We start from the raw sequence: 140,426 nt of genomic DNA on the forward strand, positions 1-140,426 counted from the left end.
TTGGTGGCTTATGGGGTAGTGTGGTTCAAACTTCTATTTCTGTGGAGACTGAGCTCCTAGTAACCACATCCTTCTTAGGTCAGAGTTGCTGCATGTGTTCATAATTACAGTGAGGCAAGGGAGTATCAGGAGATGTCCAAGTGGATCACATAGAATCTGTAAAAAGCAGTGATACCTTCTACTGATCAGGGTCAGTTTTCCCTGGCATGATGGTGACTTCTCTTTTCATCTACTGGTCCCTTGAATAATGAATTCAAAGTGCCCTGGTGCAATCATAGCTCATAGTTCAACAGAACCTTTGTTATGACCCTTAACAGGAGTGTAATCCCTTTGGGGACCAGTACCTCCAACCCTACATATTTCAGATTTGTGGGTATTGGAAACACAAAATCCTCTAGTGGGTCACTGGTAGTAAAGGTAAGTGGAGCTATTTCTGCATCCACTCTTTGGTTAGTGGATCCATGTATTTTTCCTACCAGGTTCATAAAGGCCAGGATTTAATGTGTATAACATATCCTGGATGATAGCATCTTGCTTTTTCAGAGTTGCCACTGACTAGCATTTCACTTGAACCTTTAGAAATGTCATTCTAACTCTTTATCAGGTCAGCTTTTACTAATTGGTGTGTAACTGATGAGGTCATAGATCCACTCTTGCACTTTTTTTTTTTTTTTTTTACCATCAAACAGTTGCCCTGTTTGGATGCTACATTATGCAGGATTCTATGCCTGTGGATTGGACATTCCACAAACCCCAATACAGTTATCATGAAAATGAACTATTGGCCCCTCCAGAATGGAAGGAACCCAATGTAGTTAACTTGTCACCAAGTAGCCAACTGTCTCCTTGAGTAATAGATCCAAACTGGGGGATCAGCATTGGTCTCTATTGCTGATATGTTGGGCATTTAGGCATCACCAGCTAGACTGGCCTTAAAAACTTGGAAGTCCAAGCTTTATGGGCCCACAGCTAGCTTGTCTTCCATGGTGGCTCACTTGGTAAAGAGTCTGCCTGCAATGTGGGTGACCCAGGTTCAATACCTGGGTTGGGAAGATCCCCTGGAGAAGGAAATGGCAACCTACTTCAGGAGCTAGCTTCTATCTCTACCACTGTGGGCACACCATTTGTGTGCCTGCATTAGTTTCTTAGGGCTGTGTTACCAAGGTGATTTAAACAACAGAAATGTATGTTTAAACAATTTTTAAAATAATTTATTTATTCATTCATTTATTTTTGGCTGCACTGGGTCTTAAGCAGTTGTGGTGCACACCCTTAGTGCTCCAGGGCATGTGGAATCTTCCTGGATCAGGGATTAAATCTGTGTTCCCTGCATTGGCAGGTGGATTCTTATCCACTGTACCATCAGGTAAATCCTAAACAATAGAAATATATTGTCTCACATTCCGGAGGCTAGAAGTCTGAGATTAAGGTGTCAGTAGGCTTAGTCCTTCTAAGGGTTGTGAGGGAAAACCTGTTCCATGTTCTCTCCCCTAGCTTCTAGTGGTTTGCTGGCAATCTTTGGCATTCCTTGGTTTCTACTGCATCACCCTCATCTCTGTTTTTATCTTCACATGGCATTTCCTTGTGTGTCTCTGTCTTCATATGGCCTTCTGCTTATAAGGATACCAGTCACACTGAATTAGGGCCCATCCTACTGCAGTTATGATGTCATTTTAACTAATTACATCTGTAAGAACCCTATTTCCAGATGTCACATTGTGAGGTACTGGGGATTAGAACTTTAACGTATAAACTAGGGGGAGGAGGCAGGCGGGGAGTGCATCCTGGGAGAGACCATGGCGTCGCTCAGCTGCTGTACCGCCCTCTGCTGTGTTATCTGTTTGGAGAAGCCCAAATACCGCTGCCCTGCCTGCCGCGTGCCCCACTGCTCCTTGCCCCGCTTTTGGAAGCACAAAGAGCAGTGCAAGCGTGCAACTGGTCCTGTTGAGAAAAAAATAGGATCAGCTCTTACTGCAAAAGCCTGTGGAAAACGAAGATGATGATGACGACTCTGTGGCTGATTTTCTCAATAGTGAAGAGGAAAAGGAGAGTGTCTTTGCAGAATTTAAAGAATTTAGGGGAGTCTGCAGTGCTGAGGAGCTTAATGCTCAACCTGCACCTTAGACAGTTGATGGTTGACCTCGATCAGGTGGATCACAAGGCCAAGCTTATGCAGGCCTGCATGCAGGAACCCTTGTTTGTGGAGTTTGTGGACTGCTGCTTGAGTATCGTGGAGCCATCTCAGAACACGGATCCTTAAGGTGGATGCCTATGCTGTCTGCTCCTCCTGGGAGGCCATCATGTGTGGGCCCTGCCCAGGTCGGCGCTTCCAGGACTCAGCGGCTCACGGCAGGTGGGCCCCCCAGCCCTTCTTCAGCACTGCAGGCCGGGGCACAGGTAGGTGGAGGTACTTACGGTGGCAGACCCTGACGTTCAAATGGTTGTTTTTAAGTGTTTTATTTTTGGTACAATTAAGACACAAATATTCACTGAGTTTCCACACTCATTTGAGTAAAAACTTGGCTCAGTGTTCCTAAATAAAATTACGGTGTGGTGGTTCAAAAAAAAAAAATTGGGGGGAAGATACAATATAACCCACAATAGTGCCCATCAGACTGGTTCCAAGGTAGCCAATGATTAAGGTTGGTAATGACAATTGGATGAGTTATTCTCTCTACTTCATTGTTTAGTACCTTTTCCCTGGCAAGTGCAAAATGTGTTACAAAAATCTTCACAATTTATGCCCACTCCTGTATATCCACCCACAAGACTCTACCCTAGACCTTCTTGTCTTTGATCTTTCAGGCCTTTTTCTTCCCAGCCCCCTACCAGCGAGTCAGGCCATTGACATATGTCTAAGCATCTATATATATTTACTTCAGTCTGCTTCTCCTAACATACAAACCAAATGACCAGGGACAATGCTTGTAACTCTACCCATTAGCAAGATTTTTCCTCTTCTCTATTTTTCAAAGCCTATCAAGTGTGTGGCTATAAAGGAGCCACTATCTAATTTTGTCTTACACCCACATACAAAGCTGACTCATCCATAAACCAAACTCAGCCTTTATCCCTCCTCCTTCAGCTGGTCAGCTGTTGGTGCAGCTATGGTGGGTGACATGGGAGTCTGGATTACTTGGTCCTGCAGCTTACAAGTATCTCAATTGTGCTTGAGCTCCATCTCAGATGTACTATTTCCATCTTACAATAAATGCTATTGGGTCCATCTAAACACCAAGAGAACCCAGACCATAACGGGCAGTTCTGGGCACATGGTCACTTGGAGTCCCATGGTTAAGTGTTTGATTTCTACCAAGGTGCAGTATCACACTAGGAGTTGTTTCTTAAAACTTATGTAATCTTCTGCTACAGAGGGAATGGCTCTGCTCAAGTCCCAGGGACTGCACTTTGATTTTTCCATTGAGGCTTACAATAAGTTCTGTCTTAATTCAGTTTGGGCTGTTATAATGGAATACCATAGACTGAGTGGTTTAAACAGCAGAAATTTGTTTTTTTGACAGTTTTGGAGGCTGGAAGTCTCAGATCATCGTGCCAGCATGTTCAGGGTCTGATGTGATCCTTCTTCCTGATTTGGAGACAGTTACCTTCTCATTCTCACTCTGTCCTCATGGGGGGTGGGGGCGGCCAGGGAGAATGCTATCTGGTGTCTCTTCTTCACCATCACGTTGGGAGTTAGGGCTTCAACATATGAATGGGGATGGGGACAAATTGAGTCCATAACATTCCACCCTGGCCCCCTAAAATTCATGTCATTCTTGCATGCAAAACACATTCACTCCATCCCAACAGCTCCCGAAGTCTTAACTCATTCTAGCATCAACTGAAAAGCCTCCTCTAAATATTATCTAGACCAGATATAGTGAGTCTCAAGGTATGATTGATCCTGCAGCAAAATTCCTCTCCAGCTGTGAATCCGTAAAATCAGACAAGTTATGTGTTTCCAAAATACAATGTGGGGGAAGGGGGCAGACATATAGGATAGCCATTCCCATTCTAAAAGAAAGAAACAGGAAAGAAGGAAGGAGTGATGGGTCGTAAGAAAGTTCAGAATTTAGTGAGAAAAATTCCATTAGACCTTAAGGTTTGAGAGTAATTCTCTGGCTCAGTGCTCTGCTGTCCAGGTCCTATGGGGTGGGAGCATCACTCCCAAGGCTTTGCTGTCTTGTCCCACTCCCAAGGATTCAGGCAGAAGCCACCTGCCTGTCAAAACTGAGGCAGTTGCCCTGATGACCATCTATTATTCTGTCCTGTCCAATTCAATAAATCCAACAGCCGTCCTTTATTTTTTCCCATCTCTGTCCTCTTCAGTTCAAATTGGCAGTGTTTCTGGTCATGTAATCCCATATACTCCTTTTCAAGCAATAATCTAGTAACACTGTTGGTTTTTTCATTCAAACACATTTTCTCATTTTTTGCAATATGGGTAGGCTGAGAGTCTTCTAAGTCATCAAGTTCTAGTTTCCCTTTGCTTAACAATTCTTTCTTTAATTCACCTCTCTCCTTTCATGTTTTACTCTAAGTAATAAAGTGAGACCAAGCCCTTCCTTCAGTACTTGGCTTAGAAATCTCCTTAGCTGAATATTCAATTTTATCACTCAAATTCTACCTTCCACAAAACACTAGGACACAATTCAGCCAAGTTCTTTACCATTTTATAACAGAAATCACCTTTCCTTCAGGTTCCAGTAACATGTTCCTCATTTCCATCTGAGATCTCACTAGATTTTCCCTTAATGTCCATATTTCTAGCATGTAACTTAAAATTATTCCAGCCTTTACCCCTTATCCAGTTCCAAAGCTGTTTCTTCATTTTAGTTACTTGTTACAGCTGTACTCCACTGCTCATATCTGTATTAGGATCCTCCAGAGAAACAGAACAGGAGTTAGATATTTATTTATTATAAGAAACTGGCTCATGTGATTACAGACGCTGAGAAGTCCCAAGACCTGCAGTCAGCAAGCTGATGACCTAGGAGAGCCAACGGTCACGTCCAGTTTGAGTTCAAAGGCTTGAGAACCAGAACACCTGTGGTATAAGTTCCAGTCTGAAAGTTGGCAAGCTCAGGATCCAAGAAGAGACAAGGTTTCTGTCCAAGTCTGAAGGCTAGAAAAGACCAGTGTCCTAGCTATACAGTCGGGCAGTTGTAATTCCCTTTTACTCAGTTTTTTTGGGTTCTATTCAGGTCTTAAATTGATAGGATGTGGCCCACCCACATTAGACAGGGCAATCTGCTTTACTCATTCTATCAATCCTATGTTAATCTCATCCAGAAACAAACCCCCACTCCACCTCAGACACACCCAGATGTTTGACCAAATTATTTGGGTACTCCATGGCCCAGTCGAGTTGACACAAAGTTAACCATCACAAGCTCCAAACTGCATCTTTTCCCACTCTTGACCCCTCTAATACAAGAGTCTACTGGAATATACAGCCAAAGTGACAGAGATGCTTGTATAGGAGACTGGACCATCTGAAGAGCCCTTCTGTTCTGTGTCTCAAAGCTGGAAATCTTGTTACCTAGTATATAAGCTGGGGAAGTATTCCCAGATATGATATATACTGCCCCAGAAGATGAAGAGAGATACCAAGCCCTGTGCATTCTTTGCGGTAGGGGATGCAAGATGCAACAAATTGTTTTTTATGTGGAAGGATGGACCCTTAAAAACTTCACTGAAGTGACAAATCCTTGAATCTTTGCATCATTTTTCTACTCTCTGGAGCATGGGGCTTACCAATGCCTCCAGCATACTAGCCACCTCTTGCTTGTACTTGTCTGCCCAGCATAATATCATCTATGTTATGGGTCAATGTAATATTCTATGAATTGTGCATGTGGTCCAGGTGTCTTTTGACTATATTATGACACAGGACAGAGTTAACTTACCCTTGAGGCAAAACTATACATAAGTATTACTATTTATCCCACATGCATGTGAACCTTTTCTGATGATGATTAGAATGGAAAATAATTCATTCAACAAATCACTGGCCATACACCATATCTTGATGCCTTATTAATCTGCTCTAGCAATAATATTATGCCCAGCACAGCAGGTGTGATTAGAGCTGTTACTTGCTAAAGCTTGCAATAGTCTGCAGTCATTCTCCAGGATCCATCCAGTTAGTTTCTGCAGGGGCCAGACTGGCTAATTAAATGGAGACATGACAGGGACTGGGTTTCCCAGGTGGTGCTAGTGGTAAAGAATCTGCCTGCCCATGCAGGAGACACAAGAGATGTGGGTTTGACCCCTGGGTCAGGAAGATCCCCTGGAGGAGGAAATGATAACCCACTCCAGTATTCTTGGAGAATTCCATGGACAGAGGAGCCTGGCAGACTACGGTCCATGGGTTCATGAAAAAGTTGGACACGACTTAGAGACTAAACAACAACAGCAACAAATTACAAGGTTGGCGCCAAAGTAATTGTGGTTTTGCACTGCTGAAATCTGCCATTTGATATTGGAATATATTCTTAAATGTGGTTACGTTATTCATCATTTTAATGCACATTTCTTGCTCTATGTTTTTTGCTAATGAATTATTACTTGCTATGTATCTTATTTATATTTTAAACTATAGAAATGTTAGACAAAAAAAAAAGCAAACTCAAGTGATTGTCTTATTCAAGTTCAAAATGGGTCATAAAGCAGCACAGACAACTTGCAAGGTCGACAACACATTTCTCCCAGGAACTGCTAATATACAGTGCAGTGGTGGTTCAAGAAGTTTTGCAAAGGAGACAGGAGCCTTGAATATGAGGAGTGTGGTGGCCTGCCATCGAAAGTTGACAACAACCAACTGAATCATCAAAGCTGATCCTCTTACAACTACAAGGGAAGTTGCCCAAGAACTCAACACTGACCATTCTATGGTCATTCAGCATTTGGAGCAAATCGGAAAAGTAAAAAAGTTCAATAAGTGGGTGCTTTATGAGCTGATCGCAAATCAAAAAGAAACGTCATTTTGAAGTGTCATCTTCTCTTATTCTGTGCAACAACAATGAATCATTTCTCAATCAGATTGTGACATGCAATGAAAAGTGGATTTTATATGACAACTGGTGATGATCAACTTAGTGGTTGGACCAAGAAGAAGCTCCAAAGCACTTTCCAAAGCCAAACTTGTACCAAAACAGGGTCATGGTCACTGTTTGATGGTCTGCTGCTGGTCTGATCCACTACAGCTTTCTGAATTCCAGCGAAACCAGTATACCTGGGAAGCATGCTCAGCCAATTGACGAGATGCACTGAAAGCTGCAATGTTTGCAGCCAGCATTGGTCAACAGAAAGGGTCCAATTCTTCTCCATAACAATGCCCAACTGCACATCGCATAACCAATGCTTCAAAAGTTGCATGAATCGGGCTACAAGGTTTTGCCTCACCCACCATGTTCACCTGACCTCTTGCCAACCGACTACCACTTCTTCAAGCATCCTGACAACTTTTTGCAGGGAAAATGCTCCCACAAGCAGCAGGATGCAGAAAATGCTTTCCAAGAGTTTGCCTAATCCTGAAGCACAGACTTTTACATGACAGGGATAAATAAACTTATTTCTTGTTGGCAAAAATGTGTTGACTGTAATGGTTCCTATTTTAATTAATAAAGATGTTTGAGCCCAGTTACAAAGATTTAAGATTCAGGGTCCAAAACTGTAATTGCTTTGGCACCTAACTGTCAAATAGATCAATTCCAATTACACACACAGGAACTGGAGAAATGATCACTGAATGGGCCCACAGACACCACAGACCCACTGTTACCGACTTTAGCAAGGACCCCATTTACTACAAGGCCCTCATAAGCTTCCAGTCCAACAGGGGGCCATGACAATGCTTGGGTCTCAGGGTACTGATAGCCGTTTTTTGAGTCAATTTTCTGGTTATCCCTCTTCCATATTGTGTACAGTCACTACAGAAAATGGCCACAAGTCTCTTTGGGGAAGGACTGGAGAATTATTACATGTATAACTTGCTGAAGTACTGCAGGATCTGCCATCTCTTAAAGTCAATGGATTTCAGATCTGAATAGTGGCCCAAATCCAGACATTGAACAAGGGATAATGACTTTTGGGCTAGGGTTGGGGGTGAGGGGGACCATCTTCAGTCTCCTGTTTTTCCATCTTGGCCTATTTTTGGTTGTAGATGTTAACTTTACCTCTAGAGATGCTAGGCTCTATATCCATTTCCATATTCCCTGTGGGTCAAGGCCCTTGGCTGCCAATTTTGTCAGATGTTGCTAATCTTCTTAATATTTTGGCCTCCTGGTGACTAAGTGCCACCATCTGGCCTGTATTACTTGGGAGAAGGGGGATATCATTCCCATAGTTAGTAATCAATCCCAGCTCTGTTCCAACTCCAGACTGTTCCTATGTCAGCCCAGCCTGCAGAGAACATCTTGGTGATGCTCTTGCCCCTCACCAGAAGATTTCTGACGGCCTCAGTGAATGGTGTGTTTCCTGGGCCATCCTGCGGAACATAATCCTCTGATGGGTCCTCTGGCCTCACACCTATTCCCGCATGCCCACTTCCTTATCTTTTTATTCATTCTTCTACCACATGCCAGGGCAACTGAAACATTTCTACTTCACTCAGCATTGGCCATCACTTTCTCTAGGTTCCTAAAAGCCCCCCTGCAGTTTGTTTCATCCCCAAGGGTTTTTGCTACGGCGTTAAATCCTGTGCCTCCAGAAAGTGCTCCTAATTCAATGAATTCCTGATTATACAGTCTTATAGTCCAGCCCCTTTGATCAAGCAACCTCAAAATTCAACTGAAGGATACTCTCTTGGCTTCTGTCTGTATATGCTAGCTAATTCTTACAGCTCTTTGTATATAATCTCTTTCCTTCTGTATCAGGCCAAGTATGTTCTCAGCTGGGTTTCACTAGGATTTAACTCTAGGTACTGCCCTGGCAGCCAGTAGGGGAGGTAGGGACAACTTCTATGTTGCCTTGTGAGGCAGTGGCTCTGCAGTGTCTTTCAGCATGAAGGGAGTAATAAGAAGAGGTAAACCACCTCTGCAAATTTGAGAGTTCATGCAGGGCTTGCAGAACTAACATCCTTACAGATGTCCATTCAGATGCACTATCTCTTGTTTCAGGTTTTCTCAACCAGGGCCCTGACACGTTGCCTCTCTGATGTCCTGAGTCAGTGGCTTAACTGTCAGCTCTTCCACTACAGAAGATAAAAGCCTCTTTTGAAAGCTGCTAAAGAGGCCCTCTGTCTCTCATACTTAACTATTAACCAGGGGAGAACCCTTGCTTTCTCCTTATTCCTTTCCAGAGTGTCACTACAACCTGGCAGTAACCAGTAAACTCCACTGCCCTTACAGGCATGTTTCTCCCCCAACCCCCATGTATTTCACATGCCTGAAATTGTACCTGCAAGGACTTCTCCTCCAATGGGATGATTTCCCAGGTTGTTCTTAGTCGCTCAGTTGTGTCCAGCTCTTTGCGACCCTGTGGACTGTAGCTCACCAAGCTCCTCTGTCCGTGGGGACTCTCCAGACAAGAATACTGGAGTGGGTTGCCATGTCCTCCTTCAGGAGATCTTCCCAACCCAGGGATCGAATCCTGGTCTCCCACATTGCAGGCGGATTCTTTACCATCTGAGCTACCAGGGAAGCCAGGTTACTAATGATTAAACCCTTAGCAACTAGATCACCAACTGTGTTAGTAACTACCCATGCCCCTACACTACTCAGGAAAGCATCATTTCTGTTTACAAGGCAGGAAGTGTGCCAGTCACATTTTCTCGACTTTCTATGTTTTGTTGGACCTCTCCTGGTACCACCTGTGCTAGTTTGGGCCCTCTGAGAGACAGTTACCAAAGTGTGATTTGACAGGTACATTAGCTAGGGCTGGGTGGCTTAAACAATAGAAATTTATTTCTCATTCTTCTGGAGGCTAGAGGTCCAAGATCAAGATGTCAACAGGTTTGGTTTCTTTTGGGGCCTCCATCGTTGGCTTGCAGATGGCCACTTTTGCAGCATGGCCGTTCCTCTGTACACATACCCCTAGTGTCTCCTTATGTGCCCAAATTTCCTCTGCTTTTAAGCAATCGGCCAAACTGGGTTAGAGTTCACCTTAACAGGTTCATTTTAACTTGTGTCTTTCAAAGACTCATCTCCAAATACAGTCACATTCTGAGGTACTGTGGGTTTAGGGCTTCAACATATGGATCCTTCAACATATGGATTTTGGGGCTATCACAATTCAACCCATAACAACATGCAAGCTATTTATTAGGGGAGCTATCTGTCAAAGATAAAAGGGAAAGGAGAAGGGAAGGTGGGAGAGTCTGCAAACTGTGACTATGAAGTCACATACCTGACATCTACGCAGAGAAAAAAGAAAGGATTGAGTAGGCAGGTCTCAGACTGCAGCACAAATTGAAGAAACTCTAAGTTAGGCTGATGGGTCCTCCAGTCAAAACTGCCCATCAGAGGAGTCCCAAACGTTACAGCAATGAAGCACATTGGCAGCCATGTGCAGTCATTTATAAGTTAGACAACTACAGGCACATAAAGAATTCCGTTTCGGGACCAGTTCTTACTGGTTTCTTTGCGTAGTGTTTCCAGTCCACTCTGGCTATTCTGTCACACTTTATTTTGCTCCAGGACCCACGTGCCTAGCTCTCCAAGATGTTTATACATCTTTCTTTTTTTTTTGAGTCCAGCTCATTCTCTCATGTTTACTTCATTCCTTTCCTTTCTGTCTTCTACGGCTTCTTTATTATTTTTTTTCAGAGGGATATCCAGTTCAACTTTTAATGAAACATTTATTGAATGGGATTGATTATGGGCAATAAACTACAGTAGGTGCTGGATTCTTATGCCCTAATGGTCCACTTTCTTGGGAGAAAACAAGATTTCCCTTCTTATCCACAATCACAGTTACCCACAGCTTCCTTTCACTTATGGTATATAAGGCACAAGCACATTTACTCTGAGAATTCCACATTCAAATAATTTTTTGAGACATTCACCATAATATCTGATATTAATAAGGGCTGCAGAGCACCCTGCATTCCTGGGTGTTCCGGAAATATTATGCTTGAAGTGAGCTTCCCCGGTGGCTCATCGGTAAAGAACCTGCCTGCAACGCAGTTCAATCCCTGGGTCTGGAAGATCCCCTGGAGAAGGAAATGGCAACCCATTGCAGTATTCTTGCCTGGGAAATCCCATGGACAGAGGAGCTTAGTGGGGTGTAGTAGTAGTCCATGGCGCCACAAAGAGTCGGACAGGACGTAGTGACTGAAAAACAACCTATTTAGGTACACAGGTAATATTTATGTAAGTATGTATAAATAGTTACTATATATTAATTTCAAAAGAACTTCACAAGAGAAAGCATAAGGAACTTAACTAACATTTTGTAATAGAAATGCCATATCAAGCTGACCAGAAACCTGAAGGATACCATTCTTTCTCAGAAATCTAAAATGTGCCTGAGGATTGCTCTTGAAATTTCTCCTGTTTTATCAGTGTCAAACTTCTGATTGGCGAGGGGCCACAAAACAAAATTCCAGTTGAACTCATGAGGGAAGGACATAAAGGATAGGGAAAACAGATATCAATACTCAGAAAGCTTGTTTCTACATTTCCCTTACCACTGAATTGCCTTGGTCATTTACAAACCTAATCTGAGGCCAAGTTAGGAACTTGAGAGAAACAGGCCTGGAGAGGTTGGGGCCTTGACCAGTGGTATATTATTAACCAGAAATGGAACTCTGGCATTTCTGTTTCAGTCATACACCACCCACTAAATGACTTCCAAACTGGCTATCTTTCTTGAACATATAATTCATTTACAGTCTTTCTGTGAAGCTGTGAGTATGCTCTCCTACCCTTAGGGAAGGGAAGTTAGAAAAACAAAAAAGACACTGCTGCCAGTTAATTCATGGATAATAGAAAAAGCAGTGAACAATTTGAATCCCAGATCCAGAGCTCTGGGTCACTAGGTCGAAAGCCTGTAGTACTAGTGGCTGGGGGGTAAGAATGGAAGTCCCCTACACATGAATGAGTTCCAAGAGCGTGTTAGTAAGTCCAACAAAGTTAGCCTAAGCACCCAACTAACACAATAGACTATATAGTACTGTACTGTAATAGGTTTATAATACTTTTCACACTAATATATAAGAAACAAACACACAAAAATAAAACACTTTAAATCTTATGGTACAGTACCTTGAAAAGTACAGTAGTACCAGCTACATCACCACTGCTTTAACTCGCTTCAGGTTATCTTGGGCTTGAAATAAAGATACTATATTATTGTACTCTATATAGTAAAAAAATAAAAAAAGCAAAACCACTTGTAAAGGACGCACACACGTGCCAATGTACGCCAGACATGTGAACTAACTTAGGTAACTGGACATGCGAAGGCACTTCCCACCTTTGAAAGTGTGCAACTTTCAATTTAGAAATTTCCTATGTAGGGGACTTACTGTAAAATTACCTTGGCCATGGGGAAACTTCAAGACTTTCCTACCAACTAAAACTCACCAACTTTTCTCAGCAAACGAGCCACGGGAGGGGTGGGCTAAAGTGAATGGACTCGCTCACAGCACCGGTTCAGACGCATCCCATTATTTCCCAAGTTCAGTCCTGGAGGCAGTCACAGCACCTGGAGGAAGTGTGCGTCGAAGCCGGAAGAGCGGGGAATACAGCTAACAGCCGGGCGGGTGGGAGGCGAGGAGGGCCTGGGACAAACGCTCTCTGATAGGGACCCATTAAACCAGGGTTCAGACAGTCTGGCTCGCCATAAAATTCCCCAGTAGACAATCTTGGCACGGGTTCACAACAACTCTTAAAAAGTAAACTCTCACCACACGCCTTCAGCTGCGAGCGCCCCTAGCAACCACTGGTGACTTAAAACGGAAGAACGACCTTTGTCCCGCCCTCCCTGGGCCTCCGGGTTAGCTCGTTGGTCCAATCACCTCGGCGGGAACTCCGACCAACCAATAAGAGACAGGGACGGGAGGGCGGGCTGAAGAGGTGGCGAGCGCACGCGCAGCTGGGAGAGTGGTCCTGGCAGTGTGGCGGTGTGGGTGAGTTGGTTGCAGGTGGACTCGTGTTGGCTCTAAGAAGCCCGGAGTAGCCACTGCCGCTTTCTCCTGCCCTTACCATGTTTCTCACCCGGTCTGAGTACGACAGGTCTGTATGGCTGGGGGGAATGGGGTAGGGTAACGGGTGGGCGGTCTCGGGGCCCGGTCTGGGCCTGGGTTCTGCCGTGTCATCCGGGCAGCCCCACGAACCCGAATTCTGGCCCAGCCGGGGGTCTCCTCCCTTTCCCAGGTGTCCGCTGTGTTCCCCAGGCTAGATTTGCGCCCATCGGCCTCAGTTGTCCTACCGCTGAGTCACTGCTGGGTCCCAAGTCGATGCGGAAGCGTGAAGCTCCGCTTTGTGCTTTGGCAAAGAAGGCTGATGGGGCCCGGAACTCTGACCTTTAACCCGGGGAAGGCCGAGAGTCACCCTCTCTCCCCTTCTTTTTGTGCTGAGTATGACTGCCTTTTAAAAGTAAACGCGCTACCTGGAAGAAAAAGCAATTAGGGATCACTTAATGGGTTAGATGGTTTCAGCTCCCTTTTCTTTCTAGTAGGACAGCCTCGTTTTCCGTTTCTTAGTTGTGGGAATAAAGCTGCTATTCCTTTGATTGAGATGTAGTAGGGCGTCCTGGAATGTCTAGTTTCTGCAGAGGAGCGAAGGAAGACTCAGCTTTGCCAAGATACAGTGTCTGGAGTCTGATTTTGTGGGAACTGGAATTTAGAGTGATTCTCAAAGAGTTTTGTCATCATGCTGATTCAAACAGCCTTTTTGACTTTTAAAAAGTTTAAGGGAAGTTGCTTTAAGTGTGTCGAAAACCAAACCTTTTTTTTGAAATCAAAGCTGTGAGATTGTTCTATTTAAAAGAAAAAACCTTTCAGAGCTTGGGAATGTTAATATTAAGTTGTATCTACTTATGCTGTAGACATTTTTACTTTCAGTTTCTGTTTTGATCAGTTACGACTCACATAGCTGTTAAGTTGCTTAAAAATTTTGAGGCCAGGAAAGGCAAATGTTTTCTCTTTACTAGGTGGCTTTGAGAAGCTGCATTTCTTCTCAAGTATATGTTGAACTGTGTTGAAAGTTTTATCACTTAGAACTGCTACTTCTAAAAATACTTTACTGACTCAGAAGATGTATTTGAGGCTTTAAAACTGACTTTTTCCTACCGTCCTATAAAATGACTTTGTTGGTCGGTATTTATTTTCTAGAACATTGAAGAGAATTGTCTTTGTGTGATAAAATTTTGAGTAAGGGTATGTGTATGAGTAAGAGTAAGTGTATGATGAAAATTGTCCTCATCAGAAAACCTTTGTTAAGGTTTTTGTGATCATTTACTTAACATCTTTATTAACTGCTTTATGCTACTCATTTTTGTATCTTCCTGCGTGCGTGCTGAGTCGCTTCACTCGTGTCTGACTCTTTGCGACCACATGGACTGTAGCCCACCAAGCTCTTCTGTCCATGGGATTCTCCAGGCAAGAATACTGGAGTGGGTTGCCATTTCCTCCATTGTATCTTCGTAAGAATGCCTAAAATATAGTCAGCTTAGTTCATATATTTAAATGCTTGCTGTGTACAAGGCACTCTTATAGTTGCTGATCATACAGCCATGAACAAAAATCGTGATCCTTGTTCTCTCGTACGGGAGACTGTCCTTTAAAAACTACTTAACAGGAGAATTCTCTGGTGGTCCAGTGGTTAGAATTCTGGGCTTTCACTGCTGAGGGTGCAGGTTGGATCCCTGGTTGGGGAACAGATCCTGGAAGCTATGAGGTATGGCCAAAAAAAAAAAAAAACACCACTATTTACAAAAGTAACTACAGTATAAGTCAGAAATGTGTTCATGTCATTAGAGAAGCTGAAATCAACACTATGGGAGTTTTAATGACAGAGGTTGCATTTGATATTATAAGGGGATTATGGAAAACTTTAGAAGGAGTTGATATTTAAACTGAGTTTAGGAGTAAGAATTTAATAAACATGCACAGTAAGAGTCAATAGTTTTGAGGGAGAGAATATAAGATGGACAGAGGAGGGGCCATGGGAAAGCACAGTTCATGTTTGGGAAAATTCTAGGCTTCTGGCACATATGATATACATATGGGAATAGGGGGAGTTCAGAGAAAAACACTGGTGCTGGGTATTGGGTGGTTTTTAATTTGAAGCTGAAGGGTTTGGGTCTTATTTTGTACCATTAATTATCATTTTAAGTTACATAGTCATAATTGTATTTTATAGCAATTAATTGACTGGATTAGAGGAAAGAGTCAATACCAGTTAGACGGCTGTCATAGTTAGGTGAAAGGTAATGAGGGCATTGAGAATGGAAGGGAGAGTTGAGTTACTGTGGGGGAGGAAATGATTTAAATTGATATGACTTGGCATATGGTTAATATGGGAAAGGGCTTCCCAGTGGCTCAGTGGTAAAGAATCTGCCAGGCCATGCAGGAGCTGGAGGTTCATCCCTTGGTCGGGAAGATCCCCTGGAGGAGGAAATGGCAACCCACTCCAGTATTCTTGCCTGGAGAATCCCACAGACAGAGAGGAGCCTGTTGGACTACAGTCCATGGGGTCGCAGAGTCCAACACGATGGAAGAGACTGAGCACTCATGCACTAATATGGGAAAAGGGAAGGATTGAGTCAGATCATTCAGAACTTTCTAGCCTGGGAAACTGGGAGATGGGAGGTGTCTTAAAGTAGAAAATGAAGTAGGAACGGCAGCAGGTGGAGCTGATTTCGAAAGGATGACTGGATTTAAGATATATCAATATGATTGGAAAGTGTTAAGTGTTTGGTATTAATGGGATATCCATGTGGAAACTCAGAAGTCATTCAGATTAACGAGGAAAGAGGTCAAACTGGCAATAGAGATTTGGAAGTAGTTAGTGCTTAGCATAAGAGTCAGACACGACTGAGCGACTTCACTTTCACTTTCCACTTTTATGCATTGGAGAAGGAAATGGCAGCCCACTCCAGTGTTCTTGGCTGGAGAATCCCAGGGACGGGAGAGCCTGGTGGGCTGCCATCTGTGGGGTCACACAGAGTCGGACACGACTGAAGCGACTCAGCAGCAGCAGCAGTGCTTAGCGTAGATGAAATAATCCAGGGAAAGTTTGAAAAGAGGGCCAAGAGCAGAGCCCATTTTAGAGAAGATATGGGAATACTTCACCAGGATGAAGTTCCTGAATTAGAGCGAAAATACTGTATTCACATTCACAGAGTAATTTGGTGACTCAGACGGTAAAGCGTCTGCTGCCTATGTTGTGGGAGATCTGGATTTGATCTCTGGGTTAGGAAGATCCTCTGGAGAAGGAAATGGCAACACACTCCAGTATTCTTGCCTGGAAAATCCCATGGACTGAGGAGCTGGTAGGCTACAGTCAATGGGGTCGCAAGGAGTCGGCCATAACTGAGCTACTAAACTTTCACTTTCACAATCTGTGCCATTCAGTACCAATTGTATTGTGACAGAAGCAGGATAGATGTTTTTTTTTTTTTTTCATTTGAGAGAAGAAAAGTTAGTAGGTGACACAACTAGAATTTAATCCCAGATCTTCTGCCCTGACTGCCCTCTCAGTGATTTTTAAAAAACTGTTCTTTAGAGTCATAAATTTCCTTTTAAATCACCTTAGGGAAAAAAAAAAAAAAATCACCTTAGGGAAAGCACCTCTGGGGAAAATGAGAGGCTGGAATGGTGAGATTCTCCTTTGAGTCCTGATAGAAGCTTCGTCTCAGTAGTCAGATTGCCTGAATTCTCATTCCAGCTCTGCTTCTTATATGCTGAGTGACTTTGGGCAAATTACTCAACCTCTTTGTATCTCAATTTCCTCTTCTCTAAAATAGTATCTGCTTTAGTTACTTCATGGGATTGTTTGAAGATTAAGTGTGTTGTCATTTCTAGGATTATAACAGTGCTAGGCATATGGTAGACATGCAGTAAACATCAACCTTTATTATCTGTTTTATGTTTGGGAGTTACACACACACATATTTCTTTGGGGGGAAAAAGTTTTTGACAAAACAAATTTGAAAACACTGCTCTTTATCATGATAGTTATATGTTATAAACTCCAGATTCCATAAACCAAGGAACACAACTATTTGCTTTTATTTGTTCAGATATTCTTAGTCCATCACGTGTTGAAAGCTTGTATAGCTAAGACTATGCTGCCTCTTTTCCAAAGGAATTTCTAACAGACTGGAGCAAGGAAAGGTTGGGAATTGTTTAAGGGAGAAGAGCATTCTGGCATATAATTAGTATAAGATATTGAGTAAATTAATCAGGTTAGGTTTTAGGAACCACACAGATCTGTCTGTTGTTCTGATAACAATACTGATTCATAGGAATAAACAGAGAAATGTCCCTGTGGCTGATTTCTACTAAAAAGAAATGTCAAATTCACATAATGGAAAGAGGATAAGAATAAATGCACATTTTCTTGAGAATTGCCTGATAGTTTGGGGGCATGACTCTACCAAAGGGATTCCAAATTAATTCAGGCTTGAGGCAGAAAGTCACCTATTCTCATTTGATCAGTTTGAAGATACTCGGGGAGTGGGACAGAAGGGTTCTGTATATAGGTTACATTCTCTTGAAAAACTGTTAATACCAAAAAAATAGAAGATTGTTGTGGTTAAAAGAGAATAACAACAATATGCACATCTGAGCTAGATGTCAGGGAAGTTGAATTTAATGTCTCTACGGTTTGTTTTTTTTTTTTTTCTTTTCTCTGAAAATTTTAATACCTTCTTGTTTTTTTTCTTAACTATAGAGGCGTGAATACTTTTTCTCCTGAAGGAAGATTATTTCAAGTCGAATATGCCATTGAAGCTATCAAGGTATAGTATCAAGTAGTATCAAGTGGGATAGTTTTTGAAATTTCATGTTTAATGCTTTGCTGGCAGAGCATTTGGAGTAAATGTATTTAAATAATTTCTTTAGAAAATGTTCTTTATCTCCCTTTAATCAATCACAGTTAACCATAAAAGTATTTTAATTGAAGTATAGTTGATTTAGTGTTGGGCACAATTAACCATTTTTATAACAGATTCAGTCCCAACTATTTGAAAGCTTTTTAAACAAATAACTGCTTCACAGTTATGTAAGTACTTTTTCTTAGTGGGGTTGGAAGGACATGTTTGTGTTTGTAATGTTCTTAACTATAAAGAGAGGGGTATAGAATTCCCAAGTTAGCACCTGCGAGATATTTTGCCTTCTTGAACAAATTATTTAACTGATCACCTGTATTCTTGTTGGTAAATTTTTCAATTTGTACTAGATGTTTTTGGGATTGAATAAGAGATGTGTTCTGTAATCTAACAACAAAATTGAATAGTTCAAACCAGTTTTCAAAAAATTAGTTAGAAAGTAAACTATATACTGAGATTTAGTTGTGTGGGAACCTCTCTTTGTTGGATTGTGGATAGTCTAAATTCTGATTTAAATCTAAATTAGGTCTAGGAGAATGAGGTCCAGGCGTCAGTATTTTAAGGACTCCCTCGGTGATTCTAGTGTCTAGCAAGTATTGAGAATTACTGATCTAGTCCAGCTCTTCACTGTTTCAATCACCTCTACATCCCCCAAACAGGTTCTGTTTATATAGTTCTAGTGACAGAATATTTTCTCACTAGATAGCTCATTCTGTTTGAAAATAGGTCATAATGGTTTAGAAATTTATCCTGTATTGAATCAAGAGTCTACCTTCATGAAATTTTCTTCAGTTGGCCCTAGTTTTACCCTTGAACCATACAGGATGTTTAAACCTTTTCCGTAAGACAATTCCTCCCATATTTGAAGAGAACTGTTGTGTTTGCCTCTAAATAACCTCTTCTAAAAAGTGTATTTTGGGGAAAATGATTGTATGACAGTCTGGAAAAGGGCAAAGCAGATTCTTAGTTGAAGATGTAGAAGTAAAGGTGGAAGCATTGTAATAGATAGTGGGCAGAAAATGATGGACCAGCTACCTGAACTGTTTCTCTGTTTCCTCACAATATTGTTTTCCTGAGAGTTAATAATTCTTTTTAAAAAATTTGCCTGATTTAGTATGTAAATATCAATAATTCATCCCCAAGGTCTCCAAGTTATGTATCCTCTCAAAACACCCAGGCACATTAAGTATCCTGTTAAAGATTCTTAAAGAAATCTTTGAGCCTCTTACCTGCTGCCACCTGGACTGATTCTCTGGGCCTGTTGCATAGCTGTACATTTAGGATCTTCTGTTGTCATCTTCCTTTAACTCCCTCTTGTATTATCATTTTATCCTTAAAATGATATGACATAAATCAGGTTGCTTCTGGACTTTCTTTACTTAGCTTAGGATTTGGATTTCTCATGTCTGCTTTATTAAAGAATTAAGAATACTTTAATTCTTCAAGGATTAAAAAAATTTTTTTTCTTTAGGTTTTTTTCCCCTTGAACTAGCTAGATTCTTTAGATACATTTTTTTGAACTGCAGATCTTGAATTAGTGGGCATTGGGTCAATTTAGCAGGTAGTAGGAGCATCTCTCTTTTTAAGTGAAATGGAGCAGTGGATTTCAGGATGCCTTGCCCATAGTGTTGGTGATTTCTTTTCTTTTTCTCATGGAACTTTGTTTCTATTATATTTATTTCTTTGTATCTATTTGTACATTTTGGTCGTGATGTAGAATATATTTCTTAATGTAGATTTGGATCAGAATATTTGAAAACTCCTGCTGTAGAGAAAACTTCCTCTTCTCATATCATGCCTGAAGGGTATTTTTGGCTACTCACTTCTGAGAGCAGTGTAGGGGAAGAAGGCTGGGATTTGTAACATTAAGCTTGTCAGTTTTTACTTAACCCCCTTGTTCTGACAATAGTACTCCTAGCTTTGAACGTGCCTGGTGTCCTCCAATGTAGACATCCTCATTTTATGCTTTCCAGAGTCATCTGCAAGAGTGGGAGTGGGGGGCATACTCTAGCTTTACAGCATGGAGTAAGGGATCTGGAAATCTGTTTCTTAAGCACACACTGAACTAATCTTGTCATTTTTAGCTGTTGCACTTCTATTCCCAGAGGTCCTTGTTGCCATCATTCCCTTTTTGAGCACCAGTAGTGGGGTGGTCCTGTGATATAAATCAGGTTGCGTCTGTGCTTTCTTTACTTAGCTGAGGATTTGGGTTTCTTGTGTCTGCTAAATAAAGTATCACTTCCCCACCTTCTTTCTTCAAAGTTTTGTTGTTTCTGTGGCTGTGCCTTTCTCTTTGTCCTAGTATATTTATCCTACCCATGCTTAAGCCCTTTAATCTCCTATCCTCAGGCTTGGGGAAGGAGTCGAGCTAATGCACATATTCAGTCTGCACCTTTACTCAGAAGTAAGAGCATTCATTTTTTACATAAAATTCTTTGACAGTTCATTTCCTGCAGCTATGCATGTACTGTGGATTAAGAAAATATACAATGAAAAGCAGGTATATACATTTAGTAACACTTCTAAATAATGTCATGGCAGCCCACTCCAGTCTTCTTGCCTGGACAGCCCCACGGAGCCTGGCATGCTACCATCCATGGGGTCGCAAAAAGTTGGACACGACTTAGTGACTCAACAACAACAAAAATAAGGTCATAACTTTGTACATTTGAAAAATAATACAGAGCTATGATCATTCAGTCTGCATATGTGTTGAAAGCACGTTATGCACAATGATTCAAGAAATTCACTCAAATACTTTGCGGTAACAGACTCCAGGAATCTGACGCTCACACTGACAGTCATTGCTTTGTAGAACTAAGTGAAAAAAATGATTACTTAGAGGAGCGAGCACATATAGTCCTGGGAGACTTTATGAATGATGGGGTGGGACTTGGATTGGAAAAGGAAAGAGAGTATTCCAGGGATGACGGCATGGCAGAGGTGCAGATGCAGGGGATGACGTGGCATGAGAAAATGGATTTGGCTGCAACTGGGGAATCTGGTTGGAGGATAATGCATAATAAAGTTGGAAGAGAAAAGTATGATTAGGTTTTGAGAACTCTGGAAGCTTGCTTGGATTTTATGCTGTAGGCAGTATAGGGAGACATTGGTTCTTCACAGAAGAAGTATAATGAAAATAGCATATTACTGTGTCAGGCTATCCATGAACAATGCATTGGGAGAGAGATTAAAGATGGGGAGACTAAGTAGGCGGCTGTTGAAGTCATCTTGGCACATAAAACAGCTAACATCTGTTGCTCGTTTATTATGTGCAAGTTGCCATTTTAAGTGTTTTATGTATTAGTGTGTTTACCCTTCTAGATGTATAGATATTATTATTATCCCCATTTTGCAGATGTGAGATGAAGGGTGGGTGACTAGGATAGTGTGCAGCTGGAGGGATGAAATCAAGCTATATTGTAGACTGTTAGTGACCTTGAGAGAGATTTTTATGTTGTTGGTGTGTTTCTTTTTCTTTCTTTCCTTTTTTTTAAAAATTTTTTTAAGCTAAGTACTTTTCTGGAGGTCACATAGATTTGAGGGATATCACATTTGGGGATAATTCAAGGTAGCAGAGGTAAAAAGATACCAAGTCCAAAAGAAACATTACAGTTGTATTATTTCTCATCCACTGTGTTTAGGACTTTAGAACCTGCCCCTCTCCAAAAAATTGGCACTAGAGTTGATTGTTTTCCAGACATTTTGAAGACCTTATTGAACTTCCCCTTTACAAGCACAGAATTCTGTAAATCAGTGGTCTTGCCACTGATGGGAACAGTACATTATTTATTAGGGGACTGCTGTTCTCTCTGTGTACTAGAGATGACTGATTGAAGCTTCTATCCTGTGAAGATACACAGAGAGATTTCTGGTGAGTAGGTGAGACTATTCTTTGACTTCTCTGTGATAACCATAACCTGTTTTTCTTTAGCTTGGTTCCACAGCCATCGGGATCCAGACATCAGAGGGTGTATGCCTAGCTGTGGAGAAGAGAATAACCTCTCCACTCATGGAGCCCAGCAGCATTGAGAAAATTGTAGAGATTGATGCTCACATAGGTAAGAAGTAGGGGAAGACTGTTCTGTAGGATCTTGCTGAGTTCATCAGTCTTCTTTGATTTTCCAAGGGAGGTTCATTAGGTGAACATCTTATTCCCTTGTTAGCTGTTGCTTTCCAGGCCATTGTGCATAGTATCGGTAGTAGGAAGCAGTTGTAGGCTTCATCTACTCCCAGAAGTTCCTTTCTCCCTCAAATTTAGACTTGGCACTTGTGATGGTTATTGAAATATGTAAAAGTTGAATCATAGGCCAGCTCCCTATGATGACTGGATCTTCATGGATGTATAACAACGGGAGACCACCTGGAGCAGAATTATAGTGTAGGAAGCTTGGGGTGTCCACTGAGAAAAGAGAAATTCTTAAAGATCTTCAGAGTGACAGAGATGCAGAGAGTATAAAGATAATAGACTTTAAAAAAAAAAAAAAGATAATAGACTTTGACCCAGATCACTACTCTTCCTCTGTTTTCAGATTTATCATTTTATTCTATCTCCCCCTGCCTTCCCTTCCTCCCCTTTTGGGTCTCTGATAAATTCCCCTCCTGTAGCTTCTGGCATCATTGTAACATAAGGAGTAGTTCTACTTATTTATAGCATGGTATTTTAGTTGACTGCCCACATTTTCTTAACCTATCTAGTCATCTAATTAATGAAACATTGATAAAATAATTAATTGCTTGAAGACATCAGAACCAAATGCCATGGTGATGAAGGAAGCTTGACACTATCTCTTTCATAGATACAGAAACTGAGATTTAGTCTTTAAGGATTAGAATATTGTGTCCATCTCAAGCCATCTCATCTACTTTTTGGAGGTAGGTCAGGGTCACTTCATTCAACAAACTGACAATCTACTATGTGCCAGACTTTCTGCTAAACACCTGGGACACAGAAAAGAGAGAGACATAGACATAGTCCTTTGTGTTCTAGGAGCATGCAGTTTAATCACAGAGATAAACATGTAAATAAGTCAATGCAATTAAATGATGTAGATATTAAGAAAGACTATGGCATATGCTCAATAGAAGTATGATTAGGGAAATACTTAGTTTTGCCTGGGGCCTGTGGTAGTGAGGCTTTTAGAACATAATTCCATAAAGGTGACGCTTGAGCCGAGCTGAATCCTAAAGGATAAGGAGGTATTTACCAAGCGAGTAAGTGTCTGGGTGTAGCAGGGGAGAGCTTTGTGATCAGAGGGTATAGAAAAGAGCAAACCTGTGATGGTGTAAAATATAAAATACCCTGGCACCGGCAATTTGGGATGACTGGGAGGTGTAACATGGTAAGAAATGAGTCTGGGATCAAAGAGTGAAAGTCCTTTTTACCATACAAAAGAGTTTAAACTTGATCCTTTTGCATTGACATCAAAGATTGTATGCATTGAGGTGATATGATGAGATTAGAATTTTAGAAAAACCATTCTGACAGTAGTGTTGAAGGTAGAGTGAACAGGACTGAAACTGAAGGCAGGGAGACCCGGTCAGAAAAATTTTTAACAGTCTAAATAAAGAGATGAGGAGGGCTTTAGCCAAGGAAGTGGCCAGACATTGGTGAGGTAAGGGTTAATACCAGACAGGCTAATCAGATAGTGATCGATAGAATTTGGGATTTTTGATTGGTTATGAGTGCCAGGGAAGAAGATGAAGTCAAGAAGGGAAATGAGTTGAATCTGTGGTCTCTCCATGCAGATATATTAAGGGAGTCATTTGGCTTTATAGGTCTGAACTGTGGGAGTGAGACTTAGGCTGGAAATTTGGATTTGAGTCATGACATGTTAAGTAATAGCCATAATCTCGACTTCCTGGGCCATCTCTACTATAACTAGTTGATGTTTGGCCAGGAAGTGAGAAGATTTTTTATTTTACTTTAGGGTGTTCCACTGTAGCTCATAGTGAGATAGTTATTTTTAAATTTTTTTTCCTTATTTTTCCTATTGGAGTGTTAGTGCTTGCATGGGCTAAAAAGAGTGATAAAGGAATGTTTGAGTATGTAAATATGAAAATTCATGTTTGATTAGCTGTCCTCGGTCTCCTTTCTTAAGAGCTGGACTTCTGTGTCACTGTGGATGGTTTTTGTTAGTGATATAATTATACTTGTGTTCAGTGCAGATACTTCCTCATTTAATTTTGTGGGTATAGTGCTATGGGATTGCTGGTTGGCTGCCGTGGTTTCACTCCAAACAAAATTTCAGTATTTCCTGAGTGGAAGAAAAAGTTCTACAAGGATTCGGCTTACTGGGTCACTGTTGCTTTTACATTGCAGGTTGTGCCATGAGTGGGCTAATTGCTGATGCTAAGACTTTAATTGATAAAGCCAGAGTGGAGACACAGGTAAAATCAGCATCACCTCTCCTTTTTACCATGATGCTTCGGTTCCTTGTTTAGTGGTGATACATTGCCTGGGCTATACTGCAGCTATCTGTGTTAATACCTGATGTAGCTCTTGGGAGTGATTTTGAGCAGAACCCCTGGTTGTAACTTTCTGAGGCCTGGAGTCCAGCCATCCAACCATTACGGCTCTAAGGAAGCCCTGGTAAATAGCGCTGACAGTCTCTTGCTTTTTCTTGATTTGCCTTATGTAAAGTAGGCATTGCACTGCATTCTGTTCCCTAATTGACTTTCTGTGGGAGCACCATAGCAGGAGGGAGAGGTAGCTAAAGGAGTTTTGCCCCACCTGCCCTTTGCTGCTAGGCTTGCAAATGACAGCTCTCCTGTGGTGAGTAATGATATGTACCAGGTGATAAATGCTGCTTAGGAATACTGATTTTTTGTTTTTTTAACTGAGCTCTTGCTGCCTGCAGAGTAGATGGTCAGAAAAAAAGATACCTGATTGGTAAAAATTCTTTGTGCTTATTTGCAAGTTTGCTGTCAGTACTTACGTAAGAATAAGTCATTCAGTTTAAACTCCAGCAGAATAATAAAATAGAATCTTTGAGGGAAAGTGGCACTCAGCTATTAACTTTCACTTTATGAAGAGACTAAATTTGGTTCCTTGAGGGGTTAGCTCTTTTTCAGGGGAGCGATCCTCTAGCCATCATTGCCCAGAGTCCTTTTGGTATAACTTTATTTCCAGAGCTATTCCTCCTCTTCTCATGCAGTCTCAAACATTTGAGTTTAGTGTTAAGGAGAACACACCCGAGCTTGAGCCTTCAGTTTTCAACCACATTTCAAAGGGATGTGTGTAGTGAGGTGGTGGGCTACTTTTAATGCCCTTCTTGTTAAAAGGTAGACCATGCATTGCTCTTCTTCTAGAACCATTGGTTCACCTACAATGAGACCATGACTGTGGAGAGTGTGACTCAGGCTGTGTCGAATCTGGCGCTCCAGTTTGGAGAAGAAGACGCAGACCCAGGTGCCATGGTGAGTGTGGCGACTGTGCCAAGCTGTCTTGCTGTGCTGTGGGACTTAGGATGTCTGTCCTCAGAGCATGTCTTTCCCTGGTCTCCTTGCCCTCTTATTTCACTTTAATATCTTCTGATTTGTGGTTCTAGTCCCGTCCCTTTGGAGTAGCGCTGTTATTTGGAGGAGTTGATGAAAAAGGACCCCAACTGTAAGTACCGTTTTATCATTTTTCTCCTGATTCCTTTTCGGGAGACTTTTTTATCATTTTGGATGGGATTGGTTGTTTATCAATTGAAAAAGATTATTATAGAGTTGTAAAAACGAAGGGCTTCTAATTCTATAAAGTTGAGTGATTCTGGGCTGCTTACACAAAGACAAATTTGGGGGTTTTATGAAGAGCACCCCTATTGGAACCAGTGCTACTTCTGGAAAGAAAGGAGAAGTAGCTTTGTTACTATAGTCAAAATATGTTTTAGAGCCTTGCTTTGGAATATTGATTTGATCCTTATCCTCAAATGGTATTTGGATAGGCATACATAAGTGTCATATTTATATATACTGTATGTATAAAGTATATTTATATGTACTTCTCTAAATCCCAGAGGAAATTATTTGTTTTCTTAAACACTTTTTAAAAGATCTGATTTCTCCAGCCATGGAACATCTTTTGGATGTATGCCTTGGTATTTCCTGGCTGCAGGGCCAAGCATTTGTATTTTTTTAGAGAGACATTTGTAATGGACAATATCACCATTCTTAAGCATTTTAATCCTCTTCTTTTTGATGGTTTTGCAGGTTTCACATGGACCCATCTGGAACCTTTGTACAGTGTGATGCTCGAGCAATTGGCTCCGCTTCAGAGGGTGCCCAGAGCTCCTTGCAAGAAGTTTACCACAAGGTAATTAAGCATTCTCATGCCTTTATTATTATTTTTAAAATCAGGGTAGAATTTCATACAATAAAATGTACAGACCTAAGAGTTCAGTTCTATGAATTTTGATGATTGTATGTACCCTGGTAATCACCACTTAAAATACAGAACACTTCCATCATCCCATCCCAAAACGCTTGCCTCCTCTCCAGTCAGTCTCTCCCTCCCTTTCAGCCACATTTGCCATTGTAGGTTAGTTTTGTCTGGCCTTTTTATAAATACAGCCATACAGTTTGTGTTTTTGTGTCTGCGTTTTGTTCAACATACTGTTTTTGAGAGATGTTCATGTTCTTGAACATTTCAGTAGTTTCTTTTTATTGATGAGTGATACACCATGGTATAGATATGCCACAGTTTGCTTATCCTTTATCTTCACAGCTTCACTTAGCGTTTTGTATTGACTAGTCTGGCTCTTCAAGCAAGTGGGCTTTTTACCTTTGTGGGATGGGAAGATTTGGTTTTAGGTGACTCATTGTAGTGGCTGAAGACTGCCATATTGTCATTCAGGTGGTTCATACAGGGATGTCTGCTTATAGCAATCCTTCATTGTATTGCTTTTACATGTGCAGGAAATTAAGTATAAAATGGGGTAAGAAAAGAGCAGATTTTCTAAACCATTAGCTTACCTTCTAGATCATTTGGGAATTATTCATAGGATATCATCAGTATTTTCTTGTTTTTAAATTAAAAGACAAGGACTGGAGAAGTTTAACTCTTTCTCCTTCAAAGATCACTTACTGTATTAAAGTTGGGGACTTTGTTCTGGTTCAAAATAAGGCTTTTTTTTTCCCCTCTGAATAACTGTACTCTACTTATACACCACTTACTTGAATTCTACAGATAATGCACTGTACTTACTAAGATGTTTGATTTATTAATATTTGCTGAATCATTTTTTCAGAAAGGTGGAGGTTACAAGGGGGATCTGTGTAGGAAAGAAGAGTTATGTACAATTAATGGCTACTCTTTTTACCCTGTTTGTTTCAAGTCCATGACACTGAAAGAAGCCATCAAATCTTCACTCATAATCCTCAAACAAGTAATGGAGGAGAAGCTGAATGCAACTAACATAGAGGTACTTTTCTGTTTTATTGATTTTTATTCAGATACCATAGCTCTCATTGCTAAAGATTAAATAGATCAAAACAGTCACATTTTTATATGCTCAGTTCTTAAGAAATTATTGGTTTCCTTTGAGTAAGCAATTCTAGTAAAGTAGTAATGGCAGAAGCCAAAGTTTGCTGAGTTAAAGAAGAAAGGGGAGTGATGGAGAGGACAGAACAAGAATATGCTGCCTTCTCAAGAAGAAATTAATGTCAGCAGCAGCGGGCAGTATTCAAGAAAAAGATTTTTGTCTTTTTAAGGATACAGAAAGACTAGAAAATACTTTTATAGTCTGAAAAGAAGCAAGAGAATAGAAAAAAATGTTAAAAGAATTTAAAGCAGAAGTTAGTGATGGAAAATTTCTCGAGAGAGAAGACGTGGTACAAATGAAGGAGTTCATTTTAGAAAGTAGAATTGATTCAGCATTATATAGAATACCCATTATGTGCCAGGTACTGTGTATCAGTAGATGCCAGGGATACAGACACAGAAAGTCCAGTTCCAATTTAAGTGTTAATAGTATACTGTGTGGTATAGAGGACATACAGATAGTTACAGCTTGGGTTGATACTTCTGTAATAGCAATAAGAATGGATTGACACAGGAACATACAACTTACACTGGGACATTAGGAAAGATTACTGAAAGAAGTGATGTTTGGAAAACGGAGAAGAGAATGGTATTCTGGAAAAGCAAATAGCACATGTAAAACATCAAAGGGAACCTTGAGGATTTTGTCTTACTGTTGGAATGTGAGATGTATGTAAGATGGGGAGATGATAAGAGACAACGCGGGAGAGACGTGGACTAGATTAGGAATGCCCTAATTTAGCATCCTAAGAGTAAACAGGAAGAAAGGAAGTAATGATAAGATAAGGTAAGTTTGGAAATGAATTGGGAGAGAGGGATTATATTTCCCTGGTGATTGTTAGATCACCTTCTGAGGGTGGGTGAATGCAACAGTGAAATTAAGAAGAATGGGAAATAATTGGAAAAGTGTCTTCAATACGGAAGAGAGAAGACAGGGAGGAGTAAAAGGATTGCTGAATCACATTAAAATACTAGCTAAGGCTGGAATCACAGATTGTCGTAAAAAGTCAGGATAGTGGTTACCCTTGGAGGCATGGTGTGTGCGTATGTTTTAATTCAGAAAAACTTTTAAAGGCCAACTGAGGCTGGAATCACAAATCAGAAATTAAACTAGTCAGCACTTAACCAGGATTCTTTTCAGCTGTACTCTTCATGGACTGAGAAGATTTATATTTGAATTAAACCTCTGAAGGATTGACCGCTTATGGGCAGAAGAATGGAGAGTATTGTTATCAGTCTGTCACCAGTAGAACCAGGTTCTGCAGGCGCAGGGAAAGGGGCAAAATTGGATTCCAGGACAAGGGGCTGGCCTAAAGGTGGGACGATCTGAGAAGAGCTGGGGTGTGGGGGTTGGGGGGTATTTGGCTTGCTTGGATTCTTTACCACTGAGCCACCTGGGAAGCCCCTTATTTTCTCTAGAGAAATGTCTGTTCAAGTCCTTTGCCCATTTTTAATGTGGGTTATTTGGTTTTTTATTGTTGAGTTATAGGCTCAGTGGGATATTCTTGATTTTGAAATGCATAATGCAGTTAATAATAATTTATAAAAGTTCCTCCCGCTTAAATTTGGATTGACATCCCCTTGAAAACTTTATCTTGGTTATTCCTTTGTCTTTCTCTTCTCATCACCAGTTTTCAACCAAACCTATTAGAACAGGTATTTGTCCTCAGTTTCTCAAGTATGTTTATACCTTGTTGTTCAGTCATTAAGCCACATCTGACTCTTTGTGGACTACAGCACGCCAGGCTTCCCTGTCCATCACTATATCCAGAGTTTGCTCAAACTCGTGTTCCTTGAGACGGTGATGCTATCCAACCATTTCATCCTCTGTTACCTGCTTCTCCTCCTGCCCTCAATCTTTCCCAGCATCGGGGTCTTTTCCAATCAATCTTTCTTTAGGGAAAAAAAAAATTAAACTCACCTTTGTCAGCCTCTCTACCTAGTATCCTTTTTGAAGGATCAACTTTGTTGAGGTATAATGTACATGCTGTAATGGGGACCTATTTTAAGTTTACAGTTCAGTGAATCTTGACAAATGAATTACCCTTGTGTCTACCACCACAATCAAGATACAGAACATTTCTGTCATCCCCCAAAGTTCCTTTATGCCCCTTTTTAGTTACTGATCTGCTTTTTGTCACTATAGGTTTGTTGTGCATCTTCTAGAATTTCTTATAAGTGGATTACAGTGTGTATTCTTTTTGTGTCTCACTGCTTTCACTTAGCTTCATAATTTTGAGGTTCAAGAGCCTGTTACATTTTACTGCTATTAATCATCTTTTTTAACCTTTAATTGCTAGATGATGATTCTGTATTCATTGTCCTCACTGCCTCACCTCTCATATATTCCTCAATCACTGCCATTGGTTTCTGTTATTTTTGAGACTGTCCCTTGCTAACATACTCCTCTTTATCAGATTTCATGGTCATTTTTAAGACTTACTATATGACTTTCTCTGAAGCAGACACCTCAAATTTTTGACACTTCTAAAACTTGTTTTTCCTGAAAACCATTTCCTCTTCTCATATTTCTAATCCTGGTTGATGACACCTCTAGTGTACCTGTCATTCACAGCAGAAACCTTGAAGACACTGACCTCCCTTTGTCTTCACTGATTTGTGCCTTTGCCTCCTTAAATAACTCTCATATCAGTGCCTTTTCATCCCTCCTCCCAGGGCCTTCTCTTGTTCAGTCTCTCATTTGTCTGCTGCCTTGTATATTCTCAGAGATTTCCTAACCAGTCTTCCTGCCTGTAGCCTTGCCCTCCTCGTTTCCATTTCCCCTGCTACTTCATTGTGCTACTGAAGTGGATTTTCTGAATTGCGTAGCTAATCTCGATTGTTCTCCACTTTTAAAAAGTGTTTTCTAGGGGGCTTCCCAGGTGGCTTAGTGGTAAAGAATCCATCTGCCAATGTGGAAGATGCAGAAGACACTGGTTCGATCCCTCAGTTGGGAAGATACCCTGGAGGAGGAAATGGCAACTCAATCCAGTATTCTTGCCTGAAAAATCTCATGGAGAGGAGCCTGAGGGTTACAGTCCATAGGGTCAGAGACGACTTAGGCATGACTGAGCGCAGCACACACGTATGGGCAGCCAGCTGCTAAAAAAATCTTTTGTGACTCTTATTGTCTGCAAGATAAATTCCAAACTTCTTTTCCTGTCACAATAATTCACTACCTCTCAAGGCATATGTTTAACCTGTTAGGTTAATTTTACCTGAAATTATCATTACATGCAATTAAAAATTGCTAATTTTACATGCAGGAGATGCAAGAGACACAGGTTCGATCCCTGGGTCAGGAAGATCCCCTGGAGAAGGGAATGGCAACCCACTCCAGTATGCTTGCCTGGAAATTTCCATGGATAGAGGAGCCTGGCAGGCTGCAGTCCATGGGGTCACAAAGAATCGGACGTAACTGAGCATACGTCGGAAGGTTAAATAGCAAGTGTGCTGGAACCAGGGCTTCCTGGGTGGCTTGGTGGTAAAGAATCTGCATGCCAGTGCAGGAGATGCAGTTCAATCCCTGGGTCAGGAAGATCCTCTGGAGGAGGAAATGGATACCCACTCCATTATTCTTGCTGGGATCATCCCATGGACAGATGAGCCTGGCAGGCTACAGCCCATGGGATTGCAAAGAGTCAGACATGACTGAGCACGCATGCACAAGCAAAGGAAAAAAAAAAACAGTTTTACATGCAATTATCTTTAAATCCTCAAAGTAGCCCTATGGGTTAGGTGTTCCTATTTCCATTTTACAGAGGAGGAAACTGAGTCTTTGAGAAGGTAGGACCTTGCCCAGAGTAATAGCATTGGTAAATGGTGGGGTCAGGGTTTGAAACCAGGCCTTATTTGGGGATGTGTACTTTTAACCACTTGAATACAGTGTCTCTGTGAGCTCTCACTCCTAGTACCTCTCCATTTTGTCTCATCTTATATGCAACCTCTGCTCTAGCCTTTCAGAATTGCTTTGTTTTGCAAATACATCATCTTGTTTCATGCTTTTATGTATTTGCATATTCAGCCTGCCCTCTGCTACTTAAGATTGCTGTCCCTGAATCCTTCCTGGACTCTCTAGATTGCTCCTTTGTCCCTTTCTCTGTGTGCCAGGTTCTGTTACAACCCTTATCTGACATTAAAAGCATTTGGCCTCTATAACCCTTAGTGACAGACTTTATCTTTGGATCTCTAGTGCCTTGTACAACCATAACTTCTACACAGGTGCTTAGCAGTTAATTATTGATCACATCACTAAAAGAAAATAACTCTTTTACCTGCCTCACAGAGGTTTTTTGAAAGTGAGACGAATAGAAAAGTAGCTTTCATATTCATTATGTAAATAAATGTATCATTATGTAAATGCAAGGGTTTATTTTTACTCATCTAGTGATGAGTACCTTCCTGAAGGCAGTATTTGGTTTAAGTCCTATTAATATTGATTTGCAGCCTGGTTTTACAGGACTATTCTAATTCAGGATTACCCAGTTTCTGGTTTTTAGCCCCTGTAATGGTTTAGGAGGACTAGCTTGTGAGCCATAGGTGACTTGAAAAAAAAATCTCTAGCCCCTCACTGTTCCTCTGGTTTACTGACTTTGTATCTCTCTGTCCTCATGTCCTTAAGGGAAGTGTTTATATATTTTAATTTCCTTGAAATAGAACTTATGGTCTATATGGACATCAGTAAATTATTTGACATATATTTTACAAATGTGTTTGGGACTCTACTGACATTTCAGGTACTTGGATAGATCTTTTAGGAGAATCTAGTGGAGACTGCAGGGTTTTTTTAGTCTGTCCCTAGGCTAGATCTTCAGGTGTTTTGAGATGTGCAGCCGTAGTCTTTTTCTAAATTTTACCTGTAGTTGAGGCAGAGTTCCATGTTCATATCATGGAACTGGATGGGCTGATTTTGGCAGTTTTCAAATTATACTAAATACCAGTAGTGAATATTACTCAAAAAATGCCCTACTATGTTTAATTTTAAAGTTAAAAAATAAAATATAAGGAAATGACATCTCAAACAAACACAAAAGCTGAAGGCAAAAATGAAGTTGTCCCTGTCCCTCAGTATTGCCCTGGAACATGGGACTGTGTTGTCAGTAGAGATGATGGGAAACCTGGGGATTTGGTTAAATTTGAAACTAACCATCTTCTGCCTCTGGTCTTATATTGCTTAAATATGTTGTAACCTGGACTGCTGGATTTTACAAATACCTTGAGTCACAGCTGATTTCCTATTGTCAGTGTTAATGGGATCTTTTCATGGCCAGTCCTTTTAAAACACAAAACAAACCTTTTTCTTACTAAGTTAGCATATAGACAATTTTACAGAAAATAGCACCCAACAATAATAGTTAAATTAAGAGGTGCTTATTATAATGTTTTAAGCACTGGTCTAAGCATTTTACATGGATTGACACATAGACACAACTTGGCAACTGAACAACAGCAGTAACTGTGTGAGTTAGGTGCTATTCTTATTAATATCTCCATTATACCGATATAAATTGAGGTACAGGGTGTCCAAATATCCCAGGGTCACACACAAGCTTAATTTGCAAGTGTGTGAATATGCTTGTCTATTTCAGAATCTAACCTGTCTAAAGAAATCTTCAACAGAAAAACCTTCTGACTCCAATTTACTGCTGCTTTTGTGATCCTTGTTGAAGTAATCTCAAGAAGTGACAATGACGCCAGGCATTTGGTTAACTATTATGTGGTTGGTTAACCTCAAAATAGAAAATTTGGTCAATAAGAGTTTTTATTTTGGAGTCAGAGAGCTATTTTAGGGACCTGCTGCTGGAAAGGCTATCCCTGGGACAGCAGATCCCTTAGTTCCTAATGAACAGCTGCATCACCAACAACTCCTGACCATGCGAGGACTAAAGCAAGGTAATCGAGCCCAGTTTATTAACCCTTCTCTGTTTTCTTTCTAGCTAGCCACAGTGCAGCCTGGCCAGAATTTCCACATGTTCACAAAGGAAGAACTTGAAGAGGTTATCAAGGACATTTAAGGACATGTGATCCGTAGAATTTCTTGGGGACAATTTCAGTTCTTCTAGTTGCCCTTAACTTTTATTTCCATCTCCAGTGTATGTGCATTTTTTTATGATGTCTGTACATAAAGGCAGTTCTGAAATAAAGAAAAATTTAAAATATTTGTTAATAGACTATTCTCTTCGAATGCAGTCTTGTGTATAAAATGTTTATATTAGAGGCAAAAAGGATAGTGGTATTAACAGCCATATCCTATCAGAGTATTTTTAAATTGTTTTACTGGCTCTCTACAACAGAATCAACTTATTATCAATTCCTTGGTGTTGACAGATGAACTTCCAACTGGTCCAACTCCTTCTCATGTGTAATAGATACTAATACCACTGTGAACCCCTTTCAGTTCTGTAGTTTTTCTTGAGTAAATGGGTATTTTTGCTGCTTTCCTTATATGAAGAAGTTGCTACTAACTGACTATCAAAAAGAACATGTTTTGAGGTCCTCCCCAAAACACTGATGGCTTGGAATAAGCCAGCTACAATGTTGTACTACTTCTTGTGCCTTAATAGATAATTCGGAATGAGATTTTTTTTAATGAAGTCAATCACTATAAAAGAAATGAATTCACGATCTTGGTCTTGCTGGCAATCAAAAATGGATTAAATTCAGAAGTAGTTTACATTAGACTTTGAAATATACTATGAATTTCCCCCATTAGAGCTGCCATTATATGACTGGTTGAGATTTAAAGAATCAATCTATTGGAGCCTAAAAAATGGCCGTGTGAAGTAGGTATCTTATAACATCATACTTAACAGATGAAGAATCTAAGGATGTGTGACCATAGGCCCAAAAAATTAAGCTACTGGGACTTGAACACAGATTTTTCTGGTTTTAAATCATCAGCTCTTAATTTTTAAAGTGTCAGGTATGAGAAGCCAAGATACCTGGAAACCTCAATGAGATTTGAGAATATATTATCCACAACATGACTAATCCATATGTGAATAATGCATAATTGATTGTGTATTATTTTCATTAATATTTCTAGGAAATTTTACTCTATTGACTTAAAATTCTGATTATTTGAATAGGCTGAATTCATATTAAATTCATACCTTTTTCCAGCAAAAAACATGTCCTTATATACATTTGGAAACTGCAGTGATGGGAAAAAAGCTTTGTTTGAGACATACACAGGTAAAGAAAAGAGGGAACTAGAGGTATATTGTCACCAGTGTTCTGGAAACAGTTCTAGTGATATATTAAATATAGCGTAATCATGAGATTAGTTTCTCTCACATTCACTTCTTAAATCCTAATAAGAAATGCCATTGAAAAATCATCTCAACTAATATTTGTTCAGATTTAGCAAATTTGAGTACTAAAAATATAGTAAGGTATTAGGTAATGGAGATAGAGCTGTGGTGTAGGTATGGTCTGTGTTCCCATGAAACTTCTAGTAGGGAGAACTAAACAATAAATACCTGTTTTAACTCAGTGTAGATTAATGCAGCAATGGACTAAACATGCTTTAGGGAGAGGTGAAGTTGTGTCTTGGAATCATGTATATTATTATGTAGGGAAGAAAAAAATACTAAGGAATAAAGTTGCTCTCAGTTTCAGCTTGCACTGTACAGGTGAAACAAAATTCATTTCCTCTGTAATTCCAATTACAGAATTACTGAAAGAGATTGACTGTAGTTTTCTGCAGACTTTTAAAATTTCCTTTAAGGTTTTTCGTGTCTGTTTAAATAAGAGACATAATCTTATTAACAAAAACAATGATTGTGTGATGTGTACCTGCTTTCAATTCATCTTTCTGCTATAGGATTTATCTTGGAGAATAGTATGGTTTTAGTAATAGGATAAATTTACATATTTTAGTCTTGCAAGTAAGGTAAGATCTTAGGTGTGGTATTTCACAAAGGAGATCTGACAGTGCAACTTTTATATTTAGTGCCTGTGTCATTAGACAAAAGTGAAATACTGAAATAATTCATTCACTCAAACACTGAGTGCCATATGCCAGGTACCATGTCCCCAGCAGCTAGTACAGTTTGAAGAAGGCAACATATTCTGTAAGCATATAATGAAAACTAAAAGCAATATATTAAGTAACTGCAACAATGAGTTAAATAGTGGGGTATTTAGTAATTTCTCCAGGAGATGGCACTGTTGAGTTGGCTTTTTTCTTTTCAGACAGTAAGACAATAGACCATTCATGTATTGGCCCAAACAAAGAAATATTCCTGTATAGCCTGTCTTCTCTCTCCAGCTAATCACATGCTACTGGAACTGACTGTCTTGTGATCTACTCCCCACTTGGCATAGATTAAAAAATAATCTGTATTTTAAAAATCTGACACATTGTAGTTAATTAATGGAAAAGAACAAATTGTTCACCAGTTTTCATGGAGCTTTATCTTGTCAGTTCAGTAGCTGATAACTTGGAAGACTATTCCAGTGATTTTACCTTTCAAAATTATGTTTTCACTTGTCACACCTTGTTGTTCTGGCAAAATGTAAATTTGTAAACATTAAACATTAAAACAGTAAATTTTTGTTTGCAAATTAATGTGACTAGAGGATTTTAATGTAACACTTGGGTTGGCGGCACTGAACCATTCATTTTGCTCTACAATAAATATATTATCATTTGGGTTTACCTGCAGTAAGTGTTAAAAGTAATTTTTAGTGACTTTATTTGGGTGTAATATTTTGTATATTTTGTGTCTATTTGTTCCCTATTTTACAGAACAACTTCTGGCATTCTGAAGGGATGAAGTCAGTAAGGAGAAAATCCAGAACTGGTTTTACCTGCACTGCATGTTCCAGAATAAAGTTATGTGTGCAGTTTCTGCGATAAAGGCAACAGTTTAGGGATTTTGTTTTATTTATTGGAGGCAGGATGCTAAATTAGGGGATATCATATAGAAAATCAAACTTGTGCCTTGCACTCACTGCAGGGTTAAAGTACTTTGATAAAGATAAATGTGCATTTACGCAATAATGTCTAAAGTAGGCACTGGGCAATTATATTGCACCCTTTTACCTGCATTGCACCCTTTTACCTGCCCCTAACGTCCAAGCTACTTTCTAACCCCAGGAAAACCAATAAGTAATTCCTGTTTTGGCCTAACTCCCTGCCTGAAAGAAAGGTGAGTGAGAAGAGATTTCACCAGGCTTGCGTGAGTCACGGTGTCCTGATGTCTATGTGCCTCACAAGATTCAGCCCACACAGTTCGCATTCACTTCTGTCAGCAAGGCGGCTGCTGCAGTAGACAATGGGCGCTCCAAAGTGCGGGGGTTAAAAACCAGAAGCACCGGTTCATGAAGGAGCCCCGTTTTCCAGATGAGCGAGCTCAGGGATTCCCTGGGAAAATTTTCCAGGCGCTGCCGCAACCCAAAGGAATTTTAGGGGTGTCTCTGGGGGAGAAGAGGGGACCAACCCAGCCCAACTTGAGGGTGCCAGAGAGTACTGGGGGGCGTCACGGAGCGGGGGGGGGGGGGATTCTTGCGAAGGAAGGAAGCGCCTCTTAACTCTGGAAGCCCGGCCTTGGAGACGCGGGGAGAGCGGGGGATGACCTCAACCGTCTCTGCCACGTTCCAGCCAATCAGTCCCGCATCTTGGCATCCGAATCCAGGACCCCCGAAGCCGGAGGCGACGCGAGCCAATGAGCAGTGGGCTGGGGAAGAAGGACAAGCGGCCAGCCTATGGGGGCGGAGAGGCCCGGCTCCGCGTATCCAAGGAGCGCCGGGCTCGGGCTCGGGGGTGTGGCGCGGCGCCGGCGGGGGTGGGCGGGAGCGCCCGGCTGCAGGTGTCCGCGGCGTAGGCATTCGGCGGCGATGGAGCGGCCCGGGGGAGCTGCGGACAGCCTCTGGCGCTGGCCCCACGGCCTCGGCCTTCTCCTCTTCCTCCTCCAGCTGCTGCCGCCGGCGAGCCTCGGCCAGGACCGGCTGGACGCGCCGCCGCCGCCCGCTGCGCCGCTGTCGAGCTGGTCCGGCCCCGTCGGGGTGAGCTGGGGGCTGCGCGCGGCCGCGCCCGGGGGCCCGGCTCCCCGCGGCGGCCGTTGGCGCCGCAGCGCGCCCGGCGAGGACGAAGACTGCGGCGGGGTCCAGGACTTCGTGAGCAGGCTGGCTAACAACACACACCAGGTGAGCGGGCGCCAGGTCCGGCCACCTCCCTGACTGCGAGATACCGGCCCTCGTTCCCCCGGAGGCCGGCCCGCCAGGCCCGCGCAACCGGCTCCTCTTTCTCTGTCCGCGCGCCTCGCGTCCCCGAGGAAGCGACCCCCGGCCGCGCGGCGCCCGCGCTCACCGGGCCGCGGCCCCGAAACTGCGGCGGCAGGAGGGCCGAGTCGGGCCGGGGGAGCGACCCTCGGTTGTCGCGGCCCAGGCGGCTGTGTTTCGTCACAGGGGAGGCCGGCTTAGACTTTCACAGCATTCTTTTTTTTTTTTTAAGTTGTCAAAATCTGTCGAGCGTTGTTGTTTTCTGTCTGTATGAATAATTAGGATCGAGTAACGCTGTCCCCCACCAGGAAGCTGCAGGAGTTAACTACCTCTTAAATGGTTGGAGAAGTTGGGGCTGCGCAGAAGCAAAGGTGTGTCTTCGTGGGGTCAGAACTTTCAGGGTCGGTCGCGGGTGTTCAGCAGTACCAAAGCAGTAATTAGGTTTCTGTGTGTATTTTAATAGCTAAAGGAACAAGGTTGTCTGTGGGATTACAGTATGTGATCTGTCTTACGCCTTCAATTTGGTCTTCTGTCTTGGTGTTGAACTCTAACCAGGATGTCTCCATACTGTTACAACAATGGTTTTCGACGGTGAAGAAACACTGCAGAGATTCTCCTTTGAGCCAGGTCTTAGACGAAAACTTTAGAAATTGTGACAGTTCTGTCTCTAGGGACAAGCAGCTCAACCTTTGCACACTGCTGGATTGACAGTAGTCAGTGTCCTGGCTACTTGCTCTAGTGCAACCTGGGCATCTTCCTCGTATTTTGTCTAGAATTAACGATTTATTTGTTGCATAATGTCTTTTCAGTTCAGTGCATTTTCTCTGTTATATCTCTTCCTCTTTCAGAGAGAGTTGCCGTGGGGAGACAGAAGTGAGTGGCTGACTGCACTTGTCTTTGTAGAACCACATTCTGGATCAGCCCAACTTCAGTCTCCCCTTGATCTTTCTTCCTCTGCCTGGACTAGTTATCTGTGCAGAATTCTTTGTTCTGGGGACCCAGGACAATTTCAGCCAAAGCACAAGCAGTCAGGGAAAACTGTTGCTAAATGCAGTCTTTGGACTGTCTTTTCACAGCAACAGCTGTGAAAAGGTGGCCAAGCTAATGCTGACCTGTGGGACACGTTGGGTGCACATAGGGCAGAATGAGTACTGGGAAGTCTTCCTGTTTGACAAGGAAAAGAAGAATGTTGTAGACTTCCATCTCACAGTGGGGAGTGGAGAAAGGCTTTACAACACCAATGCCTAATTTATAACGGGACCACTTCCTTCCTTGAGCCAGCCAGACACAACATTCTTATTCCAGACACAGCATTCTTACTCCATATTTGGATTCTTCTCTTGCTGATTGACCTACCTTTAGGACCTGCTGCTGCTCCTGGATTTATTCCTTTAGTCAGAGTCTTCCCTGGTTGGTTTGAATTGATATGTCATTTGTAATATATTGATTTCTAAAGCAAGAGGTTGAAAAAAAAAAAAAACTGGCTCAGGAGGTGCTTAGGCCAGATCTACTCAAGAGCAGATCTGAAATCTCATTTCTTTGAAGTCTCTCTCTATATATATATATTTTATTCCCCCTTTCATTTTATTTAGTTACTCTTTCCAGTGATTTTTTTTTAAAACTTGCTTTTTAAGTCTTCTTTCAGTGACCTTCTTTAAGAGAACTATTTTTGTGTTTCTTAATCGTCTACAGTTTCTTCAGAATCCCATCTTTTTTATGGCATGTATTTAAGTGGAGCCACTGTTAATAATAATCACCTTAGAAATAGTTGAATAAAGCAGTTCTTAGTGGTGCACCCACCTTAACCAAGAATTGTTATGTAGTGGTCTCTTCTGCTTTGCAATTCTATATTTTTAGAAGTCATAATGAATCATCCTGAACTCTGTTGAAGAGATCTAGTGTTGTGAGAGCCTTTATAGACAGTGTGAAATAAATGTATCAGCATGACTGAACAACTTTCTAACTTTCTATTAGAAATATTGTATACTTTGTACAACTGAGAAAGTGCCATTTAGAGTAATTTTTTGTAAGATAACAGGGTTCAGTTCCTAAGAAGAATCAAAAGTTCCTGGTTCTCTTCTTACTTGTTATAGGGATAACCTGCTGTTCATGTCAAGCCTCCTTCATGTAATCAGTGTAGGTGAATGTCTTCCACTGTCCAAGATGTGTTAGATATTGGAGGTGCCAAGATACAAAGAAGAGATAATTCAAACTGGAGAACGAAAAGCCTCAAAGTTTTTAGCATCCCTCCTAGACCTGTTCCTGTGGCCTATTTAGCTTTGTGAGACTATGCTGGGGTTTAATCTTTAGAAAGCAAAGTAGAACTAAAGCATGAGAGTGCTTTTATATTCTTCAAGTTTTAGGAGACCTTGTGCTGTAATGACCTATATAGACTTGGTCTCTTCAGTCATGAAATCCAGCAACTAAGTGTGTGTGTGTGTGTATTTATAAATGCTTTTCTTCTTAGACTCAATAAATAACCTTCCTTTTGCCTTTAACCCCAAACTCTTTTCATGACACACTTTTAACTGATTCTTTCCTTTAAATGCTTAGAGTGTTCATGACGTTTATAACCTTTGTGCAAGAGAGAAGTTGAGCAACCCTAGAAGATTTTATTAATGTTGGTTGCTAAGTTGGATTGCTTCAAAACATTCCTTCTATAAGCACCCCTTTGAGGTTAGGCCTGAAACTCTGTCTTAAAGAAACAGATGAAATGCCTTGGCCAGAGTTATGGCGGTGGCTGACATAATTTCCTTACTTCTCATTCCTGAGTTCAGACCATTTGACAATTTCCTTAAAACTTTTCACACTTAGGATTAATAAAGCCAGGAACTGTGGTTCATTCTCTGTCCTTCTGTTCCTGTCATTAACTGTTTCTTTACGTGTAACTTCACAACTTCTACCCCAACATCAAAGCGTCTGTTTTCTTAAATAAAACAGGCCCTGTAGTGAGGCCCTGTTGTATGGCGTGTCAGTTCTGAGAAGAATGCGTGTGTTTGTTTGCTGGTGCTGGCAGGACTGAGTCCAGGCTGACAGGACTGAATGTGCCTGTTGGAGGCTTTACGGAGCGGCTGCGCTTAGCCTGTTGCGGATCTTTGTCACACCCGGAAATCTGAAGGTCAGTGCCTTTAACTGCCCTGAAACTTTCTAACTGCCTCTTTTATTGCAGTACCCAGCCTCTCTTTATACTACCTTCCCCAGCACTCCCACCCTCACCCTCTAGTTAATCTTCTCTTGAGCCCTGTTTCATCCATTCGTTTTGAGGTCAAGGAATAGGAATTCTCTAGGCTCTCCTTCCTGGTCCTAATTGAGCAGAACGAGCAAAATCCTGTTGAGGATTCTGCACCCATACAGTATATCCATCAGACCTGTATCCCCTAGGACCTGTTAAAATGACTTCTATGTTGGGGATTTCAGTTAGCAGTGTCAGCCAAGTTGATGAAGTATACTTATCTGGGGAAGGGTTAGTTATCATCTGAGGTTTGTTTAAGCTGAGGGTAGAGAGCTAGCCACATAGAATAAATGGCTCAAAGGGGATACAGGGTAACAATTAGGTAAGTTCTCTGCTGACTCAAGTATTTGACTCTGTGCATAGTGATTTTTAATTAGAAAATTAAAAACACTGGTCAGTTTCTACTGGCAATTTTCTTTTTGTAATGGTGATAATAATAGGCTCCTCATCCTGCTGTTTTGATCTGATATTTTGTGTTAGGTTCACAGAAGCAGTTAACAGCCTCTTCTGCACTCTCCTGATTTCAAATCAACTCTTGCCACTAAACGTTGGGTTCTCAGGGAGTGACTACAGAGACCATGCCCCACAACTTTGTCCTAGTTGGCCTGTTACTCTCTCGTGATCCTCAAAGAAAGGGCAGTGCTTAATGCTGAGTTGTAGTGGTCAGATCAGGAGAATCACATTTCCTCTTCCTCCTCCCTTCCTACTCCTCAAAGTTCTCTCTTCTTAGAAAGTGGACTGTGCCTAGAGACGGGAGAAACGAAGTGCAGATGTTTTATACAATTAGAAGCTAAGTTAGACCAGAAGTTAAGGTAGACCAGATATCAAATTTGACATATAACTAAAAATACAGCCTTTTTAGCGAAAGGCTGTGTGTCAGTGGCTCCAAAAATATTATGAAACAGATACTGCATTTGTAAATTTCTTAAAAAAAAATTTTTTTTTTAATTATCTTTTTCTAACCAGTGTTTCAGTTGTATCTTATACTCCTTTTTAAACACTTAGTGGAAAACGTGTTTTACCTGCTGTCTTTGTGGCCTCACTGATCTGTATGTAGGTGGTTCTGAGGAGTAATGGGGCTTGAGGAACAAATTGGTCATTTCAGTCTGTTCTAGGCAGGTGTTTTGTGGTTGTTTTTTTTCCTTCTGACACTGTAGTGGTGACTCCAGTCAAGGTTGGGTTAATAGTATGTGGCTTTGAGCTAGCTGGGTTGGATGAATCTTCATGATAGACTCTTCATATATGTAGAGGCTGTTAGGTGAATGCTGGACATATGGGGGTGTTTTGGTTGGTTTTTTTTTTTAAGATTGGAGCTATTTTTCCTTCTCTGTTCTCAACCCCAGTCTCAGGAAACCATAGCAAAGACAGAATCTTCCATTCAGAGCCCGTGGTGTTTTGCTGAGAAAGTTTTCTATGAATGTAATTTATTTTCTGTTTTGCATTTCAATATCTGGCCCTCAGCTTCTCATCTACAACATGAGAATTTTGGACTAGATTGAAAATGTCTAATAAATTCTGTGATTCATATAGAAGAAGAGGAGGCCAGAGGTTGTGATCACAAATGTTTATTGGTTGATTCCAAGTTTAGAAGCAAATTGTGGCTGTTCTGCTTCCCAGTTGAACTTGAACATGGCCTGGATTTCACATCTGGGGTAATTTGTTACCACCTCCAGAGCTTGCTTCAGTGAAATAAGAGTGTTCTTAAAGATAATGGTCGTGTTTTTGTCCATATATTTATGAGAAATTCAACTCTTATTTGGGCAAAAATACTTTATTGTTCTTTGTTGATTGGAAAAAATCTAATGCTAATCAAAACTACTAGCTTGGATAGTCCAAAAGCAAACCAAATAGATAGCTAACAATAAATTTGTTTTCCTTTTCCTTCCCTACAGTACTCTGCCAAAAATGAGGCTTTTTTTTTTTTTCTTTTTGTAGTGGTTGCTTGTGTGTTTGAAAATAGATGGTCAGCCTTCCATAAATATACTCGGCCCTGTGCTAGTTAGAAACTTAACGTGTGATTACTTGGCTTGATTTAGATTTAGATTTCTTCTTCGTTAGAAGAAAATGTATGTTTTTTTCCTTCTAGGGCTTATGTATCTCTCATGTTTGCTTTTGTTAAGAGTTTTGCTCTTTTTTCCTGAATGTTCTAAAAAACTAAGTTCTAATATTATAGTTGAGCCTATTTGCAAATCTAGTTCAACAGTAAGATCATCCTGAAGTACCAAGAGAAATTGAACTGGGAAGGAAATTTTTAACTAACTTTAGTACTTCTCAGATAATTCAGATCAAATGTTTATTTGGTACCTGCTCTTTGTCAAAGGGATTCCCGTCATAAGCATGTTATATACAAAATTCAAAAAAGAAATCTTAATACCCAGACTTCCCTCAATGGCTCAGACAGTAAAGAGTCCGCCTGCAATGTGGGAGACCTGGGTTCAGTCCCTGAGTTGGGAAGGAGGAGGGCATGGCAACCCACTTCAGTATTCTTGCCTGGAGAATGAATCCCCATGGACAGAGGAGCCTGGAAGGCTACAGTCCATGGGATCACAAAGAGTCAGACATGACTGAGTGACTAAGCACAATACTAGATTTGAATCCTGACTCTGCTGTTTCATAACTGTATTGTATGATCATAGATAATCACTTAACTTCTCTAACCTTTATAGTTTTGTTGTTGTTCATTTTACTAGAGAGTCAGCTTTAGGATTATTTGGAGGGTCAAATAAGAAGTTTTATAAAAAAAAAAAAGTTTTATAAAAATGTTTGTTAAAAGTAAAGTATTGTGTAGGTATCCTTCACTTAAACACTTTTGGAATTTTGGCCTGTGCAAAAGAAAAGTTAAACATTAAAAAAGTCTGTATGGTTGTCATCGTAAGGATTTAGCTGTTCAGTGATGGTTTGCTGAGAGTTTGAAAGAATTTTAGAAGAAGGCATGATGACTGCAATGCAGTAGTCTGGAAAGGCCTCATGGATGAAGAGAGAATCAAGGTGTGGAGGGAATTCTTAGGGAGACCTGTAAAGGCTTAGAGGTAGGGAAGTCCTTGATGTGCTCAGGGGATGATCAGCAGAGACTTTCTGCTGGGGGGAAGTAGTTGATGAGTACGAATGAGGTTCCCAGAAAAACCTAGTGAAAAAGATAGCTCACTGTAGGGGAAGGAAAGAGACAGGAAGTACGGGGAAGCAGTCTGCTAATGGTGCTTACTGGGGAAAGTGTTTTACCAGTTAGTGGTTGACATGAGGCTAGAGCTAGATAAACCAGATGTGGAAATGGAGAGCCAAGAGGAGTTATCCTTTTAGAGTTCGACCACCACTGTGGTCTTGGAAGAGTATGTCCAGTCCGGAGCAGGACAGATGGCAGGGCAGACCACCTTGTGTCCTTGAAGTGCTCAAGGTTTCAAGGAACACTCCAGGACTCCTGGACCTTATTGAAGGGGGACCTGAGGTGAGAAGGCCCAGGGGTGAGAAGTTCAGGAGCTAGAAGACAATGAAGCCTGTGAGCAGATTTTTCTGAACATCTGTCAACAAGGATAAAATTGAACTCTTGCTGATAATGTGCTTAACAGTTTGAATCATAGATTGCTAGGCTGATTAGCTGGTCAGCTCTCTTACCAACAAGGCTAAATAACTTGCTTACAGGCCAAGAGCTGGGTGTAGAACATGTATGTCCCTTGGCGCTGCATCTGGAAGGTTGCATAGAGATATTTTAGGTCAATTCATTTGCTTTAGAGGTAAGGCAAGATTATAGACCCTAGCTGTAAGTCATGTAGTTGTGAATTCCTCTCTGCTCCTTAAGGTCATAGTTCCCTCAACAGAGCTCAATTATCCTTTCTAAGCCTCAACTCCCCATCATTTAAAATGGAGTATTATCAAAAGACTTTGAAGAGAAAACATTTTGAAAACCTTGAATCCTACCATATATATATAGGATTTATGTCATTTCTTAGTAAGCCTGTTGATCTGTTTCTGTGTCCACAGAGCCCAATTGTCAGCCAAGTGATGCTGGTAAATACCAGCTCCCGAGGAACATGTGCATAAAAGGAGACAGATGCGGCATAAATGTATTTGGTTTCATCACTTGGCAGAGTTGAGTGACAGCCTTGGGCGGGGGTGGCAAGAATGAGAGTGAGTCAAGATTGGCAGAAGTGTAAGAAGCATATGTGTTCTTTTTTTTTTTTTTAACCTTCATGATTACAGCAAAATTTAACTTGTTAATATGAGTGATACTAACAAGTAATATTAATTTGAGTCCTTTTAGGCGGTGATTAAGGAATGTGATCCCATGTTAGACCTGGATTCAAAGTTTAATGGTGACCAGGGACAGATGAATCTTAATGAATCTCAGTTTTTTCATCTATAAAATGGATATACTAATACATACCTCGTAAGGTCCTTGTGAAGATTAAATACCTACCTCTTAAGGTTCTTGTGAAGATTAATTAGGATTTGGTGTGTATTCATCCTTTATTAAAGGTATTTTATGATGATTATTTTCACAAAGCTTCTAACGGATTACTAGTTAGATGCTCAGGTATTTGTGTATGCACTTAAAATTTTTCCTCATAGCTGAAATATTCCAGGAGAATGAGTATGGTTACTCATAAGAACCAAATCTGGATTAATGAGTATGTTCTACTTATGTTCTTGAACTTGGAGTTTAAAAGAACCTGGGTCTGATGAGGGAGAGACTGTCTATCCAAAGTATCTGGGTTTTTTTAAATTTTTATTTATTTTTAATTGGAGGATAATTGCTTTACAGTGTTGTGTTGGCTTCTGCCATACATCAGCATGAATCAGCCGTAGGTATAAAACTGCATGATAAACCTAAAGCTTGGGGCTTCCCTGGTGGCTCAGTGGTAAAAAATCTGCCTGCCTGCCACTGCAGGAAACATGGGTTCAGTCTCTGGTCCAGAAAGATCCCACATGCCTCAGAGCAGCTAAGTCCGTGTGCCTCAACTGTTGAACCTGTACTCTAGAGCCTGGGAGCCACAACTGCTGAGCCCAGGGGTCACAGTTACTGAACCCGCCTGACCTGGAGCCTGTGCTCTGCAATAAGAGAAGCGACCGCATTGAAAAGCCCGTCCACCATAACCAGAGTAGTCCCTGCTCGCCACAACTAGAGAAAGCCCACACAGCAACGAAGACCCAGCACAGCGAAAACAAATTTTTTAAAAAACCTAAAGCTTAATGAAGGAGAAGAGAAATATTATTGAATTATTTTTTATTACGTGCATATCTCTTTAAAGTAGCATTGCCCCACTTCCTGGCCTACATTATTAACTCTCTGCTCTAGTTGAGGTTACCTTCTCACCAGTCGCTTTATCTTGCCATGCGCTCTGTTGCTTCTTTGTTCTCCTGGCATTCCTCCTGTCTGAAGCCTTTCTAGCTCTGCTTGGTGCTTTCTCTTCTCTCCTATGGCACTTAACAGCGCTGTGTAACCCAGCGCTTTACTGTAGCATTCAATTCTGTATTTACTTTCATTTATCCCATTGGTATTCTCCAGATTATAGACTTCTTAAAGATAGTACAAGCATGCCCCTTAACTTCACCCTTTGCCTCACACAGTGCTAGAGAAAGAGTAGTCAGCAAATGCTTAGTCTGGAATCAGACAGACATTTGAATCCTTGCTCTGCCACTTATCAGGTGTGTAACTTTGGGCAAATTACTTAGCCTCTCTGATCTTCCTTCATCTATAAAGTAGCAGTGATGTGTTATATATCATGAGTGCTCAATAAAAGTCAATATTATTATTATTCTTTAATTCAACCATTTTTTATTGAGCACCTACCACATGTTAGGCCTTGTACTGGGTCCTGGGAACTGATATAGAACACAACAGACAAGATCCCTGCCTTTATGGACCAGTAGACAAAATAGACGTTAAACAAATATGTAGTTACAAATACAGTAAGTACCAAGAAGGGAAAAAGCAATTGATAGAGCTTCTGAGAAATTATTTAAGCTGGTGCTTAAAGATGAATAGAATTTTTCCTGTAGGAGTGTCCCAGGCAGAAAGAACAACATGTTCACAGATGTGGGGCTAAAAAGAGCATAATGCCTCCAAAAATCTGGAGGAAGGCCCATGTGATTGTCGCAGAGAGAGTCAGGGGCTGGGCTCCACACCCTGTCGGGAGCCATGAGCTTTTATGGTTCAGTTAGCTGGCAACTGGTGCAGACCCTTTCATCACTTCCTTTTCTTTGAAATGAGACTAAGATGTAAAAATTAAATCCTAACAGTTTTGAAATTTAACTGATTTATTAGGCATGAATAGAAATGAATTATCCCATGAAAATGAATTTTTCAAAACTATGTCTACCCTTTTAGTGCCAAAGTTTTTGTTGTTTGTCTTTTAATGAATATCTTTCTAAAATACTTCTCTGCCTCCTTAGTCAACAGTATGATCTTGGATTATTAAGGAGATTAAATTATGCTGTACCACGACTCACATTATTTTAACGTGGTGTGGCATTAATACCCTCAAGGTCTGTTGAGATTTGTGGGGCTATTTTCACCCATTTCGAATGGCCCAGATTTATAAGCTTAGTGAAATGGTCTGCCTTGCTGAAGTTTACTCTTTTTTTCCTGTAAAAATGATAGTCCCCTTTCAAGATCCTGTTCCTTCTCACTGCTGTTCCTATCTCTAGAAACACTGTCCCCCAGATTTAACTTCTATAAACTAAAAAATTTTACTTAGCTTAATTTTACTTCTGTAAGATGCTTCGGTAAACTAAGAAAACAGATTACTAGTTTTAGACAGTCTAACAGGTTTAGCAAACTGATTTAGTGTGATGGTCTGCAGGTTTCTCTTAGTGGTCAAGTCCATAGGTTTTTTGTTTTTTTTTTTCCCATTTATTTTTATTAGTTGGAGGCTAATTACTTTATAATATTGTAGTGGTTTTTGCCATACATTGAGATGAATCAGCCATGGATTTACATGTATTCCCCATCCCGATCCCCCCTCCCTCTCCCTCTCCACCCGATCTCTCTGGGTCTTCCCAGTGCACCAGCCCCGAGCACTTGTCTCATGCATCCAGCCTGGGCTGGTGACCTGTTTCACCCTTGATAATACACGCGTTTCGATGCTGTTGTCAAGCCCATAGGTTTTAATTGCATGGACAGTGGCGTCAGAGATCTCTCTCCCTTGCTTCCTTTCAGTGAGTGTCCACCAGGCTGTTGAGTTTTCTAGATACAGGATTATTGTCGCCCTTTCTTGTTGACGCCAGACTACTGTGGAACAAGGAGCTGGTTTTTTTTTTTTTCCCAAACGAAGACAGAGCAGTGGAAAAGCAAACTGAGTTGTGAAATTATCAGTGAGTCATAGAATATTAAAGCTTACAAGAATTAGAAATGTTGTTGTTCCAGCTTCGTCACCTTGGTGGTGAAGTTAGGTTGCACTGCTCAGATTCACAGAGCTATTGGCAGAGCCAGAAGTTGACCAGGTATAAAGCCAGTGCTCTCTTCTGTATCATCCAGCCTCCCAGGAAACTGAATAATTGAATAGGTTTGCAAGCTTGTATGCTGTTTTGTGTCTAGCCCTTTTATTTCTAAGGATAGTCTCCAGGAGAACTGGAACATTTGTGATCTTATTTTTGGCTCACGTTGGGTGATCCTAGGCAGTGCCTTATTTAATAGAACTGTATTCTGTTAAGGTTTTCTTCCTGCCCGCAAGAGCTTTGCCCGGGTTTGTCCCAGACCTCTCTTACACATCACTGTGTCCTGTCTATCCCTGTGTTTCCTGGTTGGGTTTGGAAGCCCGAACCTTCAACTCTCAGCCTTTGCAGAGTCACCAGTGCCTTGTTACTTCATTTGACACTCATTATTCCAGTGAGTGAAGGAGCATAATACAGTTTTATTCCTGAGGAAATATAATAGATTCCCAAGAGAGAAAATGATTTGTGCCTACTTTCCCAACCAGCTAGTTACTAGACCAAGTTTTAACACTCCTTTGCAGTTTTATTTTCAGTGACAGGTTGTCTTCTGTAGGTTGAATATCTCGCATGTTCAGTCTTCATTTTTAGACTTCTGTTAAGTGTGTTCACAGAGTACAAACTTCACAAGCACAGAGTGTGTGTTATCACTGCTGTGTCCCCAGTGCCCGAAAGAGGGTCTGGCACATGGTAGGCAAGCAGATTTTTTGTGGAAAGAAGGAATGTGTGTGAAGGGTGACATCATTCACTCCCTGTTTATTTGCCGGAGAAGCTGTTCCTCTGCAAGTGGCTCTTAAACCAGGTCCCCCCATGAAACTGACCCAGGTTCAGTTGTGCTGGTGTGAGTTCTTTCAGTATTTTACTTTCAGTTGGGTGTGCAACTAAAGATAGACAGAGATTTCTCATTACCAAGTTTTTTTTTCCAAGCTACAGTGACTCCTGGGACCAACTGTGAGTTCTCCTAGCCATAGCAACAGTAATTTAATTAGACTTCTAGTTTTAATTAGATGTGAAGACAAAGTTATTTCTGTGAAGAATGTTGTGTTTTGTGGCCTTTCTTTTTTTTCCAGGTGAAACTGGAAAAAAAATTTTTTTTAAAATTTTAGTCACTCAGTCGTGTCCAGCTCTTTGCAACCCTGTGGACTGTAGCCCGCCAGGCTCCTCTGTCCATGGGGATTCTCCAGGCAAGAATACTGGAGTGGGTTGCCATGCCCTCCTCCAGGAGATCTTCCCAACCCAGGGATTGAACCCAGGTCTCCTGCATTGCAGGCAGATTCTTTACCACTGAGCCACCAGGGAAGACCAAGATGGAACTAAGGATGAGCCAGATGAGCGTAGAAATGGACATTTGTGTTCATTCATGGTCTCTTAAACGTGTGAACCTCAGGCTTTTAAATGGTGGGCATTAAATGTGTGGATGAGTCTTGCATTATCCAATGTCAAGGTGAATGTATTTCAGAAAGCTGTCACCTACTTTCTAACATAATGAGTCCCTGGAAGCCAACTTGGTTGTAAATGCCCATCAGTGACTCCCTTCTACCCAGAGCTCCCCTGCTGGGGTCAGTATATGGCTATCAGTTCCACCTGGGACACTAGACATCACAATCTTTTCAACAGATGATGAGGTGGCGAGTAATCCAGTCACTCCAGAAAAACTATAAAGAAGAAACATCACCATAAATTCTACCAATAAAAGGTGGTTTCTGTTAGTATTTAGAAGAATTTGTTTTTAACCATAAACACATGATTTTACCTGCTATTCTGTAAATCTGCTTTTTACTTAACATGTTTTGAACCTTTCAAAGTTGGTAAATACCTGAACATTTTCAGTGACACCTGGTATATTGTTTTATTGCCTGAGATAACTTACTTAACAAAGCGTCAGTTCTTCATCTAGAATATACAGATATAGTAACATGGGGTTGTTATGTGGATTAAATGATAATGTGTGTAAGGTGTTGAACACAGAAGATGGCCTGCAGGATGTAGTGAACATGCAGGTGTATAACGTCTTCTGTGAAGGTGTGTAATTATCCCCTGATGATAAATTCCTGAATGGGATTGCTTGAGTCATGTGTTTTGGACATTTTCAGTTGATTGGCATCACCAAAGAGCTCTCCAGAAGAGTTAACAGCAGTGCTTATACTCCACTCCCACCCACAGTGCACACAGGCGCTCTGGTCTCCTCCACTCCCTGGATGCCAGGCTTTTCCAAAAGGTGGAAAATGTTATCACATTCTTTTTCTTTGATTACTAGTGAGATTGAATAACTTTTCAACCATTATTGGTCATTTCTGTGTCCATTTGTGAATTGCTTGTTTGTGTGTTTTACCTATTTTCTTTTGAAGCCTTTGTCTTTTTCTTATTGACCTGAACACTTTGTATATTAACCTTTCGTTGTGTTGCAGATAGTTTTTCCAGTTTTGTTTCCACGTTATGTTCAATATTTTGCTATTAATTTTTTTTTATATAGTCAAAGTAATTGATATAGTAAGGGTTCTGGCTTTTGTGTCATTTTTGAAATGGCCTTCTCATTCTAAGTTTGTAAAAATATTCACTCATACTTCTAGGATTTTTGTGGCTTAACCTTTTGTATTTAAATCTTTGGTCTATGTGGAATTTAGTTTGGAGTGTGGGGGAGGGGGTAGTAGGAAGGAAGTTAGGAATCCAGCTTTTTATTTTTTCCAAATAGCTAGCTTTACCAACTCTCTTTCACCAATGATTTGAAATGCCTGCTTTATCATACATTAAAAGAAACTTTGTGTAGTCTTGGTCTTTGTTTTGTTCTATTGATCTGTCTTGTCTATTCCTGTGCCAGTAACTGTGCTATGGGATTAATAAATCTCTCACTGGATGTGGCTAAGTTTCATGCTCATCTGCTCCTGATTGAATCAAGCTGACATTTTACATAACTAGTCTTAAATTTCTTGGTTTCTGAGCTTTCTATGATAGGGTATGATTATGTAATCTGAACTACTATATTTACTCTGCGGTCCTTCTGGATGCTGGTTTTGGATCGCTGATCACACAAACAGCATGTTTACGTGGTTTCCCTTAATTCCGACTTGCTTCTAGAGCCTACATTTGGCTGGCTGTTTAGCAATATGTAGTGGCCAGATAGTGTTGTCTTTATGCTAAATACTCTACCTCTTAGGCATACTACACTGGGGCAACACAACTATTGTTTATCAGAAATAAAACAGGCCTCAACTCTCTGCCACCTTTTCCATTTCAGTTGTTATGTATACAGCTAATACATAACATCTTTTTTTTGTAACAATGCTTGAGGTATATTCTCTACCTACTGTTGGCTGGACTCCTCAACTCCTAAATGTTTCTGTATATTTATTATTTTCATATTGTAGGATGTTCATTGGAAATACTGTGTCGGAAGTTTGGGGTTTTCTGTTCCTAAAGGGCTTATTCTGCCTTGTGGTTCTTTCTATCCACAGAACTTTGTCCTCTGCTCTTATTTCTCTTATTCATCTTACTTTGCCTTGATTAGAGCAGTTGAACCATAGCTTATTACTTGATTATGTTCTGCTGTATATACCGTTGGAAACCTTCCTTGTGTGAGTAAGTGATCCTGTGGCATCGTGTCAGTTTTCTTTGGGTGTTTCAAGAAGTGATTTTCTTTTCACACACATTTCCTTTTCTCTGTTTTCATTATCCTCCCATCCCCACCATAACTGTGTTTATCCTGATCTTGACGTTCTTATTTAACAAGTACTTGATATACTGTATGGGCTTCCCTGGTAGCTCAGTCGGTAAAGCGTCTGCCTACAATGTGGGAGACCCGGGTTCGATCCCTGGGTCGGGAAGATCCCCTGGAGAAGGAAATGGCAATCCACTCCAGTATTCTTGCCTGGAAAATCCCATGGACTGAGGATCCTGGTAGGTTCCAGTCAATGGGGTTGCAAAGAGTCGGACACGACTGAGCGACTTCACTTTCACTTTCACTTGATATACCAAATACTAAGAACTTTACTAGTTGGTGAAATTAATATGTTTTATAATATGTTTTATCAGTGTTATCTTTTGAATTTTTTCAAAATACTTGCCTATATCTTTGTGTTTGTTCTGCCTGCACAACCCCCTCTGCCGTATCCACTATTATTAAATCTGTTCCCACCTCCGTAAGCCCTGTTTAAATCTCAGTGGACAGACTTTTATTTCTTCATAGTCAAATATTTGAATTCTCTTCTGTATAGTCTACTCCTGGCCATTGTCTCTAAACACTTTGATATGTTTAGGGGCACTTCACCAATTTTTGACTATATTGAATTGATGGTAACTACAGTGGAAGGACTTCCCTGGTGGCTCAGATGGTAAAGCGCCTGCCTACAATGTGGGAGACCCAGGTTCAGTCCCTGGGTTGAGAAGATCTCCTGGAGAAGGAAATGGCAACCCACTCCAGTATTCTTGCCTGGAAAATCCTATGGACAGAGAAGCCTGGTAGGCCACAGTCCATGGGGTTGCAAAGAGTCGGACATGACTGAGCGACTTCACTTTCACTTTCACAGTGGAAGGAGTGGAATAAGGTCACTATTGTACATGTGAACATTCAAGAATACACACTAGTGTTTAATAATGTTTTGGCTGGCAGTAAGGTCATGGGAAGAAACCCTATTTAGCCATTATTTACCGAAATGGTGGAAACCACATTGCGGGGGAGTTACACACAGGTCAATTTTGGTAGCAAGGGTTTGTAAATAGACTTTTATGGAGTTATTCCTGGAATACTTAATATCTATAAGATCTTAGGCTAGGCCTGACAGGTAATACCAGATCATACTATTTACCATCTAAGAAGTCGCAGCATAATTTGAGAGTACAAGCAACAGTACTTTGAGAGTACTATACAATTTACAGTACAAGCAGCATCCATAAGCACTGTGGAAAGTAATACCTAAGAAGAGATCATTCAAGCTCTGATAACTAGGAACTAGAATGGTTGGTTTTACATGGAAAAATGGGATTTCAGCTGTCTTTCAAATCTTTTTCACTGGTGTAGTCCCTATCTTGTGGCTGTCAAAAAGAAACACCCACAATATGGGGTGTAGCCACTATGAAAACAGTATGTAGGTTCCTCAGAAAGCTAAAAATGGAATTGTCATATGATCCAGCATTCCCACTCCTGGGCATATACCAGACAGAACTATGATTTGAAAAGATTCATGCACCCCTGTGTTCATAAGCAGCACTATTTACAATAGCCAAGATATGGAAACAACCTAAATGTCCATTAGCAGATACATGGATAAAGAAAATGTATATGCGCAATGGAATATGTGTGTGCTTAGTCACTTAGTTGTGTCTGACTCTTTGCAACCCCATGGACTGTAGCCTGCCAGACTCCTCTGTCCATGGGATATTCCAGGCAAGAATACTGGAGTGTGTTGCCGTTTCATCTTCCATGGGATCTTCCTGACCAAGGGATTGAACCTGTGTGTCCTGCATTGGCAGGCAGATGCTTCACCACTGTGCCACCTAGGCAGTCCTAATAGAATATTACTCAGCCATTAAAAAGAATGAAATAATGTCATTTGCAACAACATGGATGGATCTAGAGATTATCATACTAAGAGAAGTAAGTCAGAAAGAGAAAGACAAATACCATGATATCAATTACATGTGGAATCTAAAATGGGACACAGATGAATATATCTACAAAACAAAAACACACTCACAGATATGGAAAACTGACATGTGGTTGCCAAGGAACAGCAGGGGAGGGAAAGATTGGGAGTTTGAGATTAGCAAATGCAAACTATTGTAGAAGAATGGATAAACAACAAGGTTCTACTGTGTATAGCACAAGGAACTATATTCAATATCCTGTGGATAAACCATTATGAAAAAGAATATATATATGTTTAACTGAGTCACTTTGATGTACAGCAGAAATTAAACTCAACATTGTAAATTAACTATACTTCAATAAAATAAACTTTAAAATCCTGCCATATAATGCTGAGGAGCAATGGAAAAGTTCAGAACAGAACCCTTCTTTAAAACCTGACCTTTTAAAAGGTATTCTCACTGGGTATAGATTTCTGTCTTTACAATTTTTCCCCATTTCTTTAAAGATTTTGATACACTGATTTGCATTGTTTCTGAAGAGAGATCTTCTATGATTCTTTATTCCTCAGTGTGTAATATCATTTTTTCTTCGGGATACTTGTAAGATTTTTATCTATCACCAATTTTAAATAATTTGAACATGATTTGCCCTGGTATAGTTTTCACTGTTTCTTGAGCTTGGGGTTTGTGAGGTTCTTGGATCTCTGGGTTTATATTTTTGTTTAAATTTGGGGAAACTTTGGTTATAATTTCTTCAATTTTTTCTATTTCCACCCTCCACATCTTCCATACTTCAATTATATATGTGTGTGTGTGTGTGTGTGTGTGTATTTATTTGTTTATGTATAGTTGCTTGAAGTTCTTTAGCTTAGTGATTCTCTGTTAATATTTATATTTTTGGCCTTTTTTTTTTTTGCTGTGTTTCTCTTTGGATAGTTTCCACTAGGTATGGCTTCTAGTTTATTAATCTTCTCTCCTGCAATGTCTAATTCCCTGTTAATCCTATTCATTGTAATTTTCATCTAGGATGTATAATTCTCATCTCTAGAAGTCCAATTTGAGTTTTTTTAAATGCTCTTCCATATCTTTAATGCTCATCTTTGCTCAGTCTATTCTCTAACTTGTTGAGTGAACATCTGGAGTATTATTATAACTTTTAATGTCCTTAATGTTATTATTTGTATAATTTCTGGGTCAGTTTGATTGATCTTTCTCATCATTATAGGTCCTGTTTTCTTTGCATGTCTGGATTTTTTATTGTTGTTGTTGACTGTTGGACATGGTGAATTTTATCTGTTTGAGTGCTATATATTTTAATATCCTTATAAGTATCTTTGAACTTTGTTCTGGGTCACGGTTAGGTTACTTGACAGTAGTTTGATCCTTTTCGGTCTTGTTTTTAAGTTTTTTAGGCAAGACTAGAATAGCGTTTAGGGTTAATTTTTCTTCATTACCAAGGTAAAACTTTTCTGACTATTCTATCCAGTTCCTTGTGAAATATGAGGTTTTCTGTATGGTTGTTAGAAACAGGAATTGTTTCTGGTCTGAGTAAGGCCCTGATATTGTTTCCTTCAATTTTTACCCTGGCCTCTGGTAGTTTCCTAGCATTCATGTGATGATTAGTACTCAGATGAAAACTTGGCAGGGTGGTTAGGGGGCCCACATCTGTAGATCTCCACTGTCGTCATTCTGTACAGCTCTCTCCTCTGTCAGACACCTCACTATGAACTCCAGCCTCTTTGGCTTCCCCAGACTGTCAGCTCATCTCTTCAAGGGAGAAAGACCTCTGGACTCGGCCTCGTCTCCCCTTCCCTGTACCATGGCCTGAAAATTATTTCAGGACAGTACACTAGGGCAGATGTAGGCCATCATTTGCTGATCTCTCTTAGGGATCATTGTCCTTCATTACCAAAAGTCCAGTGTCTTGAGAACTACTGTTTTATATATTCTGTGTTGGTTTTTATTTAATTTTTTTTTTTTTAGTTGTTTCAGGTGGAAGATAAATCTGATCCATGTTACTGCATCTTGGCTGGAAACAGAAATCCTCTCAGAATAGAACTTAAACATTTCATACTCATTTCTATCTTGAGGAAATTAAGTGGATCTGGCCTCATCTTTTCACTCCATTATCCTCCCTTTCAGAGCTCTGAAAGTAGTTCTTCTAAGAAATGAGTTTAATGTTCATTGTCTTCCATGTGCTATGCTGTTTGTGCCGCGCTCAGTTGCTCCATTTATGTCCAACTCTTTCTAGCCTGCCAGACTCCTCTGTCCATGGAATTCTCCAGGCAAGAATACTGGAGTGGGTTGCCATGCTCTCCTCCATCCTCCAGGGGATCTTCCCAACTCAGGGATCAAACCTACGTCTCCTGTGTCTCCTGCATTAGCAGACGGATTCTTGACCACTGTGCCGGCAATAAAGAATCTGCATGCCAATGCAGGAGACATGGGTTCAATCCCTGGATCAGGAAGATCCCCTGGAGGAGGAAATGGCAACCCATTCCAGTATTCTTGCCTGGGAAATCCCATGAACAGGGGAGTCTGTAGGCTATAGTCCATGGGGTAGCAAACAGTCAGACACGACTTAGCAACTGACCACACTATGCTATGTATCAGTTGCTAAAATGAATAGGCTTGGTCCCTGCACCAGATGGGCTTCGGATCTAATGAGGGAGGCAGGCATGATTCTTGTTGCTATAATTAGAAGTAATACATGTTTTGAAATGTCTAGGATGCTACCATAGTGTAGAATGACATGTACATTTTATTAAACATGATAAATAAGCAGTAGAATTAATGGCCTTTTGCTGACATTTGTAAATTCTGTCTCCTAACCTTGTCCAGATTGTCCACACTTTTCCTGGACATCTGTAATCTTCCTGTTAAAGGGGTAGGATTGAATCTGTGGTGTTGGTTCCCCAATTCTTCTGGATTTGTTTCCTTTCCATATGACATTTTCTTTCTATCTGAGCTTCGGTCTGTTGTTAGATCTGATTTCATTTTTTTCTTTTACAGCACTATAAGATTGGTAGACTGAAATATAAAAAAATTAATTGCATTTTATCTAGGTGGATGAGTTTTCTCAGTGAGTTTATGCATTTTCAAAAGTAAAATGTGATTGGTTGCTGGGAAGGGAAGACTAAGGGTAGCACAAGGCCGCTATTACAGTTCATGAATTTCACTTCCATTTTCCCAAAGAAACTCTGGATGGTGAATGAGGTCAACTATCCTTTGCTTTGTTTGGGTTAAGTCGAGGGTTGCTAGTGTCATCTAATAGCCCTCCTCTTTCTGTGACTGAGCAATAGAAGATATGAGTAATGCCAGTGTGTCTGCTGGCTGGGTCAGGTGTGTAGAACATTGCCTGAAAAGTGAAAGCTTGATCAAGCTAGCAAGAGCTCCAGTGATGGAATTTTTTTTTTATCCTAGTCAGCTCTTGTGCCCAGAGCCTGTCTTGGAAAGATAGCCTTTGTTTAGATAACTGTTAGCCTGTGCAGTCTGTCTGGTATTTGTGGAAACTCTGGATATCCCTGTTTCTCCTCAAGGAGCTCATTGATGTAATTTCAGACACTGATCCTCACTCAGGAGAAGATGCTGTCTTGCTCTGTGTGGTATCTTAGAAGACGCGCTGCTGTGTCCTTTTTTAGGCTTCTGGTTCCAGATGTCTCTAGCAGCAGACCTACTTTTTCTCAGATGCTTGGCCAGCTGACATGTATGAATAGCCTTTCTGTCCTGCAGCGGCTCTGAGAAGCTCTGAGCACTTGAGAGTTAACTAGCGTTTACTGAGCACGCCGTCTGTGTGGCACTGAGTGTACTATTTACAGAGATTGTACAAGAGGTTCTGTCCACCTCAAAGCTACTTACAGTGCAGGGGAAAAGAGCATAGGTGAGTTTAGCGACCCATCTAGCAGGACCACAAAAGAAAGTCAGAAGATAAGCCAAGCAGTTAATGTCTGAGTTCTGTTTCTTCAGACATCTCTGTTGGGATTGGTGGCTTGAGTGACCATGCAGCTGGAATCCCACCATTTATAGACATGCTGTATTTTGAATCAACTTTGTGGTTTGGGAAGGATGTATAATTCAACAAATGCTTATTGAGCGTGCAAAGTATCATGGTAGGCATAGGGCATACCACGACTATAAAAATTATATCCTCGGCTCCTAAGGAACTGCTCATATTTGGAAAGGCAAGGCATATTTAAGATTTTAACAATCTTTGTAATATTTTTAAGTCTTCATAAAAGAAAAGCATAGTCATCAGCAAACTACTGACTCCTCTGGGTCAGCAGGGAAGAGGAAGGAACTTCACTTCTTGCTGTATACATTTCTAATATTAATATATGTAGTAAGAAGTTTTTACCAAGTGCCAATGTTGCCTTTTTGGTATTATTTCTTTATCGGTTAAAAAAGTGATAGAGACTAGTAGATGATACACATAATGTTAACTTTGAGTATCTCTGTGTGATAAGATTTATATTTTCTTTGTTGTCTCTCTATTATTGTCTGGGCTTCCCAGGTGGCTCAGTGGTAAAGAATCCACCTGCCAAGCAGGAGACATGGGTTCGATCCCTGGCTTGAGAAGATCCCCTGGAGAAGGAAATGGCAACCCATTCCAGTATTCTTGCCTGGAGAATCCCATGGACAGAGGAGCCTGACAGGCTCCAGTCCATGGGGCCGCAAAAGAGTCAAACAGGACTTAGCGACTAAACAACAACATTATCATCTACTTTTTCCTATAATGAATATATATTATTTTATAAATAGAGAAGAAAGTATTGGAAAACCAAAACTCGAAAGGACCTACAATAATTATTATAACGAATTTTAATATGATTACCATATTTTGGATACAGTATACCAGCTTTCCCTTTTTTGTCTCCTCACTCTCACCACAACTTTATTAAGTTCTATTATTATTAATATTATTACTGTTGTAGTTATTATTATTAAATAAAAAGGTGAAACAAGGGCATTTACTCTTGCTTCTTTCCCTTGTCATTTGGATGTATTAGCCTAGAAACAAAAGGAATCCAGCTATTAGCTATTTGGCTGCACTGTGAAGGCTCCTTAGAAAAATTTAAGTTATGCTGATTGGGTTACAATTATATCTGTCATTGTGGGCTGTGATCTCTTGTTTTAAAATAGCCTAAGAATACTTTCTATATCTTTATATTTAGTTCTGTTGGAGAAAGCAAATAGATTATCCCATCTCCCCATCTGGTACAGTGAAGAGAACTCATCTGCTTGGCTTACTTTGTGTGAGAGAGAATTAAAATTTCCAAGTTATTTGTGATTCAGGTTAAGTAGTTAAATGCTGTCTCTTCCAAATTTTGTTCCAGAAATCCATATCCCCTTTTAATTGTAAAGCTAATTACTTTGAAAGTAATAGTGGTCTGTGTTATTTAAAGAAGTCAAAGATTGAAGAGGAGATGTCATTTCTAAATGAGTTTTTTTTCCCCCCTTATAGCATGTATTCGATGATCTCAGTGGCTCAGTATCCTTGTCCTGGGTTGGAGACAGCACTGGGGTAAGTAATGTTTTGACTTTGTTGATTCAGCCTAGTAAGAAGATGGTGTAGATTTGGGGGAGTTTAAGTGCTAAATGTTTTACCTTCTGAAACTGTCTCCAACTTCAGCTGTAGGAAATGCATGTTTGTAGGACAGACTTCCAGAAGGCTGTGGTTGGTTTGGTTTTGCTTTTAGTACTGGGAACATCTTGTGACCACCTTCTTCCATAATAGCGAGCTAGACACCTTTTTAGTCTTTGGTGGCTGCTTGATATCAAGATGAGCAAGAAGAAGAAAAGAGGAGAGTGCTGTGTGAAAAGAGAGCCTTACAATTCTTGGGAAAACTTCTGTGTGGAAGCAGAAAAGGGCACATTACACATGTTGGCATTTTTCCTCCGAACTGTATCGTTCCTGTATCCTTTACCATGGTTAGTGTTAAAGGACTGTGGCAGCCATGGGCTTATCACTGTTCAGCTCCATCTGTTGTCCTTTCCCCAACCACAAAGGAGGTAGGTACTGCCAGGACTGGAGGAATGAGACAGTCAGTAAGCCTGTCCTTAATCCTCCTAGCATGTAACCTGACTCCCAGTAGGAGATTTGCTGAGGATTCATTGGCCTCAGGTCTTGAACAGGGCTTGACATTACCTGGCTCTGTTATTATCCTGCCTGAGCGAGGGCAGGGACCACAGCTCACGCCCTCCAGTATTCCAGTAATGTATATAGCAGAGCACTGAGGCACGTGAGGCTATATCAGAAGCCGAAAGAAATACAATTTTTATACTAAAGAGCAAGTTATTAATTTTTAAATTGCTGGTAGAATTTCTTTAAGCCTGTCTCATCTGCTTCTAAAATTTGAGTTGTTCCCTATTTCCCATGATTTATCACTTTATCTAAGATAGTTGGTATCTCCAAGATTTCTTGTTATATGGCTGTATGAGACTCCCTAGCCTCTTATTCCAGTCTGTCACAATCATATCTTCATGCATGTTTTCTCTAGAAAAATACTTATTTAAAAATCTGATTTCATGGAGAATAGCAGGGAGAAGAAAAGGACAGATGTGACATAGCAGCCTCTGTTAGAGCATTCACCTCGTTCTAGCCTTGTAAGTGGAGAGAGGGATGATTCTTGATTGAGAATATCTTTGAATAATGTGGATACAAAATAGTTAAATTCTTCCTTTACTGTTATTTGGAGTTGATTAGCTCTGTTTCACACTGCATCAGGTGTAGGCAGTGGGACCATCTCAACAAAATAAGCTGAGAATTTGAATCATTGTAAGCCATAATCACTTGGTCCTTCTTGGTTTTCAGATGTATTACAATATAGGCTACTGTGAAGCAGAATTATTGGCAATCTTTCTGATATTCAGATGTTGCAAACATGTAATTGGATTATTTTTCTTATTGACCACATGCTTTTGTCTCTCCAGATCATTCTAGTCTTAACCACCTTCCATGTACCACTGGTAATTATGACTTTTGGACAGTCCAAGCTATATCGAAGGTGAGATGCCTAGCATATAATTGGGGAATTTGGTTGAGTAACATATTGTGACTGTAAGTTCTCTGCTTTTCTAGGCATGATGGGATCTAACAGTTGATTCAAAAGATCTTCTAGCTGTCTTAAATTTTCGCCAGATTGTCGCCCTCAGTACATTTTTTAATATCTATCTAGTTAGCAACCTAAAGCAGCATGAAAAGGAATCTAGTTCCAAGGAAATAAGGTTTACCTGACTAAGTGGCAGAACAGTAAAAGAAGATAAAGGAAGTATCTATAGGAGTGTGTGTATGTTAAATGGATATTTATTTGTGGGGAGGTAGCACAGAGTTTCAGAGAAGGCAGTGGCAGCCCACTCCAGTACTCTTGCCTGGAAAATCCCATGGCGGAGGAGCCTGGTGGGCTGCAGTCCACGGGGTCGCTAAGAGTTGGACACCACTGAGCGACTTCACCTTCACTTTTCACTTTCATGCATTGGAGGAGGAAATGGCAACCCACTTCAGTGTTCTTGCCTGGAGAATCCCAGGGACGGGGGAGCCCAATGGGCTGCCGTCTATGGGGTCGCACAGAGTCGGACACGACTGAAGTGACTTAGCAGCAGCAGCAGCATAGAGTTTAACCATCTTTCTATTTATTATGAGCACAAAATGGTTTTATACTCCTGAAGTAACAATCCTTACTGTACCTTCCAAGTGATTTTTCTTTTTTGGCCCCACCAGGTGGCTTGAGGGATCTTAGTTTCCTGATAAGAGATTGAAGCCAAGCCCTGGCAGTGAGAGTATGGAGTCCTAACCACTAGAATGCTAGGGAAGTTAGATATCTAATATCCAAAATATTAGATAAATATTTTTCATCTAACGTTATGAACCCCAAACAGATTGTTTTTAGGTCTGGAGGAGGTTCTCAGGTCAGACCTACCAAAGTGCCTGGTAATGATGATGGTAATGTATGTTCTGGGACTATAGTCTATACTGTGACATTCACAAAGTTTGAGAGTTTGTCTTTTCAAAGGTCCAGCTTGGTTAAAGGGAAGGATTCTTTTCCTTCCCTGTAAGATTCAAAGCCAGCTAACTCCCGGAAATTGCTGATTGTCTTCTTAATCATGTGTGTCTGTCCCATTTTCTGCCTAGGGACCTAAAGAAATTTGACATTTCAGCAGATAATATAGAAATTACCCTCTGGAAAAAAAAAGAAATTACCCTCTGGGCCAAAGGATCTCCCAGGAGCCATCATACTTTCTCAGGGTTCTTTGCTTGATTGTTGACCTTGGTCAAGGTGGGAATGAACCCATGTTGAAACTCTAATATATTCAGTCCAGCCTCCCTTTCCCCATAGGTGACCCTTGACTGCTGCTCCTGAGTCTGGAGCTGGTGCTTTCTGCCCTTCAACACAGAGACTTTAAAAATATGTCAAGAAAGAATTGCCATCTTGAAATTGTTGTACACTGCGTGAAGGCAGGTTCTTGACTAACTTGGGGTTCTCCAGCAACTAGCTAAATGACTGACATGTAACAGACAGGCAGTACATACTAATTGAATGAATGAACGCCTTGCCTTCTCTGATAATTCTTAGGCTAATAGTATTTTTGTTTGTTTGATAAAGATTGACAAGGTATTACAGAATCCTGATTCTAAAAGGGACTGTAATTTATAGGTGATTTTGTTTATTAAGTTAGAAAACTAGTTGAACCATTTCTGGTAGATGAAAAGTATCCTGTTTGGGAAGGAAAAAAATACATTAAAATTTTTGTAACTTTAGTGAACTCTTTCCATTTTTTAAGAAACTTTGCTGTTGTAAAAGTCTTCGTGATACAGTTCTTCTACCAACTCACCTTCCATTAAAAAATCAATGCAACCATCTTATAAAACATTGGAAATTTTAAATGAAAAAAAAATTCACCTTAAAGTCAAGTAATCTTATTTACAGTTTATTATCTTGACTTTTCCCCTTTAATGTTATACCATATAACTCTATAGTCTTAGGAAGCAACATGGTACAGTGTAAAGTTACCTCTTGGCATATAGGCCTGGGGTTGAATCTTAGCATTATTTGTGAGCAGAATGAACTTGGGTAAGTCATTTAACCTCCCTGAGTCTTTTTGTCATCTGTAAAAGAAAGATGATAATAGCCACCTTAGAGCCATTGAGAGTTGTGCTTTGCAGCACCTATCATGGAATAAGAACTTGGTACTGTTAGCTGTTGCCTTGCCAATGGCCAGATACAGCATGTAACCAGCATGTGCTGGCACTGTGGCACTATTAGTAGTTTTTTTTTTTATTAGTAGTTTTTTAAATGAATTGAAAGCCTTCCATACCAGTTGATAAAAGGTGATTTCCTGCCTGCCCCCAGATGCCTCCATAGTTTCTACAAGTACACACACCCCCGACCCCAGCCAACATGTAAGTGTTACCCACACCTGATGTTATGAACTGTAACCATTCTGGTTGGTCACTGCTCGTACCATAATATTTGTCAAATTCTCATCATTTTTGTTAGCTTGAAAGAATTTACTTAATCATTATTCTCTTGGACACCTAAGTTGTAGTTTTTTCACTATTGTTAATGCTGCTGTGATAAATACCACACATGTATGTCATAGAAGATGCCTGTTTCCAATTTATATTATGGTAGCAAATGAAAACCTTCTCTCTGATCTCTGCATGTTTTGAATCCTTTACTAAACTCCTTCTCTTGGTTGAATTATGTTCTAAGCCTGTTGCTTCAGCTGCTTTTTTGCTTCTGAATTCACGTGTTAGTGTCTATAATGCTCTTCAATCAGGTGGCTAGAACTGGACCTGACAGACCAGAGTCATACCCACAGGGAGTGAAGTGTTTTCACGACTGCTTTTCCTGTCCTTTTGCTTTGCAGCGTTGTGCTCACTTTGAGACAACCCCAGACAAAACAAAACAGTATCACTGTGTTACTGCTTAAATACCTACCACCCTCTGACTCAGCCTTTTTCCATCCTGTATTTGTCTAGTCTTGTGAGAAACCACTGATACACACTTTACCAGAGAGTAAAGCGAGTTGTTTCTGGTATAGTATGTTACTAAGGTTCATTTTCTTCATTTTGCACACCAGGTTTGTTTGTTGGGTTTGTTTGGCTTCACTGAGGTCATTTTGAATATTAATCACTTCCTCCCTGCTGTGAAATGAAAACTCTTCCAAAATTTGGGTGTACCCTGTAAATATGCCTTGTTGCCTCTCCAGCTAGGCTGGCCTGGCCTAGTCTAAAGTGACTCATGTTGTTGGACACACCAGCCAAGAGGCACGTGTTGCTTCAGAAATGGGAAAGGGAGGGAGCAATTTGAGCAAAAGGAGTCCTGAATATGCTGAGCTTGCGCAACTGAGAAATCAAAGAAAAGCCTGTTGAATCTGCTCTGAAGACTCTTCTGTTTTTCACAGCTTTAATGATTGTATTATTTATTGGATTATCTTTCTCTCTTAAATCTTATGGGATCAAAGGTTCATTTGGGATTCAAATAGAAGGCAGCTAATCAGACGCCACCTGCCCTAAGCAGCACCGCATGGAGGTGCATGAGGAGAAGGAAGCTGGCTGTTTCTGTTACCTGTGCCGAGTTAGAGCGAGCACACTTCAGAAAGAGGATTGTTAAAAGATTTGGGAAATAAAGTCCCTGGGCATTAATAATTGGATATAATTGAATAACATACTGATATCTTCAATTAAAGGGCATCATATTTGAATAGTATAAACTTTGATTCCCTCTTCAGGAATATTAATTCATATAACAGATTTTAAAGTTCACTTACCTCCCACTTGCAAATATGAAATTAAAAAGGAAATAACTAGCTATAGTTAAGATGATAATTTGATTTTCAGCAGCAAATGTTGTTTGCCTTTTTGTCTGATGGCCCTTTGAGACTCACCTTCCATTGTAAGGTTACCTTAGTGAAGCCCATGTAAGCTTCATGTACAGCAAAATTCTATGCCATGTTAGCAGAAAACTGCTGGACTATTTCACTTGTGACTGCTATTTCCTGTTGAAAGTTGTTCAAATTTAGGAAATTGGTAAGGGTATCTCTAAGAGATTTCACATTAAAGTTTATTCTGTAGTCAATGTAAGTTTTTCAGGATGTTACCTGAGGTTTAATAAAAAGGATAACTTAAAAATATGCAACAGATACTTCTCTGGCAGTTTAGTGGTTAAGACTCCATGCTTCCACCACAGGAAGTGCAAATTTGATCCCTGGTCAGGGTACTAAGAACCCACATGGCCAATAAATAAACAAACAATAAAGATATGCAGCAGATATTAAAGCAGAGTTCAGTAAACCAGGTTCTCCAAGGCATCTCATTATGACAACCTTTTTAATGATAGGCTTGGCTCAGTTTTCACCATAGTAGATTATTAGCAATGACTGCATATTCTAATTATAAGGTTAGCATAAATTCTGTTTGCAGAATATATTTTTCTGCTATTTGTTCCTTAAAGTTTATTGAAATGTATGATGATGGCATTTTACTGCACCTTCATTTTTACAAACTTAGGACATATAAAAGTCATGAAGCTAGGTGGTTTTTGTCACTTAAATATTCCCATGAATCCTGTTCTTAGGATTGTCTTATTGTCAATCAAAGCAAGATAAGGACCTCAGATACATACTCACATTACTTCTGATAAAAAGTTGTGTGATTTTATTTCTAATATTTCACCCTCTTTATTTTCCTATTTGTATTTTCAAAATTTCTGTAGAAAACATGCATCCTTTTCAAATAAGGATAAAACACAATGAAAATTAAATTAAAACATATAAGTTAGCATCAGACAGTTGGGGTTAAAACAAAGAAACTGAAGTATTGGGAATTCAGTTTAATGTAGATTCAGATTCTGCCCATCTCACCCGGCAGTGGTCTCAAGTCTGTAAGTCTTTTGGAACATTTTAATAAGCTACATTCTCCTTATTGATCTTTTAACTGGAAATCTCAATCCAGTTAGTTCTCATTCACAATAGTTATGTTCTCCAGTCTCCATGAATACCGAATTAGTGAATACTGAGCCATTGCTTCTAGGGGAAATACAGAATTAGGTTCCTGCAAACTTCTGGCCACAGCATTCATTTTCATCAGTTGATCAGTCTATTACCTTGTTTTATGTGTGTTTCTGTTTAAAGATACCTGATGTGTATTATTGATTCATTAACATTGAGCTCACAACCAACTGTTGCAGAAAGAAGCTTATCTAACTCACATATTTTCTCCAGAAACACTAAACAGCACGTCATAACTATGCTTGGGGACTATTTAAATAGCAAAGCACCAACAGAAGGCACAAAAATGCAAAACGCAGAGCAGTAAACAGACTGTGAGGAAGACACTCATGCACAGTCTAAGAGCTGAAACGAGAAAGCAGGGCAGCCGCTTGTTGGACCTCAGGAGGGAACATGAGCCCCAAGTGACACGTTTTTCGCCGCCCTATGCATATCTGCCAGTGACTAGGAAAGTGCCATGAGTATTGATTTGGGGTTACAAATCTGAGTAGGCAAACTTATAAATATGGAATCTGTAAATAATGAGGATTAACTATAAGCTTTCTCGATTAGTGAAAACTACAAAACTAATTTTTTTGGAGTTTATTGTCTTCCTTTTTGCTTTTATGTAATATTTATAGTGACTTAATCATGGCAAAAATGAATTAAAGGAGTAAAGAAGTGGTTAGGCCTGAAAGTCAAACAAACAAGGATATTTATGCTTGTTTGATTGTTGAAAAAAGTAAAATGTGAGATTCTCTGAGATATTGTAGGATTCTTTTATTGTTACTTTTCATTGAATGTCTGCAGGTCAAATGCCCATTGTCACAGTTCCTCTATATTATAAATGAAGGGTGGTCAAAAACGGAGGTGTGATTCTTGGTTATTGGCATTTGGGTTGAGTGTCGGTCAACATATTAGCCTTCTGGAAAAATACTCTCCTGAGTCCTTCATCTTAGGAGGAATTTTAATGCTATGTCTTATCAGAACTCCATGTGATGATTACTTTTTTTCCGTTTATTTAAATAATGTCTAGATTTTTCATGTTCTTTGGTGGTATTAGGCCCTATCCCAAAAATGTTTGTACTCTAGTACTATTTTTTATTGTTACAAATGTGCATATTCTTATACATGTTTACACCACAGATATAGCAAAAGTGACCGTTTATTTTTGCTAACCAGAAAGAGCTTTGTTAGGTTTGATGTATAGAATTGTTATTAAAAAGACTTACTTCTAAAGCAGATGGTTTCACAGGGCTTTGTTAATGTTTCCTGTTCATGACTCTTAATTATCATATGGAATTTGAAAAATGATTTATTTTTCAACATGTTTCATTGATTTCCTCTCCATGATATATGATGTATGCCAGTATATATGTTGATAAAAGATAAAGCCACTTTAAAGAAAAGTGCCATATTAAAATATATGCCTTGACAAAACACTACTTAAATCCCAGCGGGTGGACACTGGTCTATCATGCTCCATTTGTTTATCTGGCTAAGGTACCGGAGTGTTGTAGCAGATGATTTTTTGTTTCCCTCATGTTGCTTTCTTTTTCTGAAGGGCAGGGATGTGTTTGTTATGCCAAGTTCTTGAAAAGCAAGCACACTTGCCAGCAGGTTTGTGGAGGTTCCCTGGGATGTCATGAAGGAGGGGTGATTTGTGAACTGGTGATAATCAAGCTGCTGCAAACCCTTTAGGACATGGTCTGAGCTATTGATGATGTGTGCACTGTAGAAGCAGAACTTGAATATGCATATCTTTTGGCCTGCTGTCGAGAAGATAAGACCTTTTCTTGTACTCAGAAGTTAAGGGAAGGGTAACAGGAATCTGTTGGGTAGTTTCTAAACCCTATTTTATTTAGTTTTCTCTGTGTGTGCTCTAGGAGATGGAAAGACAACTTAAAAGTCACATGTAGTTTGCTTTAGCATAGTGAAGGGACCTGTACCTTCACGCAGAGATACTTCCCTCCTGTCTCTCTTCAATTTCCTCTAAGCTGACCTTTCCTGACAGGCCACAAACCCTGGCAAGAAAGAGCAGGACCACTGGTTGCAAAGGAAGAATTCCTTACACATAATTAAAAGTTGTCTCAAGTTTGGGGCTGAGAGTTAAGAGAATTAGATTGTATTTTCAATTTTGCCCTTAATTGACTGGTTGACTTTTGATGAATTGCTTCCCCTTGAACCTCCTCCTCTGTGAAATAAGGGAGTTAGACAAGATGTTCTCTTCAGTTCCTTGCCTCTCTCATGGTCTGTGGTTCTGTGATTCTTTTTCTGTTGAGGCTGATAGCAAAACTGTACCACCTTTTAAGTCATATATTCTATCAGTGAAGACCACTGTACATGGCATTTATCATGGGCAACTGACTTGCAGTGCACAGTGGTCATCACTTATGGATACTGAAATTTAATCAATATTAAGATCTAGCATTGTATATCATGTTAGTGCATAGTATTAAATACTCCTGACTTTTTTTTTCTCTTACTTTTTGAAATCTAAAAATTGACTTTAATACTTCTCAAAGATATTGTTGAAATGAACTTTTGGGAAAAACTTTAAACAACCTAGGAGTTGAGATTAAGTTTATCTGTCTTCTTTAGCTGCGTGCTGCATGCATTAAGAGATTTGTGCCTAAGGATGGTAACTTTGGGGGAGGAGGTACTCAAGATCCTGCTACTTATAAGCTTTATCATGAGTACAATACAGTGCGTTGATAAATTAGTTAGTAGGCCTTTGGCTACATTTTGCAGAGAGCCCAACTCAAACTTTTAATATAATATCTTAAGTAATAAGGGAATTGGGACTTCTCTGGTGGTCCAGTGGTTAAGACTTCACCTTCCAATGCAGGGGGTGTGAGTTCGATCCCTGCTAGGGGAGCTAAGATCCCACATGCCTCAGGACTGAAAAGCCAAAATAAAAAACAGAAGCATATTGCAACAAATTCAATAAAGACTTTAAAAATAGTCCACATCAAAAAAATCTTAAGAAAAAAAAAGGGAATTCATGGCTCATAACTAAATACAGAGGAAGTATGGGTTGATTGAGTGCAGGGTCACAGGTTACCTCTCTGGAATCCCAGAGCTATTTCAGCATTACTGTCCACTTATGTTGGCTGCTTCTTCAAGTTGGGCTCTCACTGTATCAGAATGCCTGTAGCATTTTTTTTGTTTTGTTTTGTATTCATATACTACAACATGAGAGTTTCTCAACGTTGATGCTATTGACATTTGGGGCCAGATGCCCCATTTGATGCCAGATGCTTGTGGCCCTCTCTTTTTTGGGAGACTGTCTGTCCCGTGTATTGTAGGATGTTTAGCAGCACCCCTGGCTTCTACCTGCTACGATGCCAGTACAATGCCAGTAGCACCCAACCCTGAGTTGTGATAATGAACAGTGTCTCCAGACATTACCAAATGTTTGCTTGGTGTGGGGTGGGGCCATGGGGCAAAAATGCCCTGGTTAAGAACCACTGATCCTTAAGGAAGACAGACCATTTCATTAAGTGATTGTCTTAAGTGTGTTTCCTAATAGAGCCCCCACTTTTGTCTTACTGGCTCAGCCTGGGTCCTTTCCTCATTCCTCACCCTGTCACCCTTGAGGGATTGGAACTTCCTTCCACTAATTAGGCCCACCACTGCGGGTCGGGGTAGAATCAGGAAGGTGAGTGCCTCGATAAAGTTGCAGGAGAGTGAGGGAAGCTAGGTACAAAGCCAACAGTGCCCATGACCTCTGCATTCTAAATTTGTCCTTTTTTTCCCTCTCAGTGAGGACTATGGAAAGAACTTTAAGGATATCACAAATCTCATCAATAACACCTTCATTCGGACTGAATTTGGCATGGCTATTGGTCCTGAGAACTCCGGGAAGGTGAGACTATTTCATACGTGTACAAAGCTGTGCATAATACCATATACAGGGCTGTCAGATGTTGATATTTGAATGGTCCAGTGTTACACAGCAATATATTTAGTTTACTATTACAATGTTTACAATATAATAAAATGAAACAATTTAATACTGATCACAAAAGAAGGGGCATTTTGCACACAAGTTCTTTTTTTGGACCTTGTCTAAGATGCACCAAAACTGTTCATAATTATGTGGTGGTTGTTTAGCGTTACAAGGTATACATCTAAAGAAAACATTCCAGTCTTTGGGGAAACTGGCTAATCTCAGATTGATGAAGCACATCTTCATAGATACAATGCACTGGCTCAGGACAGTATTTTTTTCGTAAGACTAATACTTCAGGAAGAGAGTGTATCAACTAATCTGTTTTTATAACTCTTCTTACTTTTGGAACTAAAATTTTTGAACAAATGTCTGGTGAAAATGGTAGAGGAACTTCATGTATTTTTATAGTATTATACCCTGGTTCTGAACTTCCTTCTCCCTCATCAGGTGATTTTAACAGCAGAGGTATCTGGAGGAAGTCATGGAGGAAGAATCTTCAGATCTTCAGATTTTGCAAAGAACTTTGTCCAGACCAATCTCCCTTTTCATCCTCTGACTCAGATGATGTATAGCCCGCAAAATTCTGATTATCTTTTAGCTCTCAGCACTGAAGTAAGTCTAGTTGAAGAACTTGTCTTGCCTTTTGTGTTTTTATAGTCTCAAAATATACTGTCTTAAGAGGACCATGTAGGTGGTGCTTTTTATGTTGGACTGTTTTCTAGTGACTTCTTATGGTGTGAAGTGTGGGTTTTTGGTTTTTGTATGTTTGTGTGTTTTCCTGTATTGTAAAGGACACAATTTTCATATGCTGTCTATACCAGATAGGTATGTGTCTAGTTATCATTCCAATTTTTTTAAAAATGAACAGATACTTACTGTTAGAGTAATGAACTAGGAAACAGTTTAATCATTCATGTTCTGCCAGAGACAGACATAAATTGTTAAACTTCTAACATTGTTTCCTTCCTGTGGCCAAACTACATCTTTATAATTTTTTCTTGTTCAGTCCTTAGTATAAAAACCAGTTGATGTCTGTCTTTGATGCCCATGTGTTAAATATCCAGAGTCCTAATTCCCTGCACCCCTTGCCGCATTCCTGTACTCTTCCCAGAAACCACGAGTGGCCCTCCCACCTTTGTTCTGAAAGTTTCCTGAGGAGCAGCTCAGCTTTACCATTCCTGGAGGACTAGTCTGTTTTATCATGGATGTTAAGGGCCCAGAGTGGCTGAGTTGCCAGACTATGATAGTAGTCATAATTACACTCTGTGTTTATATGGCTCTCTCTCATCGTATTGCTTAGAGTGTGGTCTGCTGACCTGCACGATCAGATAGAAATCCCTGGGAGCTGGTTTAAGATGCAGATTGCTCGGCCCCGATCCGGATATAGTGTGTCAGTGAGGTGGCTAGTATTTTTAACAAGCTCCCCAGCTGAGCCTGTACACTGAAGTCTGGGAGCCATTGCTGTGACGACCATTCTGGGAGTAGAAATAGGATTATCAAATATAGACAAGTTGGGCTGAGCAACAGGGTGCCATAGGGAGGATGAGAAGGACTCTTGGAAGAGAGGTCTGGGTTCTGAACCTTCTGGGGGCAGAACGTTCAGCTGAGGTCAGGCTGGGAGGCTCAAGGAAGGTCAGAGTTAAACTCAGCCAGAGGAGGAAAACTAGCCTACCAGATAGGCTTCACGTCTGAAAGCAACAATTCCTGGGAAGTGGCCTTCAGCAGCTTGAGCTGAAGGCCCTGTAAGGGGACAAAGAGACCCCTGTTGGAATGGACAGAACCATTGATCTGCCTTTGAAAACCCAATTGCCCTTACCAAGTATCTTAAGTTTATTAAAACAGCTATCCTAGGGAGAGGCAAGCACAATCTGCCTTTAGACCTGAAATTTCTTCCCATTAAGAGTGAGTTTGAAGTACAAATAATCAGAGTGGAGAGATGGACCAATTTATACTAAAGTGCGGATAGGAGATATCAGACCCTTCCCTGTTTCTAAGTAGGATTAGATTAATTAGAAATGCTGGGAGCTGAACGTTACTAGAGGAGGAAGAGTTAAAGAAGAATGATGGGTGAGAGTGGAGGACCACTGAAGTTATTTCTGCCTTAATCATCACCATTTCATTTGAGCTGCTCCAGGACGTTTCGGTCCCACCTCCAGTGGGTCTGGGGCTCACTAGACTCCTATTGCCAATGTCACTGAAATTGTCAGTCTTTATCTTATGAAGTCTCTGCTGCACTTGAAAGTATTGACCTCCTTTTGGGAATTTCACTTGCTTGGCTTCTGTGGCAGTCCCTTTGGTTCTTTCCCACCTTCTAACCATTGCTTCTTAGTCTCTTTTTTAAACTCCTTTCAATCTCCCCTTAAATCCCTATTGCTCATTTTACTCTGAGTAGTCTCTTCCACTCTTTACCATTTTGCTACCACTGTGATGTGTAAGATTCTCAAATCCCTACCTCTGGTCCTGGCTTCTTCCTAGGGCTGCAGATGCCTGTCTTCCTGTCTCCTGGGTATCTCTAGCTAGATGTCCCACAGATCCCTCAAACTTAACCTTTCTCAGCCATATTGTTCTTCCCTTCATCCTTATGCTGGCTAAAGATTCCACAACACTGCTTTCCCCTCACCCAGAGTCCCAGAGTGTTCAACTTTCACACACATGCACTCTGTCCTGCCCTACAGGAAAGTGTCCAGTTCTACTGAATCTAGAGTCTGTATTCTTTCTGAGCCTATTCCTCACAGCTGTGGCTTCAGGCCTCACTAACGCTTAATGCAGCAGTTAGTCACTGCTTTCCCTGCTTCTATTAATAGTTTGAACCCTCTGAAATCCATCTTTCCCACTGTCATCCAAGTATTCCTCTTAAAAAAAGTAAAACTAATCGTGTCATTCCCCTACTTCAAGTATCCCATATAAAATAAGGACCAGATTCCTCAGCCTGGCACAGGAGGAGGGCTCTGCACGAGCTGCCGCCCCCTCCCCAGCACTGGCTCCTCTCTCCACCTTGGAATGTTGCTCCATCAGTGTCTGAAGGCTCCAGCTCCCTGCACACACTGAGATGTTTCATCACCTCTCTGTCTCTGCTTCTACTAATCTCTCTGTGCAATGACATCTCGTCTCCCATTTGCCTTCTTTTGATTACACTGCTCATCATGTAAGACTCAGTTTGGCTGTCTTCTTCACAAGCCAGCTCTGATGCTTTGTCTCGCCTTTCCCTGCCCTTACCCTAGAGACCATGTTTCCATAACACTTCCCGTGTGTATTGAACTTTCTTAGGTGTACCTTGTTAAACTGTGAGCTCCTTGAGAGCAGGGAGTGTGTCTTATTCATCTTTGTATCCCCGGTGCAGCGTCTGGTACACCTGGCACATAGTAGGCACTTCATAAGCATTTGTTATTCTGAACTTGTTCCAAGACCCTAGAGGGGACCCCATAAACTGTGTGTGTCTGTGAGCTCAGGCAGCTTGGCTGGAATTTCAGTGTGTGTTTTTACTGCCCTGAATGATTGGATATGAATTATTAAAAGGTCATACAAGCAGCTGCACATGATAAAGCTGGAATTTTGATAAGTCATTTATAATCTTTCAGAATGGCCTGTGGGTGTCCAAGAATTTTGGGGGAAAATGGGAAGAAATCCACAAAGCAGTCTGTTTGGCCAAATGGTGAGTAACAGAAGATTCCATCTGTGCAGAGCCCTAAACCTTTCCTGACAATGCCGCCAGAAGTCACACAAATCAGTGCTGAGCACTTAACATGTGCCCAATGCTCTTCAGGGTGCCACAGGGGCTGTGAGAGGGGCGCAGCATAGACCTTGACCTGGAGGAACTTCTGATTCTGCTGGGAAGGAAGGCTTGTCTCACTAAGTGTTAAAGTGTGAAACAAGGCCTGTCACTGAGCAGCGCTGCCTGCAAGAGGTTTCTTCTGTGTAAGTGGTGACGTCAGTTGCAACAGCATGAAGTGCAGCTTTGACTGGGGGCCTTACATGCTTCTCTGCACATTTGTGCTCCCTCGTCTAGATCCATGTCAGTTAGGTGGAATGTAGTGAGGCATCAGGAAGAAAGCTCAGAGAGCTTCCAGGCTGCCAGAGTCACACTATCCATGCACCACAACTCCTTCACTTCTCTCGATTGCCCACCCCGTCTGCTCAACAGAGGATACAGTGGAGGAAGCTCTTACCTGGGAGTCAGGTCACCTTTGTTCTAACCTGGATCAGCAGCTGGTCAGTGTCTTGACTTCTCTGGGATTTAGCTTATTCCTTCTATGAAAGGAGATTTATTTGGGGGATGGTTAAACAAGAATTAAGAGCCGTCATACCCCCAAACTCTGATTAGGCTCAGACTCTTGTTTAGAGCCTCTTTCTTCTTTCTCTTTGACTAATTTTAGCAAGTTCATTGATCTAGTTTCCCAGTTGATAGCAGGTTGCTGCCAGAAGTGGGGTATGTGAGTGTAAACAGCAAGCACAGACCAGCCTGAGAGTCCGCTGCCTGGGAGTTGCACGGAGGCAGGAAGAGCTCTAAGAACACGCAGAGACAGAACAAGACAGGGAAGTAGACAGGATGGAGGGGTTTAGTGCTGGGTCAGGAGAACCCAGAAGCCGCAGTAACTACTAATGCGAGCACTGCATTACAGTTTCATACAGTTGGTGTTCATGACAATGATCCATAATCCCAAGGAAGAGTTTGGTGTTTATTGTTCTCTGCTTAGGGAGGTAGGAAAATGTGTGATATATGTCCAAATATGTCCATTGAAATTAACCAAAACATTTTAAAAATAATGCTTAAACAGGCATACTTTTTTAGAAAATGATAGTTAAATGAGGTTTTTATAGCACTACTGTGGTACACATCACGTGTCTGCTTTTGTTTTATGTATTTTAATTAATTGTGTTTATATCTTATGTGATCTTATCAGGAAGGAATTTTTAAAGTAACAAAGTTAACAAATTATTTTGCTCCTGCTAGACCTAAAATATGTAGTGTGTGTTCAAATAAGACTATAATAATTTTGATCATTAAAACTCACCTTTGCATCCATATATCAGATCACCACAATGTACATTTTAGATATCTTACAATTTTATTTGTCAGTTATACCTCAGTAAAGCTAAAGGAAACAACAGAAAACTCATCTTTAAAACTAAAGAGTTATTTCAAAATGGTATTTTGTATCTTATACAAGAATTTTTACTTTTGTTAACTTGCTTCATTGAATAGTGTCTAAATATAAGATCTGGGCTGCTGATAACTATTTACTCCCCTTTTAGATCTTTGGTTTCTAGAAATTTACAGTCTAAAGCTCTGAAAGAATATGCTCAGACCCAGCACCTTTTTTGTTTTATTGAGGTACAGTTGATTTATAATATTATAATCATTTTAGGTGTATAGCATAGTGATTAAAAAATTTTATAGGTTATACTCCATTTATAGTTATAAAACATTGGCTTTGTTCTCTGCACTGTACAATGTATCCTTGTAGCTTATTTATTTTATACATAGTAGTCTCCACCTCTTAATCTCCCACCCCTTTCTTGCCTCTCCCCCACTCACTCTCCCCAGTGGAAACCCCTAGTTTGTTCTCTATATCTGATACCCAGCACCTTTTGCTGGTGCTAATGTATAAGTCCTGTCAAGGTCTGAATCTAGTTCCCTGGAACTCCCTTTCCAAGTTAGAGTTTAAATAATTCAACTTCTGACCTAGTTGTCTATTTCAGATGAAAGAACTAAATTATTTAGTTCATGCAAAGCACTGAACTAGGTTCTAAGGGGAAACAACAAAACTTCGTACCTGCTGTGAAGAGCTCAGTGGTGTGGTAGGGGAGGTAAGGCACACAGCATGTGATTAAAATAGCCAAACAGGAGACAAAGGGACGGCCAGGTGGTTGACGGGCTCTCCAGCAGCATTCCTCAACCTAAGCACTAATGGCGTTTGAACTGAATAGTTCTTTGTTGTGGGGGACAAGCCTGTGCGTTGCAGGACATTTAGCAGCATCCTTGGTCTCTCCCCACGTAAGTCGTAACATCTCCCCTCCCCCAGTGGTGACAACCAAGAATGTCCCCTGGGCAGCAAAATCGGCCCTGGCTGAGAACCACTGCTCTAGAAGTTTGCAGCAAAGAAGTCTTCAAGTTAGAGTGACAGAAAACTTCATGGAAGAGCTAGATTTTAAGCTGGAGCCTAAAGATTGTGAGGGTAAGATTTAGTCAGGTAAGAGAAGAACATTTTAAGAAGGAAACAGTCTGAACCAACACAGGAGGCAGGCTTGGAGAGTGTAGGGAGACCAGTTGCACTGGCTGGCAGAGTTCGCGTAAATAAGCAGTGGCGTGTGGAGAATGCCTGGGAGCAGACGGGGGGCCTGGCTGCGATGCTGTGGGAGATCCAGTGTGCAGCGTCCGAGAAGGCTGTTTCGGCCAGTACCCATGGGTGATGCTCATTAGACCTGCCTGGAGCGGAGTGACTAAGGTTAATGCAGTCTGTTAGCAGTCTTGAACAGTGTCTTTTCCCTGTCTTTGCCTCATTGTAGGGGATCAGAAAACATCATCTTCTTTACCACCTATGTGAATGGCTCCTGCAGTAAGTATATTTTAGTCCCAGAAAAGAGTGTCCTGGTGTCCATTCATGGTAGAATATTCTGAGTTGTAATAGGTAGAAGCATCAAAGAGCCTTCCATTCTCTCGCAATTTTAATAGCTAAAGATAACCAGCTGTTAGTGAGTTTTAAAATCTTTGAAACACACACAACCAAGTACTGTACTGTGCTTTGATCAAATAAAAAGTGCAGGCTATACACAGAGACAGTATCCTTAATTTTAGCAACGTACATAAAGTAAATATTAGGCTACAACCAACAACAAATTGAAATGCATAGTGATTTCTGCCAAAGGGCATGGGCTGTGTTTGTGTTGGTGGAAGCCACTGGCTTTCCAGTCAGTGGCACAAAGCTGAAGGCATAATCTTCCATTTATTCATTCAACAGATTCATTTCATTTATTCATTCATTCGAACACCTGCAGTAGTATGTTAAATACTTTTCTCAGGATGGTGAGAACAAAACACCCAAGGCCTGCTCTCATGGAGCTTAAATTCAAGTAGACATGTTGGATGATCAGCCAGAAAATCAGAACTCAAATGATACAACTTAAAATACAATAAGATAATTTCAGACTGTGTCATGAAGAAAGTAAAGCAGGATCCTGTGGTGTTTTTATGCAACACTGTACTGAAATTAATTCTCTCTTCCTGTCCAGTATAAAACTTCACATGTATAAAGACAAAACCAAAATGTTAATTTCCTGTGTCAATTCCTATATCATTTTATATTGTTATCTGATTAACATGCATAGCATTGAAAATTCTGTTGCTATAAAACTAACAGTACTTCTAAAACAATTGTTTTGCATAGAAGCTCACCAGTAAGTGAAATTTTAATTAATATTTTGTCTTGTTTAAGAAGCTGACCTTGGGGCACTGGAATTACGGAGAACTTCAGACTTGGGGAAAAGCTTCAAAACCATTGGTGTGAAAATCTACTCATTTGGTCTTGGGGGACGTTTCCTTTTTGCCTCTGTGATGGCTGATAAGGTAGGTGTTTGCCTCTTTTCTTTGGGTTCTGATATTTCTGTAAATGTGCCTCAGACAGATAGCTTCAGTACACGTACTGGTGGAGTTTCTTGCCTTCTGTAGTATTTAGTGTCACTGTTAGATTTGGAAGTGATCCTTTTTATTGGGGCTGATTGATTCTTCTGGACTTCCCTCCACTTTGGCCTGTGTCACCAACTGAATCCTGGTGTCTGTTTAGGATATGTAGACCCAGTGTTTGGGCTTTTCACACACATGGATTCTGAGAAAAGCAATCTCCTTGCTCATTGTCCAATGAAAATAATGGAAACATGTAACATTTTTTGAGTACTTGCTATATACTAGGTACTGTTCTGGGTTCTGAGAATATAGCAGTGAACAAAACAGATAAATGTCTTGCTCTCAGAGTTTCTATTCAAGTAGGGAGATAGATACCAAACTAACAAATATGATATAATATCAGGTAATAATTAAAACTATGAAGAAACCTAAAACAGAGTAAATACATAAAAAGTGGCAGGAATTGGAGCAGCACTGTTCCAGACAGGGTGATTTGGAAGGGCTCTCTGAGACCCGACTGAAGTGAGAGCATAGCCGCGTGCACATCTAGGCTGAGGAAAGAGTGAGCGCAGAGAGCCTCGGGCTGGAGCAGGCTTGGAATGCTGAAGAAAAGTGAGAAGGGCAGCGTGGCTGGCGCACGGGAAAGGGTGGTCTGAAGATGGGCAGCCAGTGGCCAGATCACACAGGGCCTCTGTAGGTTGTGAGGAAGGCCTTGGCTCCCGTGCTCCATGTGCTGGGAAGCTGTGAGAGGGGTTCAGGCAGGGGAATGGTCTAACTGGCTGTTTGTTTTGACGGAATAGGTGTGTGTAGTGTCACCTAAGGGTCAGGAATGGAAGCAGCAACAGCAGCAGTGAGAGAGACCGGAGGCTGGGCCAGGCTGTTAACAGTGGATGAGGGGAGACGTAGTAAGATCATGGATGTATTTTGAAGTGCAGTAGTGTTTGCAGTAGATAAGATGCAGATTGTGAGAGAATAAGATGAACCAAGGATAATTTTAGAGTCTTTGGCCTGAGCAACTGTGTCAGTGGTGGTGCCGTTTACTGAGAGGGAAAGGATGCAGGAGAAGCAAGTTTGTGGGAAGAAAGTCAAGAATTCAGGTTTGGATATGAGATGCGTGTAAGATAGCTAGGTGAAAATGTCAGGTAAGCGTTTGGGTATGTGACTCTCCCAAAATTACATAGTATAATTATGTGGAATGGTCTCATCTAGCTGTGTGATACCATAAGATGGTATCTGACGGGGGAATGAGTAGGTCGAGAGGAGGTGGGAGGGCCGAGCACTGGGTGCCCTGGTGCCCCTCACGGAACGGTGGGAAAAGACTGAACAAGCCAGCAGAGAGGACTGAGAGGGAGGGACTGTGAGGTGGGGAGAATAGGACCTTTCATAACAGCTGTACCCAGTGAGGAAATGGATAATGAGATGTGTAATTATTAATAATAATGTGCCTGTTAATGTCGCTGCACATGGTGATGTCATGAAAGCCAAGTGAAAAAAAGGTTTCAATGAGGAGGAAATGGTCAGCCGCATTAAATTCAGCTGAGATGTGGAGTTAGATGAGTTCTGAGAATTATCCACTGGAGTTGGCAAAGTATAGGTTGTTGGTGACCTTGATGAAAGCAGTTTCTTTGGAGTACTGTGGTTAAGAGACTGATTGGAGTGGGTTCAGAGAGAATTAGAGGTAAGAAAAGTAGACAAGGTAACTACACATCATGCCCTTGAGCAGTTTTATAATAATCCTTCCAACAGCCCTATAGTTCATACTGTTATCTCAGTTTAGGAAATCGAGTAACTTGTCTAGGTGGAACTCTGGTGGTAACCAGACTGTGTAACTCCAGAGATAGCTGCCTGTACACTGCTGCTGTCCGCAGAACTGAAGTTCTACTGTGTGCTTTTGAACTCCAGTTTTTACCTATAACAGCGAGTATAAGATTCAAAGTAAACGTCTAAGATGTAAGTTAGAAAAGCAAGTTAAATGGACTCATCACTTAACTTTAAAAAGACTGATTCTCGTGCCCTGGCTGAACTGTGTCTAGAAGCTATTTTAAACTATTTATCAGATAGTACATGTTAATTGCCTCAACCTGTGTGTGCGTGCTAAGTTGCTTCAGTAGTGTCCAACTCTTTTTGACCATATGGGCTGTTGCCTCCAGGCTCCTCTGTCCATAGGATTCTCCAGGCAAGAATACTGGAGTGGGTTGCCATTCCCTTCTCCAGGGGATCTTCCTGACCCAGGAATCAAACCTGAGTCTCCTGTACTGCAAGCAGATTCTTTACCGTTGAGCCACGAGGGAGACCCCTTTTAACAGCCAAATATTCCCTGATCAACTTCCTTATGTTAATTTCTGACTCTCCTTGCCCTCTTGCCAGCCTGGCCTGTTCCCTCCATCATGGCTGTTCTGAGAGCCTTCCTTAAAGAGGAGACGTGTCACATTTTGACTTACTTCATGATCTTCCCAATCTGGGTTTCATCTCCATTTTCCAGACCCATTATCTAATTCTTTCGATGATGCCAGAGCTGTCTGAAAGGAACCAAACTTCTATGCAGCAGCCATTATTTTAAGAATTATCTGAGCAAATGTATGTGAATGGCTGCAGAGCCAAGCTCATAATGGTCCCAACAAACCCTTATCTCTGTTGAAGGAAATTGGCATGCCAGAGGTTAGGAGGATAATATTGGTATCTTAGAGGGCCACACAAGAATGAAGAAGCCCAAGAGAAAGCCAGGATAACCTTACTTACAGTAGAATGGATTGTTCCAGTGCCTGGATCTTTGCAAGAGGTTAGAAAAAGCTTGGATAATTGGTACTAGGACCTTTCATTTGTAATGATGTACCTAGTGAGGAAATAGGTAATTAGTATAATTATTAAATAATAATGTGCCTATTAATGTCACTGCGTATGGCATCTTGGTGGAATATTTAAAAGATAAGTATCGGCATTTGTTCCAGGATACAACAAGAAGGATTCATGTGTCAACAGATCAAGGAGACACATGGAGCATGGCCCAGCTCCCATCTGTGGGGCAGGAACAGTTCTACTCTATTCTAGCAGCTAATGACGACATGGTGTTTATGCATGTAGATGAACCTGGAGGTAAGAGCTTTGCAAATGGTTCACCCTTGACTGCATAGAGACTTAAACTCTGAACCCTATTTTAGTAGCTTTCCTTCTTAGTGTGCATGCTGAATCATTTTTGACTCTTTGTGACCCTGTGGACTATAGCCTGCCAGGCTCCTCTGTTCATGGGCTTCTCTAGGCAAGAATGCTGGAATGGGTTGCCATGCCCTCCTCCAGGGAATCTTCCCAACCCAGGGATCGAACCCACATCTCTTATGTCTCCTGCATTGGCAGGCGGGTTCTTTGATTTTTCTTTTCACCCCTGGGAATTTATTAGTGGCCTCCTTGTTTTAGAGATGATGTGTAGCCTCTGTTAAAAAGACCACTTTCTTTGACCCCCTGACATGGTTTGTATGTACTTCCAGGTGTTCCGGAGCAGTGCTGCTCAAAGAATGGTCAGAGAACTAGTACTGATTTGCAGATTCTTTATTACCAAATAAGTGCAGAAAGCAGCAGCATTTAGAAATTCTTACAGCTCTTTGACAAAGAAATTTTGTATCTGTTGACTCTAATAATTTAAAAAATTTGAAGATTGTATTTTTTCTTTCTTTTGTATTTCATTTTTCTAGTGATAAACTTTTTGTTATATTTACAAAAGCATCAGTTTGTGACATAATTAAAATTTAAAATTGATCCTTCATCACAAAGAGTTTGAGAAGCATTCATTTAGAGTAAAAAGATTTAAAGATGTGTAAGATAGAAAGGTAGCAATGTCTCTGCTACCAAAATATAACTGATTATACCAAAATGCAAGAGCTTTTCTGTAACATCTGATTAATTTATTAAACAAATTCATCATCTGCTATATTCACGCACTAAGCTGGGTACTAGAATTAAAGATGGCCACGAAGTTCTTAACTATCAATCCTTGATTAACTCTCAGGTCTGCATCTGCATCATGAAGAGAGACAGTTGGCTGATGTGTATGTGTGTATGTGTCATGTGTATGATTAGACTGTTGTTTTTTCTCTGTTCCCTCCCAAGACTTGGTGGGTTTTTTGTTTGTTTGTTTGCCTATTCCAGACACTGGATTTGGTACCATATTTACCTCCGACGATCGAGGCATTGTCTATTCCAAATCCTTGGACCGACATCTCTATACCACTACGGGTGGCGAGACGGACTTTACCAATGTGACCTCCCTTCGTGGTGTCTACATGACAAGTGTGCTCTCAGAAGGTGGGTCCTTCAGCTGAATACGTTCAGAGTTGAGGCTTTGGGGGAAACTGATGGTCCTGTCCCCTCAGTAATGGTGCTTGCCTGGCCAACAAGCCTGTCTGTGTGAATTCTGGCTCTCTATTTTAAGTAAGTTATGGTGATTAGAACTAAGAACAAAGCAACAGCAGGCAGAAAGAAAGATTTGAGGTTATTTAGTTTATGAAATAAGTCTTATGTATTGGGAAGTTCAGGCCTGTGGGAAGGAGTTTGAACCACTTACTGCTTTTCTGATTGTCAAGGATGGAGCAGTAGGCAGCCCAGATTTTTCCTGTGTTCTCTTCAGTGGCTCTGCAGAGCCCAGTTGAACAAATAAACACATTACTCTGAAGTACAAAGGTTTTTAAGGTTTTATTTATTTATGTATTCACTTTTTTGGTAGGAGGTGGGGGATGTTTGTTTTAATTTTGTAAACACCTTGCAGTTGTCTACAGGATCTAAGTGATTCTGGCCCCTAGTTCATCCCAGACATCTCTTCCAGCTCCTCACTCCTTTGCTTACTCTTGCAATCACTCCAGTCCTCTGCCAGTCCTTAAACACATCAGGTTCACACACTCTTGGCTGAGAGATTTGCAGTGACCTCTTTCCCCAGATGTCTGCATGGCCAACACTTTTCTCCTCCCAGCCATTGGTCATGTTGCTTTCTGATGAGACCTGCCCTGACTATCCTGTTTTAAATGTCAGTCTGCCTCCCTGCTACACATGCACACTCTCATTCCCAGTTATCTGTACAAGATTTTTCCATAGCATTTATTTTCTAACACACTATGTAATTTACCTATTTACAGTGTCTAGTGTTTGTCTGTCTCACCATACTAAAATATATATTCCACAGAGGTTTTCTTTTTTTCCAAAATTTGTTCACAGATATATCCCCAAAGCCTTACAGCAATTTTCATATAGTGGATAGGCAATAAAACATTTATTGAGCAAATGAAATTTACTTTATTAGCTTTCTTTTTAAAATTTTCCTTAAGAAAACTCAAAGCATCTCTTTTAATTTAAATGTTCAACAGTTTATGTATCATTAGCAATAGAGAATAGGGAAGACACATGAAGGAAAAAAAAACTGTGTAAGAGAAATAGGATGTGGCATGGTAAAGACACAAAAGCTAGGAATTATTCTTTGAGACTTAATGCAGATACATTCAAATCTTGACATTTCCTAAAATAAGCCTGGTATCACGGCCTTATCTAAATCCAGATTAGAGTGCCTTCTCATTGTAGATTTTCCTCCAGAGCAAGCAAGCAAGGAAGAATAGAATTGTGTTGATAAGGAGATAAATGGTATCTTTTTCCAAGAGTATCAGTCTAGATGATTTCTGGAATTAGTTGAATCCTATTCAGGTGGGAAGCCGCCTTCAGGTATCATACTCACCAGTATTGAGCCATTTCACTGGATGTCACCAGCTTGTGGGACTCCAGGGTTCTATTGGTATTACATAATCTCTGTTAAGAGAGTTATGCAATGATAAATGGAATTGATTAGGATGCTTTCTAATCAATATATCAAGATTAATGTTATCCTTTTCCTATCCAGATAATTCTATCCAGACTATGATCACTTTTGACCAAGGAGGAAGGTGGAAGCACCTGAGGAAGCCTGAGAACAGTGAATGCGATGCTACTGCCAAAAATAAGAACGAGGTTTGTTTTACTCCCACTGTCATGTATTTGGAGCAAAGCAACCATTCTTTTCTGCTCTTATTAGTGCCAGGCTTTTGAATAATGAAGTTTTGTGCTTGCTGAGGGTCCACAGCTAACAGTGGAAAATTGGGAAATGAGAAGTTGAAATTAACTAGGATGTAGGAAATTTGAACTGTGAAGAAAGACCAAAATATTACGGTTTATTTGTCTTTAAAGAAAAACAAAACTGAAGGCTAACAATTTCAGCCAGTTTAGTTCAGTTGTTCAGTCGTGTCAGACTCTGTGACCCCATGGACTACAGCACACCAGGCTTCCCTGTCCATCAACAACTCCCAGAGCTTACTCAAACTCATGTCCATCAAGTTGGTGATGCCACCCAACCATTTCAAACTTTTTCGTCCCCTTCTCCTCCTGCCTTCAATCTTTCCCAGCATCAGGGTCTTTTCCAGTGAGTCAGTTCTTTGCATCAGGTGGCTAAATTATTGGAGTTTGAGCTTCAGCATCAGTCCTTCCAATGAATATTCAGGACTGATTTCCTTTAGGATTGACTGGTTGGATCTCCTTACAGTCTAAGGGACTCTCAAGAGTCTTCTCCAACACCACAAATCAGAAGCATCAATTCTTCGGCACTCAGCTTTCTTTACAATCCAACTCTCACATCCATACATGACTACTGGAAAAACCATAGCTTTGACTAGACAGACCTTTGTTGGCAAAGTAATGTCTCTGCTTTTTTTTTTTTTAAACAATTTGAACCTCTTTGTTTACTTGTTTATTTTTTGTAATTTTTTTGGCAACACCCTGTGGCATGTGGGACCTTAGTTCCCATACCTTAGTTCCCTGACCAGGGATCAAACCCTTACTCCCTGCATTGGAAGGTAGGGTCTTAACCACTGGACCACTGGGGAAGTCTCCCAAACCTCTTTTAAAGCATCCTTTAAAGGATTGCCATCTTACTTTATAACTCAACTAATTTCTAAGAAATGTTTCATAAAGACAGGACTGGGTCTTATGACCACCATATCTTGTTCATATCTGAAATATGACAGGTGGTCATCAAGTTGGGAAGCCTCTCATTTTCTTTAGAGAGATGTCTTTTCAAGTCCTTTGCCCATTTTTAATGTGGGTTACTTACTTTTTTGTTGTTGAATTATAGGCTCAGTGGGATATTCTTGCTTCTTAAATGCATAATGCATTTAATAATAATTTAATAATCAAAAGATTTATAGAGAAAGAAAGTAGAATGGTGTCAGGGTCTGGGAATGCCAGGGTCTGGGAAAGGGGGAATAGGCAGTTATGGTTTAATGTGCACAGAAGTCTCAGTTTTGCAAGATGTGGAAGTCCGAGAGATGAGTTATGGTGATGGCTGCACAACAGTGTGAATGTCCTTAATGCTACTGAACCGCACACTTTAAAATGTAAATTTTATGGTATGTTATTTTAACCATAATTTTTTAAAAAAGAGTATCCCACTGAAGTCTGGGTTAATAAGTTAAAACGCCTTATTATTAGAAGACTCTGTGAGATGAATAAAAAAAAATTACATCTTTGGTTTTAATCTAAGCTTTGGTTTCTTTCCACAGTGCAGCCTTCATATCCATGCTTCCTATAGCATCTCTCAGAAACTAAACGTTCCAATGGCCCCACTGTCAGAGCCTAATGCTGTTGGCATAGTCATTGCCCATGGTAAGCGGCCCTCCCTCACCTCAGTGGGAAGAACTAGTTGAGCACATTGAAGCTCAGTCGTAGCACTGAACCCAGTGAGAAAACCACCATCTGTGGCTTTCAGCACCCTTTGCAGAATTTCTTGCAAGATAACGATACTGTGGGTTTTTCATGGAGTCCTATCAGAGAGCAGCAACATGACCTCTTCCTTTACCAAATTGTCGTGCCCTTTTTTTTTTTCCAAGAGGCCTGATGGGAAATAATCAGAATAAACTCACTCAGAATTCTCCTCGTGATGGTGAATCCTCTGTGTTTCACTGCTGATGTGTGCTGATGAGATGGTGGGCTGTGTTGTAGGTAGCGTGGGGGATGCCATCTCAGTGATGGTCCCAGATGTGTACATCTCAGATGACGGGGGTTACTCCTGGATGAAGATGCTGGAAGGACCCCACTATTACACCATCCTGGACTCTGGAGGCATCATCGTAGCCATCGAGCACAGCAGCCATCCAATCAATGTGATTAAGTATGCATGAGCTCAGCTCCACCCACACTGTCTGCCCAGAGGGCTACCGCGGGATGTTTTTCAGTTGGCGGGGAAGTTCCGGACCCTGATTCAGATTTGGGCATTCTGCAGAGCTGCAGGGGAGGTGCTTGAAGGGGTTGCATTCAGAGCAACTCAAATTAAATGGCTTTGTGTTTTACCTCTGACTCTGCTAGCTAACATTTTTTATCACTTAAAAAAAAAAAAATACCCTTCTCTCTTCCCACAAGAATATTATGGATGCATTAAAGCACTCTGGATGGGAAATGACTCCTTAAGTACAAGTTCTTATTGTATAATTTCTGTTTATTGACTGAGAAGCCCATTCTTATGTGGGTCACTATTCTTTCTTTCCCTTGGAAGAATTTTTATAAATGCATTTTCTTCCATACTATTTGAGTGAATCCCATTTCGCTGTTAACCGCAGGCATTAGAAATTAATATAATTGTCAGTCAGTAAGCCGTCACCTAAATATGAGAGTTCTCTGATGTGGGATGAAAACAGCTGGAGTGCTTTCCTGATATTCCGGTAAATGCTGATCCTCTGTCACGATCTTCCTCTAACTGTGGTTTCAGGTTCTCCACAGACGAGGGTCAGTGCTGGCAAACCTACACATTTACCAGGGAGCCTATCTACTTTACGGGCCTGGCTTCAGAACCCGGAGCCAGGTCCATGAACATCAGCATCTGGGGCTTCACAGAATCTTTCCTGGCTCGCCAGTGGGTCTCCTACACCATCGATTTTAAAGATATCCTTGAAAGGAACTGTGAGTGTCTCCTTTGACCTTTTCTGTCAGAAACTTGTAAACCCATTTTCCTAAATAACCCATCCAGTTCAATTTCTTCTAACTGGAGTAAGAAAATCATGTATATGAAAGGGGATTGAAGGATGTTCCGCGTGGGTCAGCAGGCAGTGAAATGGTAGCAGAGAAGCACTTCCCTGTTTGGATAAGCACTGTCCAAGAGAAATAGCAGGAGAGCAACATATATAATTTAAATTATTCTGTTAGCTAGCTACATTATACAAGTAAGAGGCAAAATTCATTTTAATAATATAGTTATTTCAGTATGTCTAAAATATCATTTTAACATGTAAAACTATTTTATAATTATTAGTGAAATACTTTACACTCTTTTTTAAAGATTTTTTTTAAAAAATTTTGGAGTATAGTTGATTTATAATGCTGTATTAGTTTCACTATACAACATAGTGAATCAGTTATACATGTACATATACCCACTCTCTTTTAGACTCTTTTCCTATATAAACTGAGTATTGAGTAGAGTTCTTTGTGTGCTACAGTAGGTCCTTATTAGTTACCTATTTTATATACAGTTAGTGTGTATATGTCAATCCCAGTCTCCCAGTTCATCACTCTCCCCACTTTCTCCCTGTAACCATAAGTTTGTTTTCTATATCTGTGGATATTTCTATTTGTAAATAAGTTCATTGTACCTTTTTTTAGATTCCACATATAAGTGATATCATATGATGTTTATCTTTGTCTGACTTACTTCACTTAGTATGACAATCTCTAGGCCCATTCATGTCACTGCAAATGGCATTATTTCATTCTTTAATATGGCTGAGTAATACTCCATAGTTTATATGTACCACCACTGTCTACAACATAGTATATATGTACCACACCATTTATCCATTCCTCTGTTGATGCTTTTGTTTTTATGTCTTGGCTGTTATAAACAGTGGGGCAGTATGGAGTGCAGTATGCCCCTATGAGCATAGGGGTCCACATGTATCCTTTTAGATTATGGTTCTCTCTGGGTATATGCCCGGAAATGAAATTGCTGAATCATATGGTAGTTCTATTTGTAGTCTTTTAAGGAACCTCTGTACCATTTTCCATAGAGGCTACACCAATTTACATCCCACCAACAGTGTAGGAGGGTTTTCTTTTCTCAACACCCTCGCCAGTATTTATTGTTTGCAGATTTTTTGATGATGGCCATTCTGACTGGTGTGAGGTGATACCTCATTGTAATTTTGATTCTCTGATAATTAATGATGTTGAGCATCTTTTCATGTGGTCATCTGTTATATTCTTTTTCTTCTGAGTCCTCAAAATCTGATGCATATTTTACACTCACCCTTACTGTAAATCTCAATTCACACCAGCCACATGTGGATATCTAGAAGAGTTTAGTTTTGCTCTTTAGATCTCTAGCATTTTCTGAGTTTTTTTCTGCTTGTAAGGATAATGCATGTTTATGTTTGTCTAAAATTATGTCATAAGACTTTAGGGTTTTTTACCACTGGTTACAGCAGAACTATAAAGAGGAAACTTAAGAGGAAAATGTGTTACATCTAATTGATTATGTCATTTATTAAAATGTTGAAGTAAGGAAGTTTTCATGCAAAGAGTTTGGCTTGAATGTCAGTCACAACTGAGACTCTAGACTGGCTCCTGAGCAGGCAAGAAGCCCACACTGACCATTTCTGAATGCTGTGACTTCAAACTGGAAGACATGTTAGAGACCCAGAAAATGGCTTCAGAGAAGGAGTTAAAATATTCATTTCATGGTATTCCTAAAGAATCACAAGCAAACCCAGACCCCCAGTACTAAAGATGCTGACACTGTATTGAAAATAAGAAGGATAAAAGAAAAATTGGACAAAAAGTGACCACCTGTGACCCGTGATTGCTTGGTATAATATGAAAGAAGATATAAAGTTTCAAGATGCTTGGGTTAAATTTTGGTCCTGACTTTTTTAGACTGTGTTAGGGGCCCATTTCCTTAGCATGTTAATTTAGTGACTCCTGTAGGAAGTAGAGCACTTGGTTTGGACCTTTTCTACAAGATGTTTCAATGATTTAAAACCAGAAAGTCATTATAATCTAAATTCATTAAATAGACTGTAAAAGAGCTGGCTTATGAGTTTTCCCCTCTGCAGATGCAGGCAGCTTCTACAGTTATCCCTGAAGTTTGACATCATTAAAAGATTGGTTAGGCACTGCTCTTTAACAGGCTTGGTGCTAGTCTTCATCTCCCAAAGGATAAAAGCCTAACCCGCAGCCTTTAGGCCACAGCCTTTGAGTCACTTTTCCAGGAGTGGGTGATCTGACGCACTGAGCCAGGTTGACTGTCATCCGCAGTCTTCATGTGAAAGCCAGTCAACAGGAGTTAAAAGGCTAGAGAATGTCTGTGCTCGCTTCCTCAGCACAGATACTAGAAAGAGAATGTTTCCTCTTCCGTTGGAAGCATACTCACCTGTAGAACAATTAAACCCTTGCTTTTGGTTAATTGGCGTCTTGCCCTAGAGGCAAACATCTGGTTGCTTACCTCTGACAGCTCCCCACTGAGAGCACAGTGTTCAAGACTTAACGACAGCCACCTCTCAGTCTGGAAGTAACTTTAGAGGTTCTCCATCCACGCTGCACAAGAAGGTTTTTCCTAGAACTCAAATGGGCTGTGAACTGCAAAGACTCTCCCCTTGGCTTGAGGAAAGGCCGATCGCTAGTAGGCTCCCACTAATGCAACTTTCTTTTGCAGTTCCAAAGGGAAGCAATAGGTTAAGTCAGACATCTGTACTTTTCCTCTCCTCCTTCTTTCTGTTGCCTGGCAGCTGTCTCACATGGGTGGATTCATGCAGTTTCCTGAAGAGCCTATCTTTCTTTTAGGTGAAGAGAAGGACTATACCATCTGGCTGGCTCACTCTACAGACCCTGGAGATTATGGAGATGGCTGCATTTTAGGCTATAAAGAACAATACCTCCGGCTACGCAAGTCATCCGTCTGCCAGAATGGTCGAAACTATGTTGTGACCAAGCAGCCGTCCGTTTGTCCCTGCTCCCTGGAGGACTTCCTCTGGTATCTGCACCCCTCAGATCCTTGTCAGCCACTTCCTGTGCTCGAGGAGGCAAAAGACAGTTGAAATTATTTCAGTCCTTTTTTTCCCTTTTTTCCTCAAGAGTGGAAAAACTGTTGCTGCTTCTTTCCTCAAGGAAATTGAGGCACAGAGGAAGGGAAGCAGAATTGTTAGTAATTGGACAAATAACATTATTGTATCAGACCATTAATTATTGTGCAGAACCAGCAACAACCCCCGAAATCTGACTTACCCGTGTGGAGAAGGAGAGGAGTGTAGAATGAGAATGAGAGTGAGAAAGCAGAGAGGGAAGGCGATAGGACAGAAGCACCACGCACAGTGGGGCGGGAGCTGAGAGCTTAGGGAAACGGGGCTTTAGTGAACAGCCTGATTGCCTGGGTTCAGCAGGTAGGGCTAGCTTTGGAGTTGTCTGCAGTACTGAAGCCAGAGAGAGCGTGGCTCTGTCCTGAGAGGAGATGACATCAGCATCTTTGGTCTCTGTGTCCCGTCAAGGCTCAGGAGCCATCGAGGTGGACCCCTGGAGCTCAGAACCATCCAGGCTTAAGGACTGGTTTCGTGGCTGGCACAGGGTTAGTTGATTGTACAGGGATGAGGGAGTCCCTTGGTAGCCTCGCTTAGGGCAGATAAGAGGAACTGCTTCACATCACAGGCACTAATCTTATGGAACTTGTTAGCTGCAGAAGATGCTCTCAGGGAGGCAGAAGTGGATTTGGAAAAGAAGACAGGAAGATAGCAGTCCTATCCTCCTACAATGTATTCTCCCAAACTGTAGGTGACAGAGTGTGGGACTGAACAAACCCCAGTCTGACCCAGTGTGTTTCCTCCTGTGTGGCTCACATCTGTGTGTGGTATGGCCAGGGGCCCTCCCTTCTCTATTTCTACAAGGGAGAATGGCACCCAGGTCACTTGGATGTTACAATAGGGCTGGAGTTTGTGGATACTGTCAGACTCTGAAGGGCTCTCTCACCAGAAGGGCTCTCTCACCATTAATGGCCCACAGGTTGACTCTTGGTCACCTGAACTACTTCTTTTTTCCAAACATGCTCTGCGGCTTCAGAGCTCCATGCCACTGCGCATGCTGCTACTCCCACCTGGAAGGTCTTTTCCACATTTGCTGCTTGACCCCCAAGCCTGGTGAATTCCTCCTTGGCCTTTAACACTTTAGCTCAGATGTTGCCTCCTAAAGCCTTCCCCAGTTTTTCCTCATCTAGGCTCCCACTGCACTTGCTATATTTTTACAGCACTTGCTGCTGCTAAGTCGCTTCAGTTGTGTCCGACTCTGTGCGACCCCACAGGTGTCAGCCCACCAGGCTCCCCCGTCCCTGGGATTCTCCAGGCAAGAACACTGGAGGGGGTTGCCATTTCCTTCTCCAATGTGTGAAAGTGACAAGTGAAAGGGAAGTCACTCAGTCGTGCCCGACTCTTAGCGACCCCGTGGACCGCAGCCTAGCAGGCTCCTCCGTCCATGGGATTTTCCAGGCAAGAGTACTGGAGTGGGGTGCCATTGCCTTCTCCATTTTACAGCACTTACTATATTTTTAATTCTTATGTATAGATTAGATTCCATCATTAAAATCTAGACTCCCTGAGCACATATTGTATTTGATAATCACATAATCCTAATGATAGCAGCTGATGTTTTTAAACATTGCCTTACACTTCCCAGCAGCTGAATGAGGTAGGTGCTGTGGTTATTTACATTTCACAGAGGGAAAAACAAAGGTACAGAGGGGTTATGACTAACTTACTGTCACGTGGCAGAGCTGGGATGCGAACGTGGCAGTTAGTTCTGCCCCAGAGCCTGAAGACATACCCCGCGTGCCTCAGGAATGTGTGCTTTGTGAGTGGGCAGGGTGTGGTGCCTGGAATTTTGGATTGAACACACAAAGCTTTTGCCAGAAATTTCACCTTACTATTGGAGGCGTGATGTCTTCTCTTGTTCTTCTTACCCTCTCCCTTCAGCAAGCAGCATCTATATATTTACCAAATATTCATTGAATATTTGTTATGCACAGGGCAGTGCAAACGTGATAACAGAAATGTTATTATAGGATCTTTTGGTAAGAGTCACATGATTATGTTTGAAAACAGAAAGTAGTAAGTACCTTATGGATTTAGAGCAGGGAGAGATCCTTCCATCCAGACCTAAAAGGAGTTGGATCAGGGAGGCTCTGTAGAGGCGGTGGCCTCTGAGCTGAGCCCCGATGAGCTGTAAGGTTTGACTGTACATCTGGAAAGAAGCAGATCATTAAAGCCAGTGGACTGATGTGAGCGTAGACCCCCGACAGCATGATCAGGAAGGTTGTGCTGGGGCTTCCCTGATGGCTCACTGGAGAAGAATTCACCTGCCAATGCAGGAGACATGGGTTCAATCCCTAGTCTGGGAAGATCCCACATGCCTCAGAGCAGCTAAGCCTGCACACAACTGCTGAGCCCACATGCTGCAGCTGCTGAAGCCCTTGGCGCCTAGAGCCTGGGCCCCACAACCGGAGGAGCCGCCGCAGTGAGCAGCCGCACGTTACAGCAAGTATAGCCCCCGTTTGCCGCAGCTGGACAAAGCCCACCTGCAGCAACGAAGATCCGGGGCAGCCAAAAATAAATAAATAAATAAATTTCAAGAAGAAAGAGTATGCCGGAAGATAGGCTGTGAGGGGAAGCCGTGGCTGTCACAGGACAGAAAGGGGGTCCAGATGCGGGTGCTCAGGCTAAGTTTCCAACTTCAGTGGTGCGGAGGAAGATAGTGCCCTGGACAAATGTAAAGAAAGGACAAGGAGAGGCCAGCACAAAGGAGGAAACGTGATACATTTTGAACATACATTTTCGTTTCTTTGAGGTTCTGTCAACAGATTTATGTGGCAGTGTTCATCAAGTATTTGAAAATCTAGGATTAGAGCTCAAGAGAGGTAGAACCTGGAAGTTTTATTAATTTTTTAAAATTTTTAATTTATTTGTGTTTTTGGCTGAGCTGGGTCTTTGTTGCTGTGCACAGGCTTTCTCTAGTTGTGACGAGCAGGGGCTCCTCTCCATCACGGTGTGCAGGCTTCTCACTGAGGTAGCTTCTGTTGTGGCGAGCACAGGCTCAGTAGTTGTGGCTCCCAGGCTTAGTTGCTCCAAGGCATGTGGAATCTTCCCAGACAGGGATCAAACCCATGTCCCCTGCATTGGCAGGTGGATTCTTCTCCACTGGACGACCAGGAAAGTCCAAACCTAGAAGTTTTAGTTGCAGCAAATAGTTAAGCTCACAAAGGGAGAGCAGATTACAGAGTAAGAGAATGAATGCTAGAATCTTGGAAAACATCTGCACCTACGTGTTAGGAAGAGAGCAGAGCCAACAGTGACCAGAGAAACAGATGAGTGCAGCTCTCGGGGCTGCAGTGGGTGGGCACAGCGGTGTGCCAGGTGGCCAACGTGAACAAGACAGAGAAAGCCCCCAAGGTCGGATGACTGGTGGGCCTGCGGGGGCACAGACTTTCATTTTCAAGGTTGCAGCTGGGGGTTCAAGCCAAGATGCAGAGAATAAAAAGTAAATGAGTAAAACAGAACAAGTAAAAGAGAAATTTGGTCAATAAGGGAAAGAGGGTGGTGAAGGAAGAGGACAGGTGCAGTCTAAGGAGAAGCCGCCAGGTGAGGGGACTGGCAGTCCCTCCACACTGTCCATGAAGCAACCCCCCACCTAGGGGCACGAGGTGCCAAGGCCCTGCTTGTCCTTTCTTTGGGGAAAGCAGAGAAAGAACAGGTCAGGGGGCACTATGGAGCGATGGGATGAAATGGAGGGCAGGAACAGGCATTCACATTGGCGTCAGGCACCATCTAAGAGGCTGAGAGGGAGGGACACAGATGTGGGGAAGGCAGGAAAGGTTTGATATACACTCTCACGGGTATAACATGAGTTATTTGGAGATGAAAGAATTGCTAAGTGTCCCTGCATTTAGGTCTGTGGCTGACGCACTGTTTCTCCATGTCTTAGTTGCATGTATCCCCACCCCCTATAGACTGCACGCTTTCCCTTCCCTGAGCGTGAGCTGTCTGTGTGGAACTCCTAGCTACTGAGTCCTCAGTCCAGCAGGCCCAATCCATAAGCCATTTCCACCCGCCCCAGTTAAGCCCTCTCTGTGTGCTTTTGTTCCTAAAGAGACCTCTTTATATGTCACAGACTTCCTTAGCTGCTTTCTGGCAACCCAGGCCTGGAATATTAACCATCCTCTGCCCCACATAACGGAGAAGGCAATGGCACCCCACTCCAGTACTCTTGCCTGGAAAATCCCATGGACGGAGGAGCCTGCTAGGCTGCGGTCCATGGGGTCACTAAGAGTCGGGCACGACTGAGTCACTTCACTTTCACTTGTCACTTTCGAGCATTGGAGAAGGCAATGGCAACCCACTCCAGTGTTCTTGCCTGGAGAATCCCAGGGACGGGGGAGCCTGGTGGGCTGCCGTCTGTGGGGTTGCACAGAGTCGGACACGACTGAAGCAACTTAGCAGCAGCAGCAGCCCCACATAAAGCCTTCACCGCTATTTGCCTCCTGTCTTTCAGCAACTTTGAAAGATACATTCTTTGCTGATTCTTACAGTGATTTTGGCTACTTCCGTCCAGAAAATGACTCCAAGTGTGTGGAGCAGCCGGAACTGAAGGGCCATGACCTGGAGTTCTGTTTGTACGGAAGAGAAGAGCACCTGACCACAAACGGGTGAGGTGGCCGCTCCCCCCGCGTCGGGCCCGCGTCCCCACTGTACAGAGAGAGCGCTCCCTCCACACGCTCCTGAGTGTTTGAGAGAGTCTAGAAAAACACTGTCTGGTAGAACTTTCTGTGATGGGGTATGTGTTCTGTAATCTGCTGTGTCTGATACAGCGGCCCCTAGCCCTCTGTGGCTATTGACACTAGAGTGAGGAACTGAAGTGGTTTTGATTAATTTAAAAGTAAATAGTCACCATCGCAGAGAGTGCCATTGTAGAGGAGCCTGACTACTCCCTGATAACTCTGCCCTCCCCTGTGTCTGTACTGCATACTGACGAGCTCTCCCCAGCAGTCACATAGGGCAGAAAGTCGGCATGTCACTGCAGCCGGGCAAGGGATGTGTGGTCTGTCCAAGGGCTAAAGCTACAGAGTATCCCCCCACGCCCCTGTGGGTCTCCCCCAAGGCCTGGGAGATGGTGTAAGGACCAGATGTTTTTGGGCAGGTTTTCAGATCTTGTTTTCAGGAAGTAAGCAAGAATCCAGAAAGTGCCTCCTTGTATTCTGTCAACACCTTTTCTCTGCCCCTCAGGTACCGGAAAATTCCAGGAGACAAATGCCAGGGTGGCGTGAATCCAGTTCGAGAAGTGAAAGACTTGAAAAAGAAATGCACAAGCAACTTTTTGAGTCCAGAAAAGCAGGTATGTTAAAGTAGATCTGGTGTAGATACAAGTGGGGTTTCGAGTTCTGCCAGGAATAGTCGAAGTTACAGTGTGTTGAGAACTTTGTCACCTAATACAAGTGGCCAGAGCACTTAGGTCAGGCTTCCCATTGCACAGGAAACTGTTAGGATGAAGGATGGTCACTTAAGCCAACAATAAGCTCATCTGCTGAAAACTTTTTTGGGGGAGGGAAAATGGTGCTCAGTATTTATCCAAGTCTTAGAAGCTTAGCGTTGAGAACATTTCTGAGGCTCAGAGTCACTTAGAAAAAAGACTCAACAAGTCCTGCCATCAAGGGCTGGGGTTTTGCCCGTGTGGAAGGGAAGGGCATGGGACCCTAGTTAGTGGGGATCTCTGTGCCGAGTCATGTCAGGTGTGTTCAGAGTGAAAACCTCAACTGTGGTAATAAGGGGCTGGTTTTGATTTAGAAGCAAGTTTGGGGGATGATTCCAAATCTGTAGCACTGAACTGTCTGGCCAGGATATGGGGATCTGGTAAGAGGAACCCTCTTGTTAAAGAAGCACTGGCCCAGCAGTGTGACTGGGAACAGAAGACTGTAGACCCCAGATTCCTAGTCTGGAAATTGAGAGATGGGCAGTCTTCAGTCCCTGCTGTCTAACCTCAGGAGTGAGGGCCTGACATGGGGTGGAAGAAGGCAGGGGAGAAGAGTGTGTGGGTGTGTGTACTTGTTGGGGGCAAGCTCCTGCTGCTCTGCATCACTGCCCTGCACTCCTGGTGGCTGTCCTCAGAGTGTTTGTGTGTGTGATTGCACAGGACTCCCGCCCACAGGGACACAGCTTGTCCCAGAATCCAGCTCCGCCTCCTCTGGGATACACTGAAAACACACACTCCCTATCTCCCACCCAGAAGCAGGTAGGTCACACTCAAACAATGATATGATGAAGCTTATTTATAACAACATACCAAAACTTAAGAAACGAATCTTGGTGTCATGGGAGGGCCTGCCTGACATAGCATTGGCACAGCTCCTTCCCAGGTGATGGCCCTATACTAGATTCGTTCAGCCCGCCTACTATCATGGTCTCCCTCTCTGCTTCACCCTTAAAAGCTCCAAGACTTATAAGCAGTGGTCATGGGAACAGTCACAATTATATTTGATCTAGGTAATTGCCATAGCTTCCAGTGTAACTTTGACATTAAAGCCCCTGAGTTTGCACTAGTCTGACAGCTTCAAGGCAGCTCAAGTTTTGATTATCCTCTGCCAGCTGTGGTCTTCTCCTGGTAGCACCGAGATGGTCATCTTGAGGGGTTTGGGAACATTTCATCATTAAGTGCCTAGAGGTACAGATCATTGAACAGAGAAATAGGAGATCAAGCAGCCTCTTTGAATTCAGTCCTGGAATATGCACGCCCAAAACTGTTTGTGTTTGTGTTTTAATTCATCAAGAATTCCAAGTCAAATTCTGTTCCAATTATCCTGGCCACTGTGGGATTGATGCTGGTCACAGTCATAGCAGGAGTGCTCATTGTGAAGAAATACGTCTGTGGCGGAAGGTAAGGAACCGGAGTCAGTCAACCCACAAGTCAGCCAAGGGCAGAGTCTGCTGCTGGCGAAAACTGACTAGTTGAAGTGACGTGACTGAAACATCTGACCCAAATCTTTCCTTCCATTTTTCATATACCAACCATAGGCTGTGCTTCCTGTGTGTGTGACTCATTCTGTGAGTGTGTAAGACTTGGGAAGTCCACAGCCCTATAAGAAACACGTTCTTCCTCACCGCGCGAGGGTTGACAGCGGTTTCCACCCGCAGGTTCCTGGTGCATCGATACTCGGTGCTCCAGCAGCACGCAGAGGCTAATGGTGTGGATGGTGTGGATGCTTTGGACACGGCCTCCCACACGCACAAAAGCGGTTATCATGATGACTCAGATGAGGTGAGACTGTTTCTTCTTGAGGGGTGGTCCAGAAGTTTTTAAAAAGAGCGATTCTTTTCTTATGACCAAGGTATGTTTGAAGCAACAGAGGGTATAAGCTAGAGGCAACAACTTAATGACTGTAAGACTTGGCCAACCCAGAAGCTACGTAATGGCTTTCAAAATAAGGATTAGGGATTTTCTTCTTTTGGTCTGTAAATAATATGGCCCATATCTTTTTTTTTTCAGGACCTTCTGGAATAGCTCCTCAAAAGAGCTGGGACCGAGTATGGATGATGGATCCGCAGTACCTCCTACACTCCCTGTGGCTCCGACTTAGGGAAATAAATTTCCCATTGCGAAGGACCCAGCTCTGTTTCTGCTGCTTCCATCAAAGCCAAAAGGACCTACACTAAAGAAATAGGGGGGTGGGGACCCAAAACACTCTTGACAATTGGCTTGGAGAAGAGAGGGGAAATTTTTGATTCTTTAACTTTACGACTTCTGTGTTTTTGCAAGGTATGGGCCCTTTTTGGTTTTGGTTTTTAAGGGAAATGAAATGGAATTGAAGGGAACTTTTCACTAACCCCACAGTCGCATGTTTTGCGTGGCACCCACCCCAGAGCACCGGCCAGCTTCGTCATCAGCTCTCATGAAGCCCTTGGTGCCGTCCCCGGGCTGTGCTGTCCCTGGACAGTGCCAGCGCCACGAAGCAGCTGCAGGGATGAGCAACGAGGCTGCGATGACTGGCACAGCCTGGGCAGCCTCTCTCCCTCTGGGGCCAGCCCCGCTCCAAGAATAGTGCGCACCAGCTCCTCACACAGATCACTGCTTTTTGTTTTTCTTTCTTTCAGGAGCCACAGGCCACAGTGATTTTTCTTTTCCCCTGTTTAATTAGGCAATACCCTTGTTAATTGCCCTTTGGCAACTAACTTACATGTGCTTCCAAGACACTAAATCAGGAAAACTTAAAGGGCAATATTTTTAACTTGGGGCAGGAAGAAGGGAACAGCAGAGAATTGACTAGATTTAGCACCTATTAAAGGAGAAATTCTTGCTTCTTCTGAGATCTTTCAGGCCAGGCCTTATGTGTGTGCCAGTGGACTTGCTCAAGGATGGGGCTCAAGCTGGGTGCCCAGGCTGAGCAACCTCTTCATTGGGGCGGCTGGTGGCGTGTGCAGCGCAGCCTCTGAGGACAGCTCATCTGTGAATCATTAGAATGGCTGCTTATTCGCTTCTTCTTAGGTTGCTGCTCTACATGGAGCCGTGACTAGACGTGTTTTCAGATTTAGGCTTTTAAAAAAAAAACCAGTTTTGTTACCAAGTTCTCCTCCTTACCCCTCCACTTCCCCAGCTTTGCCAAGTAATTTGTTGGCTTGAAACTTTTAGCCAAACCAACTGAAAAACACACTTCTAGTGCAGATTGATGTTTTGTGTGATACATTAAGTTCATATTTTAAATTTTAAAAAAATGTTCCCTTTGACATTTTTAAAAAATGAAATAAATTAGAAAATGTAACGAGGTGGCTTTTTGGGTGGCCAGACAGCGATGGAAAGCTGTAATCAGTTTTCGTACAGCTTGACTGTTTGCTATGCTCGAACATAGTAGTACGTTTTCAGTCTTAGCACACCTACTGTGCTGGTCACATTTTCTCCCAATAATTATGATTGGGACATTCTTTGATAACTGCCATTTTGCTGCTAGTTCATTTTATGGCTAGAAAGTCAGGAAAAAGTAAATGTGCCAAATGAACTTTTGTCAGAATGTATGAGCAGATGGCTGAATTGTCTTCTCACCAGAATGGATTAACAGCAGTAGGGAAAGCAGGGGAGGGAGTGGATGGAGAATTTTAGAGAGACTTTGAAATTGCAGTAAGATTAATGTAAGTCAGGGCACTATAAAGTTAAGGCAGTTTTTGTGAAGAGAGTTCATATTTGTTAGAGCCAGAGAGCACTAGTTTTTTAGGAAAATCTCATTCCTTTTGTAAGGTTTTTAAATTGAAAGTACTTCCAAAGATACACCAGCTCACAAATGATTAAAAAGTCTCAGCTTTTATCCCGTTCACCTTCACCTCCTGCCCCATGTGAATTTGATGCCCAGAGAAGACCTACTTAGACCATAGGTCTAAGAGAAGACCTACTTCTCCCCATAAATACCCACCGAAGTAGATGTGCCAACATACGGTGGTTCTCTGATTAGTTTTACATGTAAGAGAGCTAATACTCTTCTCTAACCATGTAAGACTAGGGCTCTTTACCTACAGCGATATCTGGGGTTTCTGTAGAACTTGGTAGTTTTCATGGCACTTTTTCACTTACATTATGTCATCTGAACCTCACAGCATTCTTAAAAAAAAACAAAAACGCAGGGTTTGTAATCCCCATTAGAGATGGAGCTGAGGTACAAAAATGGAGTAAAGGTGTCAGGGTCCCTGTGAGTCCCGAGTGGTGACGGTGATTGTCTTTGGATCTCATGCACTTTGATGGATGCTCTTGCTGCCACATGGGAGCAGGCTGCTTTCTTACAAACGTCTTGCAGTTCTTCAGGGCACAGGTCAGTGGCCTTTCTTTCAGAGTAGCATGTAGAGCTCTTTTGCCACCTTAGTAAACAGGAAATTTTTCGTGGCTTCTCCTGTTCTTCATGGGTGAAAGCAAAAGTAATGGTAATTTTGAGTATGTGTTTAGAAACCGCCACTTACATCATTGAGGGTCACGGTGGTTCAAGAGTGTGGGAATGGAATCTCCACTGATGAGTCACCCTCTCCATTTCCCTTGTCCTCCCACCCATGACTGGCTGGAGAACTTAGCTGGTTTGAGGACTGCTAGCAAGACTGGCTGGCTAGCCTTCCGCATCTCTCACAAGGGATATGCTTGGGCTTATGTCCTCGGCCCAAGACAAAAACAGCTTAATAGATCCACGATAGCTCCTAAGAAAGAAAGATTTCTGATTTGTCCTACTGGTGACAGGTTGGAGCATTATTTCTGAAAATAAAGTTGTGTAGTCTCAGGCTTAATAGCAAAAGGGATTGTTTCAGTAATAGAAATTAGCGTCGTAAGGTAGGTTGGACTTGGCAGACTGTCCAGAGTGATCTGAGCTCTGAAATCCAGGTGGCGAACTCACCATCTTTCATGTTCTGTGGACAGGTGTCTTGGACTTAAGATGGCTTTTGGTTTTCATTGAGACCTGAGACCAGGGATGCATAGGCCTAAGCTGTTCATGGAATGGGAACGCCACTTAGAAGAGTGAAAGTGTTTGGGGGACTGTGGCAGTTCTAGGCTGGGCTCAGGAGAGTCAATAGATGAGCTGTAACTAAAGCTTTAGAATTTGTCATCTGCCTCTGAATAGGCTTTCCAGTGTTTCTGTCTCATTCTTAGGTTTACCTCTGGGCCCCTGCATGCCGAAGCTGGCCTTTCATCCCTGGCAGATCAGTAATGTGCTGGCCACCACTGGCTCTGTCAGCAGCTGGTTCTCCCGTGGCCTTCACCATGGGACAAGGATAGAGGAGTGCAGGGCTGTCCACATCCACCCCACGTGGCAGGACTGGCCTGGCTTCAGTCTTTGTTTTCTAAGCAAATGATTCCAGTAGAGAGTTTCGTGTTTCCTCTTAGGAGAGCTTTAAAGAGCCCTGCTTCTGTGTGCAGTGGCTTGGAGCTCACCATGCTCACTGTTGGTACCGCCCCCTTGCCCCACATTAACCTGGGTACTTGGAACTGCTAAAATAGGAAGAGCTTCAGCTTTTCAACTTTGCTACTACCTTCCCTCAAGCAGGTAAATAAACATGGACTTACATGTCCTTCAAACAAAAACCAAAGTTTAAGATTTCCACATGATAGTGATAGGGAGGCCAGACTGTTCCATCTGCCACCAGTTTGCCCAGCTCAGGTTGCGCCAGGGACACCGTCCTGCCCCAGGAGGGCCGAGGCCTCGCCCTCATGGAGGATGATTGAAATAGCAGGAATATGTTGATTTCTTGGCTACTTTGCATTATAACAATAAGAATCAGAACTCTAATTAGAAATTGTCTTCAACAGCTTACTGTATGCATTTTTTTTTCACACCGGTACATTCTTAAGCATTCTTGTTTATATAGAATAACGTAAACTAATCTGTACCTTTCTATATATATATGTGTGTGTGTGTACATATATACATGTATAAACTGTATAGTGTACATGTTAATGATATGCCCAAATCCTTAATGCAGTTCTCATCCTCCGCATGCCCTCAGTTTGTAGTCACCTGACTTGAATGTTCCTGATGGTTCTGCCCACCTCCTGTGTTTGGACATCCAGGGAGGAGGGTAGGGTTTTGATGGTACCCTCCTTATCCTCGTGCACAGATATGCTCAGGGTCCCCATGTGTGCCTGGTATCCATCCCTCTCTTGTTTCCTGTTCCCTGTCTGAGCATGTGGTCCCTCCTGGTTCTGTAACTTCTCTGCCTCCTCCCCAAGCTGTCAGATAGCCTTCCTACTCAAGTCTAAAGCAGTATTAAGATCATTACTGCATGTGCGCTAAAAACCCAAGTTTTCTGTTCCCTTGGGACAGGAAATTGCATGTGAGGTGGGATAATCAAGTTTCAATGACCTATGTCAGTTGCACAACAAAGCCAGACCCCAGAATAAAATTCCGCAAAATGGAAATAAAACTCAAATTTCTTTAGCACTGTGTAAATAAATCTGGATGTGTTTAACTTTGTACTGGTAATTTTCTGTATATTTGCAATATTTGGGTTAGAAATAAAACAGACTGGACTTTATTACCTGACCTACTAAAATGACTAAGCTACAGTTTGTTAATATGAAAGTTTCTCCACTTTTCTAGCTTCAAAAATCGAACCCCAGCAATCAGAGAACATCAATTAATGAGCCAGGACGATGTGTCTGTAAGTCCTACATGAAGGGTATTAGGTAGTTTATGGGAAAAACTACTCACTTTTTTCTTCTTCATGCTCTCAAAGATCTACCCCGCCATGGGTGTTTGTAAGACCAGATTTCTTTTTCTTCCTCCCCAGAAGTATAGCTGATCCACCCCAGTACAGCTTCTCAGCTTTGGTTGCTACATTCTTCCTTCTGGATGCAGCTATATGTCATTACTCACTTGAATTACATGATCCTTTAGCAGGTTCAACAGACGACAGCACTGAGGAGTTTACCTTCAACACTTGCGCACTTGCCCCTCTCACATTTCTCCTGCTGCTCTTACTCATAGTCGTTCCTAACCCATTTCATTAAGGACCTTAAAAGAGTTGCAACTTGACTCCAAAATATTTCTTTTAGTGGAGGTTACTGCCCACCCCCGTTTAGCCTTTAGCCAAGCCAGACAACTGCTTAGCCTGCTGTCCTGTGTTGGGGGGTCTTTCCATATAATGTTTACTCTGGGACCATGGTGTGAAGATGACCAGGCAGAGACCTTGCTCCTGAGGACCGCATGTCTGCTGGAAGAGTCCTCCCCCCGGGGAGGTTAACCAGGGTGGTTTATTTTCAAGAATTCTAACATAGTGTTCTCAGATTTCCTGCGACAGAATCAGTAACTTGCTTTTTTAAATGCATATCCCATCAAGACCTACTAAATTAGCCTTTCCAGTGGATAAGACCCTAGGAGTTGGCCTTTTCTATTTGATTCTTTCATACCTTCAATTGCAACAAGGAGCTAAGACCAAAACCCTGAACCAGTCTCTTCATCAAAGCATGGGGATAAGAGGGGTGTTTGGAGTACCCTGGTATACTGTCCGGACCTGTAAGGGCTCTGGCTGGTTCGGATAAGAGAAATAAGTCAGAAAGGCCTTTACACATGAGAGTCCTGACATAGCACAGCCTCTCACCACCAACCCCAGAAGTCAAGCTCTATAGTCACCCTCTTCAGCCATCCTGCTCTTGATAAAACAGTTTCCTGGATCCCAAGTGGGTCTACAAGTTGTCCTGGCCCTCAGTCCCAATACAAGTCGCAAAGATGAGCTCTGGGCTTCTGTCCCACGACCCAGGGTAGTAACACAGACTCCCAGGATCCTATTGGCTGCCCCCAATTTGAGGGCCAAACGAGAAAAATGAGTAAGGAGTTCATTCATTGAACCATACTGATTGGTTTCCTTTAAAGATGGGGAAGCAGGGATGTGGAAACTTGCTACTTTCTACTCAGCTTTGCTATGAACCTAAAACTGCTCTTTTAAAGTCTATTTAAATATATATATATATATATATTTAAATATATATATATATTCACATAAAATATATATATATTCACAGAGGAGATGCCAGCTTCTGGAAATGAGAAAGGGAGGGTACGATAGGAAATCTGATCTATTGGCTGTACTGCATGGAAGGTGTAAGTGATGGTCTAGTGAGCCTAGAAATCACACAGGACCTTTAGTATGTAACTAACACCTACTGTGCTCTGGCCACTTTCATACACTTTTACCATTTTATCCTCAACACTACCTTGGCATCGTCATGCCTTATTTCATAGAGCAGGGACCTAAGTTCCAGATTTTGGGACTTAAACCAGAGTCCATGATTTTCCTGGGGCCGCCTAGCAGAGGAGTAAGTAGCAGAGCCAGGGTCACACTCAAGTCCTCTGACTCCCCTCTCGCAACTGCTGTCTCGCCTCTCACTTGTACTTTCATCTCACAGGCAAGGGAGGTTTCAAAGGGTTAAGTGCTGGCCCAACCTAAAAATAGCTTACACTTATCGAGCACTTAGTTGGCTACACACCGCTAAGCACTTTACACAGATTACCTCTTTGAATGCTCACAAAAGCCCTAAGACTGTTATCTCCATTTCACAGATGAGGAAACAGACCTAAGAGAGACTGTTGTTACAAGGCACAGGCAATTGGTGATGGAGCCAAAGTGAGTTGGGGGTCTGGCTCCAGGGTGCAGACTCTGCCTTCCACTTCCATGGGGCAGGTGGGTGGGGTGGAAAGGAGAGGATGGGGCCCTTTTCCTGTGGACCCAGACACCCTTGGATGAGCTGGAGATCAGGATCTGAGATGTCGCCCAGTCCTCCCCCCAGAAGCCCGAGTCCCCATGTGAATGGTCTGAGCAGGGAGGGGCTGTTTGAAGCTCAAGCGCTCCCCTCCCTCCCCGGTGCTGTGTGAGAGGTGTCCTCTCTCCCCCAAGATAACAGGGCCACTGGGCCCTCCTCCTGCAGCTATTCCGGGCTGTGATCTGCTCCCCCTCTTCCTCTAGCCCCCGCTTCATCCCTCATGGGAGTCGCTGGGTGGGAACAGGACAGCCCAGTTACATGACCCTGGGGAGGCCAGGCTGGAGAGCAGGTGCTCAGCCCCTCCCTCACCATCAACAGTGAAAATCTTCCCCTGGAGCCCAGCCTCTGGGTGGCCCAGCATGGAGGCAGCCACAGCTCCGGAGGCGGCCTTAGGACCCACACTGAAGGTGAAAGAAGCCAGCCCAGCAGATGCTGACGGACCTCAGGCTTCACCCCGGCAGGGGGCCGGCAGCCCCCTTCCCCAGCTCCTGCCCCCCATAGAAGGTGACTGGTGGGGAGGGGGTAGGCCGGGCAGTGGGTGTTGTCCATGGGTTTTGCAAAGCTAAATGCTTTCATGGGATGGGGACTTAGGATGGAGGAGCATCTGCTGGAACCCCCACCCCCTCTTTGATGGATTCTTGCTGCTCAACTGCCTCTGCTGGGTTTTTGCTTTTTACCTGAGAAGTCAGTGAATGGTGTTTGTGATACGCTATAGTAACTAATACTGATAGGCTTATATTTTTACCTTTAAAATGTATCGGTCACAGGGCCTAGGAGGACCTGATATATTACTAACATCAGTCAGGGAGGGAATGAAGGGTGAGATGGGATCCATCTGGACCAGGAGAAGAGGGAAACGAAAAGCTTGGAGCCGCTGGGAAGCTGAGCACTGAACAGATGTGACACTCTGCCTCGCCCTCAGCAGGGCCAGGAGTCCGAGACCCATCCCAATGCCCCCGCCAGCTCCCATGGGAAACTCTAGCCTCTCCTAACCCAAGCACCACGGAAGCAGAGACCTTCGAGGAGAAGCATTCTAAGGTTCCTCCTCTGTGGTCTCTGTGAGCCTCTCAGCAAAGAGGTGTTTTTGACCTAAGAGGTAGTGGGTGCCCTGGCCAGCCCTGGAATTCCCTGCCTGCAGCCCTGCTGCCCGCCCCACACCTGGCCCTGGCCCCACAACTGGCCTCTGTAGCTAAGAGACTTCACTGGAGTGGCTCCCATTGCGCCTAGCTTAGCCAACCAAGGGAGACTGGTTTTTGCCCTCTCCTGCAAAGAAACACTGAAAAATGTTCCCTGTATAAAGTCCCCGCTTCTCGCCCCTTGAAGCCCTAAGTGCAGAGGATGCAAAGACCACAAATGAGACAGCGTGGAATGCCAGAATAGGGAGAAGAAGAAAAGACAGGGTCTAGACTCAATTCCCAGGGCCGCCTCCAGCAGCTCCGTGACCTTGATCAAGTCAATGGACTTCAGGGCTTCAATTCCTCTCTATGAAATGGTGATTATTAGTATCTACCTGGTAAGGTAGTTGGAAGGATTGTTGAGATAATCCAAAGTGCTTTTGAAGAGGCCAAATTAAGATGTGAATAGATAATGTATTATTTCCAAATCAGGAGTAAAGGCTGAGTTCTACCTGCAAACAGGGTTTGCAGGTCCTGGGAAAGTCCAGGACCTCTTATCATCCTATGGAAGACAATGGGTCTTCAGAAGCTATTTGAATGTCAATGGCACATAGCCAACTGAGTTTAGCCCCATTGAAAAACAGATAAAGAGAGCAGAAGTTACTGGGAACATGTTAGGTTGGAATGGTCTTGAGGCAGAAAGCCAGTTTCTTCCCCCAAAAGTCCCAGGGAATAAGCCACAGGGTGAGGGAGAATGAGAGCCAGGACTGCTGACTCCTTGACCACTGGTCTCCGCAAAGCCCTGAGAGAGAGTGCTCATCCCCTCATACTTACCCCTCCGGCCACAGGGGTGGATGCTGTGGGCTGTCAACTCCTGACATCCCCAGCCCATAAGTGAGGCCTGAAGGACCACATTCTTGTGTGTGGTCTCACCCACTGGCATCCCAGAGGCCCCTGACAGTAAAGCCTCCTGGTGACACTGTGCAAAGTGTTTGCATCTGTCACCTGTTTGGAAAAAGAGTTCAAATGCTAGCTCTGTCCTGTGACCCTAGGCAAGTCAATCCACCCCTTTGGGTTTCCATCTCTTACCTGTAAATTGAGAGGTAGAATTAAATCAGAGTTCTTAACTCTTTGCTGGATATGGATCCCTAGGAAAACTAAGGAAAACTGGGCTCTTGCTTCAAGAAAAATACTCAACAAAGCTCAGGGAGTTCACAGAATTACTGAAGTCTATCCAGAGGTTTTTAGGGAGTGCCATGGTGCTGGCCTAGATGGCCCCCAAGTTCCCTATGAGCGCCAAGGACTTCTCCTTCCTCTTAATGCCTCCTCTTTCTCACGGGGAGTTCTATGGGACCCAGAGAGGCACAGTGGTGAGCATGTGAGCACATGTGAAATAGAGCAGGCGTCAAAATATTTGCAACATCAAAATAAACTGCAACTGGCCAGCACTGAGCTTTTAGTCAAGAAGGTGCTCTCCATAGCTAAGTAAATAAGTGGAAGTGGGTGGCTGGCACTGGGAAAGCATCCTTTGTCACTCTCAGCACACACGGAGGCACTGTGTCCTGAAGGCCAGAGGAGAGCGTTCATGATAGTGAGAGGCCCGCTTCCCTGGTGGCTCAGTGGTAAAGAATCTGCCTACCTGCCAATGCAGGAGACACGGTCTGACCCCTGGTCCAGGAAGATCCCACATGCCGTGGAGCGACTAAGCCTGTGTACCACAACTATTGAACCTGTGCTCCAAAACCCCGGGGGGCTACAACTACTGAGCTCATGAGCCATATGTACTGAAGCCCGCGTGCTCTAGAGCCCATGCTCAGCAACAAGAGAAGCCACCGCAATGGGAAGGCCAAGCACTGTCAACTACAGAGTAGCCTCTGCTCTCTGCAACTAGAGAAAAGTCGCTGCAACAACAAAGACCCAGCACAGCCAAAAGTAAATAAATAAGTAAAAATTTTAAATAATAATAATAAGAGGCCATGGGACCAGCTGCATCCTGACACGGAGAAGACGGGACCCTGAGCCCCAGAGGGAGGGCCCATCTGTAGATCTCAGCTCGATTGCTTCCTGCTGACCCTGTGCCCTCCTTCAATCTGGACCGTCCTGTGTCTTCACGCTTGGGAAGCTGCGTGCCTAGCCTTGAAGCAACCATCCTCCCTCCCACTCTCCCTTCCTATCCTCTTCCTTCTACAAATATTTATTTTGTATCTTATTATGTGCCAGGCACTGTTACAAAAATGCACAAAATAGGCAAAAATAATTTCCTTGTAGAGATTACATTCTATGTAAGGAGACAGATAAATAAATAAGCAAATAAAATGTATAAATAGTGATAAACTGCTGTGCTGAAAAATAAGACAAAGGAAGAAGATAGAAAATGCTGGTAATGGCAAGAGTGCTTGCTGTTGTTGTTTTTTTTAATAGGTTTGTCTTTTTTTTTTCATTATTTTTTTAAGATCTATTTATTTATTTTTTGGCTGTAGTGGGTCTTAACTGCTGTACTCGGGCTTTCTCTAGTTACAGAGAGCAGCAGCTACTCTTCATTGCAGAGCTCAGGCTTCTCATTACAGTGGCTTCTCTCGTTGCAGAGCATGGGCTCTAGGGCACACTGGCCTCAGTAGTTGCAGCTTGAGGGCTCTAGAGTACTGGCTCAGTAGTTGTGGCCCACAGGCTTAGTCGCTTCGGGGCATGTGGGATCTTTCTGGGCCTGGGATCGAACTCATGTGCCCTGCATTGTCAGGCAGATTCTTATACACTGCGCCACCAGGAAAGTTTGCTTGCGGTTTTTAAACAGGTTATTCAGTGAAAGCCTTGTTAATAAGGTGATTTGAGCAGCAACTTAAAGGAGTCAAGAGATATGCTTGCAGATAATTGCATGAAGATAATTGAGAAGGTTTTCCAAGGAGAGAGAACAGTAAGTGCAAATGCCCTGAGGCAGGGCTGTGCCTTATGGACTGGGGCTGCAGTGGCAGAAGCAGAGTGAGGGAGAGAATGTCAGGTTTGGAGTCACAAGGTGGCAGGACCATTGTGAACACCGGTTCAACTATGAGACAGAGGGGCAGCCGGTGTAGGGTTTTAGGTGTAGGTTTTAAAACTTTTCTGGCTGCTGAACTAAGAATAGGCTGTGTTGTTGTTGTTCAGTCGCTGAGTCATGTCCAGTCCTTTGTGACCCCGTGGACTTCAGTATACCAGGCTCCCCGTCCTTCACTATCTCCCAGATAGGCTACAGGCAAGCCTTAGACACTAGCAAGATCATCAATTAGAATGAGGATTTGGGAGAAGGTATGGAAGTTTTAGAAGAGGAGGATGTCCAACAGTCACCCGGGAGAATAGGAGACTGAAGGAATCAGGGAAGTCTGGCAGAAATGCCAGTGTCTGTTTCGAGGTAGTGGCCATCCATTTAAATTGCTTTTTTTTTGGCTGTGATGGGTCTTCGTTGCTACACGTTTCTCTAGTTGTGCTGCGAGGGCTTCGTTGCGGTGGCTTCTCGTGTTGCGGAGCATGGCTCTAGGCATGCGGGCTTCAGTAGTTGTGCAGGTGGGCTCAATAGTTGCAGCTTGCAGTCTTAGTGGCCCTGAAGTATGTGGAAGCTTTCCGGATCAGGGATCGAGCCATTGTCCCCTGCCTTGGTGGGCAGATTCTTAACCACTGGGCCACCAGGGAAGTCCTGGCCATCAATTTAAAGTCAGCACAGTTTTATAATATTTTCCCCAGCCACGTTGGACTGTACGGATGCAGGCACCGAGGGGGTGGTAGTTAACTGGGGCTGGGTGTTATTAGGATGTGGAAAGGATTAGGGATATGAGTGGGTTTGCAAGGAGCGAATCTGATGACAACCGTGGAGGCTAAGCTGGGTGAGAAAGAAAATAACACTGAGGGGGTGATGGAGAGTGCAGGGGTAGGAGGATAATGGGTCAGGGGTCTCAGTGGGCTGAAGGGTCGCTGCTGGTGAAGCACTAGAGGGAGAGAGTTGACGGGATAGAAGGTGGTGCTGAGAGAGTGGGCTGCTTGAAATTCAGATTCTAGAGTGGCTAGACTCTATTCTACTGGCCTTGACAATGACTAAAGGAACCAAGGGCTGAAGCAGGGGAGGATGAAATCTTTGGAGGAGCGGCCGGCGAGGCTGTGAGGCGGCCCTGCAGGAACTGGAAGTCTGGGTGTTGAGATGACCAAGAATCTTGACTTTAGCTGTGTTGGAGAAGGTGACGCTGAGTCAGTGTTACCGTCATCAGCATGAGGAGGAGAGGGTGACAGAGTCTCCTCCTCAGAGAAGTGTAAGATGCATGTGATATCCTGTGGATTAACTAATGTTTTTCTAAGAAATGCTGGCACTTTTGGGGATCCATGGAAATCTTTGGGGTTACTGGAAGCCGTAGCCTGCCCTGTGGATTTGCTCTTTCAGTAACCATTCACTCACATAGGCCTGTGCACACACATGCCCTCACAGTCCTGTACTCACACACACTCAGGCACATGTACACTTCACTCTTTCAATGTGTCCATCTTGTTCCCTCACCCTCCAGACCATAACGAACACCATCATTCTGAACTACACAGTCCTTAGGGAATCACTGCAGGAAAGTCTCTAGCCATGTGAAACCAAATTAAGTGAGGACAGAGAAGGAAACCTCAGCAGGATGAAATTAGGTAGAATTAGGAGGGATTCTCTTTCTTTTTTTCTTTTTCTTTTCTTTTTTGTTTTTTTGGCTGAACTGCATGGCATGTGGGACCCTAGTTCCCTGACCAGGGATCAAACTCACGCCCACTGCATTAGAAGCATGCGGTCCTAACCACTGGATCATCAGGGAAGTCAGAAGGGATTTTCTATTCAAGAGGAGTCAAGATCTCTGGACTTTAAGTAGCTTCCTTCTCCACTAACTTGGGTTTTTTTCTAAATAATTAATTGATTTGGCTGTATCAAGTCTTAGCTGTGGCACGAGGGGTCTTTCGTTGCAGCACACAGACTCTCTAGTTGCGGCTCTTGGGCTCTGTTGCTCTGTGTTGCTCATGTGTGATCTTCCCCAACCAGGGATCAAACCCACAGCCCCTGCATTGCAAGGCGGATTCTTAACCACTGGACCACCAGGGAAGTCCCCTTTCTCCACTAATTTGTAAGACAGTATTCGGTCTGAGAAAAATTCAGTGCTGAGAGCAACACGGCTCAGAAGCCAAGGACTCTCATAGCACTTTTCGAAATACTTTTTTCCTAAGACTCTGTGAAGGGAGAAAACCAAACTGCCGCTGTCCCAGAACTGGTCTCAGGAAACCAAGGCTGTGCTTCAGGGCGGTAGTCTTTGTTGCACATCCCTCCTGGCATCTGAGGAGGAGAAAGACCTTGGGTGGCAGGAAAAGCCAGGTTTCTCCAAGGTCAGTACAATTAACACCTCGCCTGACTGTGGATGTGTGAAAAGAGAGGCCCCAGATGAGCCCTGCTATTAACATGCTTAGCAAGGGTCAGATTGCTCTCTTTTGCTGGGCAAACCGAACCCTGGGTGCGCTGGGGAAGGGCTTGCCGCAGCCCAGACACCTGTGCTGTCAAACAGTCCTCTGCCACCTCTGCACTGTGTCAGCAGCTTCAGCCTCAAGCCCATCCTCCGCCCGCCCTCCCACTGGAGCTGGGAGACTCTGAGAGCACAATCTTCGCCTGCTTGTCCTCAGACCTGGAACATTCTTGTCACTTAAGTTTGTCCCCTCTTGATCCATCCTCTTGTCAGGGAATCCCACTTCTTTCTTTCTTTCTTTCATGTGGACCATTTTAAAAGTCTTTATTGAATTGATTGCAATATTGCTTCTGGGTTTTTTTTTTTTTTTTTAATGTTTTGGGTTTTGGGCCCCAAGCCATGTGAGATCTCAGCTCCCTGACCAGGGATCGAACCCACACCCTCTGCTTTGGAAGGTGAAGTCTTAACCACGGGACCACCAGGAAAGTCCCAAGGTCCCTCCTAACTCAGAGATGCTATAAGCAGTGCAAGGGACATCAGAGCTGGCTTCTTCCCAACCCTCTGCCCAGCAAGCGTGAGGGGTTCGCTCCCCACCCAGCAGTGGGGAAGCAAAGCCAACAAGATGAGGTTTTGAGCCTCCTTTTCAACTGCCACCCTCTTTTTTCAGAAAACCCTAAAGTCATATCCGCCTGTTCTCAACTCCTTGGTCGCTTGCCAAGATGACCACAGGAGAGGAACACATCACACAACACTTCTTCTGTTCTTCGTGCCCCTCCTCCACCCAAACTGCCAAAGTCGAACAGAGGGCAGCCGAGCGGAGCGGGGTCATTCAGCTGCCCGGGCTCTGAGCTGCCCAGTCCTTGCTGAGGCTTCAGGCCCCGAGCCACGTGGGTGGGACAGCGCTCAGAACACGGCCCCTGCCCCCAGCCTCGCAGTACCACCCAGTTCCTGTTCAGTTGGTGTAGAGGGGTGAGGCGCAGCCTAAGACAGCACAACCCAGGTTGAAATGTAAGCCGCCCGGTGAAAATGGAAACTAGGCAAATAAAATGGACAGCATGCACTGAACATTTCTGTCTATATTCATCTACCAAGCCCAAGTAACCTCGTGATGGTGATGGGGGTGGAGTGTGGGAGTGAAGTTCCTGGTCTCTAAGCAAGACCTACAAACTCAGGGGTAGGAAGAGCTTTGTAGAACCTTTTTTTGTTTTATTTTCAACTCCACCATTCCAATCCTGCATTATGTAATGTACATTTTAAACAGTTCTATTTGTAAGTAAACATTCATGTATTGGGGTGAATGTTAAGGAATGTATTTACAGGGACATGTATGTTATAAAGGCTGGAATCTGCTATCAAGCTGCTATCTGCTAGAGAAAGGAGGAGACAGGGGAGCTCCAGAAGGCTGGAAAACAGAGTAGATTTCAGACAGGACCCCAAGGGAATCCAGCCAGGACCCCAAGGGAACCCATCCTCCAACCTTACTCCTGAGCATCTCCTGTCTTCATCCTGGAAGCCAATAAACATAATCTAATCTCTCTTTCACTGAAACAGCCTGGAAGATCAAGGGGGTGGGGTGAGCAATGGACCTAATCTTTCCCAGATTCTGATTGTACAAAATGATCCTGCACAGACTGGAAGACACTACCCAGGCCCCTGAACAGGGTGGCCTCGAAGAGGAAGGGACCCAGGAGCCAGTTCCCCCTGCAGTGACGCCATTGCTGTCCTGGTGGGTTCAGAGTGTTGACTACCTGCGGAAAGTAAAGCTTCCTCCTCCATGTGTGGCCCCAAAATGGGAAGAGGGGCTGATACTTGGGGGCCAGGATTGACACTGAAAGTGGCCTTGATAAAGGGAGTGTTGAAGACAAATGTAGAAAAGGAGTGGAAAGACAAACCACTCAGGCTAGACTGGTCCATGCACAAACAAAATATCTCAGTTGATGAAAAGTCGGTGGTAGAGAGCTACAGATTAAAAGAGGTAGGAGTCAGGCTCACCCTTTTGTCCTCTTTCTGCCTATACTTTAACGCTCTCTCTCTCGGATCCTTCAGCTGGTTGCTTATCCCTGAATCTCAGTGAGACAACGGGTGCCGTCCTCTCATTCCCTGAGGGAGGGCTGAGTTAGCTGAGTGTTGCTTGGGTCACCCACCTATGGAACACAACTCCATGCAGCATTCACATCCTCTAAACTCTCCTCTTCCCCCTACAGGAAGCTCACCACCCCCCTCTTCTCTCTCTCTCCATCACTCAGAGCACCCCAAGATCTGGCTACCTCGGGCCCTGAGGCAGACCTACATCAGGAAGGTTGGAGACACTGTGAACCTTCTAATCCCATTCCAGGTGATCATACCAGGCCCACGTTGAGTCCATGACCAGAGCCAGGCCAGGGTTTTGATTTGGAAACAAAAACCAAGAGTTCTGCTAGCAGTGGGGCAGCCATCCTAGCCTTGAATGGAGGGTGCGTGTCCCCCAAAATTTGAGGTGGCTCTTCCATTGGCAATCCTGAGGGCGGTTGGGATCAGGTCAGATCAGGCCAGGCATGCCTAGGGGATGCTGCGAGGCTAATCCACACCCTTCAATCAGCAGAGATCTGACAGCTCTCAGCTTGTGGGGCTCTCAGGAGTCTGGCGGGCATCCCGGGTGGTTCATTGGTAAAGAACCCACCTGCCAATGCAGGAGATGCAGGAGCCGTGGGTTTGATCTCTGCATCAGGAAGATCCCCTGGAAAAGAAAATGGCAACCCACTCCAGTATTCTTGCCTGGAAAATCTCGTGGACAGAGGAGTCTGGCAAGCTGCAGTCTGTGGGATCACAAAGAGTCAGACATGACTGAGTGAGCACACATGCACGGACAAGAGTCTGGGCAGCTATTGTTAGTCCCAGCTGCCCTGAGTGTCCATGACCTAGACTCTCAGAGGGTGGGCGATGCAAAGCCCTTTCCCATGATCCTGAGACTGTTGCCGGGAGATGCAGGTCCCCTGGGGCAGTTCACCAAACTCTCAGTCAAAGAATTTGCAGCTGTGAGTCAAGTCACCATGTGGACCTGGTGGATCTGACCCTTACTGCAGCTGGGAGGGGCGAGAGGCCTCTGGGGGCCACTCACAGTCATCTCCCTATTTCTCAGGGCAAACCCAAACCTCAAGCCATCTGGACGCGTGATGGCTGTGCCTTGGACACCAGTCGTGTGAGTGTGCGGAATGGGGAGCGGGACTCTATCCTCTTCATCAGAGAGGCCCAGCGTGCGGACTCAGGTCGCTACCAGCTCAGTGTGCGGCTGGGCGGGCTGGAGGCCACCGCCACCATTGACATCCTGGTGATTGGTACCGTGTGGGGAATGGGAGACTGGGTGGTCCTCGGGGCTCCCGCTCCAGCCTGAATGGGGATACGCACAGAGAGCTGGGGAGGCGGGACTGGGGGCGCAGTGGAAGGTGGAGGGAGGGCTGGCATACAGACGCCCCTCCTGGAGTGATGTCATGGCAGGGGAGGCGTGTCGCGCCCACAGTTTTGCTTGGCCCTTTCAGAGAGGCCAGGCCCTCCTCAGAGCATCAAGTTGGTGGATGTCTGGGGCTCCAGCGCTACCCTGGAGTGGACTCCTCCCCAAGACATGGGCAATGCGGCCCTCCTGGGATACACGGTGCAGAAGGCTGACACCAAATCTGGGGTGAGGCCTGGCTGGGAGAGAGGGAGGGAGGAACACGAACATTCTGGAATGGGGCTCTGGTAACTCTGTGCGGTTGGCTGGGGATCAGTGAATGCCCTAAACAGGGGTCTCACTCCCGGCGTCTTGTGGGGACACTCACAGCTGTGGTTCAGCGTGCTGGAGCGCTATCACCGCACCAGCTGCACGGTCTCCAACCTCATCGTCGGCAACTCCTACGCATTTCGAGTCTTTGCTGAGAACCAGTGTGGGCTCAGCGAGAACGCCCCCGTCACTTCCGACCTGGCCCACATCCAGAAAGCAGGTAAGGTACCACCAGGACTCAAAGCTGCGAAGAGTTAAGGAGAAAGAGTTGGAGAGGGATGGGGCCCTGAGGCATTTCTTGGTCCCCTCAGCTACTGTTTACAAGACCGAGGGCTTTGCCCAGCGAGATTTCTCTGAAGCCCCGAAGTTCACCCAGCCCCTGGTGGACTGCACTACGGTCATTGGCTACGACACCCAGCTCTTCTGCTGCGTCCGTGCCTCCCCCAAGGTGAGCAGGGAGGTCTGTGCGTGCTGGGCTGTGTTACTTTCTGCCTGCTGAGGAACATTCTAACCAAAACATTTATTCCTGTCACCTTCACAGCACATTAGGTAGGAACACTCAGGGCACTGGGGTTCAAGACAGGTCGATGGGGATAATGTTTCCAGTTTGCCTTTTAGTGTTTGTTCCTCATACACGAAGATGTCACTTAATACTGCTGCTGCTGCTAAGTAGCTTCAGTCGTGTCTGACTCTGTGCGACCCCATGGACTGCAGCCTACCAGGCTCCTCCGTCCCTGGGATTTTCCAGGCAAGAGTACTGGAGTGGGGTGCCATTGCCTTCTCCGGTCACTTAATGACCTGCTAGCATCTGGGCACGAGCTGTCCCTCTGGCAGGGGCGATGGAGCTGTGTTGGTTTCTTCTTACTCTCCCCCCTCATCTTTATCTTCCAGCCGAAGATCATCTGGCTGAAGAACAAGATGGATATCCAGGGCAACCCCAAGTACAGAGCCCTTACTCACCTGGGAATCTGCTCCCTGGAAATCCGCAAGCCTGGCCCCTTTGACGGAGGCATCTACACCTGCAAGGCGGTTAACCCCCTGGGGGAGGCGTCCGTGGACTGTCGGGTGGATGTGAAAGGTAAGGGCAGACCTGTCACCTTAGGGTGCAAGCACCTCCTCTCTCCTTAGGTGGAAAATCTGAGGGCAGAGACACAAGCCTAGAAGGAGAAGGGCTTGGGGGGCTTCCCCTTCAGGCCTTCTCATTACTGTCGTCATCAGGTTGTATCTGAGGAGCCGTCTTTATTATCCACTCTTTCATTTTTCTCCATCATAATTCTGTAATTTAGGAAGAATCACTATTTCCACTTTGCAAAGGAGAGACCTGAAGCACAGGGAGGTGACTGATCGGCTTACCCTGGATTTCCAGTGTTGGTTAGTTGAGGAGTTGGCACTGTGGTGGAAAGAGGCCAAGTCTCCTGGACCTCACCCAGATTGTTTTCATTAAACTGTACGATCTCCTGACTCAATCCCAGAGAGCTGCAGCTCTTTGTTGGGCATTTAGACAAACCAAAGGACTTTCATCTCCAGTTGTTAAACAAAAATACTGCACAGTCTCTCTACCTCTTTTCAAGCATTCACTTATTTATCCATTCCGGTCACCTTGATCAGATCATCATTACATTTAATTTATTTTTATTTATTTGGTTGTGCCAGCAGGATCTTCCATCTTCATTGTGGCATGAGGGATCTTTAGTTGTGGCATGTGGGATCCAGTTCCCTGACCAGGGATCAAAACCAAGCAGCCTGCATTGGGAGTGTGGAGGCTTAACCACTGGACCACTAGGAAGTCCACATCATTGCATTTGGAATATTGTTTATAATGATCTATTTACTGATCTATTTCCCCATAAACTATGAGCACTTTGAGGGCAGAGACCATCTTATTTGCCTTTGTCCCCCAGTGTTTAGCCCAGTTTATGACACACAGCGGGCTCTTTCTAAGTGTATGCAGCATGAATCAGGGCTGAACGGGCCATTACATGTCCTATTCTTCCCTCTGCATAGATTCCTAATTAGACCCATAGACTTCTCCCAGACCTGAAAGTATATCCCTTCTTGATGTTCTCAAAGGTTTCCCAGAGAGTTCTGAGATGTTAACACTGAGAAATGTCTTAATTCTTGCAGCTCCTAATTGAGGCACCCTAAGCGGAAATGGGTAACTCCGAGGAAGGTAAGGAAAGAGGGACGGGGGTCTGAGTGCAGTATTTTATGTTTATGGTTAGTGTTGTTGAATCTGGGACAGATATGTATTCCTGAGCCTTTCAACCATACACTCACTGGCAACCACTTTTTTTCAAAATAGTTTAATGTATTTTAATAGCAAACATAGCACAGAAGACAGACAACATTAAAAACATGTACTTGCATGTAGGACAACTCAGAAAAGTATACTGAATGGATGGAATCTACTGTATAATTAAAATGCTATAAACACCATTTAGTTGAAGTCAATAAGAAATTTGCTTGTTTTTAAAAATCCAAATGCTGGCATTGTCCAGAAAAATTTAACTGGTTATTGATTTATTCTCTTTCATTTTTATTTTTTGAATTATGGAAGTATGATAACACATTTACAGAAGACTTGGAAAATACAGAACAAAGTTACCTATATTTCCACTATGACAGGTTTATTTATTATTGTTATAAAGTTGAACTGCTGAATCTTGTTTACTGAAACATTCTGACTTGCATTAATGCTTTATGGTCCCACATTTATGTTAAAAATTCACACAGAAATGAAAACGGAGAAACTACCAATACCTGATTTCTGTCCCCCATTTTTCCACTTGCAAACATACACTTAGGTACCTTTTGACTCAATAGAAAAAAATAATGTTCAGAACTACCAATAGCAGGAAGAAGAGAATTTTTTTTTTTAAAGAATGAAATGTATCCATCATAGTGCATTCTTAAGCAGGTTCTCCACGTTTATGGTATGCTAGCTAGATGTCTTTGCTATAATTGTTACATGTTTGGCATGGATAACACACAGGTTGATATTTTCAAAAAGGCCGACCAGACAGGCCTGGTTTGCCTCCTGTGAAGCGCCCATAGCTGCCCTCTGGAGGCTCAGATCTGCTCTGAGGTCCTGGGCAATTTCCTGCAACAGAGAAGAAAGGGAGATTTGCTCATCTAATGACTTCTAATGTTACGTCTAATTTCACCCAGTGCCATAGTAACAGTCCTGTTAACGATGAGGTTTCTTTACCCCTCCAGTAGAGGGCGCAGTTGCTTTTGTAGCCAGTTGCTTTACCAGCCATGGATTTGAAGGCAGTCTTAAGCCACCATATAGAGACCTCCTTAATTATTCCCCCTTCTCCATGGCTGGAGCTCTTTGAGCTAGAGGCAGTGCTGGCATTTGAGAGAGAAGGTGGAGCAGCTGCGACTGTGTACACACTTCTTTTCTTTTAATCACGTTTTTTTTTTCATTTATTTTTATTAGTTGGAGACTAATTACTTTACAATATTGTAGTGGTTTTTGTCATACATTGACATGAATTAGCCATGGATTTACATGTATTCCCCATCCTGATCCCCCCTCCCACCTCCCTCTCTACTGAATCCCTCTGGGTCTTCCCAGTGCACCAGGTCCGAGCACTTGTCTCATGTATCCAACCTGGGCTGGTGATCAGTTTAACCACGTTTTTGTAAGTGAATAAATACTAACATCCATGTGGAGGAAATTTACTATAGATGAGGTCTACTTTGGTCTCAGCCTCCATCTATCGGTACTCCTCAAGCTGATGTTAGGAATTAAACTTAATGGTCTTCTGAAGAAGAGTGATAGCATCTACGTAATTGTAAGGGGGGGGTTGGGGGGCTCTGTGGGAAGGAGTGAACAGGTGCTGTAAGGAAAGGCAACAAGGAAACAGTCAGGAGAGAAGGATGGTGGAGGTCACAGCCACCATACAGCAGAAAAAGAGAGAAGAAGATGTTCTGGTCAATAAGTGTTTCTACCACAGTATGTTAAGCATGATGAAAAACAGATTAGTTTGCTTGCTTTTTACTTTGAAGCTTTGGGGTTCCTTCCCTTCCAAGAGAAGAAAACCACTGTTATCCTTATATGTCAATAATAATTGAACATGTGGGTTATGTGGTCCCAAGCAGCACATTATTGACAAAGGGCAGCTCAGATTGTCATGTAGAACTTGACAGCTCCTTCAAGACTACATCATTCACAGTAGAAATGTTGTGTACAAGCTGATGAGTGGGGTGAAAAGGAAGCTCATGAGAAAATTAAAGAGAACTGGTTCTCAACGTCTCCTCTGACTTGCAGCTCCTGGCTGATGAAACCCAAGAGTGAATTCCATCCCAGAAGCCATTTATTTAAGCCTCTCACTGCTCTATAGCAAATGAAAACCCTGAGGGATGCATTAAAATGCAAACTTCTCAGGAGAGCTCGCTCTGCCAGTTGGCTTGCACAGTCAGTTCTCTCGCCATCCCTCAGTTCCTCTCTGCATTAAGGTTAAGGTTAATGACATTGTGTTGATGTTATTCTTGTTACTGTTAGTTGCCCTTTCCCATCTCTCCCAGTTAGTGCCAGCAACGAAGCAGGGTAAATGGAGAATTCAGAGCACAGGATGCAGAGAATGTGAACGGGTTGCCTCAGCAGCCTCGATGCACTCTGGCTGTTGGCTGTTATGGCCACAACCTACCCTCTCTTTTCTGTCCTTCCAGGAAGCCTGTGGCAAGACTGTGTTCTTAAGAAGCTCCAGTACAGTGTCTGTTTGGACTAATCTAAATAAAAGTGTGGATGCTCAGTGCAAAAGTGTCCATCTGTTTGAGGCTTTCTATATAGAAAACCACTAAGAAGACTGCAATCCTTTAGCCAGACTTATGGAATCTCTGCACCTCCAAGACTCCTCTTTCTCTTCCTATATCCATGTTCTCTTCCACAGAGATCCCTAACACTGTCTTTTTCTCTAGACAGTCATGACAGCGCTATACAGTATCAGGTGCTCAAAGGGATGTTAAAGATGACCTGCCCTCTTCCTCTCTGCGCTTTCCAGTATAAGTTGGAAAACTGGATGCAATTCTATTATAGAGAAACAGACAACAGGATACATGAATACATGCATAACTAATTAAAGACAGAGCACTAAAACCTGAGGGCTAGGAGACAATGAAGAAAGTGAAGCAGAGTCTCAATAAGCCCTAGAGAAAGAATAAAGGTGATGTGCTCTTGCTTACATGTTTTCATTTCTATAACAAATAACATACTGAAGGCATTCTGTGATGGAGTCTGCAGAAGACAGAGATAATTCCTCCCATCCTGGTAAGGGCATGGTGCTCTTCCCATCCAGAATTGGAGTCTGTTTCTTCCCCCCTTGAATCTGGCTGACCAGGTGACCTGTTTTGATCAAAAGAACACAGCGGAAGTGATGTTATGCCAGTTGAGAGGTCTACTAGTTTCTGTTTTTGCTTTTGGAAGTCATTGTGTACATAACTGACTGGCTTCCCAGCCAGTCATGTGCACAATTAAAGAATTATCATGTTCCCAATTAAAGAATCTCATCATAGATTGCTGAATTATGGGAGGCCCATGAAGGACAACCAAGAATCCCAGCTGATAGCCAGCACCAGCAGCCTAGACATGTGGGGCCACCTTTGAGCCTGCAGCTCTAGACAAATCCAATCTACTCCTTGTGTAAAGACAGGCTCTCCTTGAATAGTCCAGCAAAATTGTAAAATCATGAGCAGATGAATAGTTGCTGTTGTTTCAAGCCACTAAATATACACATTAATACATGATTGAAACAGCTGTCTATGCATGAGGCTCTGAAGGCTTTATCTCTTTTAATCTTCATTTTACAACTGAGTGAGTTGAAGCTTATAAATTGCTCTAAGTTATGCAGTTGGAAAGTAGAAGCTCTAGGATTTGAACCAGGTCTGTTTGACTTCAAGCTTTCCATATTTCTTCTCATGTCTTTCACCCAAGGACCCCCACTGTTTGGGTCTGGGTTGGAATCATGGGTTTAAGAAAGAAAATATTCCTAGAAGACAGTAAATATAAGGCAAAGTTTTGAAAAAGGAAGGGATCTATTTCGGCTCAGTACGAAGAGCTGTTCTGTTCAGACTAAAATGCTTATTTTCAGTTGAGACCAAGTATCTATTCCAGCCTTTCTCAACTGCAGTTCTATGAGAATTAAGTTCCAATGTCCCAAGGCATTCCTTACATGTGATAAATTAACTTCTTCCTATGCATCCAGAATGTCACTAGTTATCTAGCATCCTTGGGACAACTGAGAAAACAGTCACACTAATCATATGTAGGGTCTAATGCACTTGATGAGCATGTTGGGAGGACTGTTAAGGAGCAGGGGCCAGAGTCCAAAGCCAGCCAGTCATGTACACAATGACCAAGATGCTTGCCTGCATCCAAGGAGAACTGCACTGGAATCCTAAATTTTTCATTTATGCACTCAACACTATGCTCAAAGTACCTTCTGAACTAAGGCTTACCATGTGCCTGGGAGGGAGTATGATTTCTTCATTAATTTATCTCTTCATTATTTATCCAAAATCTTTAATACCTATTCATACATATCATTTTGGGGTTGACCTGAGAGGGTCACATATTTCCCATATTAGAGGCCTTTATGCTGAGTGAAAAATTCTTGTGCCTGGATCTACATTTTCTTCCCTCATTGTCATTCTGATGGAAAAGAAAGTAGATCCATTGCTTATTTCTCTACAACAGCTTTCAAAATCATAATTTGGTGATAGAAAATTGGAGATGGGTTTCCTTAGAAGGAATTAACTCCCAACTTTCTAAAACTGCCTCCTTCACTTACCGGAAGGTGGGTGAAGAATTTCCTTACTCAGGCTGCTCCTAGGGGAAGAAGGAAGACAGTTAATTAACAGCTTCTTTCCCTCTGATCTCCACTTTGCCACTACCTGCCTGGAAAGGAGAAAGCTACTGGCTTTGGTTTTCTTACCTCCAAAGACTCTGAACCCTGCAAGCAACTAAAATCCCACCTTCACCAGGAACCCACGGCAAAAGAGGCAATCCTCTTTGTCCCAGCTCTTCTTCACATAAACTTGCAAGTTCTGGGTCTCCCCATCCTCTCCCTTTATCACACTACTAAACTCCAAGGCTCCTTCCTTCCTGTGGCATTTATTACAATAACATCTCACTCTTGCAAACCTCACCACCTCAAATTTACAGCTAAAAACTGAGAAGTAAATAAAAAGCCTATAAATAGCCAAAATAGTGGTCATAAACTCTGGAGACAGAATGTTTAGGCTCTTTGTTAATGGGAGAACTCTTTAACCATCTTTTGGGTACTTTTAATTTCAAAATTTTATAATATTTCTGAGCTCTATTAACAGATGGCCCAGTCTATTCACAGGCAACCCTTGGAAGCAACAAAGAAAATCCCTAATAAGAAGGCTTAAACTTTTCACAACACAGCTTTTAATTTAGAGGAAGCCAGTTACAAATATTACCCCCAAAAGCTCTTAAGGCACACGGTATAAAACTCGATATTCATAATTATTCTCCTAACCATGTACTGTGATGATCACGATCCTCTTAGATAAGCGAGGGGTCAAATATAAGCTCAGAGAGGTCAAATGTACTCAATATTCTTGTCAACAGGGGAGCCACGGTTGAATCTGAACCCAAATCTCCCTGTCTGAAAAACCCGTTGTTTTCTTCACACCTTGAATGGCTCAGGATCCTAATGTTTTTGCCCAAAAAGCCCGTGGAGATGCACTTCTTAGAGAACCTCAAAATACTTAAAATATAAGCGTTTAGTTGCTTCCGTAAATTTGGAAAAATGACAACTGAGGGATCGGGCTCACACGGCGCTTCCGAACGGAGTGAGCCTAAGAAAACGAATTTCCCCAAGCGGAGCATTAATTTCACCGCCTTAAAGCTCAGCTCTGAGCCGATGGAGAAGGAGGGGGCGGAGACGACAGTGCGGCAGGGCGCGAAGCCCTCGCTCATTGGGCCGTTCCCTCGCGCGCCGCCGCGAGGTCCAGGCTGCTGGAGAGAATCCAAGCAAAATTTCCCGGGCACGAGCGCGCGCTCGCGGGCTCCCCGCCTTGGCCCTCCGGATGGAGTCTTTCAGAGAACGGCTTTCCACTCTGCCCCACCTGCAGACTTCCGGCAGACAGCCCCTCCGCCGCCCCGCCTCAGAAGGGCGTGGGGATGCCGGCCTCCACCAATCATTGAGCGCGTGTGGGGGGAGTGGGTGGGACCTGAGAGATTCGAAAGGAACCCCGCCCCCTGGGAGCTGATTCCCGGGACTAGATTGTGGAAGGAAGGCACCTTCCACGGGAGGTGAGGCGGCTCGGAAACTGAAAACGGAGCGTGGCCTGTAGAAGTGGTGTGGATGCGGTGCTGCGGGGAGTAGAAAGGTGCCTTGGGGAGAGGAAGAACCCGGAGAATGGTGGCGGGGAGGAAGATGGGGCGCATAGACCGCTCCAGCGAGAGGAGGTTGGGTCGCAGTGGGCAGGGGGCCAGTGTGTGGAGCGAGATGGAGTGCGGGACCTTCTGCCCGTACATGCCCGGGTGGTAGCAAAGGTAGTTTACAGGGGCAAGTCCTACTGCGGGAACGCTTGCTTTACCTTCACGATTATTCCCAACCCTTGGCTTGCACCCGGAGTCTAGCTGGGAGGCCTTGGGCAGGATGGAGACGTGAGGAAAGGTGTTCTCTCTCCAGCTCGGGTGTCTAAGCTGACTCTTTCCTGTTGTCTGGAACATGGAAGATTTAGAAGGTAAGGAAACACTGGAGGGAAGAATGGGACCCTGTGATTGAGAGCCATGTTGGGGACCCAAAGCTGACATTCCTTCTTTCCTCCCCTACAGACGTAAAGTTTATAGCGGATGAGACCTTGGACTTTGGGGGTCTGTCACCATCAGACAGGTAGTAGACTCTTTATCCTGTTTAATTTTTTCTCACAATGGTTGTTTCTAACCCCTTACTGCTGAATTATTGGCCTCGGGTCTGGATTGGTAATTTAGCAAGGTTGGGTGCACTGGGTCTTCTGGGTGGCTGGGTGACTAGGGCCCTGCAACACTGCTGGGGATGTGGGGAGTGATAAGCTGGAATGAGATTTCAGGGTGTTAAGAAGAAGGGTAAGTGGATTTGTGGCATCTTCACCCTGGCATAATTTCCAATGTCAGTAAGCGCAGAAGGCCTTGTAGAACCAGGTGTTTCATCACTTAGATCTCACGGCCAGTATGGGCTTCAGGGTTTGCAGTTGTGTTCTTGACTCTGCTGTGGGGGTTTTGCCCAGTCCCCCTTGCAGTTTTCTCCTGTGGGCATGATGCCTGGTTTGTTTTCTGTCTCAGTCGAGAGGAAGAAGATGTAGCAGTGTTGGTGACTCCGGAGAAACCCGTCCGACGAGGCCTCTCCCATCGAAGTGACCCAAATGCAGTGGCCCCCACCCCCCAGGGTCTGAGGCTCAGCTTAGGCCCCCTCAGTCCAGAGAAGCTGGAAGAAATCCTCCATGAAGCCAACCGGCTGGCCGCTCAGCTGGAGCAGTGTGCCCTGCAGGAGCGGGAGAACACAGGCGAGGGCTCAGGGCCTCGAAGGGTGAAGCCCAGCCCTCGGCGGGAGACCTTCGTGCTCAAGGACAGTCCTGTCCGAGACCTGCTGCCGACCGTGAGCTCTTTGGCTCGGAGCACCCCCTCTCCAAGCAGCCTGACACCCCGACTCCGGAGCAGCGATAGGAAGGGGTCCGTCAGGGCTCTTCGAGCAACGTCTGGAAAGAAACCTTCCAGCGTGAAGAGGGTGAGTTGAGAGGGCTTGGCTTAGATGTGTGCCTCCGACACTGTGCATGACCCAGTACAGGCATTTTCCTTGTTGGTAAGATGGAGATAGTCAAATTCTACCTTGTAGAATTGTTGGAATTAAACGAGGTGCCAGAAGCAAGGCACGTACCACAGCATCTGTGTATAAGCTCTGTAATGTCTGTAATAAGCTCTCAATAAATGGCGGTGGTGGTGATGCTGCTGTTGTTGGCAGCTAACTTCTCTTCTTCCTGGGATCTAGGAAACTCTCCACCTCTGTCCCTGAGTCAGCCAGCAGAACAGATTCTTTTTCCACTCTAGTCCTTTTTCTCCCTCTGTGTGTTTCAGGAGTCGCCCACATGCAATCTGTTCCCTGCCTCCAAAAGCCCAGCGTCTTCTCCTCTTGCCCGATCAACTCCTCCGGTCCGGGGAAAAGCCGGGCCCAGTGGGAGAGCAACAGCAAGTGAGAAGACCTGGGCAGGGAAGCTGTGGGTGGGTGGGGTGTAGGGAGTGGGGAGGATGTGGTGTGAACCCTGAAATTCCTCCACTCCTCTCACCAGGTCCACCTACCCCTGTCAGACCAGTCTTGGCCCCACAGCCTTCTACCGGCAACTCTCAGCGCCTGTCTCGGCCCCAGGGAACAGCTGCTAAACCTTCCAGTCGACTGCCTGTTCCCTCAGCTGTTCCCAGGCCTGGCAGCAGGATGCCACTCACCAGCCGGAGTGTCCCAGCCAGCAAAGGTGCCCCTCCTTCAGATTCCCTGTCAGCTCGGAAAGGACTTCCAAGACCAAGTGCGGCAGGGCACAGAGGTGAGGAAGAACAGACACAGAATGAGAAATCTTCAAAAAAAGAATAAGAAATCAGGAGGAATGATATTTACCCTTGCCCAGCATGCATGCACTCTCCCAGTTGGTCACAGCGACTCTCCCACCCTCATTACAGCTCTGTCTGGAGATGGGAGACAGCGTTAAGGAGAGGATGTGGGCCTGAGCAAAGCGTTCAAGCCTTGGTTTTCGAATACCTTGTGTTTTTTACCTTGAGGAAGAAAGGCACTATCCCAGACTCACTCTGCCTTGACAACACTATTTCTTTTTGAGAAGGTCACTTGAACTCTCTGCTAACTCATGTCTTTTGTTGACTCCCATCAAGTTCCTGTTTCTCAACGACCAAATCTTCCCATCTCTGGTGCTGGTCGCAGCAATCTGCAGCCTCCCAGGAAAGTTGCTATCCCAGGACCTACCAGGTAAGACAGTGAGATGCTGTCTCTTTCTTCCTTATCATCTGGGCTTCCAGGCTGTTTTGCCCTTCAGCCCCAAATCCCATGAGGCAAGATGGGCATGAGGAGGGGAGCCTCGAGGGGCACGGAGTCCCATTGCTGCCAACCCTGAGGAACTTGCATTCAGCTCATGACAGATGGGCATGTGAAAGAAGGGCAGTTTAAAGCAGTTCCTCCTTCTGTCTCCTTAGGTAAAGAGATCAGGACAGCAAGCAAGAATTCAGTAGCAAACCACTATAGCCACTGCCTGGACTCACCTCTGTTTGGTTTCCCAAGCCTTCTCTTTGGAGGCAGGCCTGATAGCAGATCTGGCCCAGGGATAGAAGAAAGAGCTGCCACCCCAACTGGTGCTTCAGGACTAGAGACTGTGGGAGATGCGGTGGATTAGGGTTGAGCTGGAGGGGAATCAAACTCTCTGAGTTGACACTAGTTAGGGAAAAGAGGTTGCCTCGCAGTGGTGAAGTTCACACAGAGAAAATAAGAAATGCTGGAGAGTGTTTGTCCTTATTCACCCCACTCTTGTATCCTGGTCCAAAGTCTGATTTTCTCCCCGGCTTCGGTTCACTGGACATTTACATGTGAATGGCCTCTGTGGCCAACCTCCCTGCTCTCCAAGGAGCAGTCCTCCAGAATCACATCCTCTCCTGGACTCAGGCCTGTTTGGAGAGGCAGAGGCAGGCATCTGGTCTCCAGAACTTGTTTCCTGTGGATTCTGTGACTTCTAATGGGCCAGTTTATAATAAGCTTACTCCGTTGGTCTGCATTTTTTTCTAAAATAAAATGCATATATTTTTATATTCTGTGTACATGTGGAAGTAAATACTCCTCCAGTTTCTAACAGATTTGGAGTAAACTCCTATGTAATTTCAATGAGGGAGCCGGGATGGGTTTCCCAGGCAGGGGTCTGAATAGGCCCGAGGGCCTTGAGATTCCAGCTCATCAGGCAATGAGTAGCCCCCTTGCTGGCATTCAGTGGGAATAGGCTGCCTCTTCCCAGGCATTTCCAGGCTTCTTATGTTATTAGTGGGTCCAGATCAACTTAAGTATAGTTTAATTCACAGTATGTGAGGCTATCAAACCAGGGTCTTGGTAAATTATTTGTATCCTAAATGTGGGTGTCTTTTCCTGGTACGAGAAGAGAGCTGCCTGGGAGTTGAGCATCTTGTCTGCTGTACTTCAAGGATGAGGGAGCCCTTGGGTGGGTACTCTGGTGTTCAGGTTTGCTGGCTGTCTCAGTTAGAAGATACCTGATCACCTCATCATGCTGTGCCTCGCATCTTTAGAATTGTTGGTGTTCTTTTCTTTCCCCTACTAGAGGGCTGGCACCAGGGTTTATAAACTTGTGCTGTGCCTCGTGTTGTGAGTTGTACATGGTGGAGGATTTCATTCGTTTATTGAAAATGAATGACAGAAGGTTTAACAGATTTAACTACGGGTCTCCCTTTTCTCACAGCCGTTGACTTGCAACCGGAACCAGCTCAATTCCTTGTGAGTTTTGAGAGGACTTTCCTCCTTGGAGGCCAGGCCCTGACTTAAGGAAGCCTGCAGGCAGCTGGATAAAGGGAGTGAGTTCCAGCTGGTGCCCTGCCCCCCAGGTTTACACATCCATAGGCCTCCTTCTGAGGCACTAACAGGCCCTTCCCCTCGTTCCCAGGGCCAGCCACCACCCCCACCATGGCTTCTTCCTTCTTATGGCTGACCGTCAGGTTCATTCACCATGTGTCACCAGCACACGTCATCTTTCCTGAGCCTCTTGCAGCAACTCCTGCAGCCTCTGGGCTTCTGAGCGTTGAGTTCAGGGAGGGGGTGTGGAGACAGACACTGAGTATTCAGCTCTGGAGAAATTTGGCAGAGGCAAGAAAACATCAGGTGTGCATCCCAACTGCGTCCTACACTGGTGTCTGACAGAAGCAAGTCCAGGCACGCACTTAGGTGTGGCCAGCAGATGGCCTGTTTGTATGGCCTGGGTGTGGGCCAGGTCCTGTGGATCCTCAGAGGTAAAATAAGCAGCAGACCCATGTGTTGTTGCCACCTGGTGGCCAAAGAGGACAAGACGTGTTCCTTTTGCCCTTTAGGTCAGTCTGGGGTTTGGTTAAAGGTTAATGGCTCTTCCAATCCCACTGCAAATCTGCTTAAGCAACATTGCAGGGTTAAGGAGGCTGCGTCAGCTGGGGAGGAGCTGCCCCCATGCCCCCCAGCAGCTGCCCTTCTCCTTTGCTACCTGCTCACTTCCTTCCCTCTTGGTCAGGCTTTCTGTTTTTTCTCTTTGTGGCACTCTTACCTACCCCCCCAACCCGGCAGCACCAAGGAGGGAAGCCAAGGTTTGTTGGCCTCTTACTAAGCACTGTGAACTGTTCAAAGCACTTACATGTGTTAACTCATTTAATTCTCATAAAAGCTCAATTAGGCAGACGCCATTATCCTCATTTTGCAGGCAGGGAAACTAAGGCTCAGAGAGATTAAGTCACGCAGTCTGGTTCCAGTGTTTGTGTTCTAAACAGCTCCCCTCTGTGGCCCCCATGTGAACTCCCTATCTAGTCTGTTGAACAGATCGAAAACACACACAACTTGGGAACACAAGTGATGTGGCAGAGTACACAGCTGGCTAGAGTATGAACAGTTGCTTTATTTCCGATGCGGAGAAACACAAGACGGACCAGAGGAGTGAAATCAGGAGGTACCTAGTCACTGAGCACCTTTGAATTCCCAGCAGCCTCTTAACTCAGCCTTCCCTACCTCCTGAATCCTGCTCCCAGAACAGGACTTAGCTGGAATCCTGCCTGCTCTGTGCAGCCTCTCCAGCCATACAAGGCCCTCCTGTCCTGGTGAAAAGCATACTTCCCCTGCTATTGGTCACATCTTCCTTGGAAATACCAGGACATGGGCTCAGTACTGATGAGGCTACTCGGGGGTCACTGCTGCGAGTGTCGATAGAGTATATCTGAGTCCCCTGACCTGGGCCCTCCCAGGGCCCTGCCTGCTCTTGTTTTCCAGAGACCAGGCCTATCCCCTCTGGAAGGACAGGGCCGCACACAGGAGGACACACTGACCGTGCTCAGCCCGCACAGAACTAGTTTATTCAGTAGTATGGAGAAATGAAAAAACAAAACACAAAATGCTACCATATTTACAGTAACAATCAAACTGTACAGTCAGATGGTTAGTATCAAGTTAGCATCCAGCATCTTTGTATTTTTTTAGGTCAAGTCATCAGTAGTAAAAACCAGTTAAGTTTTTAACCTTTTGCAGGAATTGCTGAGGGGAGAGGCCAGGGGGGAGAATCCATGGCAGAAAAGCCAGAGAAGAGCCTTACAAATGAGAAATAGGAATATTTTCTCTACTCAGAGCCTCTTTTTCTAGCCACCTGCTCCAGAGGAAAGTCGGTGACAAGTCTGGAATACATGTTTAGTGTAAATGGTGACTCCAATGAATAGCAGCTGGCAAAACCAAGGAGGAAGAGGAGAGGTGGGGAGATGACAGCCTGGAGCAAGGACAAGGGCCTTAGGCCCCCTTGCCAGGACTGCTGGGTACACACCCAACCTGTGATGGCCACGTCAGACCCCCTGGGACTGAACCCATCCCAACACAACAAGCAAATAAATAAAAAATATATATTAACTCTCTCTTCGCAGGGAGCTGGGTGGTGAGGGGGAGAAAAAGGAACAGGACTTGGTCTTTTGAAGAAGAGAGCCAATTCCAAGAAGGAGATAAAAATAGAACATGTCTCAGAGGCCACAGCAGGTCAGTGGGGTTTGTCTGGTCCCGGAGGAGGGAGAGTGGACACGGGATCCCGGACTCCAGACCTGGGCTGGAGACGGCAGGGGGCAACCCGACTCCCGCCAGTCTTCCTCCTCCCTGTCCCACCCACACAATAGCAAAGAAGCGCAACTTAACACGTGACTGGCCTTCCCCAGCACGGGGCAGGCAGGGAAATGAAGCACTTTTGGGTCAGCGAACTGAGCAAACGCCCGGGCTGCAGCACGTGGCCGGAGTCCAGGGAAAGGAGAGGGGCGGGGGTGGCCCGGCCGCCACCCAGGGGCACGGGTACCCCTCAGAATGTGTTCATGCAGCATTTGGGGGTCCGGGGGCGCTGAGTCCTTCTGCCCCCTCTCCGGACAGGGCTTTTGCAGTTCCTGGAGGTGGCAGCACAGGCAGGGTGAGGAGCGCCCTCCGTCCTGCCACCCTTGCCGCGCTGAGGCCCAGCCGGTGCAGCCCGCAGGGCACGACGCCCTGGGTGCGTGTGGCTTCGTCCTTTCCTTTTGGTGATGGCAGACGAGGGGCAGGCCCCCCAAGAGCCCCTCTCCTCCCAGAGGCACAGCAGATGGGAAACTGAGGAGAGGCTGGGAGAGCATCCTGGGGGGTCCTAGCCTCTTAGGGGAGGGAAAGGGGAGTCAGTGTCCAGCGTATAAAAAAAATTAATCCCTGAAGTCATGAAGAGTGGAGATCCTTTTTTAAATTTCTTTTTTTTTTTTTTCCTCTTTTCTGAAAAACTTTGTCTTGGAGATGTTGGCCCCAGGGGTCCAAAGTGCAGTGAGGGGGATGATGGGGAAGGGAGTTGGCACTAGATGGCCTGGGGTGGGGTGGGTGCCCCTCCCGGCAAGGCCCAGGCTCCTCAGATGGACGTTTCGTCGCTGCTGCAGGCAGGCAGGCGGGGGAGCAGAGGCAGGATAAAGCACAAGACAGGAGTGGGGGCATGAGTGCAGCTGGGGAAGGTAAGGGAGCCTCGGGGTGTAGGAACCACGGCCCAGGGTTAATGCAGGAAGTTAAAGAAGAGAAATCTGGAGGGGCAGGAAAGCAAAGTGACAGACAAGGCAGACAGAGGGTTAGTCAGAGCAGAGGAGACAGGGAGAAGCTTTCCCCGAAGAAGGAAACAGAAAAGCAACCCCAGCTCCCTGCCCTCCCCCACTCTACCCGATGCTGGGCTGGCCGACCCCACGGGGCACCATGTCTGTGGGCACATGGCCTGAAGGGCCCCGGACCACAGTCTGCTGCCAGCCAGGGTGGCCTGAGGGAGGTCTGGAGGCAGGGTCTCTGCGGGGCTGCACCCTGATCCGCCCGCCCAGCCACACTCACTCGGAGCCTGACGAGTCCTCATCCACCGTGCCTGCCTTGATGCTCATGGCAATTGGCATGACCCCATTCAGCTGCTCCTGGAGGCTCTGCCGGGGGGGAGGGCGGGGTGGGAGCCCACCCCGGCTGCCCTCGCTGGCTGAGGAGCCCCGGGAAGACGTGGTGCCTTGCTCGGGGGGTAGCCGGAGGAGGCTGCTCTTCTCACTGATGGTGGGCAGACACTTCTTCTTGAGGATACCTGTGGGCCAGAGGTGGGCACCATGAGGGGCAGGTGGAAGGAGCACGCCCACTGGCCGCAGGCTGGTGTGAGGTGCGGGGCGCTGTTGATGGGGAGCACGCAGCTGTGCATACCCCACTCACCTTTGTGAGGCTGGGCAGAAGGGCCTGGAAGGGGGCCCAGGGACCCGTCCCAAGTCAGGGCATCTCCATTCTCTCGTGGTCGCTCCTCAGAGGCCCCGTTACCACCACCTTCCTTTGCTGTGGTCCCAAAGTCTCCTGGCCAGGGGACCTTCCCGGGCCCCAGGCCCCCCTCTGGTGGACAGAGGAAGTAGATAAGGCCCAGAGAAGGCAGTCAGGAGAATCGCCACCCTAGTCTCACCTCCCAGGAATCCCAGCCCCTCTGCCCTCCCGCTGCCTCCAGAGGCCACAGCCCTGCCCTGGCCCACCCTTGGGGGTGCTGTGCAGGGGCAGTCTCTCGGCCCCAGGCCCCAGCAGGCTGTCCCAGCCCGGGTCTCCAGGGAAGGCTGCCTCCCTCTCCGCTTCCTCTTCCTCCTCCTCGCTATCTGATGAGTGGGTAGATGCATAGGAGCCGCTCTGGTCATCCTCCAGGGACAGGTCACTGTCGGAGTCTGTGTCTGGATCTAGCAGGTGGGGGAGAGATCACGGACAGCCCATCCGCCGCCACCCACCCTCAGTAAAAGCTGGGTGGCTGGGCCTCCACCCGCCACTGGCCATCAGGAGGTTCCATCCTCACCATGCTGCTGGTTTTGACCTTCCAGGAACAGGCCACCGGGGTCCCCCAGGCCAGGGGGCCCTTGGCCAGGGTTCAGTGTGGACTCCTCCCTAAGAAGACAAGACACACTGGAGGCATCAGCCTGGCTCCTCACCCTGTGTCCCATTCTCTTGTCTGTCCTGGGTTTTCTCCCGTTCCTGTCCCATGTCCCTCAGCACTTCTAGGTTCAAGCTGCCACCGCGTCAACCACGGAGCGTGCTACCCAACTCCTAGCCGCCTGGCCTGGGTCTAGCAGGCCTGGTGCCCTTCCTCTCTCCCCAGCCCGCCGCCCCGCCAGACCTCACCTCAGCAGGAAGGGGATGTAGCTAGGCTGACTCTTGCCCGAGCGGCTGGCACTGTGCAGGGAGCCGGCTGAGTCTCCGTAGGGCTGGTACAGCCTTCCGTCCCCGTAGGGGCTGGGGCAGTTGTAGGACTAAGTGGGGAACAGATAGGTCAGTACGCTGGGGAGTGGGATGGGGTGGCCCCAGGCTGGGAAATGGAAGGGCTGAGGGAGCTTGCCCTAAATTCTACCCACCATGTACCAAGGATGAAGAGAGAGGAACTATGTCTCTGCTGCCCCTATTTCAGGGCCTAGTAGTGGTTGTAGCTCTGCTGTAGCTATGCCAGTTCTATGTACCCCAAATACCCTGGACTTGGCTGTCTAAGGGCTCGTCAGGAAAAGATTGCTCTCCTGAGAGCATCCTGGGAGACACAGATTTACCAGGACACACAAGGGCTCTCAGGGGTGGGGCATTTATGACTGATCACCTGTCTTGGCCATTTTCTCCTATGCTCCACTTCCATCCCTCTCAACTCAGCATCCCCTCCTGCACCCCCAACCGTGCCCCTTCTTCCCCGGACACACACACATACCATCTCACCACCCTTCCTCCTTTCAGGAAAGGATGTAAGGATGGAGAAAAAGTGGGACAAAAAGCACAGAGAAGGGGCTCCTTGGGCCTCCTGCCTCTCCCCAGCCTCATACTCCGCACGACCCCTCCACCTCCTGGACCCCCGGCTCCCTCACCGATGTCAGGGTGGACTTGGTGGTCAGCGCAGGGTCAGGGCTGGGCTTGCGGCTGCAGGCGAACTTGAGTGCTTTCCGGACCTCCTTGCTAAGCACCACGTAGGAGAGGAAGATGAAGGGGCCCTGACAGGCAAGAAGCAGCAACTGTAAGTGCTGACTAAGGTACCTCCTAGTCAAGCTTCCCCCCACACTCAATTCCAGTGGCCTCCCCCAGGGCATGGGCCGGGCCGGTACCTGGACACAATTGGAAGCAGCGAAGAGGTAGTGGAAGAGGAGGGTGTCACTGTTGACGGACAGCAGTGCCAGCAGCCACGTGGCACTCAGCAGCAGCAGGACAGCGAAGGAGGGCCGCAGGCCCGAGCTGGGGACAGGTGGGCTGTGAGTCTGGCTGCGAGGCCTCCCGTACCGGTGCCCATCCACCGCCCAGGCACGCCCACCCCATACTCACACAGGGCCTTTCTTCTCAAAGCCCTGCCGCTGGGCAGCACAGGAGGCCCGGGCCGCCAGGATGTACAGGAAGACACTCATCTGTCAGGGGAGGAGGGGGTGTGAGGGGGGATCGTCAGGACACAGACGGCTTCCATCCCAGCCCCCGGAGGCCTCCAGCATTCCTAAAGGGGAGCCGGAGGTCACACTTAGCCTGCTCCACCCCACCCCCAGGCACTCTCTAGCACTTACCGAGACCGCAAAGGCCACAGGGCCGGTGAAACTCCATATGAGTGTGTCGTAGATGGAGAGCCAGCAGAAGTCGGGGTTCCCATAGCCCTCCGGGTCCAGGCCCACGGCTAGACCTGGGAGTGCGGTGACAGCAGCCGGGAAGGGTGGTCAAGGGACTTGGGAATCAGTCAAGTGGTCTGGTGGGCTCCAAGGGCCAGGTGCAGGGGAGGAAGGGTTCTGTCCACCCTCTGTCCATGCCATCCTCTCTGGCCTGGGGGACCCTCTCCCTGGGTGGGGCTCCCAGGCACCGAGTTAAACCAGAGGGACGCTTGTGGAGAACTCGGCCTGGGGCATAGGGATGTGCGGCCTCCGGGCCTGGGATGTATGTGGGAGAAGGTGGCATAAAGGTGCGCCGAGGCCCTAGGGATGTAGACCCTCAAGACCCGGGCTGGGGTGGGGGGTACCTGTGATGAAGGCGGGCACGCCCCAGCCCAGCATGTAGTAGAATCGCATGGGGCCGGCATTGACGTCGCGCACCTCGGTGAGCGCCCGGTACAGGTGCAAGGCCTCCAGCAGCGCCCAGGAGAAGGTGCAGAGATACAGGAAGTGCAGCAGGATGGCAATGACTGTGCAGGCAAACTGAGGGCCAGGCCCGGTCAGGGCCAGGCCACACCCAGGGTGTGGGCTCTGCTCTCACCAGGCTGGAGAGGAGAGCCTGGGTGCTGGATGCCGCTCCCGGGGGGAGGCTGGGCCATAGGAAGGTACCTCTAGGGTGTGCTGGGGAGCCAGGGGGAGCTGGAGCGGTGGAAGCCATGTGCTAGGCCCCAGGCTGGCTCTTTACCCCTCATGGCTGCAGAAGCAGGGATTGAGGGGAACGCTGGGGAAGACTGACATGGGATCATGAGAGTCGGGGACCCTGGGGAAGGCTTCTGTTGGGGAGGAACATCTTACAGGGAGGTCAGCCTGGTTGATTCCCAGGAGGAAGACCAGCTGAGCCAGGCCCAGGGCAGCCGTCAGGTTCCGTCGGATGCCGTGCTGGTTGGAGCGCAGGGCGCGCAGGACAGCAAGGAAGAGGAAAGTGAGCAGGAGGGCGGCCAGGGTGACCCCGAGGGCCACGTATGTCAGCGTCTTCAGTGGTAGGATCTCCCCATTCTGCAGGGGTGGGTGGCAGAGAGCCAGGGGGATTAGATTAGATCTGAGCACCCAGTTCAGAGCCCTGGGCTCCCACCCCCAGCCCTGCGGCCATCCACCCCCAGCCCTGCGGGCCCAACCTCGCGCCGAGACACGTCCATGAGCACGGCGAAGCTCGTCATGTGGTTGCACTGGCAGCTGACGTGGCTCTCGTTGCGGAAGACGACTTCGCAGCCTCGGGCTGACCAGCCACCAGTGCCACTGACCCTGTGTGAGGGAGGCAGGGTCAGGAGACAGGAGGGTGGGGTGCACTAGGGCCTGGGGGCTCTGCCCCCAGCCCTGGGGCACAGGGCAGTGCAGGCTCACAGGATCGAGTGGTTCCAGAAGACACAGATGGGTTTGGTGCGCTCCTCGGTCTCCAGCAGCCGGAACTGCACCGTGATTGGTTTGTCCAAAGCACGGGGCAGGAGCTCCTCGTCGTCATGGACGCTGATGCTCACCACGGGTGTGTTGATGACGGGGCGTTTGGGAACTCTGGGCAGGCAGGCACACAGTCACCACGGTATTTGCGTGAGTGGCATGCACACATACTAAGTCGCTTTAGTCGTGCCTGACTGTACGACCTTATGGACTGTAGCCCGCCAGGCTCCTCTGTCCATGGGATTCTCCAGGCAAGACTACCGGAGTGGGTTGCCATGCCCTCCTCCAGAGGATCTTCTCAACCCAGGGATCGAACCCACATCTCTTACATCTCCTGCATTAGCAGGTGGGTTCTTTACCACTAGTACCACCTGGGAAGCCCTGCGTGACTGGAGGACCCTTCTCATCACTCTGAGATGCCGCCGACCCCTGGTCCCTCTCTGTGGCTCACCCACTGACCGGCACCCCCACCCACCCTTGTCTCCCTGGCTGCTCACCTCAGGCTGCGCTTGTCTGGGTCGTAGTTATGGGGCAGCAGCCCGGCCAGGGTGCGGTAGATGATGACGCTGGCCACCGCCTCACCCTGGCTCAGCTCCGGGTGCCGCCGCTGCCGCCGAGCCAGCTCCTCCGGCTCCTGGGGCTCTCCGGGGCCCGCGGGTCTGACCACAGGGGGCGTTTCTGGGATCGGGGACACTGTCTCCTCAGCCAGGTCCTTCACAGACACCCCAGCCTGGCCCCCCGACCCACCCCTCGGCCCCCACTGACCTCTGAAGACAGACTCAGGCAGAATGACCGTTGTCTCCAGGTCTGGGGGCCGCTCCCCACGCAGCGCCTCATAGCGGGGCAGCTTGGCCCCAGCGAAGTTCCCCTTGTCCAAGCGAACGACAGAGATGACTAGGAAGAGGGCAGAGGTCAGACCCTAAGTGAGGGGGGCAGGCCCCCGGCATGGCCCTGCACACACCCTCTCCAGCCTGACAGGCAGCCTCACCAATGTTGGGCGTGACGATGGTGAAGGGGCTCAGGTAGGTGTGCCGCATGTTCTGGGCCAGGGCGCTGGCATAGGCCTCATAGTGCTGCAGCAGCCAGGCGGTGCCGCCCTCCGTCTGCTGGATCAGCTCCCAGTGCCGCTTGTTGGCTGCATCCAGGAGGGCGCTGCCCACGCGCAGCAGATTCTAGGGTGGGCACGGTCACAGCAGGCTGTGCCCACAGCTCACTCCTTGTCCCCACCATGCCCCGCCTGCTAATCCTTCCTCCTCTGTCTCTAACAACTTCCCAGGGCCTATGCCCGTGCCCACACGATTATGTGATGCGGGTCCCTCCCTGTCCTGGCCTAGTGGGCAGGGCCCCTCCTCTGGCGAGCCTGGTCAGACCGGGTCCTCATACAAACATTATTCTCTATGGGTACCCTGCTTTGAGAAGGGTCGGGAAGAGGTGCTCTAAGTGACCCATGTGCTGGGCCACGGCTCAGGGGGTCTCATGGAGGCCTCATGCTGGCCGGGAGCTCCCTAAAAGCAGGGAGGGGAGTGCCCCCCACTCTGCCCCGAGGTTACCAGGAGCCGGCTCACTCACCATGACCTCCTCCCACCCGCCTTCCCTGCCCACTCTGAGCCCCACCTCGGTGAAGTGCACGTCCTGGGTGGCGGACAGCCCAAAGCCTCGCTGGGCGCTCTCGTGGGCCAGCAGCCGCGTGGCCAGCTGGTAGGCCACCTTGACGTCGCTGCCAAAGTAGCCAGCTGTGTGTTGGGTAGCATTGCGCAGGAGTAGGGCCAGCCGCTGGGAGCGCCCCGAGTCCAGGCCTGACTCGTTTCTCTGCAGCCGCTCAGCCTGGAACCAAGACAGGCAGGGGGGTCAGCACAGAGGGGACAGCGAGGTTCCCAGAGGGCAGAACTGGAACTCCAGAGTTCAAGGACTCGGGAAGGGGAGAGACAGCTCTGGGCAGGGGCCCCCGGAGGCAGGAGCTAGAGTTGTCGGAGTCCCCTTTCTCAAAACTGGGGAGGTGGGCAAGTCATCCTGGGTGAAGACAGGGTGAGGGGCAAGGAGATGGAGAGGAGAAGGTTCACTTACAAATCCCTTCAGCTCTGAGAAGGTGACCGACGTGCAGTTGAAGAGGTTTGGGGGAAGCCACCCTCTGTGCTCGTCACAGTGGCGCACGGCAGTCCCTGGGGGAAGGCAGCCAGGAGGGCAGGCCTCAGGGAGAGACCTCGCTGAGTTCTGCTGGGGGCCAGCCCCCATGGACCAGAGACAGGAGACCAGCAGACAAGGGCCCTGCTGTCCGGTACCCCAGCGTGTGTGAAACACCAGAGCCAAAACCTCCGCGAGATCCACACACAGGAGGGCTAGGAGTGCGGGGCCTGTGGCCTCCCTGAGCCCCCGGACCCGGCTGCCCTGCTCCGGCCCCCACCTTGAACTTTCTGCCACACACACTCTGTTTCTGATCTCTGCTCGTGGTCAGGGCAAGGGCCAGCGCCAGCCTGCATCCTGCAGCTCCCCTGGGACAGCACCCCATGTCCCCTGCTCCCCAGGCCATCTCTCTAGTGGCATAACTCCAGTACGAGGTGGTGAGCTGAGGATAGCAACCTGTGTGACTCATCTTTGAACCTCTAGTACCCAGCCTCGTGCCAGGCATGATGCAGGTTTTCAGCACTTTTGTTACAAGTCCAAACTGTAGACACCTTTCATCTTGGGAGCAGGGGAACAGTGAGCCAAGGAAGCATGGGACATGGAATCCCCCAGACCTGGAGGCCAGAAGTTGGGGTCGCAGGATCTGCAGCCAGGGGCTCCCCACCCTCACTCTACTGATAAAGGCCAAGTCCTCTGTTTCATGTTCCAGGCCTCCAGCACCTACCGAAGGAGCCTTTGGGACAGGGGGCAGCAGCAGGCAGCCCAAAGCGGGTACGGGGCCACCAGATCCCAGCCTCGATGGCCCTCGGGCAGCTGTCGTAATTCACTGCAAGGAAGTGCACCATCACTCAGGAGCAGTTGTCCCCCTACAGCAATGGCCGGGTTCCCCAGCCCTCCCAAGGCAGCTTCAGGTCTGCAACCCATCCCGGCTCCTGGCCTCCCCGGGACACTGGAGCCTGGCATACAGCAGGGAGGGCCACCCACCCATCTCGAGAGCCCTACCTTCACAGCCGTTGGTGGTGACCTCAGCAAAAGGGTTGTCACAGCGATCACACTGGCGCCCAATGACGCCCGGCTTGCATGGACACTGGCCCTCCTCAGGGTCACAGACTCGGGACAGAGAGCCTGTGGGGTAGCAGTCACACAGGAGGCAGGCGGGGCTGCCAGGGGGCCGGTAGTGGTTCTCCTGAGAGGGAGAAGGGACACAGGGTCGCTGGCTCAGCCTCTCTTCCCTGGGTGCTCACGGATCCTCTCACTGTGGCCCCTCTGGAGAGAGGCTCCCTGACCCCCAAGAAGGGTACACTCTTAAGTATTTATTAACTGGTCGTGATTTGGAGTTTAACCCACCAGTGAGACACCAATCAATTAGAATGGGCTGCAAACAACCAGTACAGCTGGCCCAGAGCTCACTGATTAAGTATAGGTCCTGGCCCCCTCCCCACCCCAAGACAGACAAGGACAAATAACCACTGGCCCGCCCCAGTAGATCAAAGGCACGTGGCCCTCAGTGCTCTTTGGGGAGGCTTCTTCCACCGTCCACCCCCCCAAGGGCCCAGGAGGTACAGAACAGCAGCCGAGACAGCCGCTGTGGAGGCCTGGGTCGGGGCAGTCACCTTGCAGTGGCACTCTCCGCTTGTCTTGTTGCAGTCTGGATCGAAGCCTTTGCTAACATCGCAGTTGCACGGGCCGCATGTGGGGTGTCCCCACCAGCCTCGGGGACAAGGTTGGTCAATCCTGCGGAGAAGGGACCAGGGAGGAATGAGTTCCTTCAGCCACCCTGTAGCCATGTGTGGCCCTTCTGACCCCAGCCATGGCCCAGCCAGGCTCCCAGGGCTCTGAGGGACACAGTGGACATCGGCAGTGGCCTGCTGCTGCCTGCAGGGATCCACATTACCTGGTCTCACAGTACGGCCCAAGGTAACTGGGGGGACACTCGCAGGTATAGCCATGGGGAGCACTGGGCTTTCGGGTACACATGGACTGATGCTCGCATGGGTTCAGGTCACACACGTTAGTGCAGTTGTCACCATAGTAACCTGGGACCAATCAGAAGGACAAGAGAGGCTCAGTCCCCACCTTCCCCTGGCATTTTCTTCAAACCTGCCTTCATTCACCTCCTTCTATTCTGAGCAGTTATACCAGCTGGCTGTGGCTCTGCAGTGCAGGATGAGAGGCTCAGAGGGGTGAGGTGACTAGCCCCAGGTCACATGGCAAAGCCAGAGTGAGCCCCCGCCCCTGCCCCACACCTGCTGACCTGTCCCATTTCCCTGGATCTCTGGCCTACCTGGATCACAGCTGCAGGAATAGCTGTCCCAGTCGTCACTGCAGTAACTGTTGGCAGGACACGGGTTCGAGTCACAGGGGTCTGGCAGGCTGCAGCCTGGCTCCACATTGATGCTCTCTCCACGGCTGGGATCCAGACTGCTGACGCCCTCAGGCGTCTCGCTGACCCGAACACCCTGGGAGGGAGAGGGTAGTGGTGTTGGCCCTTTGTGGAACGGGCTTCCCAGTGTTGGAGGTGAGAAGGCAGCGCAGGAGGCTTACCTGCAAACAGCCCCGGAAGCCTCGGGCCACACCACTGGCCGGCCCTGGAACACCCCCAACGGTAATGTTGCTCAGGTGTAGCCCATGCAGCCGGGGGCCCAGGTTGCCCTCTGCCCGCTGCTGCCCATAGTCGAAGGACAGGATGGCATGGCCAGGGCCTCCACTGGCTCCCAGCGCCAGCTGTGCATGATGCCAGTCGCCATCATTGGCCCGGCCTGGCTCCAGCTGGAGAGACGAGGCCTGGAGCCCCGTGCCCTCCACGCTCAGCACCACGTGGCCCTCCCGAAGCTGGCACCAGAAGAAAAGAGGGTCAGCATTCTGCCTCGATCAGCTCATCGTCCAGCCCACTGTCCTTCCTGGGCCACCAAACCCATCCTGCTGCCCAGCTGAGGCCAGGGAGGAAAAGGCATTATTTCCTGTGGGCCCGAAAGATGGCAGCAGTGATCCACCAAAGGAACCCAGCTGCCTTTTCTCTCCCAGGAAAGACCCCGCCCAGCCAGCCCTGACCAATAACCCGTGCCAGGACCCGCCTGCCCCAACCCTCCCTCCATCACCTGCAGAGTGATGGTGCTGCGCCCCCTGGTGACAGCCTGGAGCAGGACGCCGTCGGCCTGGCGTGTGCGGAACATGAGGCTGAGGTGCCAGGGCTGCGAGATGGGCAGTGAGAGCCCATGCCAGGCCAGCAGGCTGCTGCCCAGGAAGCGCTGCGGGTTGGCCATCTCTGGGAAGGCAGACAGAAGCAGACTCTGAGGGGCGGAGTGGCTGAGTCCCCCAGGGGGTATGATGTTCAGCGGGGGTAGCTCTGTGGGAGGCAGGGTACTGCCCCTCCTAGTGCCCAGGCTCCCCAGCTGCCCCGCCCTCCAGAGCATCTACCTGCTCCGGGTCCACCCCACTCTGTGCCCAGGCCTGCCTCTGACTGGGCCCTTTGTCTCCCGTGCTAACCCTCTCAGGGCGCTGCCCAGACACGCTTTTCCACCCACAGCCAAGCTCAGCTGGGCCCTGCCCAGGGCCTGGCCCGACCCTGCTGGGGTTCCCAGCCCTGCTGATAGCTCCCAGGCCCCAACCCCTGACAGCTGCCCTCATACCTACCCTGGGCACAGCTCTTGCCCCCAAAGCCCAGCGGGCACTCGCAGCTGAACGCGTCCCACTGGTTCACACAGGTGCCCCCGTTGTGGCATGTGTTGCTGTCACACACGTTCTTCTTGGCAGGGCACCCTAGAATGGAGAGATGGGTGCTTGGGCAGAGGCTCCCAACAGAAAACCTGTGGCGGTGGCTAGAGGGGGCTCTGAGCCCCCCACTTTCAGGGGC

At 44.6% G+C, this 140,426-nt stretch overlaps 5 protein-coding genes and 1 pseudogene across 18 annotated transcripts in view; 5 read left to right on the plus strand and 1 right to left on the minus strand.

The window, feature by feature from the left end:
* The first annotated feature begins 1,796 nt into the window (after nucleotides 1–1,796).
* Nucleotides 1,797–2,260, plus strand: LOC122436588 (annotated as a pseudogene).
* A 10,763-nt stretch (nucleotides 2,261–13,023) lies between these two features.
* Nucleotides 13,024–33,687, plus strand: PSMA5 (proteasome 20S subunit alpha 5). The gene is made up of 9 exons (XM_043460427.1): nucleotides 13,024–13,181; nucleotides 17,847–17,913; nucleotides 21,938–22,064; nucleotides 24,326–24,393; nucleotides 25,315–25,422; nucleotides 25,554–25,612; nucleotides 26,200–26,302; nucleotides 27,324–27,410; nucleotides 33,466–33,687. The coding sequence occupies exons 1-9, from the start codon at nucleotides 13,153–13,155 to the stop codon at nucleotides 33,541–33,543; spliced, it is 726 nt and encodes a 241-aa protein (XP_043316362.1). The 5' UTR covers nucleotides 13,024–13,152; the 3' UTR covers nucleotides 33,544–33,687.
* A 3,590-nt stretch (nucleotides 33,688–37,277) lies between these two features.
* Nucleotides 37,278–101,633, plus strand: SORT1 (sortilin 1). Of its 4 annotated transcripts, none has more exons than XM_043460430.1 (21): nucleotides 37,278–37,681; nucleotides 59,458–59,517; nucleotides 60,927–61,000; nucleotides 69,750–69,852; nucleotides 70,387–70,551; nucleotides 73,518–73,591; nucleotides 76,447–76,496; nucleotides 77,373–77,503; nucleotides 80,509–80,653; nucleotides 81,701–81,856; nucleotides 83,433–83,539; nucleotides 85,123–85,225; nucleotides 85,562–85,730; nucleotides 86,325–86,515; nucleotides 89,390–89,579; nucleotides 94,170–94,286; nucleotides 94,864–94,972; nucleotides 95,768–95,866; nucleotides 96,402–96,508; nucleotides 96,766–96,889; nucleotides 97,118–101,633. In XM_043460430.1, exons 1-21 carry the CDS (start codon nucleotides 37,373–37,375, stop codon nucleotides 97,130–97,132), a joined length of 2,598 nt encoding a protein of 865 aa, XP_043316365.1. In that variant the 5' UTR covers nucleotides 37,278–37,372; the 3' UTR covers nucleotides 97,133–101,633. The 4 variants fall into 4 exon arrangements, with proteins under 4 accessions (XP_043316365.1, XP_043316366.1, XP_043316369.1 ...); XM_043460431.1 differs by having other exon boundaries at nucleotides 77,376–77,503; XM_043460434.1 differs by lacking the exon at nucleotides 95,768–95,866 and having other exon boundaries at nucleotides 37,279–37,681; nucleotides 77,376–77,503.
* Nucleotides 101,634–104,174: 2,541 nt separating this feature from the next.
* On the plus strand, nucleotides 104,175–119,223 carry MYBPHL (myosin binding protein H like). Its single transcript, XM_043460447.1, has 9 exons — nucleotides 104,175–104,353; nucleotides 112,649–112,737; nucleotides 113,521–113,716; nucleotides 113,918–114,057; nucleotides 114,199–114,358; nucleotides 114,450–114,586; nucleotides 115,030–115,216; nucleotides 116,263–116,308; nucleotides 118,816–119,223. The coding sequence occupies exons 1-8, from the start codon at nucleotides 104,209–104,211 to the stop codon at nucleotides 116,271–116,273; spliced, it is 1,065 nt and encodes a 354-aa protein (XP_043316382.1). The 5' UTR covers nucleotides 104,175–104,208; the 3' UTR covers nucleotides 116,274–116,308; nucleotides 118,816–119,223.
* A 3,157-nt stretch (nucleotides 119,224–122,380) lies between these two features.
* PSRC1 (proline and serine rich coiled-coil 1) lies at nucleotides 122,381–128,210 on the plus strand. Of its 8 annotated transcripts, XR_006268047.1 has the most exons (9): nucleotides 122,381–122,502; nucleotides 122,808–122,862; nucleotides 122,954–123,011; nucleotides 123,440–123,881; nucleotides 124,229–124,343; nucleotides 124,441–124,689; nucleotides 125,030–125,123; nucleotides 126,610–126,721; nucleotides 126,811–128,210. XR_006268047.1 is itself a non-coding variant. In XM_043460442.1 (8 exons), the coding sequence occupies exons 2-8, from the start codon at nucleotides 122,847–122,849 to the stop codon at nucleotides 126,614–126,616; spliced, it is 981 nt and encodes a 326-aa protein (XP_043316377.1). In that variant the 5' UTR covers nucleotides 122,381–122,502; nucleotides 122,756–122,846; the 3' UTR covers nucleotides 126,617–128,210. The 8 variants fall into 8 exon arrangements, 7 of the variants coding, with proteins under 7 accessions (XP_043316377.1, XP_043316374.1, XP_043316380.1 ...); XM_043460442.1 differs by having other exon boundaries at nucleotides 122,756–122,862; nucleotides 126,610–128,210; XM_043460439.1 differs by having other exon boundaries at nucleotides 126,610–128,210.
* CELSR2 (cadherin EGF LAG seven-pass G-type receptor 2) overlaps nucleotides 126,904–140,426 on the minus strand; it is a 26,940-nt gene continuing 13,417 nt past the window's right edge. The window contains exons 8-34 of one of the 4 annotated variants that reach the window (XM_043460435.1): nucleotides 140,207–140,332; nucleotides 139,672–139,838; nucleotides 139,118–139,405; nucleotides 138,858–139,032; nucleotides 138,468–138,609; nucleotides 138,187–138,307; nucleotides 137,576–137,759; nucleotides 137,298–137,399; nucleotides 136,517–136,611; nucleotides 136,067–136,276; nucleotides 135,441–135,624; nucleotides 135,218–135,346; nucleotides 134,950–135,130; nucleotides 134,399–134,566; nucleotides 134,173–134,299; nucleotides 133,853–134,053; nucleotides 133,366–133,540; nucleotides 132,923–133,035; nucleotides 132,693–132,772; nucleotides 132,479–132,605; nucleotides 132,245–132,367; nucleotides 131,523–131,650; nucleotides 131,200–131,288; nucleotides 130,892–131,086; nucleotides 130,587–130,757; nucleotides 130,230–130,464; nucleotides 126,904–126,991 (exon numbers count right to left, since the gene is read on the minus strand). In XM_043460435.1, the coding sequence (XP_043316370.1) occupies nucleotides 126,952–126,991; nucleotides 130,230–130,464; nucleotides 130,587–130,757; nucleotides 130,892–131,086; nucleotides 131,200–131,288; nucleotides 131,523–131,650; nucleotides 132,245–132,367; nucleotides 132,479–132,605; nucleotides 132,693–132,772; nucleotides 132,923–133,035; nucleotides 133,366–133,540; nucleotides 133,853–134,053; nucleotides 134,173–134,299; nucleotides 134,399–134,566; nucleotides 134,950–135,130; nucleotides 135,218–135,346; nucleotides 135,441–135,624; nucleotides 136,067–136,276; nucleotides 136,517–136,611; nucleotides 137,298–137,399; nucleotides 137,576–137,759; nucleotides 138,187–138,307; nucleotides 138,468–138,609; nucleotides 138,858–139,032; nucleotides 139,118–139,405; nucleotides 139,672–139,838; nucleotides 140,207–140,332 (4,076 nt within the window). In that variant the 3' untranslated portion in view covers nucleotides 126,904–126,951. Of the gene's footprint in view, nucleotides 126,992–128,211; nucleotides 129,935–130,229; nucleotides 130,465–130,586; nucleotides 130,758–130,891; nucleotides 131,087–131,199; nucleotides 131,289–131,522; nucleotides 131,651–132,244; nucleotides 132,368–132,478; nucleotides 132,606–132,692; nucleotides 132,773–132,922; nucleotides 133,036–133,365; nucleotides 133,541–133,852; nucleotides 134,054–134,172; nucleotides 134,300–134,398; nucleotides 134,567–134,949; nucleotides 135,131–135,217; nucleotides 135,347–135,440; nucleotides 135,625–136,066; nucleotides 136,277–136,516; nucleotides 136,612–137,297; nucleotides 137,400–137,575; nucleotides 137,760–138,186; nucleotides 138,308–138,467; nucleotides 138,610–138,857; nucleotides 139,033–139,117; nucleotides 139,406–139,671; nucleotides 139,839–140,206; nucleotides 140,333–140,426 lie in introns of those variants that run through there. The other 3 variants (XM_043460436.1, XM_043460438.1, XM_043460437.1) reach the window with 3 other exon arrangements.

Source organism: Cervus canadensis, chromosome 2 (genome assembly GCF_019320065.1).
Source record: "Cervus canadensis isolate Bull #8, Minnesota chromosome 2, ASM1932006v1, whole genome shotgun sequence".
In the NCBI taxonomy this organism is placed as follows: Eukaryota; Metazoa; Chordata; class Mammalia; order Artiodactyla; family Cervidae; genus Cervus; species Cervus canadensis.

Bases quoted from the DNA above. Each gene is read 5' to 3' on its own strand.
- PSMA5 (XM_043460427.1), top strand. From the start codon at position 13,153: ATGTTTCTCACCCGGTCTGAGTACGACAG. The intron at 22,065-24,325 runs GTAAGAAGTAGG...TTTACATTGCAG, and splicing joins AGAGATTGATGCTCACATAG to GTTGTGCCATGAGTGGGCTA. The intron at 26,303-27,323 runs GTAATTAAGCAT...GTTTGTTTCAAG, and splicing joins TGCAAGAAGTTTACCACAAG to TCCATGACACTGAAAGAAGC.
- SORT1 (XM_043460430.1), top strand. From the start codon at position 37,373: ATGGAGCGGCCCGGGGGAGCTGCGGACAGCCTCTGGCGCTGGCCCCAC. The intron at 83,540-85,122 runs GTTTGTTTTACT...TTCTTTCCACAG, and splicing joins CTGCCAAAAATAAGAACGAG to TGCAGCCTTCATATCCATGC. The intron at 85,731-86,324 runs GTATGCATGAGC...CTGTGGTTTCAG, and splicing joins CATCCAATCAATGTGATTAA to GTTCTCCACAGACGAGGGTC.
- MYBPHL (XM_043460447.1), top strand. From the start codon at position 104,209: ATGGAGGCAGCCACAGCTCCGGAGGCGGCCTTAGGACCCACACTGAAG. The intron at 114,058-114,198 runs GTGAGGCCTGGC...GGACACTCACAG, and splicing joins AGGCTGACACCAAATCTGGG to CTGTGGTTCAGCGTGCTGGA. The intron at 114,359-114,449 runs GTAAGGTACCAC...TGGTCCCCTCAG, and splicing joins GGCCCACATCCAGAAAGCAG to CTACTGTTTACAAGACCGAG.
- PSRC1 (XM_043460442.1), top strand. The intron at 123,012-123,439 runs GTAGTAGACTCT...TTTCTGTCTCAG, and splicing joins GGTCTGTCACCATCAGACAG to TCGAGAGGAAGAAGATGTAG. The intron at 124,690-125,029 runs GTGAGGAAGAAC...ACTCCCATCAAG, and splicing joins AAGTGCGGCAGGGCACAGAG to TTCCTGTTTCTCAACGACCA.